At 34.9% G+C, this 144,179-nt stretch overlaps 1 protein-coding gene across 1 annotated transcript; it reads right to left on the reverse strand.

The window, feature by feature from the left end:
* Positions 1–51,651: 51,651 nt before the first annotated feature.
* NFU1 (NFU domain protein 1) lies at positions 51,652–109,940 on the reverse strand. Its single transcript, XM_089829976.1, has 4 exons — positions 108,860–109,940; positions 92,048–92,096; positions 52,405–52,561; positions 51,652–52,288 (listed from the first exon to the last, which is right to left on the reverse strand). Exons 1-4 carry the CDS (start codon positions 109,914–109,916, stop codon positions 52,097–52,099), a joined length of 1,455 nt encoding a protein of 484 aa, XP_089686102.1. The 5' UTR covers positions 109,917–109,940; the 3' UTR covers positions 51,652–52,096.
* Between the last annotated feature and the right edge of the window lie 34,239 nt (positions 109,941–144,179).

Below are 144,179 nucleotides of genomic sequence, written 5' to 3' on the forward strand. Positions count from 1 at the left end.
GGATGTGTATCACATCCTACATGTGCCATGTCATAGAGATCCTATGAGTTGATCAACATGTCTTGAGATTTTTCCTTTTAGGTTTCTAATTGCCATATGAGGTGTCTTTATATGGGCATTTTCATGTCACAAGTTTATTAGGATCAAATCCTAATAGAGGGGAGATTAGTGGTCCCACAACTATTTGAGGATGTGACCATTCTAGACTGCCACCTCATTTGGGAGAGGCTCATAGAAAAACATGGGTATCAATATCCCTTAGCCTACCTTGTGTGTTCACTATTTTCCCATGCCCTTATCACTAATAGGGGTTAGAAGGGCTTCCCTCTAGGTTGGGGTTAGTCAGTAGCAAACTTGATTAGGTAGCTCTCAAGGATGGCATGGGGACCCATGATCCTATCAAATTTGTATCATGAGCTACACGAGATTATGTACCATGATGGGAGGACATGGGCTTGTAGTGCAATTTTGGCCTAGATCTAGGCACGAGAGAACATAGTGGTGATACAGCCTTGGGTGTGGCTACGAGAGCATAGCCACCCATTCAAATATAGATATATATGGTTCATCCCCCAAACACATAATGGGGATGTCACCTATTACAAGATATTATTTGATGAGCCAACATCCTTTGTTTTGTGACCATATCGATAGTGTGCAAGATGGGAAAATGCCTGAGAGCTTGAGCAAATACGTTATAGCAGGCCACTCATCAGGAAGTACTCAGATATAGTTGAGCATTTCATCATCAGTCAAACATGGAGGCAATTTGGATAGAGGTAGATGATATCCACTAAGACCACCATATATTCTTGCTTCTATAGAGAGGAGGATTAGGGTTGGATTCCTATGTTGGACTACTAGAAAATACTAAGAGACACAACAAATTTGAAGTGAGAGCCCTAGGATTACCAACCAGATCTAGTAGATGCAAATGTACATCTGGCATATCTTTATGAGATGCAAAAGCATCCATTCCCCCAATTCACAAGACCAAATGCATTGTTAGTGGTAGCAGGGTTGGGAGGAGATGGAAGGGATGGTGGGGGAGGAAGAGGTAGAGGGGTAAGATGAATGTAGGTGGGGAGTAGTACTCGAGGGCTTATGGGCAGATAGACATTGTCTTGAGCTCCAAGAGAGGAGGAGGAGGAGAAGGAGCAACCATTGAGTTAGAGGAGGGTAGAGAGGCTAGAGAAACTGGTAGCAAGATATGGGAAGGATTCTCAAGATGATTAGATTCAAGCACTAGAGCTAGAGGTGTAGGCAACACAGATTACAATAGTCATGCAGGAGCAACAAACCATTAATGAGCAAGCACACAATGAGGAGCTCCGTAGCGAGCAAGATGTAGCACAGTGAGAGCCTAAGCACCATGGAGCATGGGTTCAATTACTATGCTACATATAGGGGTGTGGTACCACTAGGGTAGGGAGTCCCCAATTACTCAAAGTGAGAAGGGTGATCAGAGGGCATGATACAACTGCCAAATAGGAGATAGCCTCTACCACCATGGCCACCTCTAGCACAAGAGAGTGTGAGGTACTCTTAAGTCTAGGAATAGGTCTAGGGTAATGTCCTTGTGACACTTTTTGATGTATCATATGTATTTTAAGACATTTATCTAGATTTTGGATCTCACATGGACATGTACTCTAGTTCATTTGGTATATATATGAGATACTGGATTTGATCGATCTTTACTGTGTACTTGTCTCATTTTTATTCTCATGTGATGGATGTTTTACATGGATCTTTTAGCACTTTGTTTTTATTTCCATGTGATATTTTTCTCATGCTCATGTTTATGTATGCTCAGTTTTATGTTCCTGCTTATATGCTCATGAATCTCTCTCATAGATGTTTTTACCTCTCATGTTTGTGATATAGACTCATGTTTTGAAAATGTGATACTTGGATAAACTAGATGTGATGACTAGATTAACCCCTTGTGATGATAGATATAGAAGAAGCAAGAAACTGGACATGATCGACAAGGAATAAAAGACATGATCAAGAGAAAGAGTAAAAAGATATGAATATAGTTAGCTGATGTGTCTATAAAAGATGAAGAGAGAGCTCTCTCCATATGCAAAAAATGAAAAACTAATCTAGAATGAGTCTATAATGTAAACTAGTCTAAAAAATGGTTTACTTGCAAAGGGCATAAAACATTTAGACTCTAATTTCATCATTGAGCATTATTAGGGACATCAAAAGATCATACAATTCTCACTAGTGTAACCATGAGGATATGAATATGATCTATATCAGATAGGTATGTGGGAATCCAACTTAAGCATCAAAGACATATAAGTCAAGATGACTGATGCATAGATTCCTTAAGTTTAGTATAGCAAGATTACACCTATATCAAGGCATGAGTACTAGGATAGCCCCCAAGTGTGCTCTTGCAAAATAGACAAGGATGATACAAAGTAGATCCAAAGTGTCAAGTAAGACAAGCACAAAAGCTCTCAACACCTTCGACTAACAAAGTACACCCACAAGAAGAAAACAAGCAAAACATGCTCGATGCCCCCAGTATTCTAGTCCATGACATCCTCAAAAAACTATTAGGGAGGGAACACTTAGTAGAGAAATCATCATAGACAACACACAAAGATAATAAAGTTCATCATATCTCAACAAGTATAATGTTTAAGTACGTGTGTATATGTCAAATGGTCATTCCTTCATGACTCGCATCTAATAGTGAGAAATATCGTATCGTCCTAGACTATAGGGAAGTATTGAGAAACACTCAATGTCAAGGAAAAGAGTGTTGAGAAACACTATTTTAGATGAGTTACCAAAGAAACCCTATTAGCAAGAAGACCCTGATTAGCTAAACATTTGTGCCTCTCGAGATGAGGACAAGAGAAAATTCCAAGCTAGGAAATTTATTGTGAAATGAGCATGAAGTAAGATGGATAGACATAGATGTAAGGGTCTCTAATAGCACCTATTTCTAGGTTTTCACCACTTGGTAGAGTTTTTTAGGACTTTTTAGCATTTTTTTTTAAAAAAAAAATTTGGTGATACATCAAACTACCTATTGCTAGGTTCTCACTAAGATGATCATTTTTTAAGGACATCTTAGATTTTTTTGTATTTTTTAAAGATCATGAGATATGTACAAATATTTGAACCATAAGAGCCTTTAAGCATAGAATTTCTCTAGATGTAGAATATTGATAGGCTCAATGAGTTGTTCCCCTTCAAGAGTAGAAAGCGGATAAGACCTAGATCCAAACAGTGATGTGATGATATAAGGACCCAACTAGTTAGGCTCAAATTTTCCTTTATGTTCCCTATTCTATTGATTCTTAGGGTTCTCTTGAAGAACAAGTTCACCCACTTGGAACTCACGAGGATTAACCTTTTTGTTGTAGCTAGTAGACATTCTTTTCTAATAAGCCCTCATGTGATCAAAAGAGGCCTTGTGGAATTCATCAAGGTTTCTAGCTCATGTATCCTCATAGCTCTATGGTCTTCATCAATGAAATCATGTAGGGAGACACATAAGGAGGGAATCTCAACCTCTAAAGGGAGACAACTTTAGAACCATAGACTAGTGAAAAGGGTGTAGCCCCTATAGGAGTGTGTATAGTGGTCCTATAAGTCCATAGTGCTAGATTAATTTGAAAATACCAATCTCTATCTGATTTGTGGACTATTATATGCAAGCTATTTAGCAATGTCTTGTTAGAGGCCTCAAGTCAGTCCTTCCCTTGAGGGTAATATATAGAGGACTAGTGTTGTTTTATCTTGAATTTCTTGCAGATTTGCTTGAGGTCTTTATTCTTAAACCATCCTCCATTATTAGTGACAATAGAGGATGGGATACCATAGCAATAAATGATGTGGTTGAGAATGAACAAGGCAACATGATTTCCTATAGTAGCAGATAGGGGCACATGTTCAACCCATTTTGTGAAGTACTCAGACACTGTGATGATGAACTTATGTCCACTGGACGAGCTTCGATGAATTTATCCTACCAAATCAAAGGCCCATTTTTTAAAAGGCCAATACATGATAGAAGGGATAAGCTCATGTCTAGGAGCATGAATTAGCTTACCATGTAACTGACACTTCTTGCAAGATTTAACATATCTGATAACATCAACTTGCATAGTTGGCCAATAGTAACTTACCTTAAGTAGTTTTCAAGAAAGTGCAAGGTCATTAGAGTGTGCCTTAGAAATTTCATCATCATGGACTTCAACCAATGCCTTTTCAAACTCTTCTAGTTCTAGGCACCTAAGAAGCATTATGTCAAGACCCTTCTTTTAAAAACACTAGAGACAAGGGTATAGTGTGAGGCATTGCAAATGAGTTGGCATTTTCAGTTGCATGTGAGATTTTTAGAAATTATTTGATCATATAGGTAGGAGAAGATAGTGGAGTAGTGAGAGGAGTCATGACTGACAATAGTACAGATCATGTGATTATCAAGGGAGTCATATATAGGGTATCAAATTCTTCCACCAAGAACTCAAAGTGAGATTCATGCTCTTGCGATTGTAGAATAGATGTTAAAGTGGCCATAGCATTTGTAGCCTTATTTTCTTCCCTAGGAATTTGTTTGAATGTTACAAATGTGAAATAGTTATGTAAGGAATCAATCAATTTCTTGTAAGGTACTAATGTGTCATCTTTAGTTTAATAGTCATTATTGACCTAATTAATGACAAACTGGGAGTCCCCATAGATGTGAAGTTATGTGATCCTCCATTCTAGAGCCATTTTAATGCCATTAGTTAAAGCTTCATACTTTTCTATATTGTTGGTACATGGAAACAAGAGTTTGTTGGACTTTGGGATTGTATAACCATGAGGTGTGACAAACAACATTTCGGCACCAACTCCATTCTGGGTGTGTGAGCCATCGTAGAATATCTTTCATGTCCTTTCAATGACATACATGATAAAAGAATTGGGAAATTCAATCTGTATTAGAGCATTATCTTTTAATGGAAACTAAGCTAGTTGATCTGCTATAGCTTGTCCCTTAATGGATTTACATTTGATGTACTGAATGTAAAATTTAAAAAGAATCATCATCCATTTAGCAAATCATCCAATAAGCACAACTTTACTTAGTAGATACTTGAGAGGATCAATTTTTGCAATAAGATACATTGTATGGGCAAGCATGTATTGTCTAAGTATCTAGGATGCAAATACCACTATGAGGCAAGATTTCTTAATGTTGTTTTAATTGACTTCATAAGCCACCAAAGTGTGACTAATGTAGTATATATCATGTTCCTTTCTATTCTCGTCATTTTGTGCTAGCAATGCTCCTAAGGAGGAATCTATTTCTGGTATGTATAAAATCAAATGTTTTCCTAGTATAGGTGACATCAATATTGGAGGTGTAGCCAAGTATCCTTTGATTTCATCTAAGCTCTTCTGACATTGTTCATTCCAAATGCACGTGTCTCCTTTGTGAAATTTTTTGTTGAATGATTGCACTCTATCAGCTAACTGAGATATAAACCTCCTAATAGATTGAAGATGTCCTTGAAGACTTCTTAATTGACTGATGCTCTTCAGAGGAGGCATTTCCATAATGGCTTGTACCTTTTATGGATCAACTTCTATGCCTTTTGAAGATATGATATAGCCTAGCAACTTTCCTGTTGTGACACCAAAGGCACACTTTTTTGGGATTTAACCTAAGTTGAAATTGTTCCATGAGGTCCAATATCAAACTCAAGTCATGAAGGTGTATTTCTCTTTTCTTGGATTTAGGTAATGTGTCATCAACATAATCTTCCATATTTTAATGCATCATATCATGGAATATAGTAGTCATAGCTCTTTGGTAAGTGGCTCTGACATTATTTAAATTGAATGACATGACATTCCAATAGAAGGTACCCCATGTACATGTAAAAGTAATTTTCTCTTTATCTCCATCAGCAATTTTAATTTGATTGTATCCAAAAAATTCATCCATTAAAGAGTACATTTCATAACCCACCATCATGTCCACTATCACATCTATGTTAGGAAATGGAAAATTATCCTTAGGGTATACCTTGTTCAAATATCTTTAATTTGTGCATATATGAATGGACTTATCATGATTTGAGAAGGGTGCAATGTTTGAGATCCATTCAACATAGTCAATAGCTTGGATGAAGTTTGCACTTAAGAGCTTTTCTAGTTCTTCTTTCACCAAGAGAGCAACATGTGGGCACATATTTCTCAATTTTTGCTTGACAGGTTTAACACTAGGAGAAATTGATAGGTGATGCATCATAAGATCTATGTCAAGGCTAAACATATCTGAATAGGTCCATGCAAAGTTTATCTTCTTTTCTTGGAAGAATTTAGTAAATTCCTCCTTTTCCTTAGCTGATAGTGATTGAGAAACATGAATGAACTTAGGGGACTCTTCTATACCAAGATTGATAGTATATGTAGGTTCAATGAGAACTAAATACCTATCTTCAAAATAGCTTATCAGACTACCAAGAAGCTCATTCTTAGTTGCCTTGAAGAGGTTTTCACCCTTGGATACATTTTATTTTTACTTTTTTGAGGTTCAAACATTGCCACAAAGTGGTTTTTTCTACTTGAATGCTTATTTTTCATTTTTCTTTTGATTTTGTGACTAAGGTACTTGATGTCTATTTTTTTCATGTTAATTTCTAGTTCACTAGTAGAAGACACCACATGTCCAATAATATTTAGGTAGCAAGTGATCTCATAGTCATTCTAAAAAGAGGGTAGCTCTAGTCTTTGGTGTTGAACATACCAATCTATGTGATTAGGATGGATAAATGAGAGGGAAGTAGAAGCTTGAATATTTGGATGTGGAAGGAATTATCTTTGTTAACACAAGAAGTTGAGCCTTTAGATAAATCTTAGCATGATCCAATAGAAAAATTGTGAACCAAACTTGTCAGATCCTAGACTAGACTCATTAATGGGTGACATAGGCATGTATGAAATCCACTCCTAACTCACAAGAATCATTTGAAAGATATTCAAATTCATATTTACTAGAGTCTATACTCTTGTTCTGAGCTAGTAATCTAGCAATGTTTTCTTTCATTCTTCCCCTATTAGGCTCTTCATTATCTGATTCATCATAATCATGTTGTCTAGCTATAGAAGCTTGTACATCATTATTTTTAATAAGTAGTTCTTCTCCCCAAAGGAAAAAATTAGGAGGCATGAAGTCTTCCTCTAGAGTAGCGAAGGTGACAATAGGTGGATTATCATCCTTTGATTCACTAACCATGGGAACCCTTCTATGAAACTTTGGTAATATAGACTCTTACCCAAAGCCTAGTCCAATAATATCTATGTTTTTGTGTCCCTCAATATGACTTAAGGGTTCTACAAGAGATTTTTTATCACCATTAAGGGATCCTTGACCATGATAGCCCATTTTTTTCAAGAATTTGTAGCTTTTTCTACAGGACTTTAGAGAAATGGGAGTAGTGATCGTAACCTCCTCAACATCTTCTTCTTCCCTATAAATTAAATCTCTTATAGCTTGATCTTATTTTTCTTCTTCTAAAGGAATAGAGGACTAAACAAAGGTCCTAAATATGGTCACAACAGAAGCCAAGGGCTTCAATTTCTCAGAAGGTTTTCCATAAGATCTAGGAGAGATCAGAAAAGAAACAATAGAATCTAGGGTGTATTTTCCCATACCAAGGCTCATCATTTTCAATTTCTATTCACATGCCCTAAGGGATGGATTGAGCTCATAAGAAGAGAGGTTATGAAGAACTAACATTTCAACAATAGTGAGTGTGTTGATAGACATTGAATTATGTGATTGAATAATGATCTCAATACCATTAAACGGGAAGTTTATAAACTAATGGTACAATGATGGAACATCTTGCATTTCATAGATCCATGATCTCCCTATAAATAGATTGTATATAAATAGAATGTCTAAGAGATGAAAGACCACATCTTTTCCTACAAGACCCACAAAAATAGACAACACAATTAGGCCTTTAGAAGGTTGTTCAACCTAATAATATGATTTGATGTTTATTTTCCATCTAGGGTTGCTAAAAAAGTCATATATGCCTAGTTGTTGGATGATATTGAAGAAGATAATATTTAACCCATCACCATTGTCTATCAGGACTTGGCATACATGAGTACAAAATATTTTGACTTCGATGTGGAGATGACTAAGGGACTTGTCATCCTCTTCAAAGAATGTGAGATAATGAGGTCAGGAAATAATATTGACCATAACTTGGAATCACTTGGCATCAATATCTATAGGAACATTGGCAATGCGTAAAGATTTTCCAAGAATCTCCTTGTGCAAAGGAGATGATTCTAGCAACTCAAAGATGGAAATATACGTAGGGGTTCATTGCAACTACCTAACAAGATTATAGCTAGATATGGTTGGAGTAGCTACTTATTTGGATGATGAGGCGTTCTTAGGATCATTTGCAACTTTGAGGACAACCTTAGATTTCCTCCTAGTGACAGCGTTGAGTGTCTCACCATGCGAAGAGGGAGGTTCTACCACTCTAAGTGTTACCTTAGGCCTAGTGTCTCTATAGTTTTTTTGAGCATTTCAAGTTTTCAAGACTACCTTAGGCTTCTCATCATCCATGCCATAGTTGGGTTCTTTGTCAAATTTATGACCCATCATTCAGATATGTTCGACATGTTCCAACATGTTCATGACATTGTTTGTATCCATGTAAGAGTAATTGATCTTGGCATCATGATTTTTCATGTTAGCATGAGATGATTCCCCTTTTTCATATTCAGGTAATGGTTGCTTGAAGGATTTATGATTAGAATTTTTAACTAGGCCATCTATAACAACCTTGCCTCCATAAATGAGGTCTTAGATAACATCCTTGAGCTTGAAATAATTTTTAATGGTATGTCCCTTATTCCTATGATAGTCACCAAAGTGGTCATATCTCCACCAATAAGGTTTGGTGGGAGTGTTGTAGGGTCAGAAGTTGTCTACTACCATGATAATCTTGTTTGCATGCAATGTCTTTAGGACCACCTCATAGGATTCTACCATTGGAATATAAACATGCTTTAGTTTAGACATTTTTTAGTTTTTTCAAAGGTTTGAGACTTTGAAGTCTCTTTTTGATTGGCAACATAGATGGAATTAGAGATGTTGAAGGTTGATTCCTTGGTCTTAGGAGTGTCCACTACTCCATCATTGACAACATATTTGTTTTTTTTCCAAGGTTTTTTTTTTTCTTTGCCATTCCCATAGCCATTTTTGTCTTTGTTTAAGATAATGTCACCTTTCTTGACAACAACATCCTCAATACGGTAAGCACTTTCAATCATGTCATTGAAGGATTGAACAATTGTTTCCTAAGGTCATACTATAGTTCAAATACAAGTGTGTTGACAAAAATGTTAATTTTCTTGGTCTGAAGAATCTGCTGAGGTTAGTTAGAGTGTAAAGATCTCCAATGTTGGAGGTATGTAGCAAAAGTCTTATGTTGTTTTTTCTTGATATTGCACAAGTCCAACATAGTGATAGGATGTTGAATGTTATACAAATACTAATGAATGAACCATTGTGCAAGTTTTTCAAATGGATTAAGGGGACGTGAAAACTTTGTGAAGTATTCTATAGCTTGGCCCCTTAAGCTCCTAGGAAACAACCTCATAGGATAAATGTCTTTGTGCATAAAGTTCATGCTTAGGGAGTAGAAGTATCTTACATGATCATGAGGATCACCCTTTCCATCATACTTATCATATTTTGGAAGCTCTATATCCCTAGGAAATGAGACCATGTAAATACTTCTATCAAATGGAAGGGCACACATTAATTCTAAAAAAGAATTCTTAGGTTATTCTTTGGAAACTTGTAATTGAGCGGGTTAATTTTTTAGTTCTTGCATTTCTTCTCTCAAGATTTTAGACTCATTAGGTTCTCATTTTTGGCTAATTCTTTGTACATCAAAGTCATGAGGGAGTTTCCATCCCTTAGCTATCATATATAAATATTGGTCACCATTTTGTTCTAAGGCTTTTAGCATCATCCTTTGGGCAACCTCACCTTGTTGAAATCTCATAAGATCTTCACTAGTGATTGCATCATTGACCTTACTTTTGTGATGTGGTTGTGAGTGTCTAGGTGGTGATAGACATGCTCTTGCATTTATTCTAGGAGATCTAGGAGGTGTGTTGTTTCCATAATTTCCACCAAGAGGAATGTTATCAGAAGGATGGTTATAGTAACCATGTGCATGTCTATTTTTAGCATTATGTTCTTGAGAATCAACCTCAACTTGATGGATCTCTCCCTGGTGGCAATGTGTATGTCAAGCACAATCACTTGTCAAAGATCAAATAAGTGAGTGGCTTGTCAAGAGTTCTCAAGGACTTGCAGCACTAACGGCCCAACCCAAGAAGATGAGGAAGAACCTCAATAGTAATTAGCTAGAATAGCAAGGTAACCAAATTTTGACAAGTAACCATTAGTGACAATTTTAACTCATATATGATAAGCTAGACCCATCTTTTCAACTTAGAATAGTATCTAACACGAATATTTTAGACCAAACTCAAGTAGGAGGAAGTGGTGACACCTCTAAATCAACTATGTTGCAATTCTGACTCATTTTTGGAAGAAATAGAGGCTGAGTGATATTTCTTAGAAGACCAGGTGATACAAGATCAACAATAATTATCGTATGATAAATTTTTCTATAGTTGGGTTATACTTTTCACTCATGCGATATTTTTCCTTAAGCAATATGATAGACTTGACAAGTAACATGCAATAGAGTTCATAACAATGATGTGATACTTTTACAGGTTTGAAATATTGTATAATATTTTTCAGAAGTTTTTGTGATGAAGGATCAGTGAACTATGAAAAATACAATTTAAGGCTTGAAAATGATATGTTTCAATTTGGTTTCTTGAAAATTTCAAACTAGAATGTAATGTTGACAATGTAGGACTTTAGTTTACAATAGAAAAGATCATGGTTTGAAAATAGTAAGGGAAATTCACATGTCTCAAAGCATTTGGCAAGGGATAAAACAACCTTTCCACCACAAGAAATTGGGATATCAAAAGTAAAATATCATACAAATATTAATGAGATGTTTGATATTCAAGAATGTTTACATAGGTCTATTCACATTCAAAGACACATGCCAAGCAATACAACCTAAGGTCATAGTTCATTACTCAACACCATGGCCCACACTTGATGCCTCTTCACCTTACAACAAGTGATTACTCATGAGAGATATTGGATTTTTCATGAAAATTTCATTGGCACAACCAAGGGGATACAAATGGTGAGTGTAAAATCTTGGGGTGATCCAGGTAGTCCACTACAATCGGTCCTTGCACCAAGATGTTGAGTGGAAAAATAAGGTAGATTATATCCTATGGTGTCTAGAAAGGGCTTCCATTCATAAAACTCCCCTTGCTCCCAATATGGGAAGCATTAAATAGTAGAAAGTAATAGACCTCATGACCACAAGAGTACCTTAAGCATTCTTGCCTAGCATTTTCCTCATGGTCCCAATCACACAAGTACTCACACTAAGCAAAGATACATACTATGTCTACCAAGGTTTTGTTTCCTTGGTAGCCTTGAGTTTATAGTGGGTCAAAATAAATAGGTTCACTTGCCCCCACTTGGGTTGTTCCTCTTGATTGATTAAGAGAAGGCATTCTAAAGGATCCTAGACTCCACAAAATGGATCCACTTTTGGAGGTCAAGATTTATGATTCACTGCAAGGGTGAAAAGCATATTCTCCTATTCCAATCATTTTCCCAAAACACACCAAGAAGCTCAATTGTACCACTTACTTTCAAAATCTAAGGGTGGGTCAAGATTTCTTGTTCACCCCAAGGGTAAAGAGCATACTTTCCTACAACCAAAAGACCCTATTTGCAAGTTTTATGTACCTACAAAAATGAACAAGTAGTATATTGCCGCACACAAAATGAAAGAAATACAAGAACACTTGTTTGTTTGTTTTTGCATTTTTAGGCATCCCTTCAAAAGATAATTAGTAGCCTCTTAGCATTGAACATTTGACATGCAATCTTTTAAGGAAATTTTGTAATAATTTTTAGAGCAACCCTAGAAACAAAAATGTTAGTCCAACAAAGGGTTAACTAAAATAAGATAAAAATTTGCAATGAACCTCTGCAAAACATTGGCTAAACCTGAGAAAACTAAAAATAAAATGCCAAAGACTCAAAATTGACCAAATAAATCAAACAAAAAAAAGTTCTGGGTAGGGTGATACTTTTTTGTTTCCAGAGTATTGTACGATACTTTTTAGTATACAAGGATGACACTTCTTCTTTGTGCGATATTTTTCAATTTACATGTGCAATAGAAATTACAGTGTTGGTGTGATAGACTTCTAAATAGGCATGTAATACTTTAACTAGTAAAGTATCACACTACAATACTCAGAATATCATACGATACTGATAAAGTATCACACAATAATTATGACTGTATAGAAAAAAAGTATAGAAACAACAAGCAAAAATGCAATAAAAATGAAAAACCAAGACGTTTTGCCCCATGATGGGCACCAAAAATGTACACTAGAATTGTGCACTTCTGTAAACCTTTCTATCCAAGATATCCCATATATTAGAATGCTTGAATGGTGGCTTAGAGCTCCCTAGTCATGGAGTCCAAATGTGTGTGCATAATCATAGAAAGAACTCTTAGCTAAGCCTTAGAGATGTAACCCTTGCTAGTAAACCATGAAATGAGAGATTCTTTAGATAAGAGAAAGAATGCTAGTGTCAAAGAACCCTTAAGTATGCAATGTAATGATGAACTATGCTAGAATGGAATGCAATAATGCAACTAAGCTAAGCATATGAAAGTATTACAAACCATGCTAATTAAGCTAAGTGATCTATGCTATTGCAAAGGAAACTAAGCTACTTGAAAATGAACTATGCTAACATGAATATGCAAAAAATGAGACAAGAAGAAACAAGATCTCCAAAAATGCTCCAAGAATCTATAAGTAAACCTGCAGCATAACATTAGCTCAAAAATGGGATCCTTAGAGAGAGAGAGCTCTCTCTTTTGAAGGTTTATGGATAGTTGAGATCAAGATCAAGAAATGAGGGATCAATGGTGGGGGTTGAATTTTGGCATGATCCATGTGCAAGATCATGTCAACCAATGAGAGAGAGTTGACTTTGCATGTGATACAAAGTCTTTTCTTTTAATTTGTAAATAGGAAAAAGACTTTATGTGTGCACATTAGAGTGGGTTGAAAGAATGGGGTCTTTTATTTAATTAAAAGGGGGACATGTTCTTTTAATAAAATATAGATTTAGGATATTATAGTCAAAGTATAGGTTAAAATAAAATAAAGTGGCTTTTAGTGATTTGGCCTAGGAAAATGATTAAATGATTTAGCTAAAATGTTGAGAATAGGGCTAATAATATAGATGACCATATTTAGGTGATTACATGTACAACCTCCACAACTATAGATCAAGCAAAATATGGAATTGTGATGAAACAAGATTGCAACCAAACCATAGTCATCAAATGAGAGTCATTAGAGAATAAGAAGCTAATAATGTTGTCCAAAGAATAGCAAAAAGTAGCAAATGGATCACTATTCTAGAATGTTTCAATGCTACTAGTTAGAGGAAACCCAATTTTTATTTTTTCAAGGCCAAGAGACATATATATAACTACATTGTCCATTGTGAGCTCAAGGCCTACATGACAACACAAGAACATGCATGGATGGTGAAAGAATTATTCTTTAATTGGTTGGAACACTTTGCAAGCATAGATCCTAGTGAGGTGTCTCCCTCAAAAAAATGTCTTCAAGTATTTGACGATCATGGTAGCCATATGACATGGAAAATAATGTATAAAGTAAGGCAGTTGGACATAGATTTTTTCACACTTGCAATGCATACCATCCATAGGTTTCAACTATTGGATGTTAGTTTTTTTATTCATCCAAATGTTACTTCAAATATATTTGGAATACGTGGTTGGAAAGGAACCCTCAAATTGATATTGATCATGAGGAGTTGGAAACACTATCCATCAAGACCTTCAAATTGGAGCTTACATCCAATAATATAATGAGTAGTTTCCATAGAATAGGTGTATAGAATTTGAATAGGGACACCTCAATGCATGATATGGGCCCAATAAAGTGCTTCATTGTTGACAAGGATGGAGAACAGGGATTAGAACCGCAACCTACAAATAGTAGATCAAAATAAATGATTACTACTACTAATGCAAATATTATTGATGCAAATATTGATGAGTTACAAGGCAAGGGGGAGCAAATTATTGTTGAATCCTTCATGCAAACTGATGGCTTCTGAGATGAATTAATCAATACTTTGTTGATGATTTATGCACAAAATAGTGAGGGGTTAGCTATAAATTCACCTAACACTGACCAACTAGCAAACTAGGACTAGCCAACACACTATTATAGGATAACAAACCTTGACTAGATAACTCTTTGATGTTGGATTGAGCTTTCCATCACAAGCTTCTCAATGAGATTGGTTGTAAGAGGCTAACATAAACATTGGGAAATCAATCACTTGTGATGATGAAATTTTTTCCCTTTCAATGTCATTGCCACATATTGACCTTGAGGAGGTCATCCACTACTTTGTAGATGGTAGAAATTAGGATGAAATGGATAGTCAACAATATTTTGAAACCCAACCCAAAAGCTATTGTAATGGAGATGTTGATTTTTTATGTTTCACACCACTAGATGATGAAAAATATAATAATTTAGCTAGTAGATTCCTATAGCTATGGATACAAAGGATGTCAGCTTCTATGAGAGTTGTGCAAGTTGGGGTGATTCATCTAACTATGAATTGACAGATTCTTACATCAGATGAGTATGTTGAACAACTAAGGAAGCAAAAAGAGACTAAGAAGAAGCTAGAGGTCAATGCACTTCGTAGGAAGGAGCAAATAGGGGAGAGAAAATTTGTAAGAGAGATAGATACTTTAATAAATGAGATTTTAATGGTTGAGAGACAATGACAAAGGATCTTAGTTGCTACTAAGAGGGGGAAAAAATATAGAGAAGGTTGCACTAAAGCAGCATAAGTTGAAAGAAAGAGAGAACAATCCAAGTATTTGAAAGAGGTGTAGGTTGAATAATGGAGGTGCACCTTCCATAGCTACAAAAATTATATTGATAACACAAGTGGATGGAGATGTAATTACACCAACTCTAAAGTCAATTAGTATGCCCAGCACACTACTTCTCCCACAACATAAATAACTTTTTGAGATGTTCAATGTTGTAATCCTTGTATTAGCATATGTTCTTTCTCAACACGTTCAACTCCATTGTCACCATAGTGCACAACAAATGGTGAGTCCCAATCAACTAGTGTAGACACTAACTAAGTTGATGCAGTTGACTTCTACATTGCAAACATCTCCTAGAAGTGGAGAGGAGGATGTTGGGATTGGGATTGTGACACCTATTCCCTTTTCTGGTTTTATATAAGACTAATGACAATTGAAGCAGTTGGGAGAACTTCCAATTTTTTAAATCAATAAAGTTTTGTGATGTATTCAAAATATCTAAGATAAATTTATTTTTATGTGAACTGAACTATTTTAACATTACTATTTACATCTACTTACATTGTTCTCATGCTTTGATTGCTGGTCATGGTGTATTGTTGTTAGAATATAATCAATTTCTACTTTGAGTCAAAGAATACAACCAATGCTAAACTTAATAATCCAATTAATTATTATCACAACATCATATTATCCTGGCATATTTGTCTGAGATTTCATTGCACTAAGAATTGTAAGCAAGCATACATACATACATACATATGATCACATACATATGAATTCATATGTATGCATATTTACATACATATATTGGAACCTTTTTTTATTGAAATAGTATGGTTACATATGACTGCATAAATTGAAAAAATTATGATGTTATATAAATGAAATGGTAATAGCTAGATATTCATTGAGAATAGGTCACATATGCTCCATGATACAAATATTGTATGCATCCATACAGTCATTTTTACATCCACATATTATCTTTCATAATCTAAGCCTTTTGATATAGTACAATTGTATAAAAAGTTATACTAAATGCAACTTGAGTTAATGACTATTCATTGTATGTAACTATTGATGCAAGTATTTAAGTAATGCAATGACTAATGATTATTCTTTCCACATATTCATTGTATGTAAGAATTTATGCAACGTAACTATATAAGCAATGACATGTGCAATGTAATGTAAGTAATTATGTAATGAAATGTGTAATGTAGCTAGTTATGCAATGACATGGACATTGTAACTAGTTATGAAATGTTACTATGCATGCAATGACATATGCAATGTTACTATGCATGCAATGACATATGCAATGTAACTTACTAATACTGATTTGAAATTGAGAAATATAGAGTAGCACACAAAAAAATTACTAAGAAACTTCAGAGTTTAACATAATAAATTGGTTCATGGCTTTAGTAAAGTCTAGAAGAATTTCTTTGTATATTGGTTATGTTTTCTATTTGAAATGCTTCCCTCTAGTACAAGGCTACCTGCCAACTAACCATATGTGGAAACAACATTTATTGGTGAGTCACGTGTAATGTTATGTAAACAAAAAAAATTCATATTAAGTAGCATAATTATGATTTCCCAAAAAAAATGGAGTGTTAATAAACATAGTTTAGTAGTACTTAAATGACAGTGTTGAGAAATACATGTACATGAACCTTTAACAATTAGCAAGCCATGGTGAAGTCCTTGGTACCTCGCATACCTGCAAATCAATGCAAGTAACAATTCTAACATAAATTTATCATTCACTCATTGCGTGCATGATAATCTTAAACTTTCATTAATGTCTACACATAATCAAAACAATAAAAAAAAAAATCCATTTATACATACATTGACATTGCATAATTTTTTATTTTTTAAAATTTAAAAAAAAACTGTGTGTGTACATACATACACATGCACACTAACATAAGCATACATAGAAAATTATGCATCCATTTGAATGCATATGTATATACATACATAGATACACACACTTACATAATTATACATACATTTGTGCACATATATACATATATACATAAATATGCAACAAATGAAGACATACAATTTGACAACATGGACAAAAAAAATTATGAGAATGAAAAGGTAATATTATAAGGACCAATACAATTAATATTAATACACTACAATGTTACATGTTACGTAAACTTCAAATTGACACATGAGTGATTCATTTCATTGTGTGGATATAAAATTCAACATTATGCATCCATTTTTCATGCATGTACATATACATACATAGATACATGCACATACATTATTGTACATTCATGTTTGTGCATATATACATATATACATAAATATGCAACAAAATGAACACATAGAATTTGACTACATTATTAAAGTGACTACAGTGTTAGATAATGTACAAAATTTACTTATGAGTCATAAATTTTGGTGTATGGACACACATTCTCACATAAATGCATATATATACGTACAAACATACACATCTATACAATGATATGTATACATGCAACAATATGTATCAATGTGAACCCATACATATGTACATACATATATACAAGTACATATATAATTGCAAAGTTTGATTGTACAAATATATACATACATACATAAATATGCATCCATACAAAAACAAATAGATACATTCCTTTTCAGTACATCTCTTGTCAAGCTTGAATTTACTGTAGGTTAAGTGCACACAATTGTGGTATAAAAAGATATCACTTTCTTCCTTTTTTCCAATCTAAAGCATAGTGTGATCACGCAGTAGAGAGATCATGGTATTGTGTGATCAAACTATGGTTCAAATAGTGCAAACCACAAGCTCAAAAAATTTTAAAAATAGCGCTAGCACACTTTGTAGATTTCCAACATTATATATTTCTATGTAAAAAAATATTCTAAATTTTCAAGTAATATGTGTTATAAGGGGTCTACGGACCCCTTAGCACACATATAATGGTTTGAATGGGTAGAAAGGGGTGATACATTATCCTATGATCCATTAGATAACATAATGTGTGTTTTAAGGGGTCCTCAGACCCCTTAGCACACATGTAATGGATCTACTGGTTAAAAAGAAAAATAGAGAACCCTATAACACCTTTTGACCCATTTGATCTCATAATGTTTGTTTTAAGGGGTATAAAGATCCCTTTTTACATATGTATAATGGTTTGAATGGGTCAAAAAGGGTCATATGGTATCCTATGAACTATTTCGACCCATTTGATGACAAATGTGTGTCTTAGAGGACCCCTTAGCACATGTAATGTGATAAAATATCTTAAAAGGGGTCATAGGGTACCCTGCGACCCCTCTTAACACATTTGATCACATAATATGTGTCCTAAGGGATCTAAAAACCCACTAGCATACATATAATGGTTTGAATGGCTTAAAAGTGGCCATAGAGTACCCTATGACTACTTTTTAAATATTTGATCACACAATGTATGTCTTAATGGGTCCTCAAGCCCCTTAGCACACATACAATAGATCTAGTGGGTCAAAAGAATTCATAGAAAATCCTATGACCCCTTTTGACCCAGTTTATTGCATAATGTTTTCTAAAGGGGTATGTGGACCCCTTAGCACACACATAATGGTTTGATTGGGATATAACCCTTTTTGACCCATTCGATCACATATTATGTTGTAAGTGGTCTAGGGACCCTTTAACACACATAATAGTTTGAATTGGTCAAAAAGAAACATAAGGCACCCTAGGATCCCTTTTGACACATTGGATCACATAATGTGTGTTGTAAGGGAATTGAGGACACCTTAAGACACACATTAAGTGATTGAATGGGCCAAAAGTTGTGGAAGGGTATAGGGTATCCTATCATAACTTTTGGCCCATTCGATCATTGAATGTGTGTCTTAAGGTTTCCTCAAACCCCTTAACACACATATAATAGATCTAATAGGTCAAAAGAGGTCATAAGGTACCTTATGACCCCTTCTAACCCACTTGATAATCTAATGTGTGTCTTAAAGTGTCTAAGAACACATTAACACACACACATATATATATATAATGGTTTGAATGGGTCAAAAGGAATCATAGGGTACCCTATGACCCTTTTTAACCCATCCAAAAGCATAATGTATGCCTTAAAGTGTCCAAAGACCCATTAAGACATAAATAATCATTTTAATGGGTTAAAAGAGGTCATAAGGTACCTTGTGACCTATTTTGACCCATTAGATAATATAATGTATCTCTTAAGTGATCTGAGGGCCCCTTAGCACATATAATATGATTGAATCTGTCAAAAGGGGTCATAGTGTTTTCTAGAGCTTATTTTGACCCATTCAATCACATAATGTGTGTCCTAAGGGGTCTAAGGACCTCTTAGCACACATAATACAATCAAAATGTTTAAAAGGTGCCATAGGGTACCGTATGACCCATTTGATCACATGATTTGTGTTTTATGAGGTCCAAGGTTCTAGTTTAACTGGGTCAAATGTTGTCTTTAAGTGCCCTATTATCCCTTTTGACAATCATATAATATGTATTTCAAGGGGTTCGAGGACCCCTTAGCATACATATAATGGTTCAAATAGGTCAAAAGGTCTCATAGGCTACCCTCTAACCCCTTTTGGCTTATTTAATCACATAATGTGTGTCTTAAGGGATTTAAAGACCCCTTAGCACACATACAATGATTCAAAAGGATCAAAAGGTGTCATAGGATACTCTATGATCCATTTTGACTCATTCAACTATATAATTTGTGTCTTAAGGGCATAAGGACCCCTAAGTACATATATAATGGTTCAAATGGATCAAAAGGAGTAGGGTACCCTATGATCCATTTTGACCCATTTGATTGCATAGTATGCTTCTTAAGGGATCTAAGGACCCCTTTATAACACATATAATGGTTCAAATAGGTCAAAAGAGGTTATAGGGTACCCTATGACTCATTTTGACCCTTTTATTGCATTATGTGTTTCTTAAGGGGTCATCAAAACCCTTAATAATTATACAGTATTTCAAACTTTTGATCTATTGGATCACATAATGTGTATGTGAAAGGGTTTAAGGACTTGTTAGTACATATAATATGATCAAATGGGTCAAAAGGTGGTCATATGAACCCTTTTGACTCATTCAATTACATAATGTGTGCCTTATGGGGTCTAAGGACCCCTTAGCACACATAATGTGATATAAAAAAGTCAAAAGGAGTCATAAGGTCCCCAATGACCCATTCAATTGCATAATGTGCATCTTAAGGGGTATAAGGACTCCTTAGCACACATATATTTGTTTGAATGGGTCAAAAGGAGTCTAAGGGTACTTTATCATCCCTTTGATCCATTCAATCATATAATGTTTGTCTTAAGGGGTCTAAGGACCCCTTAATACATATGTATTAATTGAAATAGTTAAAAGGCATCATAAGGTACCCTAAGACCCCTTTGACCCATTTGATCACACAATGTGTGTTCAAAAGGGTATAAGGCCCCCTTGACACACATATAAATGTCAAAATGGGTCAAGAATGGTCAAAGGGTACTCTATGACCCTATTTTACCCATTCAATCACATAATGTGTTTCTTGAAAGGCCAAGGAACCCCTTAACAAACATACAATGGGTCAAAAGTGGTCGTAGGTTATCCTATGGCCCCTTTTGACCCATTGAATTGAAAAATGTGTGTTTTAAGGGGTCTAAGGACCATTTAGCACATATATAATTCTTTGAATGGGTCAAAAGTGGTCACAAGATATATTATGATCCCTTTTGATCCATTTGATAATATGATATGTCTAAGGACAGGGGGTGGGGAGAGAGAGAGAGAGAGAGAGAGAGAGAGAGAGAGAGAGAGAGAGAGAGAGAGAGAGAGAGAGAGAGAGAGAATTGGCATGGGTGTGCCCTAAATTTTATATTTTAGTGTGTATTTTATAATTTATGTATAGTTAAATGTTATATTGTATATATATATATATATATGATCCCAGTGCTCAAATTGACATGAGTCATGTGCCCTATTTGAAAAGGTTTTCTAGTCTTTATTTATTCTTCAGGGAGTACACACTATAATGTGTCTCCACTATAGCCTGCGTGTTATTTAAACTACTATATTTTTATAGTGTGCTCATGCTATAATGCAATACTACTATTTAAAAACCACTATATTTTCATAATGCGCTAGCACTATTGCATAAGCCCTCTTTTTAATGATTCACCAAGCCTAAGGCTTGGTGACTTCAAACAAGTCTAAGATGTGTTGTCCAACAAGCATATCAAAAAATGAATAACTTTTCTTGTGTGCTTTCCATCAAGGTTCTTTATGGTTGGATATTGATAAAATAAGGTTACATGAAATTCTAGATCTTTGTGTTAGCTCTATAACCATATAATTTTGTTGGTAAATAGATTGTTCTTTTTTATTTAACTCTTAGATACCCAAATTTGTGAACAATATCTGGTTACAATAGTTGGAAAGTTGCTTCTAAAAAGACTAACTTTCCTCTAAATTATTAGGTACAACTCCTTATTGTAGATTTGCAATGAATTATGTTTGTTCATAAATCTAAAGTGGGGTATGTTCTTAACCCAAGAATGGGAGAGGTAAAATGAGCAAGGCCTAAATAGGATTTAACTCAAGTAAGAAATGGTTTTAGAATATAAATTAAGTTATGAACTCATAAGGCTTAACGATTCAATAGTGCATACTAACTAATACTAAAATGATTCAGCATGGAACTAATTACAGAGAAAGAAAGAAAGATTAACTTGAAAGATAACACCTAAGAGATTTCTCTTAAACCTATGATGACAATACTTATCATATTCAGTTCACTGCCTCAAAATAGGGGAATGAAGCTCTGTTCATTCTTTGTTTTAATTTGAATAAAAGAGAAATATACAATTAACATCCAACAACATGGAATAGAAAATAGTTGACACAAAATCTCATTCAATTGGCTCTACAACATCAAGTATTTCACACCAAAAATTAATCGACCTTTTATTAATCTTACATTCCAATACATATAGGATTTTGAGATGACCATTATAGAGGAAGTTTAATCAGTTCATGTTTTCAAAAATGACAAATGGAAAGGAGCCAGTTTGTCAATTACAATGATTACATCAAAATATGAAAGAGGTAGAATATGAATCACTTTGCGTTCTTTCCCTTTAATGCTTTTTTCCTATAGGCCTTAGCAGCTACAATAATTGGAATTAATTCTTCATGCCTATGAACATGTACATTAGTATATCTCAAGGGCCATTTAGAATGCTCTCTGGCTAAATCTTTGACAGCACTCAAATGGTCTTGCATTTAATCCATGGCCACATGTACATACCTACCAAGTTTCTAGAGTTTGAAAACTCTGTCCTAGTGACTGGAAGCTATCCCTATTAAACTATCTATAGAGTTGGAGAAATTTGTCTACATGAAAGTTACTCCAATGATTCCCTTTCCTTTCCCACTAGTCTACGAGTCTGTATGCAAACCTCTCAAGATTTTATAATCTCTATCTTAATCCTTCTTCACTTTAGCTTTAGTTTCTTTAAGCCCTTCTTTTGCTGCCATGATCATTTTGGACTTGAACTGCATGCTCTGAAGCCACTCAAATAAAGGATCATCCCCCTTAGGCAAGACTTTCACCTCAACAACCTCCTTTTCCTTCATGTGGATAATCATCTTCAATAGAGAGACACAATCTTCACTCTTAGTTCTCTCCATAGCCAAGGTGGCTCTATTTGTTGAAATTTTATTTTTCTCTATTTCTAGCCTTAATATAGCATTTCTAATTTTTTCTATAATGGAGAGTCCCTCCAACTTGAGTTTCCCACTCCACTCTCTATCAATCTGCACAAAGTGTTTGTCTTCTTCGAGCTGAGAGATGAGCACTTGAACATTTACAGTAGTAGGATCACTAGTAATAGGCATTCTAGAGATGCTTTCCAATGGGGTGACCAGTTCATGATGAAGTCATTTAGTTCTTGTATTTCCACCTTCATCCTGACATTTGACAATTTAAGGCTTTCTAGCTATCCTTCAACTACCTCATTTGTTGACTTCCATAAGCCAACCTTGGTATCATGTTTTGCTTCCCCGAGATCCATTGAATGCAAGGTAAAATCATCAATAGACATATCCTCAATTCTTCCCTCTTTGGTAGGTTTTTCTATCTCCATTGTTAGATGCCCTATTTTGGGATCTTGTCCAAGAATGGACAAGCTCTTCTGGTTCTTAACCTTACTCAGTGTTGATCCATAGCAGATAGCAAGAGATAAGGTATCCTTGTTGGGGCTCCTTCATCTTTCCTTTTTCTCTTCCTGTCTAGAATATCCTCCAACCATGAATCTATGCCTATCACTTTGGAGGTCATCTCAAGGGAGTCTATGCTAAAAATTTTCCTCTTGACCATAGTGATTGCTTTTGTGGTCAAAGAGAAGGGATTCTTTGGAGCCTATGAAATGAGCTTTGAAGAATCTTGGTCTTTCTTTGCCTCTAAAGTCTTCTTTGTTGCCTCATTAGATCAATGGATTCACTGTCACTACTTCCTCCATCTCCTAAATCTACTACCTACACTTAAGGACTACTCGATAGAAGTGCAACACTTACAAATAGAACTGGGCTACTATGAGGCGAGGGGTCTAGAGTGATTGCACCATCTTTTGGATCCTCTACTTTCTTCTTCTTGGCTTTTGATTAGGGATCCATCCTGACAAGTTTTAGCCAAAGGAATGTTTTTTTTGGGAGGTTGATCACCTCTACCTAATGTTTGAGCCAATCCTTGAGTGATAGCCAAAGTTACACTTGATGTGCCACCTTGAGAGGAAGAGGCCACTGCAACTACTAGAGAAGCTTGAGCAGATGTACTTTTACTTTGACTCCTTCTAGATGTGGTCCATTTGACCCATTTCCTGGTCTTCTTGATAATCCAATCCATCATTGTATCTAGCTCCTCTCTTACATCTTTGTAAGCCTTAGAGATGATAGGAGTGCCTCTTAACTTTTTCAGATAGGTATTACTATACATATTTTGACCATCATCTTCTACTCCATCATTAATATTAACTTTATACATCTTTACTTGATCCACTATTAGTCTGGTGAAAGAACGATCATGAATCTCGAACTCATCCTTGCAATTAGCCCAGTAGTCTTCAATGGAAATGATATGTTTGATTACACTTCCAATCTACAACACTTCCCTTGCATATCCATTCGAATCAAACATGGGCCTTAAGACTTCATATATCTCCAATTTATATTTCATTTCAAACACCTTTAGCATGTTCTGTGCATTAGAATGAGACTCACAACTAAAAGCTCCCACCTTCATAGGAAACTCACACCCTTTCTTCTTCAAACTCTTTCTCAACACATTCACTTGGATTGCTTGTCACACAATCTCAATTAGCATAATCATATTGCTAGGATACCTCAGTAGCTTCAAGGGGAAATCATCAAAAGCTACAAGACACAAATACAAAAAGGATGAGAATTGAATGAAGTAACTCCCAAGTTGGCTAATGGCTGCCATGGCTTCAGGGCTAAATCTCCTCTCTGGACATCCCTATAGCTCCCTACAAATTCTCATGGTGAATGCATCGTTAACTCTTATATACTCTGTATAACTATTTTCTAATTGTAAACATGGGTAGAATTCATAAGACTTCACGTCATCGGGAAACTTTTCCACTCTTGGGAGGCCTGGCCATAATTTTAAAGAAGCTAACATGTAAATGAGGAAGGAGGACATATAGAATGTGTTGTAGAATTTTGCAGCATGAAGAGCATTGGACATAATCTCACTTACCTCATGAGCCTAAATAATATATTGGGGGTCAGATCAGATGACTTACACCAAAATGAAATATTTTTGAACGAAGTTTAAAGCTTCTACCTCACCTTTCAATTTGTGTAAGAGGACCAAGATTTTAAAAATATTAGGTTTGAGATTAGTCCCAAATAGAGTCTTTGGAACTTTACTCTTGGAACTTTGTGGTTTTTGGAACCATGACTACATGATTTCCTTTCTCCAAATAATCTTATTCTCAGAGAACTTGGAAATGGATCCTCCGAATGTCAAATCTAAAAATTCCTCTCATTCTAGAACTTGTAGGAAATTCACCATAGTTTTCCTATTAATGGAGATCAACACTGTGTCATCTGGCAATACAATTTGTCTGGTGTATGGGTTGTAATGATTTGTACATTCATGTATTAACTCCAGTGCTTGGACTACAACTTGAAAGCCAGTCACCTTGACCAACCTGCATCCTCAGAGCTTCTCAATAATGGGATGGATTGGCTCTGACTTCACTCTCTTCTAAAAATCTTGCATGTCATAGAAATGAAGAGAAGTATCCGTGAAATTCTGTAGTGAAGAATTAATTCTATTCAACCTGTCGAAACTCACAAAAAAGAATAGCAAATGCACAGATACTAGCTTTTTGAAAAATTTATGCAAATTAACAGAATAATAGTTCAAGAAAGAGCGGTAGTTTGTGTAACTATTCATGTTTCCATCTATATAGGAGCTTCAATTCATCCATTGATCTTCAGAATTTGTGCCACACAAATGAATTAAAGGAGAGATCCATTGAAATAGTAAAAGTGTGGTTTTAACAGATATCTTGGTGTCTTTTCACTATTCCATTGGCCCAATGGTAACTTTCTATCTTCCCATACTTACTTTCCCATTTTCCTTTAAGTTTCAGGAAGTTACCAATAGAGTACTCTGTGGGAAAATATCCATTGAGTTGAATTCTGGCACATATACTCTTTTTTGTAGTTATTGGATTCTTTCTATTATCATCTTGAGATGTCTTATGCACAAATTGTAGGTTGAATCTACTTATTACCTTTATTTTCTTTAAAATTCGGGAAATTGTCTTCATGGGTGGAAAACCCACCAAGGAGAAGACAATTTCCATTTCTTTGCCCACACTTCCTTTTTAATTTACATTTAGACTATTTTCTTCTTTGGGGTTGGAAATGTCTAAAAGGAGTGCAAAAATTCATTAGAGACCCACCTTTTGTTTCCTTTCCTTTAGAATTTCCTTTTGTGGAAAACCAACTTCATGGGTTGAAAACTCATCAAGGAGAAGTTGGTTTTGAGTTTTCTACCTGAAATGATTATGAGAGTTGTAACAATCTTGAATATTTCCTAAGGTAGATAATCACAAAGGGAACATGAAATTTCCATAGGGCACTTTACTACTTTCTTACTTTGATCCAAATGCATCATTTGGTGCTCTTCGTAGGAAATTGTCTTCATGGGTTGAAAAATTTTCAAGGAGAAGACGAAGTCTGGATTTCCACAAGCTTCTATTCTTATTGAAAAATTGATAGACCGCAAGTAAATATAACTCTATAAATGATCTTTGTATGAGCAACGTGAATCTCCATTAGACTAAGTACTAAACTACCATAGGATCAACTCAACACAAAGGAAAAACCACTCGGCTATGAAATGTGGGGAAGGGGAAATGGAGAAATCCAATGAAGACTCTTTCCACCTAAGGGCGCTTAGACCTAGACTCAAACACAAATATGAATTCACTAAGACACAAGTAATCACTTTTATTACTCGGGTAGAGGATGAAAAGTGGGGCAACAAAAATATTTTTAATTTAGACTATTTTAAGTCTTTCAACTATAATCTCTTTTGAATGTGTGCCCATTTTTTCTCAAGAACTAACATGTAGTATTTAGGGGTTAGATTTTGGTTCATTCGTTGGATTTTGCAAAAAGTTATTTTTTTAGAAACTAGACTCCATTATACACACTTTATATTTTTTTTAAAGTTTTAATTTTTTATTAGTTCTCGATGATTTTTAGGGGGAGCACACAAATATTTCACATTTTTGGGATATCTTCACTTACTAAATTCATTATACACACACACACACACACACACACACACACACACACACACACACATTAAAAAATTAACCAAAAGATATGGGATAAACTACATGGTGTTAGATAAATTTTGGGTAGAGCGATTAAAGAATGTCTTCAAAAAAAATAGTAGTTTAGAAACTAGATTTGGAGGACTAAAACTATTTTTTTAGTAATACTTTGAAATTTTTAGTGAAACTATTTTAGAATTCTTGTTGAAGTTTAGAAATTGTTAATTTCAGAAAAATAATAAGTGGTATCTTATACCCACTTTGTGCACTTACCTTGTATGCATTACAAAGTTGACATTGACTGTATGAATAGACAAAATTATATTCACAAGTAGAAGTAAAGCATCAATAATCAACAACATACATAATTTTAAAATTTTACATTAAAAATTAGTAAACAGAAGTTGGTTTTTGTACATACAAGTGAAATATCAAGAATTAAGTAGTACAATGGTAAAATCTTGTCTCTATCTGTAAGACCAGCACAACAAAAAATGACATGTAGAAAATGTCAATTAACACTATCACATCCCTCTTCCTTAACACTATCCCATCCCTATTTCATAACACCTTGATTAATCTTTCATATCGAGCATTGGAACTCCCACAAGCAAGAGTGTGAAATTGAGAATCAAAGAAGAGGTATTTAATTGAATCTATAATGTTCTTTAAACTTTTCTCAAAGTATTGTAGCACTATAGACACATGCTTTTGAAATACATTATTGATATCCTTCTCATGAGCATCCACTATATTTTCCATTACCATTGTTAATATTAATCTCATCTCATTATTATTTTTGAGCATCGACTATGGCACAATACTAGCCACATAAGCATCGCCACTATAAAGGTCATATGACCTTATGGAATCCTCTAAAGTATTCATGTCAAGGATGAAATTGTCAACATAATTATCTGGAATGAGTTGTAAGTGACAATGGGATTGTAGCAAGTTATGCATTGTGATAGAAATATTGAAACTACCTGTGATGAATAAATGATTCTCCTCAAGCCATGAATGACTTCTGGCCCAATTATTTGACCAATATAATTGTGTGCACATAGAAAAGAGTGGTATTGGAATAAGCACATCAAAAAATCTTTGGACATTATGCAGTCCAGAGGTGGATCCCTTTGTGGAATTGGGATCTGAATAGGGTAGTTTATCAATGTTAATTTCATCGATGAACACTATCCCCTAACATAATTGCATACATATTATGTCAACATAAGTTACACAAATAAATATAGCTAATTATGGTGGCATAATAAGTTAGAGAATTGCATACATTCAATGTCACGTGCATGTTGTCAATGTCAACTAAATAATGAATACAATAAATGCAAGCTTGGAAAGGGACTACATTGATTAAAAAAGACCATTTTATATTCATGAAAATAATAAGTGAATGATAAATAAAAATGAGATATTTTTGCTTCATGATTTCTCACCTCAATTACAAAAGAAGAAAAAGGTTGGGCAAAATGGCAGAGATGGGAGTGGGGGAAGCATCAGCTAGAGCTCTACGAGTGACTTCTACATGACAAAAATGAACTACTTTAGGGTAAATTTGCCTTAGTAAATGGGTTAATTGCTGGTGGTAATGTGGCATTTGGTGGATGCTAATACGTATCACTGTGCATTCTCCATAGGGTCCATCGTGGTTAAGTTAGGGTCACAATGGGGTGTAATAACATGGGGTTTTGATTTTTGTTGGGACAATGTGTTTTAATTAAAATGAACCCATCGCCACCTTTTCTACCCAGTGGGCAAGTTCACATTATAAAGTGAACTTTCATTGACAAAATAAATTATCAATTGGGTATATGATGTTACTTTATCTAGCATAGGTTTCCAATGAGTGCATTGGATACCTAAGATACTAGTAGGCTGAATTTCTTTTGTAATGTATATGTCTACACCATTACAAATTCAATTGAGGAAAATGGTATGATAGATGTATAATGTATTCATTGATAACAATGTACAAAAAAAGAGGGATTTGTTGGGTATTCATTGAGAACATGACAAGGGCAAGAGAGATGTGAAATCAAGGACTACAATGTTCACAACTAGGTAGATTAACAAGTTTATGAATTTATTGGTGACATTAGATTACTTGTTTTGCTCTATGTAAAGTAATCTATTATACCCAATGGCCAGGTTCACATTGTAAAGTGAGCATTCATTGATAGAAAATTAATTACTAATTGGACATATTTAGTTTCTTAATCCAACATTTTGTTTCAACGAATAGATTGGATACCTATGATAGCAGTTGACTTAATTCCTTTTGAAACATATTTCTATAGACCGGTACAAATTAATTTAAGGAACATCTTCTTTGAGCACATTACAAAACAAAGGAAAAAATGTGTAGATCTAGTTTTTTAAGGTATTCATAGATTACATTACAAATATAAGGTTGTGTCACCTTATCTTAGTTTTGTAAAGTATTCAGTGAATGCTTTACAAAACAACTTAGCAATGTGAATCTTCAACAACATATAATAATGTCATACATTTCAAAAAAAAAGCCACAAGATGGTGTCAGTATTCCAACATATTAAATTAACACATGAGAAATGTAAGGCTACTCAACGTTGAACAATGATCACAATGCAATTTGATAATCCTTCAAAAAGCCTTACAAATATCCAATGTTATGAAAATAGTTTTTAAGTAGGATTTGTTGCACACAATGATGTCTACACATCTACAAAATGTTTCACAAAAAAGAGCTACTCCATTGAAGTAGTCTAGAAACACAGATCTCTCAGAATGTGTGAAAAATCCTCATTTCTTGCAATGAAGATTAAAAAGTAACTATAGTCATCCCTACAACATGACATTTTGAACATCTCCCAAGTTTTGATCATAAGATTTTGACAACCCTCTCTTTGAAAATCAAATATATGTGTAAGTTTTCCAACTATGTCATCAGGATTAATATTATTAATCCCTGTTAGAAATCTGATTGAAAAGCTCATTGTTGAAGATCAAAGAGGGAGATTATTGCGAAGAAGGAAGTTTTTTGTTAAAAGAATATTTTCAATCATTGTTTTGTCATTAATGTCAAACCTACTATTTGTAGGAATGACATTTTCTTATAAGATCCATCTACTACCACTTAGTTGATTGATGAAGAGGATTTGATCAACAACATGTAACAAGAGAACCTAAGGGAAAGGTTGAGTTATGATGTTGTAATGAAGTGCAAGGATTAGTTAAGACAATGGTTAAATAATGTAGTGATAACATACTCAAAGATATAGAGGTTGGTCACACTTAGAAACATTGAGAGAGAAAATTGTAACAAGGTTGACTACAAAGCTTAAACTAAGTTCATTAGTGGGTGCCAAGCAAGCTAGTTGAAGTCGAGCAAATTCTTAGTTGGAGCCAAGCAAAAGAAAAATCTAGTGTGTGCTAAGTGATCTTCAGGTGCTGAGTGAAGTTCAAATGCCAAGAAAAGTATCAAGTGTCGAGCATCAAAAAATTGTAATTGGTGTCGAGTGAACTTTAGGTGCCCAGCATCAGTAAAAACACAATTGGTGCCGAGTAACAGTATGTGCCGAGCATCAGGATTTCAATAGTGTCGAGCTGCTACATTATTTTAAATGACAAAGATTCACCAAATCTAAGTTGACATAGTTGTTACCTTGAATTTTGTGAACTATTTGGAGGATAAGGATGATGTGCTGGTGGCACAAAATTCTATGAAAACTATTTTTGGGCAAAATCAAAAGGATTATTGAAGAAGTTTCTAGAGGAAACAAAATATGGGTTAGATAAAATGAATCCTACCTAATCCATACAAATTGAAATCAAAGGACAGAAGAATCAAGCAAGAAAAGGAACTCCAAGACTTCTATTTAAGGAGTCATAGACAAGAAGCAAATGCTACTACTATTGAAGTGCCAAATTGCGAAGTGGTTAGAAGGGTGTCAAGGAAAAGACATCTAGGAGAAGAACAGAGTACAAAGACTTTTCTTCTACAAGTGTTCAAGAAGAGATGATTTTACTAGTACATTAAGCATGGAGACTCAAGGAGACTAAGCTTGAAAGGAGGGCAAGCTGTCAAGAGTTGCAGAGATTGAAGGCCAGGCAATGTAAAGAGCTAAAGAGTGATATGAGCTCTGCAAGTTGAGTTGTATGTTGTAATCAGGTCAAAATCCCTAATTGTTACTCTCTAACAATTGTATCAATTAGGATAGAAGGAAAATCATATGGACTTAGGTTGGCCTAACAGCCATTTGTAAATCCTTTAACAGGGTGGCATTCCAAGTGAATGTTCTAAAGTCCTCTAACAAGGCCCACTTCTAACAGGGTGGATAAATCCTCAAACAAGGTCACATTTAACAGTGTGTTTTAAGCCTTTAAAAGGGTAGGCCTTTCATAGGGCATCACTTTAGAAGAGTGAGAATTGAGTAGCATGTTACTGGTGGTTTTTCCCAAATTTGGTCTCCACATAAATCATTGTGTTATGTGTTGATCTTTTATGTGTTATGCTTGCATGTTGATTTACAGTAACTTGTTGATTAAGAAAGTTAATGATTGGATGAATGAATGGTTGAATGGGCTCACTAGACTTAGTGAAAAAGTTTGAATTGGACAATTTGGACCTTGAATAATTGATTCACACCCCCCCCCCTAGTTATTCTAAAGCATTTCTAGCAATTGGTATCAAAGCCATCTACTGATTTAGTTTCAAGGTACTAGAAGCAAGAAGATCAAGATGTCCAAGAGAGAAGTTCCTAAGCTCAACAAAGAAAACTTTTTTGCATGGAAAATTGTACCTTGGATCAATAGGTGACTATGCACAAACCTTAATTGGAACAGAACATGTGAATCCAGCTAGACCTCTTACTGCAGATGATTTGAGCAAAAGGAAGGAGCACAATCAAGAAATGGTGGAGATTTCCTCTGCACTCAGCTATGCATAATATGATGACATCAAATATTGTGACACTACATTCAAGATGTGAAAATCCCTAATAGATATCTATGGAGGAGATCAGAATGTCCAGAGAGCAAAGAGAGAAAGCCTCAGAGGAAAGTTTGATGACATGAAAATGGAGGAAGGAGAAAATGTTGCCAAATATGCTACTAGAATAAAAGAAGTGGTAAGTACAATAAGAATTCTAGGTGGTCAATTGGAAGAAGAGACTGTCAACAACAAATACTTGAGAACCTTGCTTCCTATCTATGCTATTAGAGTTTCAGCCATCCAAGAGCTATGATGTGTACAAGGAAACACACTAACCTTTGAAGGTATAGTGGGAAGACCTACTGCATTTGAATTGTCCAACTTTGACAACTACAAACTTGAGAACCTTGAATCTTCTTTCAAGGCCAAGATAACAATAAAAGACACTGAGGAGAAGACATCAAACAAGAAGAGAAGAAAAGGAAAACATGCATCCAATGATAGTAGCACAGATGAGGAAGATGTGGAATAGTTAGAAGCACTACTGGCTAGGAGATTCCATAGAGGAAAAGGAAAATTCAAAGGTAAGCTCCCTATCATATGTTTTAATTGTAATGAAGTAGGTCATATTACTGCAATATGTACACAGAAGAAGAACTACAAAGAAGGAAACAAGTACAGGAACAAGAGAGAAGATGATAGCAAAGACTACAAGGAAAAAGGCAAAAGATGCTACATTGTTGAAGAAGATTCTGATGAGAATGATGATGAAGTAGTCTATGTGGCCATGAAGGATAAATCAAATAAAGATGAAGATGAAGCAACAACATTGATTACCTGTGTGAACAAGAGTGACAAGTGGATCATAGATAGTGGTTGCTTACATCACATGATAGGAGATAAAAGTAAGTTCATTACCTTTACCCAATATGATGGAAATAGTGTTAGATTTGGAAATGATGCTCCATGTCAAATCAAAAGAAAAGGTTCCATTAAACTTACAGAGAAAATTTTATGTGATAATGCATACTATGTTGAAGGATTGAACTACAACTTGTTGAGTGTATCACAATTAGGCAATAAAGGCTATAAAGTAGAATTTGGAAATAAAACTACCAAGATCTATGACACTAATGGAAATTTGATGGGAAAAGGTGAACAAACTAGGAGTAATTTATTTTACCTAGATATGGAAGATGCAACTTGTCTTGTTGTTAGACTTGATGGTGTGTGGTTGTGGCATAAAAGACTGTGTCATGTTAACTTTGACAATTTGATTAGCATGAGCAAAAAGAAGAAGGTTAGAGGGTTGCCTAAACTAAAGAAACCTGAAAACACAATATGTAAATGATGTCAACTAGGGAAAATGACTAAGTCTAGTTTCAAAAGCAAAACATACACTTCCAAAGAAGTACTAGAGCTAGTCCATACAAACTTGTGTGGTCCAATAGAAGTACAAACTTACCTAGGAGATAGATACATAAAGCTATTTGTAGATGACTATTCAAGGATGATGACTGCTATGTTCTTGAAGCAAAAATATGATGCATTTCAAATGTTTAAGTGGTATTTGGCCTGAGTTGAGAAGGAAATAGGGAAGAATTTGAAATGCCTAAGGTCATATAGAGGAGGTGAGTTTACATTAAAAATTTTGAAATATTCTGCAATAATGAAGGTATCAAAAGGTAAACATCAGCACCAAGGAGTCCACCTTAGAATGGTATTGCTGAAAGAAGAAATAGATCAATGATAGATTGTGCTAGAACCTTGATGATGGAGAAAAATGTTGCTCTGAAGTATTGTAGAGAAGCTGTAAGCATTGTTGTTTACACCCTAATTAGAATCCAAGTCAAGAAAGGTACAAATGCAACACCTTTTGAACTGTGGTATGGTCACTCACCTAATGTTAAAAATTTCAAAGTCTTTTGTTGTAAATGCTATATTCTTAAAGATACTAGAAATGACAAGTTTGACACAAAAAGTGATGAAGGCATATTCTTTGGATACTCCACTAGAAGCAAAGCATATAAGTGTTTGAATACTAACACTAATAATATTGTGAAGAGTGCAAATGTAAATTTGATGAGCATGTAGAAGTTCAAGTTGATGGAACTAAGAAATTAGAGGAATATGGATCCTTTGTATACTTCTATGAAGGAATGATTGTTGAAGACAATGTTACCAATCAAGTTGGGAATCAACAACAAATTTTAGTATCAACCAATCACAACCAGTGAATGTCGAGCTGCATTCAAAAGCTGAGTTGTAGAATGTAGAAAATGGAAATTCTAATTCTAAGAACAATACACATGAAATAAATGATGAAATACTAGATGGAGAAGAGAAAAATGACTTTAAAGCTGAAGGATCAAACATGGAAAGAAGGACTAAACCAAGGTTAGCCAACTATGTATGAAGACATCACCTTACAAATCAAATCATTGGTGACAAGGATGCTAGACCAATGACAAGGAATAGAGTAAGGAATGAATCATGTTTTCTTAGCAAGGTTAAGCCAAAAACAATGAAGGATGCATTACAAGATGATGACTGGTATAAAGCTATGGAAGAGGAAATAGATCAGATTGAGAAGAACAAAACTTGGACCCTAGTTCCTAGACCAACTCATAGGAATGTAATTGGTACCAAATGGATGTTTAGGAACAAACTTGATGAGAATGGTGAGATAACAAGAAACAAATCCATATTCGTTTGTAAAGGATATGCACAAGAAGAAGGATTGGATTATGGGGAAACATTTGCCCCTGTTGCAAGAATGGAAGGAGCAAGAACATTACTTGCATATGTTGCATACAAAGGTTTCAAAGTCTACCAGATGGATGTCAAGTCTACTTTTCTAAATGGTATACTAGAAGAGGAAGTCTACATAGAATAACCCAAGGGATTTTTTGATAACAAGAACAAGGACATGGTCTACAAACTACACAAAGCACTTTATGGTTTGAAGAAAGCACCTAGAGCATGGTATGAGAGACTACACAAATATCTTGTGAAGATTGGATTTGAGAGAACATATGACAATAGCAACTTGTATATCAAGGTTGAAAAAGGTAAAGACATTTTGATATCAGAAATCTTTGTTGATGATATAATATTTGGAGAAAAAGATGTTATATGCAAAGATTTTGCTGATCAAATGAAGCATGATTTTGAGATGTCAATGTTTGGAAAAATCAAATTCTTTGTTGGATTACAAGTACATCAATTGAAGCATGTCATATTTGTGACCCAATCCAAATAAATCAAGGAGATACTCAAGACATTTTGATTAGAAGAGTCAAAACCAGTTAGCATACCAATGGCAATAGGACATAAGTTATCCAAGAATGATGAATCACTTGAAGTGAATCAGACATTGTATAGATCAATGATTGGAAAGCTGCAATATGTTGTACATAGTAGGCCAGACATTGCATTATTTGTTGGAATAGTGGCAAGATTTTTTGCAAATCCAAGAGAAAATTATCTGATGGTTGTGAAGAGAATACTGAGGTACCTAAAAGGAACTGATGACTTTGGTTTGTACTACAAGAGGAGTGAAAAGTTTGAGCTAAGAGCCTACACTGATGCAGATTGGGGAGGTAACATTGATGACAGGAAAAGCACCAGTGGAGGAGCACTTTTCTTAGGCAAAAGATTGATTACATGGACTAGTAAAAAGCAAAATTGTACCTCACAGTCCACTGCAGAAGTTGAATATGTTACAACTGCTATAAATTGCACCAATATTGTATGGATCAAACATTTGTTGCAAGGTATGAAGGAAGAGGTAAATGAGCCTATGATACTTTATTGTGATAATACAAGTGCTATCAACATATCAAAGAACCCTGTAATGCATGTTGAAACCAAGCATATTGCAATTAAGTATCACTATGTAAGAGAGTTGGTGGAAGATAAACAAGTGAAGATGGAATATGTTAGCTCAAAGGAACAAAATGCTGACATCTTCACAAAAGCACTACCTAAAGATGTTTTTGAGTATCTTAGAGGTAAATTAGGGGTGATACCCCTAACCAAGGCTACTTGAAGCAAAAGTGAGACTACCCTGCATCAAATGAGCTGATTGTTGAAGATTTTAAACATTGATGCAGAGGACGTTTACTTTAGGATTCATGCCTGAAGTAATCAAAGTGCAAAAGTTACAAATCAATCACAAGCAAGGTGATAGAGGGAGAAATTGAATGAACTTGCAAATGCTACACTTGCATGATAAGATGCTAATATGTCTTTGGAATTTTTGTCAAAGAGGGAGAAATAGTGAGAAACTGATCAACAACATTTGATCAAAAGTATGAGGGAGAAATGTCAAGAAAATGTAGAAACTAATCAAATGAAGATTAAGGGAGATGGTGAAGAAGCTAATCAAAATAGAGAATAGAAGAAGAAGAGCAATGCATACAGAGAAAGAAAGGAAAGAAAAAGAATACAACAACTAAGAGGGAGAAGTTAGCATAAGGAGTGAGATGTGAAAACTAATGGTAATACAATTACTTTTTGGCATTTGACTTACTATTCTAATCTATTTTGCATCTAGTTGAATAGTTTAGTCTGATGGTTGATCAGTTTGGTTTGCCATCAATGCCAAAGAGGGAGATTGCTAGAAATCTGATTGAAAAGCTCATTGTTGAAGATCAAAGAGGGAGATTGTTGTAAAGAAGGAAGTTTGTTGTTAAAAGAATGTTTTCAATCATTGTTTTGTCATTGATGTCAAACTTGCTATTTGTAAGAATGACATTTTCTTATAAGATCCAAGTACTATCACTTAGTTGATTGATGAAGAGGATTTGATCAACAAGATGTAACAAGAGAACCTAAGGGAAAGGTTGAGTTATGATGTTGTAATGAAGTGCAAGGATCAATTAAGACAATGGTTAAATGATGTATTGATAGCATACTCAAAGATACAAAGGTTGGTCACACTTAGAAACATTGGGGGAAGAAGTTGTAACAAGGTTGACTGCAAAGCTTAAACTAAGCTCATTAGTAGGTGCTCAACAAGCTAGTTGAAGCCAAGTAAATTCTCAGTTGGAGCCAAGAAAAAGGAAAATCTAGTGTGTGCCAAGTGATCTTCAAGTGTCGAGTGAAGTTCAAGTGCCGAGCAAAGTATCAAGTGTCGAGCATCAGAAAATTGTAGTTGGTGTCGAGTGAACTTTAGGTGCTGAGCATCAATAAAAACACAGTTGGTGTCGAGTAACACTGTATGTGCCTAGCATCAAGATTTCAATTGTACCGAGCTGCTGCATTATTCTAAATGACAAAGATTCACCAAATCTAAGTCAACATAGTTGTTACCTTGAATTTTGTGAACCATTTGGAGGATAAGAATGATGAGTTGGTGGCACAAAATTCTATGAAAACTATTTTTGGGCGAAATCAAAAGGATTATTCAAGAAGTTTCTAGAGGAAACAAAATATGGGTTAGATACAATGAATCCTACCTAATCCATACGAATTGAAATCAAAGGATGGAAGAATCGAATGGGAAAAGGAACTCCAAGACTTCTATTTAAGGAGTCATAGACCAGGAAGCAAATGTTGCTAATGTTGTTGCTATTGAAGTGCCAAATTGCGAAGTGGTTAGAAGGGTGTCAAGGAAAAGGCATTTAGGAGAAGAATAGAGCACAGAGACTCTACTTCTACAAGTGGTCAAGAAGAGATGATTGCACTGGTACATTGAGCATGGAGACTCAAGGAGACTAAGCTTGAAAGGAGGGCAAGCTATCAAGAGTTGCAGAGATTGAAGGCCAGGCAATGTAAAGAGTTGAAGAGTGATCTGAGATCTACAAGTTGAGTTGTATGTTGTAATCAGGTCAAAATCCCTAATTGCTACTCTCTAGAAATTGTATTAGTTAGGATAGAAGGAAAATTCTATGGACTTAGGTTGGCCTAACAACCATTTGTAAATCCTTTAATAGGGTGGCATTCCAAGTGAATGTTCTAAAGTCCACTAACAAGGCCCACTTCTAACAGGGTGGATAAATCCTCAAAAAATGTCACATTTAACAGTGTGTTGTAAGCCTTTAACAGGGCAGGTCTTTCATAGGGCATCACTTTAGAAGAGTGAGAATTGAGTAGCATGTTACTAGTGGTTTTTCCCAAATTTGGTTTCCACATAAATCACCGTGTTATGTGTTGATCTTTTATGTGTTATGCTTGCATGTTGATTTACAGTAACTTGTTGATTAGGAAAGTTAATGCTTGGATGAATGAATGGCTGAATGGGCTCACTACACTTAGTGAAAAATTTTGAATTGGACAAGTTGGACCTTGAATAACTGATTCACCCCCCCCATCCCTCAGTTATTCTAAAGCATTTCAAGCAATCCCCTCATCAACTTTTTCTTGGTTCAATGGAGCCACAACTTGGGTAAAGAAGTCCAACCCCCAATCGATTCTACCTATACCTATGAGGAAGGGAAGAAAAGACAAGCTCATAGATGAATCCATCATGCAGATGGCGGTCACCTACATTATGTCACACAAGATAGATAATAGCATTATGTATGTCTTTATGTGGCACAACAAATAATCAGGAGCATTGGTATTCCAAAGACTCCTAACAAGAGACCTGACATAGAATACCAAAAAGATTATCCATAAGGAACACTTAAAACAAAGTAACAAACATAAACCATTCATATTATTTGATTGAATTACAGAACTTAGACATCAAGCTCAAATAACAAAGTGTAATGATCACAACTTAACTAGATTGACAAGTACACAAAATCATTGATTACATAAAACATCAAATTGTGTACTATAAACAACATTGTTACATAATGAAGAGAGCAATGTGAATTCTAGGTGTACAATGAATGCAACTTGGCATAATGATGACTATATTCATCAGTTAATACTTCACATAACTAGAAGTTCATTATGTGGACTTGACTTAGTAATGTAGTCAGTGAAAACTTAGTGTAAAAATAAACATGACAACAATGATAGAAGAAAGACATATAGTTTTCAACATATGTTAAGCCTGACCATATAGCATTGATTAAGCATAGACACTAACCATTCAAAGCTACAAAAATTGAAAATATTGTTACAATAGAAGTGGAAAAAATGGATATAATACTTGCATTGAACTTTATGAAACAAAGAAAAATTATGCATATACATTACAACATACATTAGTAATGACCATGAAGCATTGACTTAGTAGCCGAAACAATAGAATTGGATAAAATACATCATGTAGAAACAATTAAATTAGGGGAAAATCTGCTTAACAAGCACTAAAACCTGGAGAGAAAAAATGTGCATTCAAACCACTAAAGTAGGAAAATAAACATGAATTGAATAGTATGTTACGAGCCTGAACAAGCAGAAATAATTTTTAGACTATGAATAATAATCCGGGAGCATTCAATCAAGGAATTTTCAAAGATATTAACATGACATTGTGTTGCTCTTATAAGAATTTTGACATAGAAGAAATGGTTTTCCAATTGGAATTTTGAATAATGGTGGGAAGTGATTGATCATTTCATAGAATTGCAAATAATGTTTTCTTCATGCAATAACTTCCTGAGTTCAATATAATATAATTTTTTCTTTATTTATACTTCCATCTCTTTAATCTAATTCAATTGTTGTGATTCCATCTTCTTAATTTAATTCAATTGGTGAGCCTTACAACACTAACCTTCATTTGTAAAAGAAGTTGGGTGTAATAAGTCATGCATAATTATTATTGGTCAAGAATGCTTGACACTACACATAGATTCAACAACACATCAAAACAATGGAAATTTGCTATGGAAAGAATGTTAGTTGAAGAATGGAAGGTATCAGATTAAAAATCAAAGTAATGCATACAATGCTTATGAGTTGAAGAATGGATACAATCTTACAGATATGCATGTGAGTTGAAGAATATATACATTTGCATAGAGTATATTTCATTACAAAAATGCATATAGGTAATGGTACATTCTTATACATTATCATCAATGTCAACTTAGCAATGCGCACAGTCAATTTCAACTGAACAATGCATACATTGATGACAACCTAATAATGCATGTAGTTACTTGAATGAGGCGGTGCAGTCGAAAAGATGTATGCAGATGAGTATATGTAGGGTGGCCAACACATGTATGACAAATAAAGAAAGGTCACATGGAAGGTAAGTATTCCAAATGAGGTTTGTAACACCCTACCAAGGGATCCAAAAGAACTAACCTAAAGTTTTACTAAGTTTGCCAAACTTTTTTTATTATAAAAGAATAATTGTACAACAATCATAAAGTATCGAAAGCAATACATAAAATCATACGTAAGAAAACATAACATATTACATTCCTTAAGGATCCCAAGACGTTGAATCACATTTAAGTTTAAATAATACTAAGTCCAATAAATAACACATCCACATAAAAGAATAACTACAAGTCCAAGTCCATTTAAATAATATACGTTTGTTTTGAATGCCACTTGGCAATAAATTCGGAATGCATAATCATCCAGTATACATGTCACAGGGTATGAAAGGCTGAAAGATTATACATTTATCAAATAGATTACATCATTCTTTTAGGATCCATGAAGCAAAGTACAAAACAATAAGTGAAATCATCCATCATAAAGATATAATCATCCATCATAATACACAAAGATAGCAAGAAAGGAAATGCAAAACAAGGAACTCCAGCCACGACATCTATGGACAGATCTCAATGGTAAAACTAAAAAGCACTACCACCCGACCTCGTGGTAACCCAAAAAGGTTCACTCCCACCACGTTGAGGAGATAGTCTCAAGTCCTAAATGGGATATCAATCCCAGAATCAAAAGTAATATCTATGTCAAGGAAAGCCCTAAAAGTAATCTAACTCAAAGGTTCCAAGATAAATTGACATCTAGACCCAAGGGAAAACAAATACACATAGGGAATCTACTATGCAATTGGGAAAGTGTCATCGTATGAATCAACTTTAGAGTTAGCCTGGCAGTCTAACTTGACCCCGACCCCCTAGTGACTCTATGTGGCACTAGTATCCTTTCGTACTGACAAGGCGTACTAATGATGCATGATCGTAACCAAGCATCCTCTCTACTCCCATCCTAGTATGTACTAGCACTCAAGGCATGGGTGAGGAAAGACAAAGACTCTTATCAGGTTCATTTTACTCTCATTTAGTATAGTGTTTTCACTTATTAAAATAACCTACAATGGGTTACCCTGGTAGCAACTTTGGGCCCCAACCTCCATTGCAAGCCAATTCCCAACATTACATATAGATAACCTACCCTAAGCTCATAAAAGTACAAATCATAGAATCATAGTATTCACCTCAGTCTTATACAAGTGACTGGAAAGCATCAAAAGATAATTCACAAATACACCTCATTTCCTTACAAGCAACTGAAAAGCATCCCAAAATAACTGATTGATGACTCAACGTTAAGTCAAATATGTCATAACATTCATCTTGTTATCACACAAGAACACCAAAAGCAATAACGAACATTATAACCAAACTCATAATAAAGCATATAAGACACATTACCATGGTTGAGGTTAAAAGATCAAGATCAAATCATCATAATATCACAAACACAGAACTCCCGAGCCTCTGGTAGACGTCCTAAGATTGGTCAACACTCTAGTCAACCCAAACCCAAAACATAAGACAACACACAGTGAATAGTGTAGTTTCATAGTTTGGTTTGATTTTGAAAACATATAGTTTGAGTCAATAGTAAAGTCAAGTTTTCATTTTAAAGTAAGTTTTCGAGTACATAAGATTTACATTTTAACCCTTACTATTTAACCCAGTTCTTGTATTTGAACAAAATGCACAATTACCCTTATCTGATTATAAGTTAAATATTTTAAAATAATTTAAAGGTAATTTTTAATTAAATTATTAAAATAATAATTATTGATTTTCAAATAAAATGATTACAATTTTATTAAAAAATTAAAATCATTAATAGTAATAATAAAATAAATTTAAAACTTTACTGGATAATATTTATTCTTAATTAAACTTAATTAAACTAAATTTAATTAAATTAATTAATAAATGTTTTTAAAAAATTATATTAATAATTATTAATTCTTAATTAAATTATTAAATAATAATAAAAACTATTAATAAAATTATTAATAAATAATAATTAATGTTAAATCAAATTAAATTTAATAACATTTAAAACAACTTTTTTAAAAAAAGAATCACATAATAATAATGTGTTTTAGGCCCGTTGGTCGGCCTTCGCAGGCTACTGTCATGCGGCTGCAAGCTGACTATTGTTGCGGACAGTAGTATAGTCTACACCCACAAGCAGTACTAAGGCCCATGGGGAGGGGGTAAAAAGGGGAGGTGGGGGATTGGTGGCCCCACCTCCTCCAAAATTATTTTTATTATTATTATTATTATTATTATTATTATTATTATATAACATTTTCTTAAACAACCCCTCACAATAATAAATTTTTTAATATTTTTTTATTTATAAACATAGCAAATTCAGTGTGATAGGAAAACCAAGATCAACTGGTCAAATTTTCAATTTAAAATTGATTTCTTTTCAAAACTAATTCTAATCTATTAATAACTATTCAATTCATGAAATGAGGGTTTCCTAGTTTTCAATCCTCGTATTCAGAAGAATTCATATGAATAACAGTAATTCACAATGAGAGATTGAAAGATTTATCACAGAAAATTTTTGAAACAAATGATTCAACAAGCATGATGAAGACATAAATTTCGAAGAAACATAATTCATTGGGTGAATAAAATACGAGGCTCTACTTGGTCCTCATGCTAATTTGCAATCACCCAAAAATTGTGAGAGAATTCTCTTCCCTCAAAACCTTCTCTCTGAAAAATCCCCTCTTCCAAATTCCCTTGTCCCTACGAAAAGAACTCTCAATCTCTGATATGGAGTTCTCCTCTAAAATCGAGGCACTGATTGTGTGATCACATGAGGGAACTCATTGATCACAATCTTTTAACTCTATTAACTTTTTTGAATATTCATGCACACTTTATGCAATTTTAAATATCTTTAATAAATTAATTTCTTTTTCACTCTTTATTTAATTTTTGAGCATTCTTTTGATAAAATATTTATTAACTTATGTAATAATAATATTTAGCATTTATTTAAAAAAATGATCTCCTAAATATATTATTATTATCTTAAATAAATATTATTACACTTTAAATTTATCTTTGAATTTATTTTTTTTTTAAAATTAATTTCCCAATTAATTAAATATAATTAAATATTAAAAATATCATAATAATTTTCTATTAAATTAAATCATTAATTAATCTTTTAATTTAACTTAATTAATAGAAAAAGCACCAAACACCTACAAGACGAAATATGAAAACTGATCATAAAATACCACATACAAGATCAAAGTCATGGGTTATAATCACAAAGTTATGTCATACGACAAATTTAGAAAGGTAATTATTTCAAATACTTGTCCTAATTTGCTAGGACAATTGGTTTAAAGGTTAGGATTTGGACTCAAAAAATTATCTCCCCTCTCTTACCATTGAGATATTGCAATAGGGTAGGCTCATCCTAGCATTTCAGGAAAGTTGATACCCAGTATCTGCAATCTACATAAAATCCATGCATGTATAAACACATATTTTAAACTTAACAGACAATGGCAGGAAGTGGTGCATCATGTAGATCCCGACTAGCAGGTGACTATGACTCCCTTCTCTAACCACATCAGAAACATCATACATAAAGAAAATATACACGCACACCATACACATGCAATATGGGGTAAGTATCCATAGGAAAACACGTATAAATAATCCATCTAACTAACATCATCAAATAACTGAAATCACTATAAATAATCATCATCCAAGTATTGTCATACATACATGAAGTAACTAGTACCAAGTAGTCTCATCATATAATCAACTGAGTATGAAAATAATATCTAATAATCTAAAAGATAATGCTACTAATCATCAAGCATAAATTGGCCTAAAAGAGTTTGGCAATAATAATTGAATGTAAACTAGGGGCAGGCACTACAAGGGTGGTGGGAAGTATGATTGGGCATTGAATTTTTAAGAATAATAGTATGTGGAAGACAATAATGAACACAGGAAAATCTCCATACTTTAAATGAAGAGTGGGAGAAACTATGAAAATACACAAATAGTAAAACAACAAGTAATGATTAAATTGACAATGTACATTATTTCTTTACCGTTTCTTCTAATTATTTCTTTCATGTAACATCTGAAGGTGGAAAGATTGGATCACAAAAGCACAACAGATAATTGCTCTCTATTTAGGACAATGTAGACAATTACTTGACCATTTCAACTATTAACTTGTTTCTATTGTTGGATATTCAATAATTATAAACCCTTAACCTAAATGATTACACGTCCTTGATTCACATTCTAGAACCCTTAACTGCAAATCAATTATCATTTCAAAGAATCCCTTTTACATTTCATCTATTGTAATTTTAAAGAATGCATACAATCAATGTCAACTTCACAGATCAAACAAGTCATATCAACTTGATAGGGCATATAGTCAATGTGAACTTAACAAGTCAAATAGTCAATGTCAACTTAATAATGCACATAGTCTATGTCAACTGAACAATGCATACATCGATGACAAATTAATAAAGAAAACTTTAAAATATTATACAAAATGCTATACGAAACACCGTGAGAAAGAGATTTTAGCATTGGTCTCCAAGTTTGTTCAAAGTTACCAAAACTATAATTGTCATGGCATTTCTATAGCATCATGGAACTATCCTCAATGATTACAAACCCTTCCATTATTATAAACCTTTAACCTCAATGATTACACACCCTTGAATCACATCCCAAAACCCTTAATCAAAAATCAATTATTATTTCAAAGAGTGGAAGAAATTGTGGAGATTTTTTAAAAGTACAACAACACCTAATCATTTAATCGAAAATGTACACTATTCTTTACCATTGCTTCTAATTATTTATTTATGTCACATTACATGCAATGGTTTGAAGGTGGAAAGATTGAAACATAAAATTATGAAATGATTGAATCAGAAAAGAATAACAAAATATCAGTCTTTAGTTTGGACATTGTAGATAATTACTTGATCATATCGACTAAGTATTTATTTCTATTGTTGTACATTCAATGATTACAAACCCTTGAATCATCCCAAAGCCCTTAACCACAAATAAAATATCATATAAAAGAATCAATTTTAGAATTCATCTAATATTTCCAAAACCAATTGAGAACCCAATTAATCATGGCCCTCTCCCTGTAATAATTTCCTTCATGAACATTATTATCTGCTATGAAACCTTAGAAAATGATTGAAAACACTAAAAACAATGTTTTGGTAAACATGTTGAAGGAAATTATAAACATAAACAAAACCCCAATAATATGTCGAAACCTACAAGGTACTTCAAACATTCGAAAAGAACACCAAAGAAAATAGTGCTTACATCAAAATTGTACACTAATTATTTCTTAATTCGCAACCCTTCAAAAAATAATAATATTGCAAGCCCTTAAATCATTACAAATCCTTAACCAAAAATCAAATCACATTTCAAAGAATCCCTTTTACATTTCATCTATATATTTCAAAACCATTTGAAATCCCTATTTATCATTTCCCTCATCCCTCATCTTGTAATAATTTATTTCATTGCCATTGTTAGTGGCAAGAGAGCCTTGAAAAGAATGACATTATAACAACTATAAGAAATGATTTCGGTAAACCATTCAAAGAAAATTATAAGCACACAAGAACTTCAAACATTTGCAAAAAACACATCAGAAATCAATGATTAAAAAACCCTTGAAACACTTAGTGATTAAAAACCCTTAAATTGTTACAAACCCTTCAACCCATTTTTCCATTTCCCTTTTCCTATAATGATTGCCTCCATTGACGTTATTAGTCATAACATAACCTTAAAAAATGATTGAAATAAAGTAAAATCAATGAATTCGATAAATATGTCAAAGAATATTATAAGCACATTAAAAACCCCATATTTATGCCAAAAACCTACAAGATACAACAAACATTCACAACAAAAATAATAGAAAAAAATGATTATATCGACATTCTACACTATTTCTTTACCATTTTGTCAAATTATTACTTTCTTTCACATAACATGCAATCATTTCACGGTGAAACCCCAAAGACATATAATGAAACCTGCATGATAATCATGGAAACACTAAGTTAATGATAAATAACAATGAGATATTGTTATTTCGTGAGTTCTCACTTCAAATGCAGAAGAAGATCAAGGTTGTGTGAAATGGCAAAGACAAAGGCGGCAGGAAGCTTTGTCGACAACTCTATGAGTGACTTCTACACGATGAAAATGAACCGATTTAGGGTAAATTTGTCTAAGTAAATGGGTTTACCATGGTTGGTAATGTGGCCTTTGGTCAAAGGTAATATGTGTCACCATGCATGGTAATAGAGTTGACCATGCTTAATTTAGGGTCAATAGTGTGTAATAACATGGGGTTTTGGTTTCTGCTAGGGGCAATGTGTTTTAATTAGAATGACCCCATCGTTACCCTTTCCACCAAGTGGGTGGGTTCACATTATAAAGTGAATATTTGTTGACACAAAAGCACTTACTAATTGGATAAAAAGGTTTTTCTTTGGGTTGAAAGGTAACAATAACTGGGGGGGTTTTGTGGTGAGTTCTGGGTGAATGTTTTTTAAGAGAAATTTTAGACCACCTTGCACTCTATGAGTTCTACAGAGAGCTTTGTAAATGCAGGAAAGCTGAAAGGTTAGCTTTAAGCTCTTCACTCACCTACATAGGCTTACACAAATTATCGGCAAAGTTTGACATACTTATTAGGAACTGTAGGTGCACGAAGTTAGCTTGGGAAGCTACTGTGTTGTTTCCCCTAGAGTTTTCTTGGCTGAAGGAAGAAAATTCTTGGATGATTTGAGAAATTAAAGTATGCATTATGCTTTGATCCCTAAGGAATACAATTTGGAATTAAAAAGACAACCAAAGAAATTGTTGATAGAATATGAGGATATAATTTCATATAATACAGATGGATTGCTGCTTGTGAGAAGTATTAGTCATTATATGGATCTAATTCTTGGAAATAGTTTTCTAAATAAAGCTATATAGTAGATGACACCAATAGAAAATGAGGAACTAAATTAACAAGAGTGAGAATTGTTAAGGAAAGGTTTTATCAGATAAATTTTGGGTCCTTATCTAGTGCCTACAATATTAGCACTCGGGAAGAATGGAGACTCAAGAATGTGTGTTGATTCTAGAGCTATAAACTAAATCACATTAAAGTATAGGTTTCTTTACCTAAGATGGGTGATATAATGGATTGTTCGAGTAGAACCAAATAATTTACAAAGGCATACATGAAGAGTGGAAATCATCAAATCAAGATCAAAGAAGGTGATGAGTGGAAAACTACATTCAAGATGAATGAAGGATTGTATGAATGGTTGGTGATGCTTTTTGGACTTACCGATGCACCAAACACTTTCGTGAGTTAGATGAGTGAGGTATTGAAGAAATTCTTGGGTAAGTTTGTGATTGTATATTTGGATGACATTCTAATTTTCAATAACATAAATAAGGTTCATTTATTGCATTTGAGACAAGTGTCGCAAACGTTGAGAGAATAGAAGTTGTTGATAAAAATCAAGAAGTGTTCTTTTGTGAAGGAAGAACAAGTATACTTAGGATTTGTAATATATGTGGATGTATTGAAGATGGGCACTGAGAAAGCAAGAGTTATTGTTGAGTGACCTACACTTGAAAGTACTTGAGAGGTAAGATCATTTTATAGATTAGCTAGTTCCTACCATAAGCTCATTAGAAATTTTAGTTTAGTTTGCACCCTCATGATTGAGACCATAAGAGAATATCATAAAGATTTCAAGTGGACAACCTATGCTAGCCCTACCTAATTTTAGTGAAGTATTTTAGGTTGATTGTGATGCAACTATGAATGTAATTGGAGCAATGTTACATCAAGAAGGAAACCTTATCAATATCTATTTTAGTGAAAAGTTGAATGATGTAAATAGACGATACTCGTTGTATGATCAAGACTTTTATGCCATAGTTCAAGCCTCGAAGAAATGGAGACACTAGATTTGTTTCCTAAGGAGTTTGTATTGTTCATGAATCATCAAGCATTGAAATATTTGAAAAGTTAAGGTAAGTTGAATCAATGATACAGGAGAAGGGTGAAATTCTTGCAAAGTTATTCTGGTGTTCTAAAGCATGGGAATGGTAACTCAAATATAGTAGTTGATGCATTGAGGATGAGAAGAAATTTACTGACAGGGATGAGAATTGAGGTACTAGTATTTGATGAATTGAACACCTTGTATGTAAAAGACCCAGATTTTGTTGAACCTTGGAAAGCTTGGAAACAACCTTTGTAGTAGACCAAAGAAAGTGTTTGGATTATTTCATTTAGAACACGACGTTATTTAAGTGAACTCAAATATCTGCTACCTAGGGATTATGTAAGGTACAATTTGGTAAAAGAAAAGTGTAGGGTGGATTAGTGAGCCACTTTAGTGTTGACAATATAGTGGTTTTGCAAGTGAGAATTACTTTTCACCTCATATTCATGAAGATTTAAGAAAATTTGTTGAAATTGTGGAGTTTCTCAAGTTGCAAAAGGGATTAGTTAGAATGTGGGATCGTACAAACTTTTGACAATATCGAAAAAAAGTTAGGAATACATAAGGATGGATTTCATACTTGTATTGTCTAAGACACAAAGATGAAATGATTCTATATTTGTGGTAATGGATAGATTTTATAAGATGACACATTTCATACCTTGTAAGATGCATGTAGTGGAGCTATTTTTCAAAGAGGTTATAAAATTGCATGGGTTACCTAGAAGTATTGTTCCAACTAGGGATACTAAGTTTGTTGTTTTTTTAGGAAACTCTAGAAGAAGATGAAGGCAAAATTGATGTTTAATTCTATATTTCACCCACAAACATATGGATACACAGATTTAGTGAACAAAAGTTTGAGAAATTTGTTAAGATGCTTGGTTGGAGAGAAAGCTAGAAGTTGGAATTTGATGCGTGATCAAGAAGAGTTTGCCTATAACAATTAAGAAAACCAAAGTTCAAGGAAGACACCATTTGAGATTGCTATAAGAATGAATCCTAAGGGTGTACTAGAATCAAGAGACATCAGTCACAAGGATAGAAAGGAGTGTTGAAGTAGAGGAATTTGTTGAACATATGAAATCTTACATAATTAAGTAAAACAACATTTGGTAGACATGAACCAAAAGTATAAGGAGAAAGTAGGTGGGAAGAGGAGATAGATATAATTTTAAGTTGGGCTTGAGGTAATGGTATATTTGAGAAAGGGGAGATTTCTTGTTGGAAGATACAATAAAATGAAGATGAGGAAGTTTGGACCTTGGAGGACCTTAACAAAATTTGATTCAAGCAATGAATATGAACAATCGAGTACTATCGACATATCACATATGTTCACATTGCAGATCTATATAAATATCATGAAGTAACAATCAATGATGATAGTAGACTTGATGTGGAGCAACACTTTCCTACACATCAATTGGGTGAGATTTAAGACATTCTGGATCGTAGAACTAGCACAAGTGGTAGATAGTACTTTGAATATCTTGTGACATAGAAGAACATACTAGTTGAAGATTCTTCTTGGATATCTCAAACTGAGGTAAACCATCTTGGTTTCCATCTAGCCTCGTCAAAGTAAGAGACAAGCTTTTCAATTAACCATGGGTGTCTGGTGCAAGGTCATCCTTGGTTCTTTGTTATCTTGCATCAACCAACATCTACTTTCAGTTTATTCTTGTTCAGTGTAGTTTTTGTGTTTCTTTCAACATCATTCTATGTTGGCTCATTTCCTCATACAAACATGGTTGCACATTCCTAGCATCATGTTTAATCTTTCTTTATGTTTGCATCTGGATCTAATTCTTCTTGGTGTTCTCTTGGATTCTTGGTCAGACCTATTTGTTCGTCGCATTTCTCAGTTAGTTGGAGTTTTCCAATCTTGCAAATGTGTTCCTTGCTTTACGAATCTAATTGACTCATCTCATAATGTTCCTATACTCTTGGCCAACCTTCCTATGGTTTTACACTTCATTTCAAATCTTAGTGGAGTCCATGATTTGGGCCCTGACCTATGTTTAGTATTGTGCTTTCTCACCTTGGGGAATGTGATCTTTCTTGGCCAACTTGTTGCTTGCAAATGTCCTACATATGGATGTATTTGCTCCTTGTTAAAGGACCTTAGGAGTAGAATAATCCTTGGATTGGTTCAAAAAGAAAGAAAATCAGGATTTGATATGTAATTAAACCAATATACCTATTTTAAAAGCCTGCATGTTGCTGGTCAATTGTATTTGAATTCATGAATCCATGATAAAGAGAACATCTGATCTTGCATTCTCTCAATTCCTTGTTATTTCCTTTGTGTGACTCTTGTTGCACAGCTTCGATTGTTCTTATTAAGGACCCTCCTACGATGGCTGCATCAGGATGGCACACGTTTGAGCAAGTTGATACATTCCATATATAACATCAAGCTTTTGTAAAATTCTTGATAGTATGATACACATTTATATCCTCAAGTCCATTGACTACAAATGGCTCAAATTTGTGTGAGTCGACAAATCCCACATTAAACATTAATATTTTGTGAAACTCATGATGTTTATATTGATATTCTTCAAGATCATTGATGGAAATTAAATGCTACGTGATGGTTAACATCATTATCAGCTTTGACTTTCAATTTCAAATGTTGTATCATGACTGTCAGTATTCTCTTTTTGTAGTGTACACATTAAATAACAAGTCAGTCATAGATTGAATGTTTTCTTAAACATACTTACATATGAAGAATACATTGGTTATGAATAATACAGAGTGTTGGATGTGAAATCCAACAGTCGCTTGGTTTCCCTGTAACAATCTTTTGGCACTTTGCATTCCCGATAATGCTGTTGTGTTTATTTCTAAAAGCACGTTGTTGATCTATTGTATGTAAGATATCATTAAACAATTTAATAAAGCTACTGCCCTGCTTGCAAGTGGATGTAATTATTTTATGGTGAACCAGTATAAAACTGGTGTTTAGTGTTTTGTGTTGAATCTCTGTTTATGTTTCAAAATCTGTATTTAGTTTGCTCTTTTAAGTTTTAACAGAGAAATGGGAACAGACAAATAGATACCGCAATAAGTTTGTCTTACCTTCATGTGCAAATAGTGAGCCCTACTTATATTTGGCCTAGAGATTCAGTTGAAAATTTTATTCATAGGAATGCAGGTGGTCACCATTATTCCAAATGCAAGCATACTACTTTTGTTTACACGTCATTGTTCATTCATGCCAGCTAGTGTGGCCACTATTATTTAATTTCATTGCACAGGAATTCCACTAGCAGACTACAAAAATGTCATAAGGCCTAATTAATGGAAATTTTAATCATAATAAACCAGGCAATTAACCATATTACCATTCCCATCACTTTCAATATTAGGCCCTATCATGTTCACGACTTTTCTAAACCCCAGATCTCACAAAAATAATGTTAACATAATGCAATGAAAACTTGCAGCAGATTAGATGGCAAGTACTTTAAATTTGTCTTGCGAGCTTGCATAAATCTTTCCATGTTATTCATCTAAAAATATCACGTAGGATCTCACACTTCACAAAAATGTTAAATACAATCTGAACCTAAAGTTCTTTGTACCATCTCTTTGAAGACTAACAAGGATCTCATTTCAATGAAAATAATTCTGAAACAATGATCTCATTTAGATGACAGTATTTCTGACGGCTCATATCAATATAAATCGAAAATCACTAGTAACAATAAGAACATTATTTGAAGGACAAGTGTTCTTTACAAATGCATGCATGCGATCAATGGTAGCTCTATGGTGTCGAATGCCAGAAAGCAGTTGCACACCAAACTAAACATCTGAAATGTTGTATTTTTCTGGAGTGTTAGTCATTGATGGATAAGCACCACGCTTCTTTGATAAAATATCTTGCTGAAGATCTATAGTTGTACTCCACCATACTGAAATGAAATATCAAGGATTTAGTAAAACAACATTCTTTATATCAGGAAACTTATCTTTGATGGCAGCTTGAACACCCATGCCAATTGGACCCGGACCACTATATTTTACATGACATTCGCCATCCCCAACAGATATCACTTCTATGGAGCCGCCATAATTATGTATTGCTGGCCTCAGCATGTCCAAATGAGAATTAACAGACTGCAATGTGGGTAACATTAATGAATTATTAGAACATGTTGGCTAGAAACTAAACTATAGATATCTTATCAAGTAATGTATTTTTCAACAAATGTGCAATAGTTTAATGTTCGTACCACTACTGTTGCACCCATGTCTTGCTGATCAACTTGACGAATTTCTTTCAGTACATTTCCAAATTTCTCCTTCAAAACTCTTTCAATTCCCATGTTCATTGTGGTTGTTGAACTGGGACATGTCCCGCATGCCCCTATAGTATCATTCAAAGTGCAACTATTAGAAGTTTAATAAATATATTAAAATATCATTAAAAAGGTATTATTTACTAGTTAGAGTAAACTCCACAAGAATGGCATGAGATGATGCTGATTCAATTAAGGTTAAATGCCTAGTGAAAAGATAAAGATGAGGGGGCACATCAGAAACAACCAAATACACAAATGCACAAATCAATTGATCAATAGCAAAGACAATAAACATTATAAGAATTCTGTTTTATAAGACACACAATTGAATTGAAATTTATTTTTCATTATGTACATCTGCTTTTGCATTTCCACTACTAAACAATGACTGAGGGAATATTAACACTTACACATTCAGATCCTACGTAGACCCAAGGGGCAACGCAATAAAACAGAACTTGGAAGTGTTGTATGAAAAGTAGAACAATTAAAATGTGATAAGATTGCAACTCCTACTTTCAGATAGCAGAGACAGAGAACTAAAAGACTAGAGAACAACATGCTAGAACTGTATTATTAAAGTATACAAACATATGTATGGCAATCTAAGAGATTGAATAATGGATGCTCATTAATAGACACCAAGCTTCATTTTTCCCCTTACTGTTTTGTTCTTGATTAACCCACTGTGTTCTTTAATTTTGTTTGTCATTCCCAATCTTACTTTTCCATTTCTGTTTTGCAACTTGAAGTTATTTACTCTCTTCTACTAAACATCAAACCATCCGTTAAAATGTTAAATGCTGCTTCTCGTTGCACTTTTCCCATTTTCCTTTCTAAATCTTAGTGTTCTATTTTGAAAAACCCTAGTACCCCTTTCCAATGAAATAATCTTCCATTTGCACTAGATACCTTAGCTAGCCATTTTTCATAGATTTATAATTTTATTGTTATATCCCATAGTTACAACGCCCTTGGGAACAGGGGGACAAGTTTCCGAGCAGGGGGGACAAAGAGGCCTCAATTTGGGGAGGGTTATGGGGATGACAGGGGGATGGCTGCGGGAGAGGGGGACGGAGAGGGGGAGGTGTATATACTATATACTATACAAGTGGTACATAAAATCCTAAATAAGAAAAGATGTATAATAATATAAGACAAAGATGAAAAATTAAAAAATAATTATTTTCTAAAATTTTAATACTAGAACATTGCATTGTGATTGAACATTGACCATGAAAGTGGAACATTGAACAATAAATATTAAATTTTAAATACTCGAATACGCAATAATCATAGTCATAGATATCAAATTTTGAAAAGTACAAGTATCTCATCAATCATCATAAAGATGATTAAATTCAGCAACATAATATTAATATGATATTCAATGTTCATATATCAAAACAAGTACAAACTACATTATAAAAATGCCAAGGCACAAAATGTAGCGAAGAAGACCTCTAATCATCCATTAGGAGACATTTAAAAAAATGTTATAATTTTTTTAAAACAAACAAAATTTTTTTAAGTGGATGGGAGATGTTTGGATGTGCCTTGGAGGGGTCAAGGGACACATTCTCATCCCATTTTCCCCTCAAGGGAACGTTGGGATGTCCCCCTACCTCCACCAGAACAGCAGCGAACGGGTGACGCCATCGGGGACACTTGAACGACGTCCCCCCGTCCCCAGTGCATCCCCGTCTCAGAGACATGGGGGTTTGTGGGGTGGGGGGCGTCCCCGTGTTACTATGTTAAATCCCCATTTATTTCTACCCTTCATATGTTCAATATACCTTATGGCTACCATGCTCATATCTAGTACTTGGAGCATAAAAAATATTTATTCAATAAACTACCACCCATGCCGAGTTCTTATCCAAAGCTATAAGAAGAGATTGCTTGAAAACATTTTTGTTATTTTGATAGTACATATTTTAGTAACTATTTGTATCATGTCAAACACATGTTTATAATGTGTTTAAATTACACCCATTAGTTGTAAAATGTAAATGGAAAACAAATATCACATTGAGCATCTATTAATATTAATGGCATGAATCAAAATGTAAGATCGAGGGCTACAATAAAATTTAAAATTTGTTTAAATTGCACAAGGGTGTGCACACACACACATGCATATGTATATATAATACACATACACATGCATGCATATATATAGTTCATCATCTGCTAATATTTGAAGTCAAGACATGAAGGCATGGAGACAGACACATTTGGCTAAATATCCATAAGCTTCTAGAGGAAATTGTTTGAATTTGCATCAGCATTTCAAATTACACTCCATGATTTGTAACCAAAGAGAAAACAAAATGACACATACACACATGCATATGCATATAAATTAATTACACACACACACACACACACACACATATATATATATTTTAGTTTTATCATCTGCTTTTAGAGAACACTTTAAACACAAGCTAAAAATATAGTTAATCCTTACAACTAGGGCCCTATTATCATTTATCACATTTGTTCCTATACCAAATATACTATAGACATTGGAATACCTTCATCTTTTAAATTTATCTCTTTTTAATGACAAATCATGAAGTGAAAATTGAAATGATGTGAAAATCAAACAATTTCCTCTAGAAGCTCATCTACTTATACTCAAGGATGTTTAGCTAAATGCATTTGCATCTCCATGTCTTCATGTCTTGATTTCAAATATCAGCTATGTTATATTAATATACAAGAGAGTGAAACAAAAGAGACATCTTAGCATTTACAAGAAACACAACTGCCAAACTTCTACTATTTATATGATCCATTGTTCATTTTTAGCATATACAGCAAAATAGATGCATCAATCTAGGTTAATATTATCATAGCTACGCTGCATTAAAAATATTGATATGGGACTTTGCAGTATGATAATGCATGCTTGGAATGATCTTGAACATGTGGTGTTCATGGCAAATGGCACAAAGTACTTTCATATTAGGAGATGATCAAGTGTCAGATCCTTCCAAGTCATCCCTCCTTGAGAAGCAATAGTCCATTGTGACAAGTCGAAAGAAGAGTTGGAAGTTTTGATCTAGGTGGATTTTTCCACTAAAAATTCAAATGTTCCCAATGCTTCCAAAATCCGCATCAAATCAAAGTGCTCACCAGAATAAACTTTTTTATCAATCTGTCTTTTTGTTTGCTTCCTTTTTGCTCTTTTCTAATTCCATTGCTTTGTAATTTTGTTATGTTAATTAAGAATTTAATTTACGTATTTTGACTATATTTTTAAGACTTTCATTTAAACTTTTTTTATGATTAACATTCACATGCAGCAGTCACCAATCCTGACATAATCGGATCAAGTGGTATCAGAGCTCATTGTGACTAGTGTGTGCAGGGGTGAATGTTAACGACTCATAAGTAAATGAGGTGAAGGCACACTTGCAGATTACAACTCAGAGATTGGAAAAGGCCTTTTCCACATTTGGCAACTAAAGAAGGCCAATCAAGTTTGATGGAAAGCCTTTCACAAGCCATTTCTTGATATGATGGTGATGGGTGAAGTTCTTTTCCAAGAAAGACAAGTACGACAAAGATGGAACAAAGGAAGAAAATTGAAACCAAAAGATAAAGGAAAAAGATCGGGAGGTGGTGATTCAAAAACAAAAACTCTTCCTTCTTCTCTATCTCCCCTTTCTTCCCTGTCTTCTTCTGTTAATCTTTTTACGAGCACCCATAAGCTTGTTATAAGATTGGATGTGAAACTTGAGTTGCCTAAGTACTATAGGGAGTAGAATGCTAAAAGGAAAGATGAGTGGGTCCAATAGGTAGAGGTCTATTGTAGGATACAAAGCCTATTAGAAGATGCCTCTAGGATTCAGCTAGCCACTCTCTGATTGGGAGGTAAAGCTCTCACTTGGCAGGAGAGTAGGACTTAGGAAGAGTTTTCTCACCATGGTAATGTTAGAATTACTGCGATGGAATTATCAAAACTCAATTTCAACCTTTAGGTTATATGCAACAATTGATAATGAACTAGCAAACCTTCAAGGAATGCAAGGGTCAATCTGTCCAAGAGTACACCCATGAGTTTAGGAAACTGGCTATTGTTTTGAATGTTCCATTGTATACCCTAGATACCCTACTTAAGTACATAGGTGGTTTGCATTCTTATCTAAGACATTCTATTTTACTTTTGAGTCCTAGCAATCTAGATGAAGTATCAATCCAAGCCACCCACTTAGAGTCAAGAGGTAAGAACACTTTCGCTGATGATTTTGCAAAGAAATCATCGAAGTCTGAGGGTGAACCTAAAGACAAAGGAAAAGGGAAGAAGACAACCACAGCAAAGAAAGAGGGTGCTAAGCCCATGTGCTCTCACTATAAGAAAGAAGGGCATGAAGATGCCAAGCATTGGAAGTTGCATCCAGAGATAAGGCTGAAGTGATATGGAGGTAACAAAGGTACAACGAAGACTGCTGGAGTGATCCAACAAGATCTTGGATCTGATTCCAGAGACGAGAAAAATAGGTGCTACAAGGATCCAAGGTATAGTTAAAGATTAAACTTTCTTTATAATGCAAGTACAAGTAAAGAAAATTCTCCTCTTAATGTTGATAAACAAAGGAATGAACTTTTTCATATAATACAGTAACTAAGCACACTAAGATTGATACTCTATTTGATATTGGCTCACAAGTCAATCTAATTTTTGAAGAGGTTGTTAAGAAATTGAATCTAACTACTACTTCTCATCCTAAGCCCTATCTACTTGGATGGGTATGTAATGATGCACGATTACAGGTGACAAAACAATGCAAACTACGCTTTTCCATCACTTCTAATTTCATTAATGAAGTAAATGCACATGTCATACCTCTAGATATTTGTGGGCTTGTGTTAGGAAGTCCAAATCTTTTTAATAGAAAGGCAATCTTTTATAGGGGACAGAATAAGTACCATTTGTTCAAAGATTGTAAGGAGTATGTTACATCCCAAATTTTTGCTACATTAAATAACATTCTAGCCGTCAAAAAATTTCATGTGAAGTCAGTTGTTCGGTAATTTTGTTGGAAATAACAATTCTTGTGAAATTGATTGTAATGATTAAATTGTTGAGATATTATGATTCATGTGAAATGGAATAGGAGTTATTAATTAATATATCTTGTGGATGTTAGTTAGCCATTAAGATGAAATTAGAAGAATGAATATCATAGAAATTTAGATTGATTATGTGATGTATTTTATTTTTTAAAATTTTGGAATATGTTATTACCAAGAACCATTTCTATTTTGCAAAAGCATGATGATGAAGGGGAAGCATTTCCAAAATGAGAGTTAGGAAGGGGATACCCAAATCCACCGTCAAAATAACAGGTATGAACTTAACCACCTAGACCAAGGATTTGAACGGCTAGACAATCAAGGAGATACAGGGATTACCATGAGCTATTCAGTTAAACAATTAAAAAGAAGCATTAAAAGTAACTTAGGAATAATACCTTTATCATGTCTTCATTTCTTTTCTCTGTGCAAGCCACATACCTTGGTATAAAAATATCTCGTCTATACTCATACTTGTGTAAGTATGAAATATGTACGTATGTATACACATATACATATATGTGTGTGTGCGCCCGTGAAATAATCATTAGTGTGTATATATATATATATATATATATATATGGTGTGTGTATATATATATACCTACATATCATAGGACTCAGGCAAGCATGAATATATGGAAGGTGATATTCTTATACCAAGATATGTTTAGATATATCTTTTTGCACCTTGCTTTTATATTCTTTTCTTTGGCGCGAGCATGGTCTTTATTTAATTTTGCTCGATCAACCTTATTACCCACCATCTAGTGGCATCGGGCTAATAGTTTTGCATATATATTCCTTTTTTAATTTTCAAAAATAATCTTCCAATGTTTATAACCATGTCCATCTTGATTTAACTGAACCCACATAGGAGGCCATACCATCTTGGCCGATACATGCCTATTTATGCCTTATGATCCTTGCAGGGAGAGCTCCCTCAACTTATACTCTTCGATTCTTCTCTCTCTGTGCTTCTGCAATAATTTTGAGCATTTAGTACATCTTGTACCACAATGTAGTATTTACATAAACCACATTAAGGTGGTGAAATAGAAATTTATTGCTAGAGCCGAAGCTCATGAGTTCGGAGCTGTGAATATTCATTGACCTATTCAGAGGTCTCGGTGCTGAGTCATTCTGCAATATCAAAATACTTTAGACCAATACCAAAAATCAGGTCATGCATTTGAACTCCTTTGTAAAGATTGTGCCATGTCTTGCTTATGTGATACGTCTTGTTTATTAGCTCTTCTATTACTTTGATAATTATTGCAAGATTTAGAGCCTCGCATATATTTAGATCCAAAATGATTTTATGTTGATTACTTATATATTTGAATAGTTCTATACTGTGTTATGAATTTTCTTAATAAAAAATCTAATTGAGGAGTTCCATACTGGGGCATAGCTGATATGTCCTTGAGATGGAATACTCTCTTTTGCAATAACAGAACATAATTAAGAGCATACTCTCTTATGATGTCATTAGCTAATAAAAGCATGATATATGGCAAAGGAATAAGCGATCAGAAATCATGAGAATTCCTCCAAGTATTAAGGACCATCATGTTTGAGCTCAGTGAGGAAAGAGTGGAAGACCTGCAATAAAAGGGACTAAACAAATCAGTAATAATGCCTAAAAAACATAACTTAAACAAAAGCTCATGGTAATCCCTTTGTATTTTCTTGTTGTCAAGTCGAGCGATGGGTGATCGAGCACATGAGATGCCCATCCAAAATCATTGGCCAAGGTAGTAAATGGCATTTGCCACCATGATCACCAGAAGTCAAGGGTGCTAGCAATTGAAAGATAGGCTGGTTGGAATGTATCCACAGTCTCGACAATTGACTAGTCGACAAACACTCTACACCAAGATGCTCAGTGGCTGGATAAGGGTGTCTCAAGCCAACTCCCAGGGTAGGGAGGACCTTTCTCGTTGGAGATTGTGAGGGGATAATAAGGGTTTGCGGTTGGGAGGTTAATCTCATAGCAATGCTTCTCCTCTCTTCCAGATGTCAAGACTTGCACAACTTTGTTTCTTCTTGTTACATCCCAAATCTTGACCTGAATTATTATAGCCATTGAGTTTAATGGATTTTTCTTTCCTATTCATGTGAAAAGGGTAGTTAAATATAATCGTTGTATCCTATGAAATTGTTTGTCGTCAATTATTTTGTCTAATTGTTTAATGATGGTCGTTATCCCTTATTTGTCACATGATGATGATAGTAGTTAGCAGTTGCTTGGTTTCGAAATTATGGTTATTAACTAAATTCCTTGCTAATATCAATGGTAAATGTTATTATGGATTTATCATAGAACTTGTTATTTTTGTGGAAAATGTTGCACGGGTGATTGCATGAGCAGACGAAGGGGAGAAGCATTGCTTAACAAAATCTACAAAATGGGGTACTACCTTAGTCCATTTATCTAGTTGACAGGTATGACCTCTAACTATCTTGGTAAGGACCTAGTCACTTGTATAACAGGATACAATCATTGGACATGCATGAGCTATTAGATAAACATTAATCATTTTAACTTATTTAAAGTACATACCTTTAATGGCTTATGGTTGATATTTTTCATCACTTCAATATGTACTACCTTAGTCAATCTATCTGGTCGACAAGTATGACCTCTAGCTATCTTGGTAAGGACCTAATGACTTGTATAACAGGATACAATCATTGGACATGCATGAGCTACTAGATAAACATTAAAAACATTAATCATTTAAATTTATTTAAAGTACATACCTTTAATGGCTTATGGTTGATATTTTTCATCACTTCAATATAATACATATTTATGTACGTGCACATAGATATAAATATAAGGTGACACCATAGTATTATTTTATACAAAATTATATCTACTAAAATACATACATTTAAATGCATTCACACTATGAGTGGATAAGAAGATAAAATAATCTTCCAAGTGAAACATGTATTTAGATATACATATTTAATAGGTACAACCTTGGATAAACATTAAATATGATGTCATCTTAATAAAATATATATGTGCAAGTAAATATATATGTTTATAAATTATCCTTCGAGTTCTCTTCCATATTTATTTATTTCTTTGTAAGAGGCGAAAATGTACACTTGGCATATGCTATCGGTGATTCAAGAAGACAATTATTCTTCCTTTTTAACTGCTCAAGAGTTACGGCTTCTTGGAAGCCTTTGTTATTTTCGAATGCCTCTTTATTTATGGAAGTAGAGAGAAGCCAAAGACATGATTATTTCTTCTACAAGATTTACCTCTACTCACCTACGATATCCTTTATTCTATTCTTGTTGCGAGTGATTCAGACAAGTCGTATTCTCCCTGAGCTCTGCAATTGGATTGCTCGCATCAAGTAGAACCGGCTGCATTGAGTCAAGCCAAGCTCACAGTTTTCAAACCAAGTTATGTGGTCAGCCTTACCAATCATAGATTGCTTTATGTTTATATTTTCTTTTCAAATTTACAGCAGCAAGGAATGTGTCCATGAAATTCCATACATTACTTCTCATTTGCAATATCAAACAGATATTCGATGAGTCTATTCTCCCCATATTGAGTCAAGATCAAGTGTACTTAATAGGTTCATACGTCTTTGTTTTACTAATGAATTTCAGAATTAGATTTTATTTCCTGGCAAGCCCATTAAGATCATTTCTTAAGTCATAAAGACTGTGATATGACATACTGAAATTTGTAATATTCTTTACACCAGCTGGGGTTCAGCAAAAAGAGTTGGATTATTCTAAGATTTAAACACCTAAGACTCAGCCAGCTGTATGGCCAAGGTAGAGGGTGAAGAGGTGACAGAAAAATCTGCAAGAACATGAAACAAGATCAGATGTGATACAATAAAGATTTTAAAGTTTAAAGAAAACACTTAATAGCTCGTGCATGTCCATTTATATTGTTTCCTGTTGTCAAGTCGAGTGGTGGTGATCGGGTATTAAAACTCATCCAAAAACCTTGGCCAAGGTTGATAAAAGCATGCTTGCCTTCTTAAGGTCACATGATGTCAGTAGTGCCAGTTATTCAAACATGTCCGTCCATAATTGTGCGGACATTCTAAACACCGATATTGCTCGGATGGCTAGACTAGTGGTACCCCAAGCCTAGGCCCGGGGTAGGGAGGGTCTTTCTTTTCAAAAGATTGTGTGGGGATGAATATGGTCTGTAATTGGAAAATTAAGCCTAAGTCAATGCTTCTCCTCTTATCCAAAAGCCGAGGCTTGTACAACCAGTTAAAGACTCACCAGTTACTTTTAGTATGTTCTTTCTATATCCCTGTTATGCATTTGTTTCTTCTTGCATTATAGTAAATAATGGCAGTAAATTACTTTACTTGTATACAAAGAATGATTAGGAAATGGTTATTTCAGTAAATCATTATTTCAGTTGATATCTCATGAAATGGATTATAAGACGTTGTGTTTCGGAAGTTAGTTGAAGCATTATTTCCATTTCTACTTAAAAACAGATTTTTAGTTCTTTTCTTTTCTGTTAAGAAAATTTGTTTGTTACACATCTACTACTTTACTCTGGTAATCCTTTTAAGTTTCATTTGTACTTCCTTGTTAAAACATGTTTTCCTTAAGAGTATTTTATGATGGAAATGGTAATTAATAACTGAATGTCATGTGAACTAGTAGTTAAACGTTTGTTATTTCCTATTTATATGTGAATCCAAAATGTAGTTTGTTCATATTTTCCTTTTTGTGTGAAGTAGTTGAGTACCTATTTTAACTGTATCTCTTTTCATTCGGTTAACGATTATATCCGTTATCTTTATTTAAGAATTAATTAGTTTCTGAAATTTTAGTATGGTACAGAGTAAATACTTAGATTGCATAAGATCAAAACTAATCTTGCTTTAATCAATGTTGGACAAATGAAAAACATAGTTAATGCAACTAAGTGTTAAGGAATTAGAGATCTTTAAGGTAGAGTGTTCTGATTTAATTTTCTGATCTGTTTGCTTCAATATGTATATATATGTGAGGTTGTTTTAATCTCAGTTTTATATCTTGAAACTGATCCTGATCTTTGTGCTATGTATGCAGGTTGTTATTATTCTTCACATTAACTATAGTGTGATCTGAGTGAGGTGAGGATCACTGTTATCAATATGTGATGATGCTTGAGTGATATACACTGAATCGCATATGATTATGTACTTGATATATTGCCTGACCAGATCACAGATGCTTGAATAGTACTATGTTTTGTATTGATATTTTCTCTCAAGCATCAATCCATATATATGTTGAGGTTAAGGGAAATGTCCACGTAGTGACATGACTCTACAGTGCCACATAGGGTCATGTCCCTACGTGGATATGTCTTATCCACTGACTAATTCAGATTATAAGCTTATGCCCAATAACACTCAGGGCGATACCTAATACCCTTTACTATGCACAATTCACATTGAGAGATGCCCGATCATGTCATTGGTATATTTTCTGTTTACACAGTGATGGATATTATCAGTAATGGACAATCTATGAGAATATATATATATGGTATCGGAGGGTTTGATGAGTTTTAGTTACTGTGAACATGAGACCAATTGTTACAGATTATCATGAAGATCTGTTATAAACATCAGATCGAAGCCATGCCAGAATTTCAAATTACATGAGTATATATCTGTGTGTGTGTGTGTGTGTGTGTGGACGTGAATTTTACATATACTGATATTGCTTAATCAGATCCGAGTGAAACTATTCTTCAACACTGAGAACTTTGTACTTATGCTTGTAAGGATGATGATAGATATGAAGCATTTAAGGGGTGTAAACCAAAACATAAGTCAAAGTTGGTCAAAATTATATATACATATGATGACCTTTTTGAGGAACCAAAGGGGTTGCCCCACAAGAGAGAGAGATCCAGCAAGAGATACATTTGCAACAGGATGTACTTCTACCCAATATTGGGATGTATCACTTGCCTGTTTTGAAAACAAGGAGATTAAGAAACAAGTGCAGGAGTTGGTTAAGAAAGGAGTAATTCAACCAAGCACATCTCCATGTTGCTCTCCAATTGTTCTAGCGTCAAAAAGGGATGGGTCCTAGAGGATGTGTATTGACTACCACACATTGAACAAAATCACAGTAAAGAACAGGTATCTTCTTCCTCATATCGATGATTTGCTTGATTAGCTAAAGCATAAAATTTATTTTACTAAGATAGATTTGTGAAGTGGTAATCATCAGATTAGGATTGCCAAAAATGACATTTGGAAAACAACTTTCAAGACTAAGAAAGGATTATATGTACGGTTGGTAATGCCTTCTGGGTTGTGTAATGCACCACCCACTTTCATGCGTGTAATGAATGATGCATTTTGTTAATTTTTTGACAAATCTTTAATACTCTACCTAGATGATATCCTTATATTTAGTAATTCCTGGAATGATCATGTAAATCACATAAAGAATGTTTTAGATGTTTTGAGAACACAAAAACTCTTGTAAAGATGTCAAATGCAAGTTTGCAAAGACATCTCATGTACTTAGGCTATGTTGTATGGAATAGTCAACTAAAAGTGGGCCCTGTGGAGGTTGAAGTAAAATTGTAAAATGGCCTAGGCCAAGTACAGTAACTAAAGTCAGAAGTTTCTTAGGTGTTGTTCAGTACTAGAGAAAATTTATTTCTAGCTTATCTTATATAGCATCACCATTGCATGCATTAACAAGTACAAAGACAATATTCCAGTGGGGAGGACCTCAGTAGAAGGCGTTCAACACTTTAAGGGAAAAGTTGAGAACTGTGCCCGTTTCAACTTTGCCAGATTTACAGAAACCATTTGAGATCGAAACCAATGCAAGTGGGTTTGTTATAGAGCAGTTCTAACGCAAGGAGGTAAATCAGTATGTTACCACTCTAAAACTTTCACATCTGCAGTCAGTAACTATCCTACTTATGATAAGGAACTCTACGCACTAGGTCAGCGTCTTAAAAAATGGAAACACTATTTAATGCGCAAAGAAACTATTATCCACACTCGTCACCAGCCACTGCAATATTTGCACTCACAGTCAAAATTGCAACAAAGTAGGTACTTTAGGTGGATGGGATTCCTTTAACAGTTTCACTTAGTCATTAAGTACAAGAAAGGTGTCCATAATAAGGTAGTGGATATGCTTTCAAGACTTCCTGGCATGAATGCTTTGGTTATCCTTCAAGGTAGTTCTATGGTAGACAAAAGCTTTCTGGAACAATACACCATGGATGAAAACTTTAAGGATATGTATGCAGCTCCAATTATAGTCAAACAAGTAGAAGAAAAGAACTACTATGTAGAAGATAAACTATTGTATCAATACAGAAAGTTATGCATTCCTAAAGGTGAACAATTAGAGAAGCTCACATGTCATTGGTTGTTGGACACTTTGGCATCAGCAAAACAATGGCTCAGTTGCAGAAATATTGTTATTGGCCTCACAAGCAGGAAAGTGTAACTAAATATATCAAAGGATGTACAATGTGTACAAGCAGTAAACCTAGTAACAGGAAGTTGGGGTTGTACACATCTCTTCTTATTCTGTCCTAACCTTGGGAAAGTGTTTCGATGGATTTTGTTGGACTTTCCAAGTCTTGAAAGGGATATGACTATCTGTTTGTAGTAGTTGACAACTTGACAAGTTCAGAAAATGTGAGTTTTAATGCCTTGTTAAAAGCAGGTCATGGTTGAACTTAGAGCTCATATGTACTTCCAATATGTATGGGTCCATTTTGGGCTACCTACTTCCATTGTATCAAATCAAGATTCTCGATTCCTAGGATAATTTTGATCTGCAATGTGGGATATCATGGACACGGCTAAAGAAAAATACAACTTTCCATCCTCAAACAGATGGACAAACGTAAATGATAAATAGGATAGTTGTACACTTGCTTCAAGGCTACTGCAGAAAACATCCCAAGCAGTGGGATGAGTTTACACTATGTGCAACATCCATACAACCATGCAGCACACTCTTCTTCAAAAAGGTCTCCATTTGAGACATGTTTTGGATATATGCCACAAACTCCAATGGACTTTGCCTTTGGAAAAGATGACCTCGAAGACAAGCATCTTTATGTAGAGAAGGCTTTAAAGTTCATTCAAAAAGTTCAACCTATTCATCAGGTAGTCAAAAGCTCAACTGGAGAAGAGCCAAGCTAAGTACAAGACTCGACATGATAAGCATCGCATAGATCATCATTTTCAAGTTGATGATTGTGTTTGGTTGCATCTCAGCAAGTAAAGGATGCAAGGTGAAGGTAAAAAGCTTAAGCCTGTCAGATATGGTCCCCTTGCAATTTTAGAAAAGACTGGTGCAAATGCTTTTTACCTTAATCTTCCTTCATACATGCACATTTACTCAGTTGTGAATGTTGAAAATCTAAAGTTGTATAAGCCTCTGATGATTGTAGATGAAGAGGTTGATGTTCAGGTCCCATCAGTTGATGGCCTTTCACCTGAGTATATGTCAGAGTTGTTAGAGGATGTCATTCTCGACAAAAATGTCAGGACTTCTCTAAGAGGACTTGTAGAGTACCTCAAGGTGGGATCAAAGGGCATTAATCCAAGCAACGCAAGAAGGATTGGAATTAGTAAAGTGGGGGAACTTTACCCTTTCTTTCTAAGTAACCAAGCTTTCGGATGTCCAAAAGCTCCTTAGTGGGGAGGACTGATCCAGGTGGATTTTACCACGAAAAATTCAAATGTTCTCAGTGCTTCCGAAACCGGCATCAAATCAAAGTGCTCACCAAGATGAACTCGGTTACCGATCTATGTTTCTGTTTGCTTCCTCTTTTATCTTTTCTAATTCAATTACTTTGTTATTTTGTTATGTTAATTAAGAATTCCATGTACGTATATGTTTTTAAGACCATCATTTAAAATTTTGTAATAATTAACATTCATGTGCAGCAGTCACCAATCCTGACATAATCGAATTCAAGTGTTATACGATTTGAGCTATGGTAGATAATTTCACTTGGGAAGGTAGTTTCCTTCAACAATTCAGTGAATAATAATAGACTAAATCCTTGAATATTTGACCCTCGAGTTAATAATGTGATCACTTTTTCTTGGTGGGTTACAACCAAGAACTGAACCCAACTAGTTACTTGAAGTTCTTCTGCCCCATATACTGTGTCCAAGAAAGTGTTAACAACAAAGGAGTTCTCCCTTCAAGACAAGATTTTCATGTCCCTGCCATGTTGGTAGAAACCACAGCAACAATAAAACTTTAGATCACTGACATTGTCCTGGACAGAAGAGATATTAAGAGCACTTTGGATATCATCGTGTCATGCCTCCACCAAAGAGGCTGCCAGATCGTAGCTTTGATAAAAATTATATCACAGCAATTACAAGAAACCACATTCTATATCAAATTATGGTTGCAGCCCTTAAAAGTATAACTTAGGCGAACTAAAATAAAAAATGCTAGCAATCCATAGAGGAAACAGATTTAATTTAAAGATTTTTTCAGAAGATGGCAATCTCCTACAATGAAAGAGATTCAATAAAAGTTAAATTGTTATTCTCCAATTGAGCAATGAGGAGTTGTAACTCTTGCAAAGGCAATAGTTTGATGAAGAGGTGTGACCCCTTCTCATCAAAAGATATAAGAGGGAGAACAAATGGATTGGGAAAACACACCAAATGATCAAGTGGAAATAGAGAATAAGAAATCTGAAGAGCGACAAACCGAATAGAGAAGAAATAAGAATAAATAGCAACAAAGAAAATCAAATAGTTAAGTTTAAATTAGAAAAGAATTCGGGAATAAATAAACAGCAGTCTATAATATAAAGGGAAGCTATACTTTATTTATTTAATTGACTTGCCAATCCATAAATTAAAAAATTAGTAATTGCTTATCTGATTGTCATCAAGCAACCATATCTGGAATCAATGTGAAACGTTTGGTGGGAAGATGCAACAGTGCCAGTTCTCTCATCAAGTATCACCCTCCAAGTTAGTTTTCTTGTGGGTCAAGGGGCCGAATGATTTGAACGCTTACTCCGTGCCCTTGGGCTTGGTTGAGGGCAGTGACCCAGTGCCCTATCATGCTCTCTCATTGCATTCCTAATATGGTTGGCCGATGAAAATACACTAAAAATTTGATCCATACGAACTTAGGATACTTTGTTTTCAATAGGAATTATTTATGACCGTAATGCTTGGTGTTGATTACTTGAAATTCTCTATATGTTTGACTGCAATTTATTTATAGAAAAGTATTTGTTAATAAATTATACTGTCAGAATTGTTAAATCGTGCACATCCTCAAGAGGGGACCCAAGATATTATAATTAGTATTAGAGCATTGATCCTACCAGCCGGTAGGGAATAGAGTAATGATAGTTCAAAGGGTACAATGATCATATGACATTGACCAAGTAAGAATGGCAAGATACGAAGGAGCTCGGTCCTTGAAGACAGTACAGGCAAATAAACATTAGTGTTATTTTTTTAAGTGATGAAGGTAAACCAAAAGATCACGTGGCAGTAAAAATTCACAGTTGAAGAGAGGATAAAAGTGTTAGGACAGTGGTAATGACTGTGCATATAAGTATAGGATGTCATCCCTTATGACTCACCAGGAAAGGCAGTAAATAGAAAGTGACTATATGCACACAGTTATCATTGTGAAGCATAATCAGCATTAAAAACACAACCCCCACAAAGGGACAGTAATATAGCCTGCAATCTTCAAACTTAAAACAGTCATCATGCATCCAAATATAATCAATAACACCTTGTAAACCTTAACCAGTCATCAATAAAGTACTTCATAGTTAAGCCAGAGCCTACATTGAGAACGCTTTGCCCAGCTGACTTGGAACTTTTGCGTTAGTGCTAACATTTTCTGTGTGCCTTTCTCATATGCTTCATGTCTTGTGTATGTGTGAATGCTTTCTGTCTTATGTGTATGCTTAGTGGCTTGGTGTATTTATGTAGGCGCAAAGTAAGTCTCTTCATATCACAATCCAAAGATCTCTTCAATTTCCAAAAATGAGTCTCTTCATATTTCCAAACACATGACTCTTCATATAATTAAATGTCAAATATTTAGAGTGTGACACCTAGCACACATTGAATGCCACAATGTGCTCAATTTAATATGATGGAAATATCATAATAAAGATCTTCTCTAGCTGTTGACGCAATATAGAGGTAATGTCCCAATTTCAACATATAGCAAAATCAGAGATAAAGATCTCTATTGCAGCAACAATCTTCAATAGATTGATTTGTTAGCATCAGCAACTTACAAATAAATAATGAAATGTTAAAACTTGAAAATAAACAATTATGGAAGTAGCCACTAACCATTCATTAAGATCCATTTATGTTTCTATCCTGAAAGTTTCGTTAAATGAAAGACTATCTCATTAGCACCTATGCTCCCAAGGGAAAATGATCTCTCGACCTTTCCTTTCTTTCTAATTCTTGTATGCTAATATCCAAAAAAATTCTATGTCAATTTCGGATTTTGAGCTAGGTGTGAATTCTCTCCAAAGTTATATGATTATATGACAAGGAAACCATTAATTGTCTTAGACTCCTATGCATCAACTAGGAAATCATGGAATTGTGTTTTCTTAAAGTAGTGATGTCAAATGTAACCACATAGATGCACAAGAATATGACTTAGTGAGAGGATAACAGAAAGATGAAGGAAGAATGTTATGTTAATCTCAAAAAAAAGAATAATCATGGAGAAATAGTAAATTATCAGCTTGTGCGTATGTGTTTTTCCTTTAGGAACTTGAAAGATGTTTCATTCAAGAAGAATGTTAGAAAAGGTTCCTAAGTTTGCCTCCCTACCAGCCAATTAGCTTTACTTAAAATCTCAACTGCCTTCTTCAAACATCCATTTTGAGAAGAGAAAGGCTAACGAATTTCAAGGACAGAGACTGAATTACACATTGCAACCTCCTCGAACCAGCTATTTTTGTCACTGCTATTAGGAGTTGTGGACATAAAAAAGTCAGAAGTTTGCCTGGAGCATATTTTCCAGGGGTAAATCTTCATGATCTCGTATATAAAGAGCCTCTCAAAAGGCAAAATTAGGTAACTGACATGTTCACTATAATTTTCTTCCTTTTTGTCAATGATTTACTAGGGTATATAACAATAAATGTTGAAAATATTGAGAAGGAATGTCCCATCGCCCCTGCCCTCCCCACCCCCATAAAGCTAATAAAGGTAAGAAGAAGAATTTATCAAAAAGGAGGGTGTGGTCTTGTTCTTCCTGAACTGAAGGGTTGAACACTGGTGAGCAACAGAATAGTGATAATACATAAAGAAGGTTTAAACTTGGGAAATGCATCTTGGAGATTTGTCAAGGGTAAATCAAAGGCATTTGATCACAAGATTGAATCTTCTTGTCGTAGTGAGCTGAGAAGGGGGTGAGGATCCACTGATTGCCTCACAGACAACATGCAAACCCTGATAATGTTAGAAAGGGATGTAGGGTAATGAGCATACTGGTATTCCTAAGGAGTTTTCCTCTCTTTTTGCAAATAGGGAGAAGATTAGTGATGTTCTTGGTTTAGTGCAGGAGGGCATTGTTGGGCAATTCAGAGTCACTAAAAGGTTCTTTCATGAAATTAATTAGATAAATATTAGGCTCAGAGCCCTAAATATGAAGACTATTTAAAATGCTGATGGGCATGAGGCATTCCATCCCATCTCGTGAGCTGAATGAGATCCAGTCCTCTGTGAATGCTATGGCCAATGAAGTTTCTTAGATGAAGACTAATAACAAAGATCATTAAAAGTTCTGAGGATAAGTTGCAGGAGGTCAATAAGAATCTTGAAACTATCAGAAGATCAGTCACTGTTCTATCCAAAACAGTGCAGAGGCGATAAGGATGTTAAACAACAAATTGAACGCTTTCAGAGAAGACCAAGTGGTGGATGGATTTAGAACAAAGTCTCGGGACAAAGGCTGGAGTTAGAAAGATAAGGGCAAAAAGGCTACCCTTAGTGAGGAGCTTGTACCTCCTAGCTTTTGTATTAGGGCCTAGAAAACCTTTCAGGAGGAGAAGAAAGAATTACTGAACTATGCCAATCTGTAGAAATAGTTTCTGGATCAGGAAATGAAAGCTGCTAGTGTTTTAAAGAATGTGCATCAAGTTTTTTGGTTGATTATAGGCTTTATGTTAGATGTTGACTTGTTATCAGTTGGCTCTGTTTTTATCTTTGACAGTGTTTTGGAATAGGATTTCTAGTCCCTTGGAACTTGTTTACCCTTTGACAAAAATAAATAAATCCAAAGAAAAAAAATGTCCTTTTCTTATTCATATCATTAATGAATATAATAGAATTTTTAGTCTAAAAAATTCGCTCTAACAAAGACCTGTAATCCTCTACTTAAATTGTGGGATTTGCATTCTATAAAATCCACAAAGGAAATGTGACTATCAGCTAGTATATGTAGAGTGTGTTTGCTAGTTCCATGAAAGTCCAATTTATCCATATTATTGACATGTTCTATAAAAATTAGATCCATGTGTTGGTGTAGTTAAATATTTACTAATTGCATTTTACTTAAGATTACTTAGGATAATGTATTGCATGGTAGTTAGAACTTTGTATACAAGACACCTAGGAGTTTGCACCTACATTTGCACTAGTGTAGGAAAAATTTCACTTCAGGTGGCGATGGTTGTTATCACATTCCACTTTATGTGTGAGATCCACCTTTTGTGCATGTATCACATTATCATATATTCCCGAATCGGATATTTACTAGATTTCTTTTTTTACAATATATTCAGAATTAAACATTGCAAATGTATTACACAATACAAATTAAACCAGTAGAATCTCCAATAGATACTAAGTCGTACTTTCTCAAAATAACATTTAAAATGCTAGCATATGAAAGTGCATTACATATTAATAGAATTAAACCAGCAAACTCACATTACATTCCTTCTAACCACATTATTGCATAATCCAATAGCAATACAATAACCAGCATCCAATCCTAAATATAGCTTAACAGTTAGATTGGAAAACTTGAGAAAAGAACTTGTAAGCACAAGTGAGACACCTTATGTGACGTCTCCAAGGACAATGGGTTTGCGTCCACTCTGCCGGCACGAGGGGCTACGTCCTCATACTAGCTGAAAGCTTAGGCTTTCTAAAAAACTCTCACAAGAGAGAAAACTGAACTGAATCATAAATCAAGCATACCTAGGAATGAGCCTCTTCCCCTTTTTAATACACAAACTAAGACTCTTCGACTCCTCTCTGGCTTTTGTCCTATTCCCTTGTGACTCTTCAACTTCCCTTTGGCATTTCGTCTTATTCCTCCTTGACCTTTTGCCCTCTTTATAACATTAATTGACCTTTTAATAATTTGAGTCTACACTCTCGTAGTCAATTTTAACATTATAAAAAATAAGATTTCAATATTTCTAATGTACTAAAAGGGGGACATTACAACATGTTGCACATATTTCATTGCATAATGGAGGATGATCCACCTTTGGTGTACACATGATTCCACCTTGTGTGGGTGATAAATTATCTACTCCTTACCATAGTCCCTTATTGCCTCGCTTATTTAAGCAGGTCTCTTATTAACATTCTCATTATGTCCATTATTAATATTATCATTTTTGCATCTTAATGCAATTATCTTGCCATTCTCTTGTGGAAGTTATCTCAGTCTTTCATTTGATCCTAGGGGTGTTTTAGAGTCACCTCAAACTCTAAAATGGTATTAGAGCTCTCAAGGTGTGAAGACTCCTCAACAATACACAATTTGGCTTGATTCACTTGTGGGTGAAAAATAAGTCTATTCGAAAATCGTCATTGTGTAAGCCTATTTGGAGAGAAGTTTGGTACAATTTAAAGTTTTGTATTTTGTGACTTTCTATTGCAGATCAAAATTAGAGCTTGATATTGCCAATCAAAGGTTAGCATCATATTGAGGAGGTCCAAAAACCCCAAGATCAACTTTTGTTCCATCCAAATCAGACTATTTTGAAACTTGGAGGTGCGGCAGCAGCGATTCAAGAAAGATAATGGAGGCAAATTTTCAAACTATGATATCTCACTCATTCAGAATCCTTTTTTCAAGCAATTATTTATATTTGGGGTAAAATTCTATACTTTACATAGTGGTACAAATGGTTTCTAATTTTCGTTCATGAATGTTTCTGAAAATTGCAAATCCCATTATTTGCAACTCCAAAGGCCTCGTTTGGGCTCATACCAACTCTTTTTTAGGTGCAATTATTTTTGAAAGTGCATAATCTTTCTGTATTTTACAGTGATGCTATCAGCTTATAGTGATTGTGATCATAAGTTTTACTTTCAAAATTTGGCTTAGTTTTGCAAGTGTAACGCATAGACCTTACTTTGGTCTTTTGCATAGTGATCTAAGTCTATTAAAGCTTGATTATGGGGTGTAATAATTTTTTAATCTCAAATTGTAATGTGAGAAGGGTATCATTGATAGAATCATGGGATATGGAACACATCCTTCTATAATAACTTTGACTAAGGGTAAATATGAGTCATGGGAAAAAGGAATCATCAAACATTGTAGATGGCTTAATATCTTGCCTTATCTTTGTGAACTCATTCCTAAGCCAAAGACACAGTGGAAGAAAATAGTTTGGGAAGATACAAATGGTCATATTAGATGATTTTGGTTTTAGTCTCATTTTTTATTGACATCATGTATTCTGCCTTAAGATCGATGGTATTTTTTGCCTAAGCACGGTTTGGACTATTATTTGGGACCATTTTGGAGATTCACATATTCCTCCATTCCCAGATGATCCTGTTACAGATTTTCTCCTTCCACTTGATGATACAAATAACATTCTCTATAATGATGAAACCTTAGAGGAGATTGAATATAATGAAATACTTGAAAGTAAGGATGATTATATGACTCCACCTATAGCTCCTACTTCTCTAAATGAGATTGCACATTCATCTCTTGTTGGTGACTCCAATGAATCATTACAAGAGATATCTATTTGTCAACCTGATTGGGATTCCTACTTACTAGATTGTTACATCCCAAATTTTTGCCCTAAATTTTAAACTAATTATAGCCGTTGTATCAATTTATTTCTTCTTGACCATGTGAAGTGAGTTAGTTAATTATAGCCGTTGTATCAATTTATTTCTTCTTGATCATGTGAAGCGAGTTAGTTAATTATAGCCGTTGTATCAATTTATTTCTTCTTGATCATGTGAAGCGAGTTAGTTAATTATAGTCGTTGTATCAATTTATTTCTTCTTGATCATGTGAAAGTGAGTTAGTGAATTATACCCGTTGTATCAATCTATTTCTTCCTAATCATGTGAAAGTGAGTTAGTTAATTATAGCCGTTGTATCAATTTATCTCTTCCCAATCATGTGAAATGAGTTAGTTGAAATATATATATTTTCATGAACATGTGAAAAGAGTTAGTTATTCCGACATTGATGAAATCTCTAACAGTCACTAGATGATTTAGAATTAACAATTTATAAATCTTGAATTGATGTCTTGGCGAGAATGTTGTTTTGAATGATTACAGGAAGAAGACTGAAGAGAGAGGGGAAGCATTGCTAAATAGGGTCATCGGAAGGGGATGGTCGAATGGTCCAGTCATCAAAATTGACAGGTTTGACCTAAGACTACCTTGGCAAGGTTACTAGGATTTGACAACATGTTACATAGTGAAACTGCATGAGCTATAAAAGGAACATTATAATAAATAATATAAATTAAACATAACTCTTACCTTTAAAAGAATTATCAAAGAATTTATTATTTAATTATTATTAAACACTCAAATACGAACATATGTATATAAAAACAAGGTGACACCAATACATTATAAATTATAATCTAAAGATTCCACCTTATCAATACATACACATGAACGTAGATAAGAATATTTAATAATAATAAAATAATAAAATATAACTCTTTTAACTTCTTCTTTTTCTCTTTTCTTCCCTCCTCCTTTTCTTTCTCTTTAATCGATTTGAATGGCTATCGAATGGATTCTTGTAACTGAAGGAAGCCGTAGAGTCGAGCTCCTCTCTATATTATTGAGTCTCTTAATCGTATCGCAAGTCACCCTTCTTTCTTTCTCACTGTTGTTGGTGGCTCTCTCTAAGTATCTGAGATTTGTTTCCGATTGAAGTTACGACACTTCCATTTTCTTTTCTCTTCCACGTCCCTTGCTGTGCAAAACAGAATCATTAAGTCTGCATAACCGACCTCAGAGCATTTGAGGATATATCCGTGAAGCTGAGTAAGAGTACTGCCGAACCAAGTAATGCCATTTACATTTTCCTTAATGCTGAGTTTCTTTGAATTCGCATGTTTCCACTGTTTATAAATATTTCGTTAATGCTGAGTCTGCTGAATCGCATAACTCCATAGTGTATATTCTTCTTTAATGCTGAGTCTGTTGAACTGCACATGTCTATTATGTATAATGCTAAGTCTATCGGATTCATGTGGGAATGCATATACCACAGAAACATGTTTGCATTTTCATTCCATAAATTGCATCATTCATATCAGTTGTGTATTGAAGCATAGAATTCATGATGATGAAATATATTTACTTCAGACCGAATACCAAGTAATATCATTTAGATTATAACATATGGAATCTGATAAGCATTGATGTTACTTTAGCATATCAATCAGATTCAGAATTTAAAATATAAATACATATATCTGTTCATATCACACAGAGATGGAAATGAAATCATGTAACCAAACACCGAGGAATTCACCAGCAATGATGCATGTTCGGGTGAAGAGGTGTAAAGGAAAATCCAAGGAAAAGAACTCATGAGCACCTGGGAATCACCGGCTTGATGGCTTGAATGGTGAGGTGTAGGGAGTCTACACAAATAAGAAAGAAAACAGATCAAATAAATAATATGCTAAAGAAATATTATAATAGCCCATGCATGTTCCATTTATGTAAGATGTTGTCAAGTCGAGTTGGTGGAGATCGAGTTTGTAGACCCAATTTGAAATCCTTGGCCAAGGTAGAATTAGGCAGATATGCCGAACATGTGATCTTTGTTGATTGTCCAGACGCTTCAATTATTTTGGAGAATAACTGTTGGGACTTCAATCCACCCAATTGCTCTAATGGCTGGGCTTATGAACATCCCAAGCCCGATCCCGAGGTAGGGAGGACCGTTCTATTAAATTAAAATATGTGGGGATAAGTAATGGTCCACAATTGGGAGGTTAAGCCTATGTCAATGCTTCTCCTCTAACCAATGCCAAGGCTTGGACAACAAGTTAAAGAAATTTCTTCATTTATACTGTATGTTTCTTTTAACCCTTGAATGAATAGATGGTTATTTTCATTTGAAGATAGAGAAATCATTTACTTTATGAACAGTCGTTACTTTATTTTCAGTTGAATATTTAGAAGTAGTTAAAAGTTAGCAATACTTAAATATCTTTTTTGTTTCTCGTAAATATGTAAGATAGATTGAAAAGAGTTTCTTTTAGTTATTTGTGAAATTAGTTTAATTTGAGAATAAAATTTGTTTATGAAAATTTGTATGTTACATATAGTATCAGAGCGTTGGGTTCGACACTGAACCTAGGGCACCCTACCTTCTTGAAACCCAATAGAAATCTGAATTGACTATAGGATGTTAGTATGTAAAACCCCCCGTAGGAAAACTCAGCATCCCATCTTTCCCTATCTCATTAGAAACATGACAAAATATGACTACACATGTTGTTTTGTACCCCGAGATAATGAAACCTTGAATCAGGCAATTCAGCAGATGAAGAAGGAAAGAGTTAGATGGACTCCTGTTAGAAAGGCAGCATATAGAAACAAGCTTATACAAAACTGGAATGCTCAGTAGAGCAGCCCCCTTTTACAGTTTCATAGATCCTGGATGGTACGAGATATGTACCAGTCTGAACCAAAATATAATGTTGCAAAGCAAGATTAAAAATGTTATGTGAATGTAGACTTCCTCAATAGAGGAAATTTTGTAAATAAGATTGCTTAGTTGAGCAATGAAAATAACACTTCGTTATTTGAAAATATGTGTTGTAAGCCTTTTTCTCTATTAGATTTCTTCTTTCTGCATAATAACACAATTGTAAATTAACAGGTGGGAAACCTAAAACATAAAAATGAGTAACAGCGAAATGCAGAAAACCAAGATATAATACACGAGAACCCTCCATCTTTCAATGAATTACTACTCCAAATCTTACAAGAAACACAATTAAAGTTAGAAACCATGGAAAGAAGGATGAGTGAAATGGCAACCCGGATAGGGCCAGACTGTGAGGAAGTGCAAACCACACCCACTTTTAGAGCAGAGATAGAAGTCTCTGAACATAACAAAACCCTCTCTCCCAAGCAATCAAAAAAACAAAAGAAGGAAATAGTGGTTGATTTATCAGCAGACATAAAGAAGATAAAACCACCTAAGTTTTCCGGTTCTGAGTCCGAAGAAGAAGCAGAAGCATGGTTAACCGAGATGGAGCAATATTTTGAGATTAACAATTTCTCTGAGACCTCAAAGGCAGTCTGGGGGATATATCATTTCATCGGAGAAGCTGCAACCTGGTGGGGAAACACTAAGGTCAAGCAAAACATTAGAACCGCTGAAATCACCTGGGAGAAATTCTTGAGCATATTTTGGAGATGATGGCTGCCTCAGACCTTTTATGACCAGAAGCTTTTAGATTTTCAAAACTTAAAACAAGGAGACATGTCAATGCATAAGTACTGGGAGAAGTTCACATGATTGCTTAAATACATGCCACTTTATCAGCAAGACACCAATGTGAAGGTGAGAAAATTTATCATGGGGTTGAATAATAGGATAGGAGGAGTTGTTGATGTTCTTGCTCCTCGAACCATGGAAGAGGCCCTAGAAAAGGCTATTCGACAAGAGCATAAGATTAGAAAGGACAATTCCATCCGAGACAACAAAAGGAAAACTACCTGGAATTCAGAGGGTGCTGATTTTGGACCGCAGAAAAAGCAATTTAAGGATTATAAGAATAATAAACCTGAATTTAAAAGCGGTGGAGCAAGGGATGTCAAAAGCAATTTTTATGTGAATAAGAATGACAGGAATAATGAGAAGAAGGGACCACCAGGAGGATGTTTTCACTACGGAGGGAATCTTTATATGAGGTAGTGCCCCAGTAAACCCAACCTCAGCCAACCACAACGTCCACCTTTGCCGCAGCAGCAACAAGCCTTTCAGCAGAGGATTCATGCAACCCTAGATAATAAGCAAGTAGAGCAGCAAATAGGCCCCATCGAAACTCCGGGTAAGATATACGGGAACCCTGTGTCCATATTAATTGATACTAGAGCATCTGAATGTGTTTTATATCACCTAGGCCGTTAAGTAGGTTCCCAAAAAGATCTAGTTTTATGGCAAAACCATGGACAATCGAGTATGCTAACCAGTCAAGGGCCAAGGTGGAGCAATGCTTGTTTGAAGCTTGGGTTGACTTTCCGAATTTCTCTACAGAATTGAACTTATATGTAGCACCGCTGGGGTCATACGACATTATCATAGGAATTAATTGGCTAAGTGAACATAAGGCCAAAGTAGATTGTCTTGCCAAAACTGTGAATTGTGTGGATGATCAAGGCAGACCAACAAGCATTTCAAGGATTAAACATGAGATTAGATCAAAACAGATTTCTGCAATGCAGCTCAAGAGATATGGGAGGAAAGGCTGTGAAATTTTCACAGTTAGAATTGAGGATACAAGGGAGTCTAAAACAACCACATATGGGGATGATTACATTTATGAAGATGGAGAAATCAGGCAAAAGTTAAAAGAATCCTTCAAAGAAAAATACCCTTATTTGAAGAATTATCAAGATGTGTTTCCTAAGGAACTTCCTAGACTACCCCCTTCCCGGGCATTTGATTTTACCATAGACTTAATACCATGAGCGGAACCCATATCCAGAGCCCCATATAGAATGACAACCACAGAGTTAATGGAGTTGTAGATCCAACTGCAAGATATGCTAGATAAGAAGATGATTCAACCTAGTGTATCACCATGGGGAGTTCCAGTGCTGTTTGTAAGGAAGAAGGATGGAACCATGAGCCTATGCATAGATTATAGAATGCTTAATAAAGTCGCTATCAAAAATCGGTACCCATTGCCAAGGATAGATGATCTTTTTGATCAAATGAAGGGTGCGACTGTATTTTCAAAATTTGAATTAAGGTCAGGATATAATCAACTGCAAATTAAAGATAAGAATATACATAAAACTACATTCAGAACTAGATATGAACATCATGAGTTTACAGTATTGCCTTTCGGATTAACCAACGCCCTAACAAATTTCATGAATTTATTGAATAGCATATTTCAGGATTGTTTAGACAAGTTTGTATTAGTCTTTATAGATAACATTTTAATATACTCTAAGAATGAAGAAGAACATCAGAGGCACTTAGAAATAGTTCTGCAAAGACTAAGACAACACAAGCTATATGGGAAACTATCTAAGTGTGCTTTTTACCAAAAGGAAATTCAGTATTTAGGGCACAATATATCAGCTTTGGGTATAGCAATAGATCCATCTAAGATAAAAGTGATTAAAGAATGGCCCATACCTAGAAATGTATCTGAAGTTAGGAGCTTCATGGGGTTAGCCGAGTTCTACAGAAAGTTTGTCAGAGATTTCTCAAGAATAGCCTATCCGATCACTTCACTTCAAAGAAAAGAAAAGAAATTTATGTGGATAGAAAAGTGTCAATCAGCTTTCAAGTTTCTGAAAGTAAAATTGACTACTGCACCTATTCTGAAGGTACCTGATCCACAGAAACAGATTGTAGTTATAACCGATGCATCCGGAGAAGGTTTAGGGGGTGTGCTAATGCAGGATGAACAAGTCATTGCTTATGAGTCTAGGAAACTAAAAAATTATGAACAAAATTACGCACCTCATGATCTTGAATTAGCAGCAATTGTGCATGCCTTACAAATGCGGAGACATTACTTAATTGGAAAACCTTTTGAGCTTAGATTTGATCACCAAAGTTTGAAATATATTTTTCACCCAACAAAACCTTAAAGCTAGACAAAGGAGATGGCTGGAATTTTCAGCAAATTATGAATTTGACATAAGCTACATTAAAGGTAAGGAAAACAAGGTGGCTGATGCCCTAAGCCGGAGAAGGCACATCTCAGCAATGACTGCAGTAAACTTCAGATTGAGAGACCAAATTTTACAATGTCTGGAGCATGATAAGTTTTATACAGAAATCAGCTTGGCTCTTATCAAAGACCTGCAAGATCCTAAGTATTCAGAGTTTAGCCTAGAAGAAGATGGATTATTAAGATACCACCACAGAATCTATGTGCCTAACAACCCTAAAATCCGAATACTAATTTTAGGTGAATATCACTCAGCTCCATATTCAAGACATCCGGGAGTAACGAAAATGTTGTCTGGTATAAAACCTTTATATTTCTGGAAAGGGATGAAACGGGAAATAATCGAGTTTGTAGCAGGATGCTTGGAATGTTAGAGAGTAAAGGCAGAACATCGGTACCCAGCAGGCTTGTTGCACCCAAATGAAGTACCTGAGTGGAAGTTGTTACATCCCAATTTTTGACCTAACTTGAAATATAGTCGTTGAGGTTCGTATGAAGTCAGTTGATAGTTTAATTTGATATAATTTGGCGAAATGGTAAGGTAGTTAGTTGTTGAGATTTCAAGTGAAAATGACATGTTAGTTGATCGTTAATCGCGAATTCAAGGAATTAAGATGAAAGGTTAACTGTTATGATTATTTATGATTATATAATTTATAATTTAGCTATGGAGAAAATTCTTGCAGGGAGCATGCCAAAAGAGGTGGAAGCATTGTCAGAAAAGAATTAGGCAAGGCGTCACCATCACTGGGCAGACAGATAGAGGACCTAGCAACTTGGAACAAAATACATCTATGGAATCGCATGAGTTATTTTAATAAATAGTTTAATTATAATAATTGAGTTGTTTAATAAATATTTTAATTAAAATAACTAAATTATTTATAAAATGTATCTTAAGGATTTTAATTGTAAATATTTAAATTTGTGCTTTTAAATATTAAAATGAATTAGCATCATTATACTTAAATAAATTATTAGAATGATGTTTAGTAATGTTTAAATTATAATAATTGAATTATTATAATTTCTCTTTTCAACTTCTTATTTTCTTCCTTTATTCTTTTCCCTTTTCAAATTTGATTTGTTTAGGAATTCGAATGGCTTCTTGTAATTGAAGGTAGCCCAAGAGCCAAGGCCATCCTTTTAATAGAGTCTCGGTGATCGTTTTTTTAGAGAACCTTTAATCTTTTTGGTACCCAATTTCTATTATTAATCCCGGCAATAGCAGTTGGGTCCTTCGAAATTTATTTAACGCCCTTCTTTGTTTATGGCGAGGATGGATTCGTTTGACAGGGACTTACACGCCTCGACATCCTTAATGCTACTCAAGCGTTTAATGACCATTGTAGCAATTGTTGCCGATCAAAAGTCTTTCTCTACATTCCTGTTTCTTCGGCAGTGAAAGGAAGCTCCTTAAATATTTGTTAATTTCTGGTATCTTCCCCATTCTAACATAAGTTCATAAGGATTACGATTGCGATTTGCGCTAGCTCCTATTATTACCACTAAATCTAAACATTTAATTTGCTGCGGTCTCATATGGATTGACGGATATATTCCAAAACCAAGGCTACTTGCAAATATTTGACAGAGTCAAGTAAGACAACTTGTGGTTTTCTTTTTACTCTTTTCCTGTTAAGTTCGATATCAAATCCCATCCTTAGGTTGACATCTCTGATCATCGATTTCCCTTATTATAGCATATAATGTCATGATATTGGTTCAGCATAAGGCTTGTCGAATCTTTCACTTATCTCTGTCGGTTTCCATTGAAACACAAACCCTGTTTAAAGCATAAAGATGTCGTGATCCCCTCTTTGAAGTCTGATATTTCCTTGTGGTAATATGTTATTGCTTATTCAGTCTGCTATATTCATGTGACAATATGATATTGTTTTTAAGCTTAAAAGTCTGTCGGTTTTCTCATCCATTTATAATCGTTCATGTGAAATGACTCAATAGATAATCATTGAAATTTGTTTGCATAAATATTGACATTCCAGATGGAATCAATCCTATTATATATATTTACATAATTTTTGTTGAGAGAAGATATTAAACCAAAACACCAAGGAGTTCACCAGGTTGAGAGCCAAATTAACGTGAATAAGATACAATACAAATAAAATAAAAAAGGGGTTAATTGTTCAGGCACCAAGAAGTCACTAGCCTGCTGCCCTGATTATGGTGAGGAGGTGTTGATGAACTTGTGAAAAAGAAAAGCAAGAAAGAAACCAATAACCTATACTTTCATACATAAACAAACTAATATATATAAGCTCATGCATATTCCTGTTATGGTGATCTTTTGTTGCCAAGTCATATGGTGTGTTATATATCATGATGCCCAGTGGAAGGAATGATGTTCCTTGTCAATTCTGGGTAGGGAGGGCCTTTCTCATTGAAGCTCATGTGGGGATATATTGTGGTCCGAGGTTGGGAGGTAAAGCCCCTTACAATGTTTCACCTCTCTCAAGATGTCGGTTATGCATTAGACAGAGTTAAGCCATGCAATCAATTGTTTATCGGAAACAGGTATTATCATTTTTATTTATGAGGTAAGATTAAATTGAAGTATATCATTGTTATCATTATTTTACTTTCATATATATGAATATTGAATATAATTATTTATCTAATCTTGAGAATCTGTCACAGATAAGAAATCGAAGGAAAAGAAATCCGAAGCCCTAATTGATTGTGTGACAGCTGGAACCTTAATTGATACAGTGGTATTGGAAGCCCTAATTGAATCCATGGTATCGAAAGCCCTAATTGAATCCATGGTCGCGGAAGCCCTAAATTGAATCTGTCGTTGCAGAAACCCTAGATAGAATTCGTCGTCGCGGATGCCCTAATTGAATTTCGTGGTCACGGAAGCCCTAAGTGGTAAAGCAGTATCAGAAGCCCTAAATAAATCGATGGTAATTGATGCCCTAATTGGTAAGATGATATGTGATGCCCTAATTTAAATTATAGTTGTAATCATCAAATGAATTTTGAGATAGCAGTCGATTTGAGAAATTGTTATAATGTATTTGTGGACTAACCCGAATGGTTGCAGAAGCATCTTAGATGATTTTCAGTCTCAGTTTTCCGAGGTACGTGATTTCAATTTCTGAAGTAATTTCATTAAAAGGTTTTTCAAGTATTTAGTTAAGAAATTTTGTTTAACTGACTTTAACGGTAATCTTCTTCACATGAACATGAATGATGTAACTACCTTCTTATGAAATCGAAGTTATAACTGTATTCTATGCTTATGTTAATGTTAATTTAGACCCGGAAAATCCAGATGTTACGTATGTGGCAGGTAGTCTCCATGGATTTTGTACAAGGGTTACCTATGACCCTGAATCAACACAACACTATCTTTGTCGATTCCGACAGATTGACTAAGGTTGCTCATTTTATACTAGGGAATTTATCTGATGGAGCACTTGAAATTGCTCATAAGTTCATAAAAGAGATTTTCGGGTTACACGGAATTCCAAAGAAGATTATTTCAGACAGGGATGCTAGGATAACTTCCAGATTCTGGCAAACATTATTTACAGCTTTGGGCACCAAATTGAATATTAGTTCAGCCTATCATCCTGAGACAGATGGTCAAACCGAACGAGCAAATCAAGTATTAGAGGATCTCCTAAGAGTCTACTGTATGGACCGGCAGTACCAATGGGAAACATACTTACCTTTAGTAGAATTTGCATATAATAACTCTTATCAGTCCACCATTAGAATGGCTCCTTTTGAGGCTTTGTATGGTCGTCAGTGTAGAACTCCAGTAATTTGGAATCGATTGGAAGATAGAATCATTGTCAGGCCTGAAATGCTTCAAGAAATAGAAGAGCAGGTACTCCAGATTCGTCAGAGGTTGAAGGAAGCAAACAATAGACAAAAGAGTTATGTTGATGCTAAAAGAACACCCAGAGAATTCTCAGTAGGGGATAAAGTGTTATTAAGGGTTAAACCTCAGAAAAGTACTATCAAGTTTGGCAAGAATGCTAAGTTAGCCCCGAGATATGTAGGACCCTTTGAAGTTTTGGAAGTTGTTAACCCAGTGGCATACAAGATTTCTTTACCACCAGCCCTTGCCAAGATGCATGACATCTTCTATGTGTCTTATCTTAAAAAGTATATTACCCACCATAAACATATGATTGATTGGAAATTACTGCAGGTGCAAGAGCCAAGAATGGTAGAGGTAAGACCACTTAGAATACTCGAGATACGTAAGCTATGCTTTAGAAATTGGGAAATAATGCAGTGGAAGGTCCAGTGGGACCAGTATACTAAAGATAATGCAACCTAGGAGGATTATCATGATATTTTTCAAAGATATCCCTATCTTTTCTCTGAGATTGAAAACTGAATATTTCTTTTCTTTTCATATAACTGACTAAGTACTATTTAGAAAATTAAAGGGGGTGGGTATGTTACATCCCAAATTTTTGCCCTAAATTTTAAACTGATTATAGCCATTGTATCAATTTATTTCTTCTTGATCATGTGAAGTGAGTTAGTTAATTATAGCCATTGTATCAATTTATTGCTTCTTGATCATGTGAAGCAAGTTAGTTAATTATAGCCATTGTATCAATTTATTTCTTCTTGATCATGTGAAAGTTAGTTAATTATAGCCGTTGTATCAATTTATTTTTTCCTAATCATGTGAAAGTGAGTTAGTTAATTATAGCCATTGTATCAATTTATCCAGTGTTACCTCGGCGCGGGGGTGCGGCGGTGCGGGGGGGACGTCGGGACAAGTTTCGGGTGCGGAAAAAAAAAGCCTCAATTTGGGGACGCTGGGGGTGCGGCGGCGGGGGAGGGGGGGGGGGGGGTGTTTTGGTTGGGGGGGGAGGAGAGGGAGTGGGGGGAGGGGGTTGCATAGTATATATATAATATTATTAATATATATGATTGAAAATGCTAATTATGAAATGATACTTCAATATATTATATAACAATGTAACATTAACATACCAAATATAGTTGACTACAATGAATAGAGAAAATTAAAATGTGATTCATAAACCATAAGTTCAAACTTGAAACTTGAAATTTCATAACCATTACTATTACTAATGACCATTTGACAAATTAACTTAGTTCAAGATGCAAGATTCAAAATTCATTGTTCAAATATGATTTTATGAATATCATATATCATAAAGATGCTCATGATAACAATGAGCCGAATAGCATGAAACAGTGAAATAATAATAATGTATCATAGCCATATCAAAGTGAGTATAATCAACAAAATGACAAAATGCCAATAATGAGAATGGATGATTCTCAAGTGCTCTCTAATCATCCCCTATGCCGAAGTCCTCATCACTGGAACTACTAGACTCCTCCTAGGTAAGATCTTGATCCTCTAAAGGAACATCAACTAGCTCTACATTGGCTTCTGCATCGGCATCCGCATCAATCTGAGTTGGATCCTCTGGCTTCACATCCCATCGTGCTGCAGGGCTCTCCTTGTACTCGCGTGTCTTGTGATCTTTGAGCTGCAAGTGACCATGTACAGCAACCAGCTTCTCCGCTCTCTTAGAGGTAAGTCTGTTCCTCTTAACAGAGTGAATGAAGCTATAGGTGGACCAATTCCTCTCTACAGCTGAGGAGCTAGACACCTGAGATAACAAAGTTGAAAGTTACAACTTACAAGTTACAAACAAATGTTCATACAATTTGTAACAAATGATAAATGGTAAATCGATGATTAATAATTATTGAATCAATGAATCATAAATTAAAATCAGCAAGGTAAAAGTTAAAACTCTTCAAGTTAAGATTGTAAAGGGCTGGAATTAGTTATTAGTATTACAAACCTAAGAAAGCAATCGAATGGCTAATGAGGTGATCTTTAACTTTTGTGAACCATGACATTTCCACCATAAAATGGGATTCTTTTGTGCCATGGTTTTCAAATCCACCTTTGCAATATCCGAGTATCCTATAAGTTACAAATTTTAAAGTTTACAACATAATATTAAAATTATAAATAACTTAAATAAAGTTATACTTATAACTTATAAGTAACAATTAATTATTAAAAGAACTTATAATTTAATAATTATAAAGAGTTTAGAGCACTGAATCAAGATTTAAGGATTACCTGAAAAACTAGCAAATTCAGACCACTCGGTGCGAATCTCACTAGCAATCTCAGTATCATACATTTTGGCAATGCATCTGAAGAACCCATTCTTCACCTCATCATCCCGAAGTGGTGTGACTCTACCAGGCCTAGGTATGTACCACTTCGGGTTCAATGCAAAGGTAGCCATGTGCAAAGGAGTGTTCAACTTCTCCCACCTGCGGTGAATGATAGGCTCAATGTAATCCGTATAGAATGCTAGAATGGGGTCTCTCTCACGTATAGCAACCCTCATCTACCCAAGCATGGAATCAATGCACTCATAAACCTCTCCAAGGCTAGGTGAATCTGCATCTTCATATCTGATCACCTGAAACACTGGAGTAATGATGGAGACTATGTATTTTGCATCACTCCAAAACTGATCACTCTTCACTGTCTCCTTTACCCTCTTCCCTTGCTCTGTTCTGGACTCAAGCCATCGATTCCATTCTTGTGTCATAACCATGAGTTGCAATGGCTCTTGCAACTTAATCATTCTCTCCAAGAGAATATAATATGATGCATACCTGGTCTCAACTAGTTTGAGGAATTGCTTCTTTGCGAAGCTCTTGAAAAGTGCATGTGAAGTATGGTGATTGCAGATAAACATCTGCACCTCTCTCCCATCATTAACCACCTTTCTAATCCACTCTATTTTCCCCATGTCTTTGAGTGCATTGTTCATGGCATGCACACAACATGGAGTCCACCAAATATGCCTATAAGCTGCCTCAACAAGCCTCCCTGCAGCTTTGCACACATGTGCTGCATCTGTCACAACTTGGACCACATTTTGTGGTCCAACCTCCTCAATGGCTTCCCTAAGCACATGAAACTGAAAATCAGCATCTTTACGATGCCCTGAACAATCAACTGTCTTCAAAAAATATGGGCCCTCCGTGCATGTAACCATAATGTTGATGAGTGGACGATTACTAATGTCCGTCCACCCATCCATGATAATGCTGCAACTTGACTCCATCCAACATGCTTTCATTTGCTCCATCAAGATCTGTAATGACCCTTTTTGGAATGATTCTTTATTTACGACTTTTTCTTTTAAATTTTATCTTTGCCTTAAACTTTATACAACTGATCACATTGTCGTATGTTTCCCTAGATTGACTTAGCTCAACTGTAATCTTATTCCACAACAATCAAAGGGATTGGTTGTTTCGGTACTCTTCGTAGTTGTATTGCTTCATATCATGGTAGTTTAAACCTTTGATGTTGAATTCGTACAATAATTTATGAATTTGATCATTGTCCTTAACTGCACAAATATAATCTGAAATGTTTATATATTGCAAATGATGGCCTTTGTGCTCAGTGAATGTTTTGGCTTAATTGCAGTTTGGCGCTTGACCATTGTTTTATTTCTATTTAAGACCTTTGAGATTGTATCTTTCCGTCTTATTCGTAAAGGTCTCTGAAATTAATATAATCAACCTTGGATTATTAATGACTTTAAATGAGTGCTTATACAAATAATGTGCCTTGCCTACTTGCATGGAGGTGATGTGTTCAATCAGATAAGATCAATATAGTCCCAGACATGTTAAAGAATAATTTAGTTTATTAGAATCCTTTCATGCTGGTGTGGAGTAGTCTTCTGCTGATACCAGTTGTGTATGCCATATTTGCAGTTGGTATTATCATAACAATATGCTCTAGTGATGCCATTTCTGATTTTAATCATATATGCTTCCACCAAATTCGATGCCAAAGGCAATATGCTCTATCATAGAAAAATCCTTACACGATCCAAATAAATAAGCTTTTTTTCTCCAATATTTATTTCTTTGTCTTTCATAACATAGATTGCTTTCGTGTCTCCCTCCTCTATCTTGCATATAACGCTGCCTCCACTACTGTTTCTATCCTTTCCTTCTGCTAAATATGAGTACTCCTTGACGGTGAAGATAATATTTATACCCTCCTAACCATTATATATATATATATATAGTCCTTTGAGAACTCAACTTTTATATATGTTGCTCACAGTGCGGTTAATAGACACGACCCTTAGGAGTTAATTAGTTAACTAGTTATGTTATAATATACATGGTCTCATATATTGCTAGTATTTACTTTTATATTTATATATCAGTATTGAAATATAATAATATTGTATCAATTAATATATTTAAATTTAGTAACAAATTCATTATCATTAGTTACTAATAGTATCTATATTCAAATGTGATAGTAGTTAGATATATTATCATTTTATTGTTTATAATGTAATTGTAACATTTATTTATTCTTATATCTTAATCTTATTATTATGAATAATAATAATTTATATTATTACTATGAATAATACAAATGATTAAGTAAAATAGATAGATCATAAGTATTTATTAATATTATTTCTTTCTGAATGATCGATAATAGAATTATTATTATTATATTTTATCCAATAATAATCATAGGATTCTCTTTAGGAGGGGTCATGAAAAGATCCCAACCGTGTCATAGGCTCTATCCAACACTGTAGTCCTCAGCTTGTGGTCACCTAGTGGCACATATGATGGCTCTCCCTCATTCACTGCCATGGTCATCATCCTCACAAAATAGGGAAATCGAGCCACGTGTAGAGATGCCATTGGCAAAGAAGAAATCACCAACAGCATCATCTAACCGGTCCCTTGCATGCATGTTAAATAAATGAGCAATGGGGTTACTATCACTATGACTTGTGGTTGCTTTCCGTTTCCCCCTACTGCTGTCCCCTGCTGAACTGTGTGTAGGTGAGGAGAATGATGGTGTAGGTGACATAGTCCCTGCTCTCTGATGCAAGATACGAGTAGATGTATCTTGCTGCCCCTGTAACTGCTGTATATGCTGTACCTGTTGCCTAGCAGACAAAGATCTAGGCACTGCAACGTCACTATCATCAGGAATGCCCCATAGTTTATTCACTTCAATTCTGTATTTGACATTCTCAGGATTTGACAAGAACATGCATGGGTTCACACCATAGCCACTCCAAAAAAGAAGGTGTGAATTAACTCTTGTAATGCTGCCAAACCATTCTGCTCCACATATATTGCACTTCCATTTGTGTGTGCCACCACCTGAAGGTGTAGGGCATGTAATTTTTGTAGCAAAATGTTTCAGAGGGGACTTTGGGTCATAAGGAACCCTAGCATACTTCCTCAAAATCTTTGAAGGGCAATCAGTAGAAGGCGCCCCTGGTGCAACATAAGGAGGCTCTACCTCAAGCTCAAATTGACCACCTATATCAGCCCCATGATCACTTCCTTCAGGCTCAAGTTCAGGCTCATAATCAGATGCACTTGGCTCATTAATTTCCATGTCTTCTGCACTTTGGCTGGTTCTAGAAGCCATTTATAAAACTGCATTTCACAAAATGAAAATAAAATTATAAAAATGATCATGATACATTTCAGCCCAAGTAAAAATAATTTAAAACTTAAAAGTTAAAATTTTACTATTTAATTTTAGCATTTACTATTTAATAATTTAAAGTATTAAAAAATGAAGCTAAATACTAAATACTAAATAAAAATATGGCAATATGGCATATGCTAAAACGTTTTACTAAGTTACTTTCAAGTTTCAAGTTTCATTCTTGAATCTTGTTGATAGTTGAATCTTCTTAGTTCTATGATTTTTTATTTTATAATTTATTATCTATATTAATTATTAGTTTTTTTCATTGTTCTTAAAATAAAAATATGGCAATATGGCATATGCTGAAACGTATTTAGTGTTTCAAGTTTCAAGTTTCATTCTTGAATCTTGTTGATAGTTAAATCTTCTGAGTTTTATAGTTTTTTTCATTGTTCTTAAAATAAAAATATGGCAATATGGCATATGCTGAAATGTATTTAGTAAAATACGTTTCAGCATATGCCATATTGCCATATTTTTATTTTAAGAACAATGAAAAAAACTAAAATTAATATAGATAATAAATTATAAAATAAAAAATCATAGAACTAAGAAGATTCAACTATCAACAAGATTCAAGAATGAAACTTGAAACTTGAAAGTAACTTAGTAAAACTAAATACTAAATTTAAAAATTATTATTTATAAATTGATTTTTAAAACCAAAAAAGCTAAGTAAAATAAAAAAAACCCTACCTTGAAGACTTGAACTTGAGGAGACACTTGCCAAATCAAACTTTCTTGCTCCTCTTGCTCCTCTTGATCTTGCAATCCCTTGCAAAACCACCCACTAATCTCTCACAAGCTCCTCCAAACACTCTTTCTCACTGAGCTCCTTGCTGCTCCAAAATGGTGAAATGAAAATGAGATCTATTGGTCTTATTAAGCCTTCAAATAGACCACATGGGACCCACAACCAATTAGGGTTAGCATACTTAAAAAACAAAAACAAGAAAAAAAAAAGCAAAAAGTATTGTTTTTTTAAGTTTTTTTGGGCCTCTTCTTGGCGCACCCCGCGAGTACCCGGGAAGCACCCCGCGAGCACCCACGACGCACCCGCGCACCTGGGAAGCACCACATCCCACTCAGGTGCTTGACCGGTGCGGCAGGGGTGCGGCGGCGAAAAAGCTGTTGGCAGGGGTGCTTGGTTGCGTGACACACCCACATCGGGTGCTTATGCGCACCGGGTGAGCCCAAGTTATGACCCGGGTGCGCGCACCTGGGTTACACTGAATTTATCTCTTTCCGATCATGTTAAATGAGTTAGTTGAAATATATATTTTTTCATGAACATGTGAAAAGAGTTAGTTATTCTAACATTGATGAAATCTCTAACGGTCACTAGATGATTTTGAATTAACAATTTATAAATCTTGAATTGATGTCTTGGCGAGAATGTTGTTTTGAATGATTATAGGAAGAAGACTGAAGAGAGAGGGGACGCACTGCTAAACGGGGTCATCAGAAGGGGATGGTCGAATGGTCCAATCATTAGAATCGACAGGTTTGACCTAAGACTACCTTGGCAAGGTTACTAGGATTTGACATGTTACATAGTGAAACTGCATGAGCTATAAAAGGAACATTATAATAAATAATATAAATTAAACATAACTTACCTTCAAAAGAATTATCAAAGAATTTATTATTTAATTATTATTAAACACTCTCAAATACGAACATATGTATATAAAAACAAGGTGACACCAATACATTATAAATTATAATCTAAAGATGCCACCTTATCAATACATACACATGAACGTAGATAAGAATATTTAATAATAATAAAATAATAAAATATAACTCTTTAACTTCTTCTTTTTCTTTTCTTCCCTCCTTTTCTTTCTCTTTAGTCGATTTGAATGGCTATCAAATGGATTCTTGTAACTGAAGGAAGCCGTAGAGTCAAGCTCCTCTCTTCATTATTGAGTCTTTTAATCATATCACAAGTCACCCTTCTTTCTTTCTCACTGTTGTCGGTGGCTCTCTCTAAGTATCTGAGATTTGTTTCCGATTAAAGTTACTACACTTCCATTTTCTTTTCTCTTCCACATCCCTTGTTGTGGAAATCAGAATTATTAACTCTGCATAACCGACCTTAGAGCATTCAAGGATGTATCCGTGGAGCCGAGTAAGAGTACTGTCGAACCAAGTAATGCCATTTATGTTTTCCTTAATGCTGAGTCTGTTTGAATTCGCATGTTTCCACTGTTTATAAATATTTCATTAATGCTGAGTCTGCTGAATCGCATAACTCCATAGTGTATATTCTTCTTTAATGCTGAGTCTGTTGAACCGCACGTGTCCATTGTGTATTATGCTAAGTCTGTTAGATTCATGTGGAAGAGTCGAATGCGTATACCACAAAAACATGTTTGCATTTTCATTCCATAAATTACATCATTTGTATCAGTTGTGTATTGAAGCATAGAATTCATGATGATGAAATATATTTACTTCAGACCAAATCCCAAGTAATAACATTTAGATTATAACATATGGAATCTAATAAACATTGATGTTACTTTAGCATATCAACCAGATTCAGAATTTAAAATATAAATACATATATCTGTTCATATCACGCAGACATAGAAATGAAATCATGTAACCAAACACCGAGGAATTCACCAGCAATGATGCATGTTAGGGTGAAGAGGTGTAAAGCAAAATCCAAGGAAAAGAACTCATGAGCACCTGGGAATCACCAACTTGATGGCCTGAATGGTGAGGAGGTGTACGGAGTCTGCACAAATAAGAAAGAAAACAGATCAAATAAATAATATGCTAAAGAAATACTATAATAGCTCATGCATGTTCCATTTATGTAAGATGTTGTCAAGTCGAGTTGGTGGAGATTGGGTTTGTAGACCCAATTTGAAATCCTTGGCCAGGGTAGAATTAGGTAGATATGTCGAACATGTGATCTTTGTTGATTGTCCAGATGCTTCAGTTATTTTGGAGAATAACTGTTGGGACTTCAATCCACCTGATTACTTTGATGGCTGGGCTTATGAACATCCCAAGCCCGATCCCGAGGTAGGGAGGGCCGTTCTATTAAATTAGAATATGTGGGGATAAGTAATAGTCCGCAGTTGGAAGGTTAAGCCTATGTCAATGCTTCTCCTCTCACCAATGCCGAGGCTTGGACAACGAGTTAAAGAAATTTCTTCATTTATACTGTATGTTTCTTTTAACCCCTGAATGAATAGATGGTTATTTTCATTTCAAGATAGAGAAACCATTTACTTTATGAACAGTCATTACTTTATTTTCAGTTGAATATTTAGAAGTAGTTAAAAGTTGCAATACTTAAATATCTCTTTTGTTTCTCGTAAATATATAAGATAGATTGAAAAGAGTTTCTTTCAGTTATTTGTGAAATTAGTTTAATTTGAGAATAAAATTTGTTTATGAAAATTCGTATGTAACATAGATATTGGTTCATTGTTTGCAGTCTCATATTTCAAATTTGGGAGACACATTTGCAAGGATTTCTCTTTTGTTTGATGGTAGCTTTTATCAAAGTTAGAGATACTTCTTCACCTCCTTTGGAGATCGGCATTCACGAATCTCTTTCTTTACTTGATATGTCACACTGCTTGGCTTAGGTTGATCATGGTAATGTGATGGATTCGTAGAGCTTGGAGACTTCTATTTAGTTTTTAGAGACATCTATCCTATTCGATGATAGTTGTGGCAGCAATGTTGTCATTTCATCTTTGTCTTTGGAGCTTGTTCACAATTAATTACAATTAGTTCCTTACATGGTGACACAAAAAAAATTCAAAGACATTGTCATCATACTTCATTTGGATTCCACTTCCTAATTCCTATCCAAAATGGGAAGCATTCCTGCATCTATACTTGGTTTATCTTCTTCCCAAGGGGAGAAATGTTGTTTGTAGGCATTGGACTATGTTTTGTCTTCAACACGCACCATTTTTGTAGGACATTATCCATTATAGGGGGTCTAATTGTCTCATCGCTTCCTATGGAAGAAAAATTGATTGTATATACATGATGTTTGTAGTCCTTAGGGAGTCTTGAGTATACATCTTGTGTGTTTCACCTCTCTTTTTGGAGGAGAGTTTTGTCCCACGAGGTTTTCTCCTTTTATCTTCTTTATGAGAGATTTATTCCAATGCATTGCACATTGTACTTGGGAATCTAACATGGACCCATCTTGCATTATGAGTTTAAGTGAATTCCCTAAGAGGGGTATTGGTGTAAATTGTAATTAAATATTCACTAATTACACTTTACCTAAACTTAGGATTATACATTGCATCATAGTATGCATATGAAACACCTAGGAGTTTGCACCTATATTTGCACATAGTCTAGGAGAATTTCTACTTTAGGTGGTGATAGTTGTTATCACATTCTACTTTGTGTGTGAAATCCACCTTTAGTGCACGTATCACATTATCATCTTCCACGTGTTGCACATACTCATTGCATAATGGAGGAAACCCACCGGTGCACACGTGATACCACCTTGTGTGGGTGATAACTTATCTACCCCTTATCATAGTCTCTTATTGCCTTGCCGATAGAAGCAGGCCTATTATAGATATTCTCATTATGTCCATTATGAAAGATTCCCAATTCCAGTGACCATAGAAATTACCGTTTGTTTCAAAATCTGAATCTATCACTAGCGTTCATTACCACTGAATGTTCTTAGTTGAATTTTGATTTCTTTTTTCTTTTCCTTGTTTTTTTAGTTTTTTGGGGTTTTTCAGAAATAAAATAATTGCATAACAAATAGGAAATAAATAGCACTTAAGAAATGTAAAGATATGCTGCAAATTTTGTCATTACTGAATTCTGATATAGTACATACCCGAATCAACCAGCAATCTAATATATTAACTTCAAAGAGATCACTACCAATATACAATACTATCTTAAACAAGGATCAACACCAGCTAAAAGGAGATGCTTTGAGAATGATTCAACCTTAAAGAAATTGCTGCAATGAACCGTCCAATGTCAAAGGAAAGTGATGGCGTCCAGTGATGAAGAAAAGATCTTCTCCAACTCCCACGTGAGCTGCTGCAATGAAATGCCTGTTGCCAAAAGCCGGCCGCCCAGCTACAAGTGCCCTAATCCACTCAAATGATAATGCTAAGATAAATTGACCACCTCCTCTATCAATCTGAATGCAATGAAATACAACTCCAATCACCAAGACCTGTTGAGGTTTGCATCCCAACAGTCTAGACTTGAGGGTTTCGACCCAAGCCACAAAATCACCCTTCCAGAGCAATTTCCCAATTCATAAGTTTAAATTTGCCAAAAGATAATGAACAATTAGGTCTTCATCTCCTTATAACTCCTCTGAAGTGCAAAACAAACCCTAATGATGTTTACCGTATGGGGTAAATAGTTTAATGCATACAGACAATGGACAAGAACATGTAACACAGCAGTACTCCTTTTATTATTCACATGTATGCCGAAGAGATTACATAGTGCTTCCAATGATGATTACCACTATGATCCAAAGTTGTACATATACCATTCCGAAGGGGTGACTCAACCCCGTCGGCTATTTTATAACTTTATCGACAACATGTTAATCTACCTGTCGGCTATTTTATAACTTTACCGACAACATCATCCCCCCCAAAAAGAAAAGTCATCTTCGGACGACAATTACAAAACTCAAAAATTGAAAACTACACAACTAATCACATCAATACACAGACACTAGGCAGGACAATGGGTCCTTGGTGTGGTAGGTGTTCGTGCTCTCAGTTCACTCAGCTAAGCCCGTAGCTTGTAGACTTGCTCCTTTCGAACTTTCAATTTGGCTTCTGCTTCCATCTGAAGCTCCAGAGCTGACTACATCACCCCAACAATCTCTCCCAATTCCTTTTCTTTCTCATCTGCAAGCTTCTCTTTCTCTGCTGCCAATTGTTGTAACTGACTCTATTTTTCTACCAAGGCTACCCTCTCAGATTCCCAAGCCGCCCTTTCCGCGGCTAACCAGGCAACTAACTCCTCCTAAGCCCTCTCAACTGTTGCTTGATTTGCCTGGCTCCTCCGAAGGGTGTAATATGCCTCTGTGTATATCTATACAATCTCCTTAGTCAATGTTTCTATCTGGCTCCCCAAGCCCAGACTCCCCGTAGTGGCCCAATCCTAACACATTTCTGCAGTTTTCACACTTGGCCAACCTCTTTCCTCAAAGCAAACTGTAAAGGCAGTCGGACATCCTGATCTCATAAAAGATACCACTCCCTCCAGCTTCTTCACCACTGAGTCTAAAGCTTGTGCCTTCGCAGATGCTACCACCTGTCGAGCCCGTAGAGCAGCTATATCAACAAAGAATGTTTCCACTGCTTCTGACGCCACTGGGTGTTCCTGTGGTACCCCCACAACCTTTTCTACTACTTCCGCCATATGCTCAATAGCGTTATGTAACGATCCCACATCCTGTACTGGCTCCGCTACTTGTGCCTGCTAAGTGTTTTCCTCTGGAATTTCGTCCTACGTAGGTGTCTACATGGAGGCCATCCGAAGTACTAGAGTACAGTAGAACCACGTACTTAAGTAGGTACTCAAACTCTGAGTTCTACTCTCCCTATCTCGCTCAAGTGACGCTAAGAGTGTTGAATCCACCGTAACTACTGCATCCGAACCCACTACATCCAAGTGCACACCAGGCGTATTTTGGCTCTCTGCTATCTCTGGTACTGGTAGTTCGGGTACCTCCATGGTAGTCTCCTCTCTCTCCTCCGGTACACTATGTTGTAGGTGCCATGGTTTCTGCTACTAGTTGTGCTTCGACAAGAGCTAGCATACTCTCTCGATTGACGAGCTCTGCCACTCGTGCAAACCCACGGCAAACCCAACTGCTGGTCCAATCAATCAGACTAGGGAAGGTCTTACCCCGTGCTGCCAGGGTGCAGCTACTGTAACCGCCTGTTGTGGTGCTTCAATCATCACTATCGACTATCGTGTCTATCCAAACCCTGGTATATGTGCCATGTGCACACTTGCTGGGACTAGGCAAGAAGTGGCGAACAGTGTAGGGCGCAGATATAACAAGATGGCTATGACAATCTCAACCTCTTCATCATCGTCTTCCCCTTCCTCCTCTCCCGTGCTATTCTCCTCGGAAGATGTCTCCTGTCGTCCGCTGTCCATATTACCTCCTGTATCTGGCCGGGGTCTCTTCTGCCCTGCAGTGCCCTTTTGCCCACTGGCTGAGTCTAAGTGTTTCCACTACATGATAGGGGGTTCCCTGGGGGCTAATGGTCTAGGTCTCGCCTGCAACCTATCTTCTGGAATCATCCGCGCTATAGCATCGAGAAAGAGGCCTATGGCATAATGCGGCATATAAAATGTCTTATGTTGGAGTGTCATAAATTCATGCATGCATTCAGCTAGCACAGATGCCCAATCATACACCTTCTCATTCATTATGTCGTTCATCATGGATACCTATGGGAAGGAGATATCAAATGCCCTACTTGATCCAGTAAGTCTGCTCTTGACTAAATCCATCAAGCGTCGCCACAGTCTCCGCATACCAGCCTGATCAAAAACATTTTTACCTCTTTAGTAATCTTCTTGGGCTGTACTTTTTTTCCTAGCGGCCCTGGAATGCCAAACACACATGTGAAATCTGCTGCTTTGAATGAGACTACCAGGTCTCTTCCTAGGTATGGAAATGAGCTTTTCCGAGAGGCCCTGCCATAAGTCTCGATCATGGTGCGCAGGAAACCCTCGTAGTCTTGGATGCAAAAAACAGGCATCTGAATCACCCATTTCACTTGTGCCCTTCTAATGCTGGCTTTTATTGGATGACAGTCAGGAGTTTCCTACCACCACTTTCTACATTCCATGCCGCTCAGTCCTTCAAATGCTATATTCTGTGGTGTGATTTCAGCAATTGCAGGTGCATGTGTCTGCACCTTGCACTTCTTGTTGCTGTTGCTATTGGTGCCTTCACTCCGATTACCTGCGTGCAACATTTTCATACCAACTGAAGATTCTTCCTCTAAGTTTTTCTTCCACTGCATCTTCCCTGCAGACTCCATTTGTTCTTTTGCTTGGTTAGATCAGTTCTCTCTTCGTACAAACTTCTTCCACAAATTTCTCTCCTTCCTTGGCGTCCATATGGCCCTCCTTCAAGACTTTATGAACAGCTTCTGGCTTTTGTTGTGCTTATCGATTCCTCTTGCAATTGCCCAGAAGTGAAATGTACGGCCTTATTTGCTCTTCTGGACTAGTCGATTGCCAACATATTTATCTGATTGGCCGTATGGCTTAATGTTTCTTCTTTATGAAGCCATACGTCGTACGGTCGGAACTCCCTCTGTGTTTCATAGTTGGTTTCCGTACAGTTAAGTTTCTACTGCAATTGCCATACAGTCCTTATTGTGCTACAATTGCCCTTTGTTGTACCGTACGGTCTGTGTTTTGTCCAACATACCTTTTTCCTCCTTCACCGTACGTCGTATGGCCATCGCTCCTCACTCCTTCCCTTTTTACCATAAATTGTATGGTTACCTTATGGTGTCTGTCTTGCATGGGCAGCCTTCATTTTCTTTTTTTCGTACGGTCTTACGTAAGATGCCGAAATATGTCGCCACCATACGCCGTACGGTCTTCACATTTGCTCCTCCCCACCGTACAGTAGTCATGACCCTACTGTCGTACGGTGCTAGCAGCTTTGTCATACAGTAATGGTTGTCCAAGTACCGTACAATGACATTCAACTCTCTAGGGGAACCCGTACGGTGATTACAACTTTTTTCTTTTTTCTTTTTTTTTCTTTTTTCTTTTTTTTTTTAAATTTTACTATTCGATATTCGTTGATGATGGAACAGTTCGCGCATGATATATTTTTAGCTTGGAGTTGTTCACCATTTCTGAAATTTCCTATCTATTCAATATCCATAGCTTTATTGCTCCGTTATCACTTACTTCCCGATTTTGGTATGGCCTTACCCATTTGACTTTAAACTTTCCTGGTTTGATTTCATTCTGTCCGTCATACTTCAACACCAACTGTCTTGGTTGGAACTTTTTTAGTTTTAGGTGTTTATCATGCCATGCTTTACGCCTGTTCTGCGTCACCTCCATGGTCCATTCTGCCAATAGCCGCTTCTCCTCGAGTTTGTTCAGATTATGCAAACTTTCCCTCAGGCTTTCCATGTCGCCTAACTTATTCTCCAGTGCGATCTTCAAACTCGATATCATAAATTCTACTGGTACCACCACCTCTTGTCCAAACATCAATTGGAACGGTGTCTGTCCTGTTGTCACCTTGTATATCGTGCGGTATGCCCAGAGGGCAGATGGCAATTTTTCCTCCCAGTCTTCACCTTCGACCGCACATGACTTGTAGATGATTGCTACCAAGATCTTGTTCGTAGCCTCGGCCTATCCGTTTGCTCTTGGGTAGTATGGGCTTGATAGAGAGTGAAATATTTTGAATTCCGTGGTTAACAGTTTAATGACGTGATTGACAAAATGCCCTCCACGATCACTTGTTATTTGAAGTGGAATCCCATATCGAGTGATTATTTGCTCATATATGAATTTTGTTGTACTAATTGCTGAGTTATCTGGTAGGGCCATGCTTCTACCCACTTCGTTAAGTACTCGGTAGCTACGACTATGTATCGACATCAATACTCTGTGCATGTGAGGGGTTAAGTGGCATGGAGTCTCTCTTTAGCGGCTTTCCCGCCCTTTGGCAAGTGTCACACCTGACGACCCATTCCCGTGCATCGTACACTATTGGCCACCACAGCCCTGCCAGCAATATTTTTCTCGCCATGGTATCAAGTCCCATATGTCCTCCTGCTAGACCCTCATGTGCTTCTTTCAACACTCGATATTTCCTCCTCTAACACAAAGCATCGTAGGATGTGATCAGGCCCCATTTTGTACAGTAATCCATTAATCAATTGAAATGTACAGCTCCTTATTGCTAATTTCCGCCTTTCATTTTGTGGCATCTCCTTCGATGGCTGTCCCATGGAAAGGTACTCTCCAATACTCGTGTACCATTTTGGCAGTACTGCAATTTGAAATAACTGTGCATCAGGGAAATCATCATTCACTCCATCCGCCGGTTCCCCTGTTTTAATTCACAATAGATGGTTTGCGCTGACATGATTCTTCTTGGGCCATACAATGATCTTGAAGGTGAATTCCTGCAACAAAAGTAGCCACAGCTGATTCTTCCTTGGATGATAGGTTTATTCACCAAGTACAACAGAGCTTGATGGTCTACATAAAACACAAACGATGTCACCAGCGAGTAATGTCGGAACTTTTGCACTACGTAGACCATTCCTAAGGCTTCCCATTCTGTTGTACTATAATTTTGTTCTGCTTTTGACAGTAGTCGGTTGGCAAAATATACCAGGTGATCTAACCCGTGGTTACTTGTCTGCGCCAAAGTTGCTCCTATTGCATAATTGGATGCATTGATGTGAACATGAAATTCCTTGTTCCAATCTGGGTATGCCAACATAGGTGTTGTGGTCAATCGTACCTTCAACCCTTCAAATGACTCATCCTGTTCTTTTTCCCATTTGAACAGTTCCCCTTTGCATGTCAATTTGTCCAGTGGGTATGATACTTTGGCGAAGTTCTTGATGAATCTTCTATAATACCCTGTGTCCCAGGAATGACTTTACCTCCATTACATTTGTAGATGGTTGCATTTCCATTGTCACTCTAACTTTGTCTAGATCTGTTTTCAATCCCTCCTTACAAACTATATGTCCTAGTAATTTTCCCTGTGGAACTATGAATTTGCATTTCTTTGGATTTAAGGCTAGTCGCACCCTTCAACATCTTTCCATGCATTCGCCCAATGCCACCAGATGTTTGTCTTCGGTGTTGAATACGGATCAATCATCCAGGAATGCTTTGAAATTTATGAGAAACATTTTGTCGAATATGTGCAATATGATTCTTTGGAACGTAGCCGGCGCATTGCACAAGCCGAATGCCATTTGGTTATATGCATACACCCCGCCTTCTACCACAAATGTTGTTTTAAGTTTGTCCTCTTCTGCTATGCAAATTTGATTATATCTCGAAAACCCGTCCATAAATGAATAAATCTCATGTCCAGCTACTTCCTCCAATATACCGTCTATGAATGGTATTGGAAAGGGGTCCTTGATTGTTACTGCATTGAGACATTTGAAGTCGACACATATCCTAATTTGGGTGGTATCTTTCTTCAGGGATGTGACAATGGGAGACACCCATTCACTTGTTTGAACCTTAAAAATAATACTGGCTTCCAGCATTCGGTTAATTTCTTCTGTAACCCATGCCACATAATTTTTATTCATCCTGTAAGGTCGCTTCCGGACAGGCACTGCACCTTCGACCAGCAGAATGCAGTGAACACACAGCTCCGGCGATACTCCCTTCAAATCCTTGTATGTCCAAGCAAATACATCTTTGTATTCTAAAAATATTTTAAATGCCGCTACTTTTAGTACTGGATTCCAGTTATCCCCCACCAGTATGTTTTTTGGTTTGGCCTCATCTCCCAAATTCATGGTTTGTACTATGGCTTCGTCATATTTTATCGGTTTTCCCTCACCGAATACATGTGCAGGTGTTTCATCCAACGGTGTGTCCCTTTCTTTTATTTCCGTGAATTCTTTTGGAAATCTGTCTTCATTGTGCCCTTCCTCTATCGTTAGTATGTTGCAGCTTTGGAATAGCTCATAATCCTCCATCTTCCAGTAAAACAATCCGTTCACCGAATCTAAATCATCGTCCGTCAATCCACCTTCCAACCGTAGGACTCCTTCCTCATCCAGTTCCATTCGCTGCTTTCCTTCATCCTCTTCTTCGGAATCAGATGATAAAGCTTCTTTGCCCACCATTTGTGTGTGTAAATCAATAATGAATTTTCGTCATTTGCTTTACATTGATAGTGTATTCTTCTTCCAGTCATGCTTAACCTTTGCTTGTACTAGCCATCCTCAGCCCAGAATGGCGTCATATCCTCTCTTCAGTGGGATGACGACGAAATCTAGTAGGAACAGCTGTGTTCCAATAGTCACTGGTTGTGCCATCAGGACCCCGAGAGGTTTAATGCCATGTTGGTCCGACGTTAGTAATTGGAATCTAGGTGGCCACAACGTCAGCTATCCCAACTTCTTCCAGGTATCTTCTGGTAGGACGTTTACCCTAGAACCTCCGTCCACAATTGTGTCTGAGAGGACCGTTCCTAATATACCCATCTCTACAGCCGTCGGATTCCATCTGCATGTGAGCGCTAGCAACATAGGGTTCGCTGCACTTGCTCCACTTTCCTTCTCCCTTCCGTGTTTGCCTAGTAATTTAGCAATTGGAGCGATGTTTGTGAGTGCCAATCGAAGTTGAGGCATTGTGAGCAGCAGATCGTTTATTTTCACTGGTACTTCAGTTTGTAATATCTACCTTATAATGTTTTGTAATGCACAGTTCCTCGTTGAGGTATCGGTAGTGTCCTTCAATTGTGATTTCTCTTCCTATGTTGCTTTCTCAATTTCTGCCCACATTTCTGCCAATCTCTTCTTTTCTTCCATCAGATTGGGGTACAGTTTTGCTTGTTTACGGGTGATTGCCAAAACTTCTTCATCGGCACCGATGCTAATCAGATTCACTCCTAATTTCAGGCACTTGGCATCTTCATGATCTCCAAGACCGCACCATCTGCATAACAACTTTGGTGTGTTTGTTGATGTACAGTTCCGTGCAAAGTGGCCTCACAAATTGCATGCTCGGCATTGAACCATCAGGCAATCGTTTGCATCGTACTGAATTCAGTTGCGGCCCCCATTATTATTGTTGGTATTATTATTGTTAGTATTGTTGTTGGTTTTTTTTTTTGCCCTCTTCTATTATTTTTGTCCCCACCCAAAGTGGCACCATCATTGCTTGTGTTTCTACTCCCTCCTGACATGGAAGCCTCCTATGTCAGGAGCACTTGTTGATGCCCTCTTGTTTTCATATTGAAGGGGCATTCTTTTGTGGAATGTCCCATAATCTGGCAGATATCATAGAATTGGTTTTTCGGATAGGACCCCTTCGTGTGACCTTCTGTCTTGCATTCTGTGCACCATAGCTTGTTCCCCTTCGTCTTTTTCTGTGTATTCTTAAATTCTTTCATCATTCTGATCATATCCTTCTGGAGAGCACGAACCTTCTTACTATCATTTTCGTCACCACTACTATCGCCTTCCGAAGACGAGTCATCTGAGTCGGATGAGCTACTTTTCTTCTTCTTTTTCGTTTTTTGTTCACTCTCTAAGTCCATCGCCCGATTGTACGCTTCAGTGTATGATGATGGCAGCGTAATCTTCATTTTCTTCCTTAACTCCGAGCGTAGTCCTTCAATGAACCATCGCTTTTTCAAGCCATCTGTCGGCTTTCCATTTTATTTGTTAATTCTTTTAGTTTTTTGGCATATACACGGACTGTTTCATTTTTCCCTTGCTTTGTGGTGTATATTTCTGCTACGATCTCATTGTCGTCTCGCAATAATTGAAACTTGGTGATAAACTCCTTTTTAACTCCCACCCATGTAGTTAATTTTTGGGGATCGACATCGGCAAACCAATCAACTACTACACCCCTCAGAGTTGCTGGAAATTGTTGGACCCACTCATCTGTGTCGGTTACGCCATTCATCGTCCAAATTGTTTCGCATCTCTTACAGTGTCTAATTGGATCGGCCGTTCCATCACCATCAAACTTTGGCAATTTTTCTTTTGGTCCAGCCATTACTATTCGAGTTCGAGGTACTTGTTGTGTGCCTACGCTATTTTGCACACCCACAGTGTTCTGCACACCCACATTGTTCTGGACAGTCGTCTTATTTCCAACAGCCGCGTTACTTGATGAAAAAGGGTTTTCCTTGCGCGAAGTTGTCTGTTTTGGAAGTGTATCGCAGACGAAGAGTTCACTCCACGCTCGTGCTCCCTGGGCACTCCGAGCCGTGTAAGTTAATTCCCTTCCATCTGGATTCTCTTCCCTCGGTGTATACAAGTTAAGAAATTCCTCCCTTGCTTCTTCCACCAAATCCAACCGCTGTCAAGTCTCTTTCAACAATTCCTTGGTGCTTCGGTGTCCATCGGCAATCTGTTGAAACCTCCATCTGCTTTCGGCCTGTTGTGCCAAAATTAAATTCCCTTGTGCAATGCGTATTTCATCTTTTTCCTTTAGCTTATGCTTATTTTTGTTAAGCTGATTCGGCATTAGTCTTCATTCCGCTACCTTCATTCCAGATTCATTGAGCAACTACGCCAAATGTTTACCGTATGGGGTAAACGATTTATTTAAGCATGCCGACAATAGACAAGAACATGTAACATAGCAATACTCATTTTATTATTTGCATATATGACAAAAAGATTACATAGTGCTTCCCATGATGATTACCACCATGATCCAAAGTTGTACATATACCATTCCGAAGGGGTGACTCAACCCCGTCGACTATTTTATAACTTCACCGACAACATGCTAATCTACCTGTCGGCTATTTTATAACTTTACCGACAACATCATCCCCCCCAAAAAGAAAAGCCATCTCCAGACAACAATTACAAAACTGAAAATTGCACAACTAATTACATCAATACATAGATATTGGGCAAGGGGATGGAAATAATAAAAGGAGTACTATTGTGTTACATGTTCTTGTCTATTGTCTGCATGCTTAAATAAATTGTTTACCCCATACGGTAAACAAATGAGAATTACACCTTGCACTTTATTAATAAAATAACATTTTCCCAAATAAAGGCGTCCATGCTATAGGAAAAATATTACTTTATTAAAATGTCATAACTCCTAGCGCCAAAAAGTCTTCGGATAGTGAAAATAGTTTATAATAATTCAAAACCTTTCCAATGGGCTATAACACCAGGGCACATCTGATCAAACGAAGCCATATTCCCCTTATTACTCCAAAATGGCTATATAAATAGCCTTATTATAAATTATTTAAATGCTAACTTAGGAAATATTTAAATATATTAAAATATTCCCCATTTTGTCTCTGAAAGCCCAAACCAACCAAATAAACATGAAACTAATCATGTCACCTATCTGTGACTAACACTGGAAAAGATGGGTAAACTGGCAGTCCCTTCCCTATAATCTAGCGATGCTCCTAGAAACTACGGAACACACCCTGTCATCCTAAAACTAAAACCATGGAATCGTCCAATGGAATCTCACATCTAGGAATTGCCAGATCCTCCTAAAATGTAGGGATGCCCCCTAAAATCAAGGAACTACACCCAACTGGCTCCCAACTACCTGTAAAGTCAAGCCCGGTCACTAAATATCCTATATGAGTCTCTATCCACAACTGCTAGCCTACAAGACCCCGTGATAGGCTAACTCACATAACTCTGCTAGTCAGACTAAAGAGGGAACATGACACATTATCAATATTATCATTTTGCATCTTAATGCAATTGTCTTGCCATTCTCTTGTGAAAGTTTATATTGGTCTTTCATTTTATCCTAGGGGTGTTGTTAAGTCACCTAAAACTCTTACAATATGATAACCCACATGTTTCCTTATCCCAAAAAGAATATTACCACTTAGAAGTCCTTATTTTCCCAATTTGCAACCAACCATGAAGTGTTTGCAAAACAAAAGTTCTGCTTGTTTTGAATTGGAGAATGTTTTGGCCTTCTCTGTCCCATTCTTCTACTCTAGTCCCAGTTTTGATCCATCATATGTTAATGGCAACTCAGCACTGCAATGTGCCCCATACTTTGAATTGTTTTATTGGTTGTCATGATTATTTTTGTAAGCAAACTTTGTTCTATCTTGAAATTTGGGGCATGCTTGTGCTACTATAGACATTTGCACAGGCATAAATGGATTGGCCACTGTAAATATGTTTATTTTTCTATCCTAGTTGATGTTGATCTTGCCATGCTTTTATTTTAAATTATGGGATTTGTATTCTATAAAGCCCACAAAGGAAAAGTGACTATTCGCAAGTATATGTAGTGTGTGTTTGCAAACTCCAGTTTTGGAAGAGAAAGGCTGATGAAGTTTAGGGGCAGAGACTGTGTGACACATTGCATACTCATTGCACGAACCATTTTCACTAAAAAATTCTTCCTTTTTGTCAATTTACTAGGGTATATAACAATATATGTTGAAAATGTAATTTAGCTTTCTGAAAAACAAAATCAATCCAAACCTTACTCGGATATGCCAACTGATATGGAGGTAATTGAAACTGAGAAGGCTGAGGATAATACTCAGTGCATATGGTTGCCCCCTTCCCCCACCCTTTATAGCTAATAAAGGTAAGAAAAATAAATTATCAAAGAGGAGGGTGTGGTCTTATTCCTCCTGAATTGAAGGGTTGAACACTGGTGAGGCATAAGACAGTGATAATGCATGCTCTTATGCCAAACAGGAAAAGAAGGTTTAGATTAAGGAAATGAGTCAGAGAAATTTGTCTAAGGGTAAATTAAAGGCATTTGATCACAGAATTCAATCTTCTCATCTTGGTGAGCTGAGGAGGGGGTAAGACTTCACTCATTGCTTAACTGACAACATGCAAACCCCTGATAATGTTTCAAAGGGGAGGAATATGCATACTGGTATTCCTGAGGTGTTTTCCTTTCTTCTTGCCAATAGAAAGGAGGTTAGTGATGTTCTTAGTTTAATGTCGGAGGGCATTCTTGGCAAATTTAGAATTGCTAAATGGTTCTTTCATGAAATTAATCAGATAAATATTAAGCTCAGAGCCCTGAAAATGAAGACTACGAAAAATGCTGATGGGAATCTAAGGCACTCTCCCCTCTAGAGAGCTGAAAGAGATTCAATTCTCAATGCATGCCACAGCCAATGAAATTTCTTAGATGAGGAATGATTATGCCAACAGAATCACAAGTTTGAGTACTAGTAACAGGAGGTCAATAACAACCTTGAAACTATCCGCAAGATCAGGCATTGTCTTATCCAAAACAATGCGAAGGTGATAAGGATTTTAACCAACAAATTGAACAGGTTCGGAGATGACCAAATAGTGGATAGTTTTAGAATGAAGTCCCAAGGCAAAAGAGGAAGAAAGGTAAGGGTGTGATGTCCCCTCCCTACTTTGCCCTAAAGTAATAAATTGCAACAGATTAGGGATAGGGTTACACTTCAGTAAATAAATCTTTCCTCAATAATTACAACCCTAGATTTGGATCCTGCAATTATATACAATATAAACATACACATATACATATATATACAATTAGGTTTAGTCAAGCTGCACTATATTCATCGAGTATAAACCTACTGGAGGAAGAGACATGACAAGTCCACCCAAAGCCATTTCTACACCAAGCCTAAGAGTGGATGTCTACCACAGTCCTCTTGCTTGGCAGCTTGTACTTGCTTTCCAAAACCATGTCTCACCTCACTACAGACAGTTGCCATTTGAGGAATCGGGTGGAGGTCGTAAGGCTTACATGAATCTGTAAGTGCCTTCTTTGTCCTAGGCTGCAACAGTCCTTCTAGGACAGCCTACTTAGAAGCCTTCCTGCCACCCTTCTCTTACACCTCAGGCCCTCTCTTTCAAAAGATGAATTTCAGACAAAATCTATTTCTATTCTCTATCATAGCGACATATGCTTTAGCATCAATCTTGCACACAAAGATGCATATATGCATGTGAATCTCAGTCATATAATATATGGAACAAGGAGGCATGTTAGGGTGTACTTTAATACCTGTTCTCTCCCTTTCACTAAATCTCCCTTCATTCTTACATGGTTAGAGATCTTGGGGCTTGCCAACAGTCCCTCACTGTAGGGGTTGGAGGGGAAATCGCAATATGGTGCCCTTGGCTGTTCTCTCCCTCTCTGAGTGAATAGGGTGTTCTAGTGGTGGTTCTTCCTACTTGTCACCGTAGCCAGGGTGCCTTTAGCAGTTCTCCCTTAGAGCAACTTTCTTCTTTACCCTATCGATGGATTGTTGCAGTGCTGTATGTATATCTATATAACAAAGATGTTCTATATTACCACTGGAAGTTGACAGCCATGTCTGAATAAGTGTCCAAAATTCTGTATTTTCAATGCTTGATGAGGCATTTCTGTATTTGTTTCTTTCCTGGATATTGTATCACAGCAATAATTGTATCAGTAATTAGTTCATGTTTTTTCTCTGGTTGATTTCTCCTTCGCTAATCAATTATTGTTATTGTTGAGTATATCTTTCTTCTTGCTCCTGATGATTTACAATTATCTTCCTGAGTTTATATTGTCTGCTGCTGTATATTCTTTTCTCGGTTCTTATTTGATTCTACTCTTGAACCCTATATATTCTCTGCTGCCATATATATAATAGAATTTTAAATCTGAAAATATTAGTTTTAAGAAGATCTGTTATACTGCACTTAAATTGTGGGATTTATATTTTGTAAAAGCCACAACGGAAATGTGACTATTGCTAGTATAGCAGAGTGTGATTGCTAGATCCATAAAAATTCAATTTATCCATAACATATTATTGACATGATCTATAACATTTTAGATCCATGGCAACCCACATGTTTTCTTATCCCAAATACAATATTACACTCAGAAATCCTCATCTCCCTGCTCTGCAACCTGCCAGAAAGACTTGTATCTTTATGAGGAGAAGTACGTGGTCTTTGGCAAAAACACTTCGACTTGTTTTGAATTGGTGAATTTTTTGGCCTTCTCTGTCCCATTATTATACTCTAGCCCCAGTTTTTATCCATCCTATGTTAATGGCAATTCAGCACTGCAATGTACTCCATATTTTAACTGTTTTATAAGTTGCCATGATTGTTTTTATAATCAGATTTTATTTCCTATTGAAATTTGGGTTGTGCTTGTGATACTGTTGACACGTGCATAGGCATGACTGGATTGGCCATTGTAAATATATTTATTTCTCTATCCTAGTTGATGTTGATCTTGCCATACTTTATTTTCAATTTCTGGGATTTTATTTTTATAAAACCCAAAAGGGAAAATGACTATTTGCAAGTATATGTAGAGTGTGTTTGCTAGTACCATAAAAATCCAGTTAATCCGTATTATTGTCATGTCTATGAAATTTTAGATCTATGACAACCCACATTTTTCTTATCCCAAATAGAATATTATCACTGGAAGTCCTCATCTCTCTGCTCTGAACAAGCTAAAGAAATAAATAAGTTGCAACCTACCAGGAAGAGTTGTATCTTTATGAGAAGTGCATGGCCTTTGCCAGAAACTTCATCTGGTGTTGAATTGGTGAACTTTTCGCCTTCTATGTCCCATTGCTCTACTTTCCGTACCAAACGTTTAATTAAAGGATAAGATAGGTCTCATTTATCTTAAATCATATTGGGCTTCGCATTTGTATATGTGTGTCTATAAGCATATGCACATACATTAAAAGTATACTTAAACAATATATACGGAATTTCGCAACCAGAAGTCCACCATAGCCTTGAGAGAACAATATTAAGATATACTGACCTTGAAGTCTCAAAGAGATGACACCTTCTTCGACAGAAACGACTTCCACATTGCCCCCATCAGAGATGAGATAAGGTCTCACGTCGTTTAGAACCATATCCACATTCTCTGCAGTGAGATCATAAGTTGCTGCAGAATAAAGGCCTGATTTTCCATTTCCACTGAAGGGACTGACAATATTATTTTGAGGCTGAGCGGCAGCTTCACCTAGGGTATCCTTAGTCTGGCCATCAATGACACCACTCCAATCATCCCCCTCAGTGGCCCTCAGAAGATTAAGTCTTCTAGTCCTGGAATCTTCATCCTCTCCCTCAACTTCATCATACAAATTCTCGCCCATAGCCTTCCTCATCTTCAATTTCTTCTCCTCGTAAATCTTCCTCTCCTCTTCAGACATGACTTTGGTGGATGCTCCCTTCCCATTTTCCCAAAGCTCCTGGTGGATAGAATTCCCAGGTGGGACACCATATTGATTAATCCACTTTTGTTTCTCTTCCTCTAATTTTCCCCTGGAAATAATTGATGAATCTGTAAACATTTTTACCCTAACTGAACAGCACATGGATTGGCCAACCCTCTCCATGTGGGATTTTAATGACAGGATTATATTTCTAGAGTAGCCCACATACTGAATTTCGTCCTGTGCGTCATAGATTGCATAAACACCACCAAACTTGAGATTCTCCCTGCTACTGACATAGTCTTGGAAGGGTAGGATGGAAGAGCCATCGTCTTCTCCTGCTTTTGCTGTGATCTGTTGGGTGTTGAAGCCGTGAACTTCTGCACCTTTGTCTCCGTACAGAAAACCATGTAGGCCGGCATGACCCTCTGGTACAGATTCATCTGTTACTACAGAAGTCAGTGATTCTGTGGACTGTAAAGATTGGCTGGATGGATTTTGAGCTTGAATTACGTGTAAATTGGATGATTTGGAAGCAGCGGTTTGATAAGCTAAAGAAGTCCAAACGGGAGGTCTAGAGTGATTGCAGAGGAGGCGAATTGGCTGATTAGGTGCTTGGAGCATTGATGGGAATTTACAAGCCATAAGTGAGGCCATTGGAAATGCAAGAAAATGAAGTTCAACAACAACAACATATTCAAACCCAATTTATACAGTAGAAGGATGAAGATGTACAGAATTTGCCTACAGCCACCGATTCTAATACGACAAATTTCTGTACATTGTGCTGAAATCGCCACTCTGATTGGACTCTCCCTCTCGCGGGGCCCTACCTGTGATCTATCTAGTGTGAACATAGATAATGATCAACGCAAAGGGTTGAACATGGACTTTAGGGAGAGTGCTCTATAAGCTTTATGAGGGAACCCTGCACTCATTCGCAAATCAAAAGTCTATTAGAAAATCATGTCGATAGCTAGTTGTTTTTGAGGAAAAAAGTAGATCGATTTGTAAGTTTTTTTGGAGAAAAAAAAATAGATCGATCCGTAACTTAGATTGATTTGTAATTAAAAAAACGTACATTGATTTGTAAGTATTTTATTAGTCTTAATAGTGTATTATTATTAAGGCATCTTTGTAAAATTTGGAGGATAATTGGAGCATTTGTGTAATAGTATTAGATCAATTTCATAAATGGTTTGGTTGTCAAAGTAAATGGACACTGGTGCAGAAAGGGGTTGCACATTAGGCGACACTTTGTCACAAGTTCTACAAAAAGCATTGCTACTACTCACTAGCCAAAACTAATAATTAAGCAATTAAATCACATAAAGAGACAACAAACGAAAATCATTGAAATTAATCATAGTTCAAGCTTTGTAAGTGTTGAATATGGATGGTATTTAAAGAAGAATGGGTAGATAAAATATGATATTTCTATATTTTGGATATTTAAATCAATTATATCAAGATTAGGGGAAGAGCTCCAAGAGTCAAACATGTCCTTGTTGACATTAAGTCAAGTTTGTTATTAGTGACAACACTTATTCAGATTTTGTATTTCTACCGAGCTCATTAAACAGTCTATAGTGTTTGTCATGTAACTTAGTAGCCACCAAGCTTCATAGTTCCTACTGAGCATTCCAGTGGTTACCAAGTAAATTTAGGCAATGTGAAGTCCTATAGTTCCTACCGAGCAGTTCAGTGGTTACCAAGCTTCACAGTTTCTACCGAGCCATCAGTTCATGTGAAGTGAAGTAAGTGTTAACCGAGCGATGAGGTGATTAGTGTTTACCGAGTTCAAGTATGGTAAACGTGGAATATAGTTTCTACCAAGTTACACAGTATCTACCGAGTTGCCAATGTAGACCGAGTTCGAGACTAGTCTAAGATGATTAGTATGGACCAAGCTTCCATTTCGACTAAATGCATGACGATGTCAAGTAATGACAGTGGACATCGTGTATTAGAACTTCACCAAGTCAGTCTTCAGAACCTGAGTGTCTTCATTTGAACTGACTTTGTAATACTGGTGTTAACTTTTATATTGGCCGACTTTGTAATTTTGTAAATTGGATTGATGTGTGTGTGTGTGTGTGTGTGTGTGTGTGTGTGTGTGTGTGTGTGTGTGCAATGTATTGTATCATATCCATATATAGATATAGATGTATGTATGCATGAACAAAATTTGAGAGAAAAGAATATGTAAGAAGCATGCGAATGTGAATCAGCAGCAAGTGTATTGTAAGGCCATATCAGCAAAGGAGCAGCAGAGTCATATCTATCACATAAAGGTGATCGGTACTTCAAAGAATCTCTATCTGCAAATTAGTTGTAAGTCAGAGATCTACTATTTCATTCTAACGGGTGAACGAGTCCAAAATCCTCTAACAAGGTAGACTTAATAGTCTTTTGTCAAATCTCTTTACCGAGTGCATACTTCATTGTATGTTTGTAAAACCTCTAACAAGATGGACCTAGTAGTCCTAATTGCTCCTAATAGGTCAGATCATCAAAAGTGATCATTGTAAGCCTTAACAGGCCAACTTTATGATACGGTATTGAAGTTTTGTGGGTATCATCCCCATCCTAGTTTTACTTTCTATTTGGAAGGTTTCTAGGCCGCCAAATTATTGTGTTCATGTGTCATGAATGTTTATGTTTTCAGTTTCTCATGCATGCAATTAAATCTAATGAATTAAATGATTATTGGATTATTGCAATTAAGATATGAATTCGATAAAGTTTTAAGGTTACTGATTCACCCATCCCCTCTCAGTAACCTACCATAGTCTTGAATATTTCCAACAATTGGTATCAAAGCATTGTGGTTCTCAGGATAAAGCTTGATAGCTTGAGCAAAGATCAAGGACAATGGAGATTTTTAGACTTGATAAAGCAATTGACAATGAAAAGCTAAATCTAGAAATGGCAATTGCACAACTCAAGAAAGCTAAGGAGTAACTTTAACAATCCCTAAAAAGAAGGAAGGAACTTGCAAATAAGATGAATGATCACTAGTACATTGAAGAAAAGATTGAAAATCTTTTCCCTTCAAGTAGTTCAAATGAAGCAAATAATGCAATCAAAGAACTCTTAGAGAAGAATGGTTCCCTGCAAGAAGAAATAAGAAAGCTCAAAAGAGAACAAGAAATTTAGTCAATAAGGCTATGTGAAATCTTGGAGCAAAGAAACAAGATGAAAGAATAAATGGATAAAAGAAACAATGAGATCCAGAACCAATCCCTTTAGCATGAAGATCTTATAGATCAAATCTCTAATGCAAATGAAGAAATCATGAGTCAAAGACAAATCAATGAAAGATTAAGGAATGATCTAAATTTAGATAGACAAATCAATGAAAGAATAAGAAGTAAGCTAAGATTTGAAAAGCAAATTAGTGAAAGATTGAAAAATGACCTAAACACTAAAAAGAAAGTCAATGAGAGAATGATGAAATCCCAAGCAGACATGAATCAATTGAATCAACTAAATGAGTAGAATCTCTATAGACAAAAGGGTAAAGCAGGAATTGGATACAAAGAAGGTGAATCCTCCAAACAAGGTGCTCAAAGGAATCAAAGACCTACTTGCAATCATTGTGGTAAGATAGGTCATACATCAAACAAATGTTGGAGTAATGGAAAAGAAAAATTCAATGTTAAATGTTACAATTGTAATCAGCATAGTCACAAGGCTAATGAATGTAAAAAGAAACCAAAATTTGAAGGCAAATGTCACAAATGCAAGAAACAAGGTCACAAGGCATCAAACTGCAGAACCAAGTCATTCAATCCAGCATAGCAAATTGTGAAAGCATTATTTGGTTGGGACTATAACACCTGGTGCAGATGTCATTACTGTGGAAAGTATGGACACATTGGCATGAATTGTGTTAAACATCACACAAGGAAGAGAGATATCACCATAAGATGTTTCACTTGTATAGAACTTGGTCATCTAGCCAAGAATTGCATGACTATAGGTAGAATTGAAGATGAAAAGAAAGCAAAAGAAAATGAGGCAACAATGGATTCCTAAATCCATCAAGGAAGCTAGTCCAAGCAGTGATGGTCATGTCACTCAAGAAGTGGGTGACTCCACCATTTCCAACTAAGTTCTTAAGTAAGAACTGGAACTGCCTTATCATGGTCACATCTAAATAGTTCCAAAATTGAAAAGAAGCAAAGATCCAAATCAGTATTTGAGATACAAGGGGATCATAGAAGACCAGTATCAGTTATCACCGAGTAAGGTTGGGTCATGGACTCTACCGAGCAAGGTCGGGAGTAACTAGTCACACATGTTTGGTTACCAAGTTATGAAGTATCTACCAAGTGATCCAAACATATAGTGGATGACAACCTATCACGCATAATGATGTCATCACAACTACTTTCGTATTGAGCATTAATGGCAAAATGTTATCAAAAGGCAAGAAATTGAATTCATTTCTCACCAAAATCTTAAAGCGTTATTGCGATCAAGCGAATTGTAGAGTGATCAAGCGATTTCAGTGGAATTTGTAGTAAAAATTTTGAAGTTTTCCATAACCTACCGAGTATCCATGGCAGCATCAAGCAATAGTAGCAAGGCAAAGAAAGGGTCAAAAATGTTGGTTCAAGGAGTTGAATGGAAACCACTAGATTTCAAACTTGTACCAACAATTGCAGAAACCCTTGATCCAAATGGAGTGCAATCGCAAATCCCTCCTAAGGTACTACTCATTAACAATATCCAAACTCATTTTAAGTGTGCAATTCAAGAAATTGGAACCCTAGAGATGGATGATGTCCTAGGTGAATTATGTGTAAATGGTGTTCTTAAAACCGAGCATAAGCACTTGGAAGATAAGAATTTAATCCACATTCCCCACTTGCCCCAAAGTTTCCAAATCAAATGGATCAGATACATCTTAAGTCGAGTTCATAGTGGCTAGTTATGGCTTGAGCAACCAGTTTTAATCACTAAGAAGATGATTTATCGCATGTAGACCAAGCTTAAAGATGACTGAGACTATTATACTACATTGGTAGCATAATTTGTATATTGTATGCATCTCAAGCTGGGGAAGCCTTTTGGAGTATTCTTAAAACTTTGCTCTCCAAACCCAAAACTACTAAAACCCTAGGTCAAGTGGAGTTAGAGAAGAAAACCCTAGCCAAGTGGGATGGCAGAGGCATGAAGATTAGTAGTGTAATAGATGCAAAACTGAAATTTGGCATACATGTGATAACACACAAGATTTATAGTTCAAGTAGACTCAATAGTGTGTTGTGTGAAGTAGTAGACTTCACATTCAAAGTTGTGAAAAATAATCTGTCATATGATCTTGTAGACTTATTGTTGAAACAGTTCAACAAAAACATGGAAAGTATAAGGACATCCAAGACCAATCCTTGTAAATTTGGTTCATTGTTGACATGTCTATTTTTCTATGTTCAAAAGTTTTTCCCTTCTAAAGGTATAGTCGTATGGAGAAAGGATGTGCCAATTTTGTATCAGATTAACGAGTATATTGCAAAAATGGGTGAGAATTTTGTCAATGTAATGGATAACTACTTTGATGTTTTCAAGGATAAAATGATAACAGATTCAAGATTCCCAAGAAATTGGTTGAAGATTACAAAGATGATGTTTGTTTCATGGTAGACAGTGACAAAGTCTACATTCAGGTAGTGATTCCAAGAGTTGTATGGTTAAAACCTCTTCCCTATGAGGTGAAAATTGATGAAGCAAAAGATATAATTGAAGCCTTATTAAACAAACCTTTTGATCCAAAGGCACCACACATGAGGCCAAGGCAAGAATAGAGCTTGAAATCAAGCTTCCACAAGCAGTTAACAAAGGCAAGAGGAGAATAGCAAAACTCAAAACCAGCACACCTCTTTTGTTGACTGAGGGTAAATGATAAGATGATGATGATGAAGCAGAGGATGACGATGAGTCAGAAAAGGAAGAAGAGCCAGTGAAGAAGAAAGGCAAGGTGATCATCACCAAGCCACCCAAGCCATCCACTGTAGTGTTTACTAGAAGATCCAGGAAGAAAGGTAATGAAGTTGTGTTTAGCAAGCCTCCTCTCACCTTCCAGGAAAAATTGAAACAAATGGAAGAAGGTGCAGGCATAACCAACTTCAAATCATTAAAGTATGAGACTAGGACAGAGGCTAAGAAGAAACAGATTGAGGAATTGGTGCTAACCAAGATGGGTAAATGGAAGTATTCCCCTAATCAGATAGCCTCTCAGATTTCTAATGATCTATTAGAAATATTGAAGCAAAGATGGGACTCAACAATGTAGACAACAAAAGATATTTATGAACAAACCCTGAGGCAGTTGTTACTGAGCTTTACCAATGCTAAGGTAAAAGAGTCTATAAAGAAAAATGAAGATGGGATGACTCTTAGATTGAATACTTATTTAATTTTGTTAAAAGATACAGAGCATGTAGTCAAGAATGCTATAGGCATGTGGAAGAATATTTATCACTTGCATAAACCAAGTGACTCTCTAGTAGAAGTCAAGGATGATGACAGTGATGATGAGGAAGAAGGAATAAATTTTGAAGCAATATAGTTTGACAATGAAGGAGTTGAAGAAGATAAAGAGGAAGAAGCCACTAAGGAAGTCAAAGAAGATGATGAGGAGACTGATCCTATGAAGATAGTTGCAATAGTCATTGCCTCACTTCCTTATTCTCCAAGCAAATCAGTAGCTACATCAAATTTGGAGTTAGCTTTAACAAGTTTGATTGTGACCACAATAGATACATCAAATGTCCAATCACTCTTCACTCCATCATAGCTTAGCGCATCACTAATGGAAGTGTCTACCACTTCATTCACTGAGCTGGAGCCTTCGTCTTCTTCAGTTCTCGAGTCAGGTTCATCAGCAGTAAATATATCTTGTTCTACAATTTTTTGTTCTTCAACAGTAAGTACAGTTTTGAGTTCTACAATTTTGGATTCTACAATTTTGTTTTCTACAGCTTTGGATACTTCTGTAAGTATGTCAGTTTTAGATTCAGTAAGCATACCAGTCAGTTATCCATCTGTCTATACTATATCAGTTTTTATTGCTAGTCCTGCTATTTCTACTATTATTTCCATTTCGAATTCTAAGGCAGTATGTACAAAGGTAGTTGAGCCTAAGGCTCAACCATGTATAAGACTTTTGAGTGGAAAGGAGATAGAGGAGGACATTGACCTAGATGAGGAGATTGAGATTCCAAAGTGGGATTTTGATAATGCCACTATAGATCAAATGCAAATAGCTAGTCAACTCCTCCAAAAGAAAGCAAAACATAAAAAATTAAGAGAGGAAAGAGAGAGAATATAAAATCATAGAAAGTGCTAAGAATATTTTGACTAAGGTAATAGGTGTTGAAGTTGATACTTCTCAACACATTTTATTTCAATTGGAAGAAGCAATTAAAAAATTTAATGAGGACTCCAGTGGTCAAGAAAAATTGGTTGAGAAAGCAAAGAAGAAATTTGATAACAAAGTGCTTGAGCACATTACTCAACAAATTGCTATTTAGCAAGTGAAGCTTTCCTCAATTTTGACCAATCTTGAAAATTCTTGCACAAATGTAACATCACTTTTTGGGAAATTATGCAATGTTACCAAGTTCACAAAGGAAATAAAGAGAAAACTGACAAAGATTGATGAAGATCTGAAGGCTAGTGCACAACAGTTGAAACTTGACCCTAGTTCAAGCTCTACACATCATATGAAATCATATTCTTGTCAGATATGCAGGCAAAATTGTTGAGAGAAGAAGCAAGGATCCGGTCTTCACTGATAGATATTCAAAATATGGTCCTTCCCATCATGGACACAATGTAGAAGCACATTGTTTACTCAAAAACATTGATCCATGACAACAACTTCTCAGTTGTAGATCACATGATAGAACTCTCTGCAAAAGTTCAAATTGCTCTACATACATGCAAAGTTTTGCAAGAAAATTGGGATAAGACTTTAGCACTATACTTAAGGTACATTCTGAGTTTCTTTCTTATATTGGTGTCTCTGTATAAATAAGTTTTGAATAAATCTTTGGCATTATTGTCAAAAAGGGGGAGAAATAGAATGTGTGTGTGTGTGTGTGTGTGTGTGTGTGTGTGAGAGAGAGAGAGAGAGAGAGAGAGAGTATGTATATTGTATGGGGGAGAATCATGCAAAGTAAAGGAAAGGAAAGCATATGCTTACAAAGACAAATTTTGAAAAATCTCAAAAATAGTATACCAGTACCAAGCCAATATCACACTGTAATGTATATAAGTTTTGGTTGATAAGTGTTTTTGTCACTAATGCCAAAGGGGGAGATTGTTGACATTAAGTCAAGTTTGTTATTAGTGACAACACTTATTCAGATTCTATATTTCTACCAAGCTCATTAGACAGTCTACAGTGTTTGCCATGTAATTCAGTAGCCACCAAGCTTCACAGTTCCTACCGAGCATTCCAGTGGTTACCAAGTAAATTCAAGCAGTGTAAAGTCCTATAGTTCCTACTGAACAGTTCAATGGTTACCAAGCTTCGTAGTTTCTACCGAGCCATCAATTCATGTGAAGTGAAGTAAGTGTTAACTGAGTGATGAGATGATTAGTGTTTATTGAGTTTAGGTATGGTGAACGTGGAATTCAGTTTCTACCAAGTTACATAGTATCTACCGAGTTGCCAGTGTAGACCAAGTTTGAGACTACTATGAGATGATTAGTATGGACCGAGCTTCCACTTCTACCGAATGCATGATGATGCCAAGTAATGACAATGGACACCGTGTATCACAACTTCACCAAGTTAGTCTTCAAAACCCGAGTGTCTTCATTTGAGCTAACTTTGTAATATTGGTGTTAACTTGTATATTGGCCGACTTTGTAATTTTGTAAATTGGATTGATATATATGTAATGTATTGTATCATATCCATCTATAGATATAGATGTATGTATGCATGAATGAAAAGCAAGAGAAAAGAATATGTAAGAAGCATGCAAATGTGAATCAACAACAAGTGTATTCTAAGGCCATATCAACAAAGGAGCAATAGAGTCATATCTATCACATAAAGGTGATCAATACTTCAAAGAATCTCTATCAACAAATCAGTTGTAAGTTAGAGATCTACTATTTCTTTCTAACAAGTGAACGAGTCCAAAATCCTCTAACAAGGTAGACTTAACAGTCTTTTTTCAAATCTCTTTATCAAGTACATGCTTCATTGTATGTTTGTAAAATCTCTAACAAGGTGGACATAGCAGTCCTAATTGCTCCTAACAAGGCAAATCATCAAAAGTGATTATTGTAAGCCTTAACAAGCCAACTTTATGCTGCAATATTGAAGTTTTATGGGTATCATCCCCACCCCACTTTTACTTTCTATTTGGAAGGTTTCTGGGTCACCAAATTATTGTGTTCATGTGTCATGAATGTTTATGTTTTCAATTTCTCATGCATGCAGTTAGATCTAATGATTTAAATGATTATTGGATTATTGCAATTAAGATCTGAATTTGATAAAGTTTTAAGGTTACTAATTAACCCCTCCCCTCTCAGTAACCTAGCATAGTCTTGAATATTTCCAACAGTTCCAATAGTTGTGCTCTACATTTTGCAAATTAAAAAACCCACTAGAAAAAGCATTTATGAGCCAATAACTACCCACATTTTTGAAAGAAAATAGTTAACAATTACATAAAATTTGTAAGTTTACTAGTACAAATATTCCACGATAATTGAGACATTTGTGCAAAAGTTGTGTGATTATTGCAGCATTTGTGTAAAAGTATTTGATCAATTGTGCAATTTTTTTGTTGTCTAAGAAAATAGTTAATTGTGCAAAAGGGGCCAGGTCTTAAGCAACACTTCAAAATGTCCACTTTTGACAATTTGAAGCTTAATGAATTCAAAAGGAGCATCATTAGTACCCAAAAGCCAAAAATATATTTTTTAAGCATAGAGATAAAAAATTTAAATGTCAAAATTCGATGTATAGTTTAGGCTCTATGGGTGTGCAAAGTTAGCTAAATGGTTATTTAAACACTTCCCCTCATTTATTATTATTATTTTTTATCGAAATTGGAAGGTATTTAAAGAAGTATGATAGATAAAATGTCATTTTCTATATTTTGGTTATTTCAATCAATTATATTAAGATTAGAGGAACAATGTCAATGGTTGAGCGCATTTCAATAGTTGTGCACTACATTTCGCAAATTAAAAGCCCACCAAAAATCGTCTATGAGCCAATCGCTAACCATTTTTTGGAAGAAAAAAAGTGTTAGCAGTTAGATTAATTTTTCAAGTTTGTTGATATGTAATGCCCTACCTGGAGATCCTTGAAACAAGGATAAACAAAGACTAATATTTTATATTTTTAAAGTAAGATGCAACAACAACATCCACTACACCATAATGCAATGGAAGACTAACATAAACCAACCGCCAAAGATCCTCAAGTGTCACTACTTACCAACGTGTTCATTAACGAGCTACATGAGTTTAAGCATACAATCTTCATTCCCAACTTACAACTAGCATTCCATTGCAGTATTCATTTTATTTCTAAAACCCAAGATTGCTAAGTATTTAATTCATACAAGTCAATTACCATTTTAAATCGATGCAATGATGGTCAAGAATAACACCTGAACCCTAAAACATCACATAACTGAAAGGTCAAGATATAGGGAGAAAGAACTCCCAAAAGGGTATCCGAATCACCTTTTGGAATCTACCAAACAAGTCAAGGAAGTACTCATTGTTTGGCTGAACGAGTCTTCTAAAATACCCCAAGCAATACTTCCCAATACTGGTAGATAATAGACCATGTCAAGGTTGTATGATGGAATGCATAAGGATGGTATGATACTTATTTAGTATCACACAATAAACTACATAGTACCAGTATGATACTTGACTAGAATAGTACAATACTCTCTAGCACTATAGTACAATACTTGGCCAGTACCATACAGTGTTGTCCCTATTGTCAATCAAGATTGAGCTTATAGCGAGATGCAAAATCTAGTTATTTTGTTGAAACATGGAAACTCTCTCAAGTGGTGGGTTGTCCTAAAATGAGAGATGAATCTTTGGAAGCTTGGTCAGTTCCTAAATAGTGATCACCTAAAACCTTAATTGTATGCAGGAAAAGGGATGAGAAGTGAATGAAAATAATGGATACTAAACCTAAATGAGGTGATACACCAATGATTTGTATGCAACTTCAATTTAATTAACACTAATTACCCGAGATACAAATGATTCACAATACACTAACAATCATGCAACTACAAAAGTGATCTCTATGCAATGACCCAGAATCTTTTTGCTTTGAAAGGAAAATGTAGGTTTTGCCAATTTTCTACAAAAAGAATAAGGACACAGACTAAGACTTGCAATTAAAAGTATCGAGATTCTAACATGTAATAAGGAATATAGCTTTAATACAACATAAAATCAAAGAACCCACAATATTGCACAAAAATCAATGAGAAGGAATTATTGAATCTGTATAATCAATGCTAAAAAATCTTTGCTACAAAGTGTTCTTACAATCAACTCAAAAATTTGGAATGTGCAAAAAATCTGAGCTTGAAAGTAGATCCCTCATAATGAGGTGAATGTACAATAAATAAAGCTCAAACCTTAATTCGAATATCAAAAATATGCATGGAAAAAATGAGTTAAAACTGATCCAAATTGTGAAGAAACCCCTGACAATTGTCCTCTACCATCTGTCCAACAACCAACTGAAAAAATGCCTCTATCTCCTCAAAATCATGCATAAAACCCTAGGTTGGATTTCAATGTTAAGTTAAAGACATAGCATGTCAATCTCATTAATAATTGTGCAAAAATGCATAAAAAAAGCCTCCCAAAATAAACTGCATGCAAAATCAACCTTAATTGCTCCATATTTCGCCAAAAAATAACACTAAAGTGATCCATCACTGCATGGAAAACTCAAACTATCTCCTCAACTGAGAATTAACTCCAAAATCATGAGTCCGAACCGTGAGTCCAAAGATAGCCACTAAACATCTTTTCCTTGAATTTGGGCATTTAAAAAAATGCAAATTCCCTCTTAACCTTTTAATAATGCATGACTTATCATCTTTGTTTGGTAATAATTTAATCTTTAATTATTATTATTATTATTTTCTCGTATTTTAAAAATTTATTATTATTTAATTGATTTATAATAATCACAAAAAATTATGAATACAACAAAAATAATAATAAATAATTAAAACTATTAAAAGACAAATATAGACTTATCAAGTCTTATATTCTCATTTTAATTATTTTGTTTTGTAAAATATCTCCTTGTGGACCCAAAAATTCATCAAAACAAGTTTAATTTATACAATGCAAAATTGTAAAAGTCAGGAGTTATTGTTTTATTTCATTATCGATGCATGAGTGTAGAAGGAGAAGACAAATTTTATAAACCCTAAATGCCATGCTGGTGTCTACGATTTCTTCTTGCACTTGCTCTGGCTTTTGTCCAAACTGTGACTGCCTTTTAGGATGTCATTTTCTACTACTGGTCTCCTACTAGTGTATTTTCCAAAAGCTTCATTATTGGCTAGGAGTTTACTATGACTGGTGTGACCTTCATTCTTTGCATCTTTTATGTCTTGGATGCCATAGTTATATAACTTATTGAGTTGCTTGGATGCCATGGTTGTTGTTTGTATGGTCGTGGGCTTTGTTCTTCATGTCATGGCTTTCATGTTATAGTCATGAGTGGGTTTCCTCATGTCATGGCTTTCCGCGAGGCTATTGTTTCATCTTCTTATGGCTCTGTCATTGTTGGGTAAGCCATTATTGAGTTTCTTTGACTTTTATATGTTGTGGCTCTCATTCTTCAATGTTGCTTTAGCTTTGTTGATCTATAAAGTTGTACTCATTGATTTGTATATGAGTTGTCCTATGTTTATGTCATGAATACCATGACTATTGTTCCATGCCATGAATGTTTTATTTTCATTAGCATTTACTCTACTATTATGCATGAATGGTTATTTTCATTCTGTTGTTTGAAACATCATTAGAGGGTTTGTTGTAACTAATGTTTTTACTCCATGATGTGAGTGCATTTTGTCTCCTATTGTTATTGCTATTATTGTTCAATGCATTATGATTGTAAAAGTATGAAGAAAACACATCTCATTTTGCCTTTGGTGTGTCATTATTCACCATTTGTTTCTTCAATATTTGATAAACTTGATTAAGGATCTTCTTTATTAGTTGAAATAATAATAGTCTTCTCTAGTTTTGGATCCATTCATTGTTGTCTTTCATGAACATCTTGAGCTATGGAAATTGTTTGCACAACAAATGGCTCCCACGACATTATGCCATCAAATATTACATCCTAACCCATATTTTCATCTACACTAATCGTAGCAAGATTTATGTAATCCATGAGCCCTTGTTGTGGATTCCTCGATGTGATCAGTTCATAAAGAAGAATGCCAAAGTTGTATACATCATTGTTCTTGTTCTTGTTTTTTTTGGATGAATCTGAAGTTATAATTTGTCCCTTCTGTTTTGGATCAATCTCAACCCCACCAAGCTTCAGTATTTTCCCTCCTCTACTAACTTCAACCCCAAATATCTTCATAACATCATTTGACTTATTTTCACATTCATCCTCCACAAATTTTCTATTTTCAAGTTGTGGAGATCCATGGAAATCAATTCTGGTTTCCTAGTTTGTGTTCTTATCTACTTTCCTTTTTCCATTTGATTTCACCATCTCTTTGGCCTCACAAATTGTTTCAACAGATGTTGTATTAGATCTCTTTTTTTGAAGTAGCTCATCACAACTAGATTGATCTTGCACACAATTATTGCCCATTAAATTTTCAGAGTAATAGACTTTAATGTAAAATTTGTTGTTTGACCTTTCACTATCCCTAAAAAAGGAAACCACATCTCCTCCTTTCAAATCCCTATTTTTGACAAACTTTCTCCATCCTTCAACAAGCACATAACTCTGACATCTTTTCCAATATGAAAATTTGAATTGTCATTCACTATTGTCACTTGTATCCACAAATGTCAGAACATTTTTTATTCAATAGCTAATCTATCCTTAGGGAAATGATGATTAACATGTTGTTTTGGGATCACTAGCCTCCCTAAATGATTCACATCACTTGCAGTCAGCTTCTTTTCAAATAGATTTTGCCTATCAATCTTGTCTTCTCTTGGAATCTCAGTCTTACCCATCTCCCTTGCATTGCTAGATACCACTTTTTTAGGGTCGTGAGGAGCACTACACCACTTTTTTAGTTTTGTATATGTTGGTTTGAAATCTGCAACTCTATGGCTAAAAGGTTTGACAGCAAAAGTTGTGTCCCTTCTATAGCCTTCCATGATTTATTTGTCTTCAACCACTCTATGATTCAATTAAAAGGTTTCATACCTAAAAATTTTGTATTTCCCTTTGACAATCTCCTCATTGTCTTCAATAAACTACTTTAGTTCAACTAGAAGGTCCCATACTTGTAACATATGTATGCCCCCTCAATGGTCTCCCCAAGGTCTTCGCCCCTACATGATTTGACTAGAAGGTTCCACACGTGTAGTTTATGTGTGTCCCTTCAATAGTCTCCTCAATCCTCCAGTCTTGGCCTCTCCAAATCTTAGTTGAAAGGCTTCATGCGTGTATCTTATGCATGATCCTTCAACAACCTCAAACTTCATACCTGTATCTGCACATGAGACATACTTATTAGCATAAAGCCTGCTTTGTTTTTAGATATTTCTCTTTCCTTTGCATCTTTTAATGCATTTATCTAAATAATCATGTTGTAATAACACTAAGTAGTGTAGAGATAATTCAAATGGTTCTCATTTCTTAGTTCATATGAATTGACCCCCTTCTTTACATTTTGCAGGTTTATTTAAAGATGGAGATACAGGCTCAAATCTTCTTCAAATTTCAAATCAATGACCCTTCCATTCAGGCAATGGAGGCTTTTCCCCTTATTTCTCCCATACTTTTCTATCTATGCAATGTGTTTATTCAGATAGTGTATTAGGAATTTCCATGACTTGTGTGGTATCTGAATGCATTGTATCAAATACTATCTAAAATTTGAACATTTTGTACCTTATCAAAATAGTTGTGAAATATCTTTCAATAAAAAAAAGTATTATTTTGGTACTTTTGTGTAATTTGAACAAAAAATGATCAATTTCTCTTATTTATTGATATCTATACTTCACATTCTACATCCAAACCATTCTATAGTATGTATGATCAACAACTTAAAACACATAGTGCAATATATAAGCAAGCTTAACATAGCAATTTAGGAGGTAGGCTAAATTCGTAACACAACTCACAGAGTTAAAGAAAAAATTCAACCAAATATTTCTCCATAAAGACATTGAATATGATCAATCCAATCCTATTTCAAAACATGCCTCAACTTCTTCAGATGACATGTGCAAAATGGTTTCTCCACCAAAAATCTCACTAACATGTGGAATGATCTAATGGGGTCCACCCCCTAACTTTAAACAAATCTGCATTCAATTTGAGTCAAGTGATCCTCCAAAAAACTCACAACCTTCTATACAAATAACCCAACCAACATCAAGTCCACAAATAATTTGGCCTTCAACAACATTTGATCAACAACTCTTTATGTCCACAAATCCATTAAGTTTGTCTCAAACAAATAGAAACTCAAACATGTTGACTTTTTCACATCAAGAAAATATGATCAATGAAATTCCTTTTGAGGAGCATCTTCAACCCAATAAATTTGAACAAAATGTACATATCAAATCTAAATCACCAATACTCTTAACCAAGTAAAGGAAATCCAAGTCATTTAATTTGAAGAAAATCTTTCAAAAGTTATTTGAAAATGACAAGGATAATAAGTCACCCATGTCTAGCAATGGCTCATCCCAAAACACTAACATAGATGCAACACTAATGTCCTCCCAATAGATGTATCTTCAAGAGACATCCATGTCTCCTTCCACTCTTTCACCATCCAAACCTTCACAAGATAATTTTCCCTCATCACTTTCAAGTTTCACTTTTAATGATGAAACCTACCAAGGGCTATCCGTAGAAATATTTCAAGCTAGTCTCATTCTTGATCCAAGGCCCTTTCATGATTCCAAAATTCTAGATCCAATAACATTATGTCCTTCATATCCAAGAAATCCCATTTCATATAATCTAATTATAATTCCATCTCCTTCATTTGCAAACATTAATCCATTTTCAAGATTTCATATCCCATGTCAAGAGGATGATTCAAAGACCCAAGAAATGAGTCTTGAAATTAATCATGATCAAGATCCTATCAATGTCCAAGCCAATCCAATCTTTGACCAAGACCTTATTTCCCTTGAGCCTCACAATAACCCCATTATCCAAGATGATCTATTTCCCATTGACCTTTCACTTCCCAAGAAAGATCAAGACCAACCTTTCATACTCCTTAGTGATTCAAATCCATGTCAAGATCAAATTATCCTTTTACTCCTAGATCCTCAAAAAGGTCTCATCATTCCTTCATGTCCCCCACAAGATCCCACTATCCCTTTAGATCCTTTACAAGATCTTGTCATATTGCATGATCATGTCACTAATCCCATTCCATTAAAGGATATGTTTATTCCTCTTGATCTCCCTCATGGTTTAAACATACTTATGCAAGATGTTCATGAACCCCCTCCGCTTCAAATGGGTTCCCCTAGTTCTATCGAGTCTAGTCCAATTGATGGTTCTATTAGGTCTTCCATTTCATATAAAACTAAAAATGGAATCACATCTAGTAGAAAGTATCCCCTTGGTCAACAATATCATCGAGTCAAAGGGTCTAATATTAGAGAACACAATATGTCAAAAGCATTTCATGTCAAAGAAAATCCTAAAGGTCATGAACTTTGTCCTAAAGCTCACTCTCAAGGTGTTGGTATCCCTTTAAAACCTAGATCCAAACATATACCTCCTCCATCAACCCTTTCATCCATCTTAGTTCCATATGTTCCTCCATCTACTAGTTCACAATCCACTTACCCTTTCCCATATGCAAGTCAGCAAAGGCACACATCTTCGCAAACCTTCCACCCATCTAAAATTTCTCTACATAATTCCCCTTCGTCCATGAATTTCATTCCCTTTCTAAGTAATTTGGAAACTAAGCATAAGGTCTATAATTCAAGAAATCCATATGAAATAAAGGATCAATGTGTCTAGTTTAGTCGACATATGAATACAAAGAAAAATATGGTCCAAAAAGAACAAAAAAATGTCAAAAAGGCCACAAAGGTCAATGGATAAAAAAGAAAAGCCAAAATCAATATGGGTTCCTAAATCTCTTTTAAGAATAATTCAATCAAAGGACCCACAAATGAATGAAAAGTCAAAACACATTTGTACTCCCAAGAAGCTTCTTGAAGCACAAAGTCCCAAAGAAAGATCAAAGATAGCATAAAAAATATTATTCCTCCATAAAAAAAATTTCCTTCTTCCAAATCAATTTTGGGTCCTTGTGTCCCAAAATTATCATCCTTTATGTTGATATTGTGGTGACTGATCATGTTGTGGGGGTTGATGTTGTGGTGCCTTCTCCAGTATAAATCCTAAAATGGTCAATTTTAGAGGTTGCCCTAAAATGTTGTTATAAGTGGCTGAGATGCATAATGCATTGGAATGTTGGGAAACATTTTTGTTGGATAATAGAAATGTTGAAGGCTATGTAGGTGGATGTAGCCTAGATTTTGGGTGAACCACATTAAATCTATGTGTTATTTATGTTCTTTGTGTTTTCTTCTATTTTTTTTGCATTATGCTACTTATTCTTATATTGTTTCAGATCTGTCAAATCCTAACACTTTCCTTCGTCAAATCCAAAATCTCCTTTTCCTCCATCATCCCATCACTCTTCAAGGTGTGTTCCAATTTTGTTCTTGTATCCCTTTTCATCTACTAAACATAAAGTTGTCTTCCACTCTTTCCATCCTCCTACATACTTTTCCTATTCTTTTATTGAGCATATCAAATCCCTTGCCTAAATCCATTTCATCCCCATTTGCATTACCCTACCAATGTCTCAAAGTCTACTAGCATAATCATGGTCCATTGTTACATAAATTTCAAGATAACTATTCAAATAATAAGATAATCAAGTCCTTCAACCATGTCATGTCCTATATCCATCATCTTCTAAAAATTGTCAAAAAAATAAATAAATTTAAAAATGAGAAAAAAGGTGAAAAAAGTGAAAACAAAAATTGCCTTGATGAAAACTTGGCTAACATGTGTTTTGGCATGAAAAAATAAAGAATAAAGAGAAATCATTTTGTTCAATGGTGAAAACCTGGAAAACAAGTGCTTTGGGCAAGTACCATGGTGAAAACTTGGTAAATAGGCATCATGTGTAGTCTATGAACATCTTGCATTCCACACTTGGGGAAAAGTTTCACTTCTATTATCCCCTATCATTTCCTCCATTATCCTCTATCTATCATATCCCTTATCCTATTAGCATTCATATTCTTGATTTTCCAACTTTGACCTTGACAAGGATACAAATCTCCCTAGAAGCACATCCTTGTTAGAATATAAAGTCCACCAATATAACTGGGGGGGGGGGAAGTGGGGTGAATCAATTATCCAACTATTACAAAAATTATCAACCTTATTAATCCTTAACCATATGAGAAATATAATGAGAAATCATAACAAGATGCTCATACACAATAACACAAGATATGTTTAACTAGGGAAACCCTTGATCAGAGGGAAAACCCCTGTCAGAGGATGGATCCTATTAGGAGTCTATGAAATACATATAGTACATATTAGTCCATGTTAGGGGACTTTGAATCCCTGTTAGGAGATTCCAACCCTATTAGGAGTTCTTCCAACCCTATTTAGGAGTTGCAAAAGGCATATGGACCCATTGTCCAAACAACTTCAGGGGCAAGACCAATGAACCCACTATCTAAATGTTCTTTGTATTATTCCTTTCATAATAATAAAAATTAAATGTACTTGTACTTCCTCTTCCTCTGTCCTATCAATTGAACTTCTCTTCTCCTTCTAATCTTGATACTAGATCACTAACTTTGCATCCAATAATCCCTTGGTTTGCATACTCACATTTACCAAATACTCTTCTCTTTTTCACACTTCTCCAATCACAATTCACATGCAACACATCCTTTACCAAAAGGAAAATATCCCTCCTTTATACCTTTTCCTCAAAACAATTCTTTGAGTCAACCTTGAGGCTTTCCCAATTAATTATAATAGGACCACATTAAGATAATTAATTATTGTGCAATCACACAATACTATTGGCTCACAATCTCTACAACTTCTCACATGTGTGACTTCATACCTTGTGCACTCATTGATGTCATCATCAAACTATCCTCTACTACGATATAACTTTGTACATCATGATTCTATATCTGTTAGGAGATACAATCCAATCATCAGAAATTGCTTATTAGGTACCCTATCTCTGTACTTTCTCTCTATAAATCAGCCATATCTTCTGTACATCTTTGACTTACTTCATGTGCAATTAACCTTGTCATTAGGACATAGTGTAGAACACATCCTTAACCACGCTTAACCTAAAAATCAAACCTCTGCTCATACGACCTTGATCTATGTTTGCTACTTTGCCAATCTTTATAGTAACCATACTATGTTATCATCAATGAAAAATATAGTCATGAATGCAAAATATCAATCATGCTACATACTCTCCAATTCTTAGGATACTCCCCCAAAGAAATATCATTAGCATTCATGCTGACAATCCTATCCTATTTTCTTTACACTATCCTGATCCCCTTGGTCCAAATTTTCCTATCCTATGGTAGCCTCCAATTTGTACCCTATTGTCCATTATTGATCTTGCTTGTCCTATCTACATCCCATCATTTTCCTATCATAATTCCTATCTTGGTCTTGATGAAAATAAGGACACAAAATGCAATTTTTTTTTTTGAAAACCTCCTAACATGTCCATCCCTATCAATCACATGTCATCCATTTCCCACATTTTCAATAGCCTACAATTGTCATGTCCATTTCGTAAGCTTGCATAAACAAGTATCTCATTCCATGAATATACCTTAGCAACACAAATAACCTTGTATCTATTCTAGATAACTTTTTTCCATCATCCATCTACGATTCCATTTCCTTGCTAGACACTGAAGCAACTCTTGCTATGTACACACTTTAAAGATCTTGAAAAAATCCAAAAAAAAAAAATCAAATATGATCTTGAAAAAATACCTTAAAAGTTGAATACGAAGCTTACAAAACCTTAAAAATATTTTTAAAATGTCCTCAAAAAATCAATAAAATTTATGTAATGCCCTGAAAATATCCCTAAAAAGCATAAAAAATCTAAAAATCAAATACCAACCTGAAAAAACCTAAAAATTACAAAATGTCCTAAAAAATTGCACCACAAAAAATCAAACACCTTCTAAAATACCAAAAAAATTATAAAACCCACCAAAAAGAAATAAAACTTGTACATAATCATTGTAAATAATCACTCCTTTTTCTAAGCTCTTGCACATGCAAACTCAGACTTAAACATTGTGCTTCAACAAAATCATGCTTTGACAAAATACACACTAAATAGTCTCAACCAATAGTCACTCTTATTTTACACTCTAATCACATCATCTTCAACTATTAATATGTCGAACATCTATCAAACATAATTGTCAATACCAACAACATTTAATAAAGCAAGTAATAATGGATCAAAATGGCTATTGGCTCACATTGTTTAGCGAGTGTTTTATTTTTACTTTGTTTTCTTTTGATCATGTTCCTATGCTACTCGATGATATAAACTAATTTATGAGAGTGACTAGGATAGTCCATGAACATTTTTTTAATGTCCTTTTGATAGCTAGGGTATTACTCTATGCCTCAGTATGGATAAGGTCATTCTTTGTCTATATTGTGCTTGTTTACTTAAAGGGCTTGAATTTTTCACTTTGGCTCTCTATGTCATGATGTGTTTCATTCCATTTTCCATATAAAAATAAATATCTTATGACATAACGTGTACCTATGAAAGCAATATTTATCATTTACTAACTCTTCTTAGTCTCATTTTCTTCTTGTATTGATATCTACTTCTATCAATCCTTTTCCTCCTCATCTTTTCATTTCAAAAAATTGTCCTCTATTAAATTTCTTGCATAATTTTTTGAGGGGGCATCCTACCTCCTCTCAATTTTACTAGGGCATTGATATTTTTCATTATTATTCTTTGACACAACACTCATAATCACATTGTATCAAAGAGGGACAAGCTATAAACACTAAAAAATGGTTCACGCCTACTTTTTCATCACCTTTTCATCCCAACTTGTCCCATTTTCTCAATTCACTAACTTCAATATTTTGGTCAACTTGATCATAACTCATCATTGTTTCACAATGATCTTTGAATATGTTTTGATATGCTCTTCATCATTTGTAACCCTTTTTAATCAAATGTTGATCATCTCATAAAAAATTAAAATAATTTTAATGTCATCATCTTATCATTGTCAATCCTTTCAACACTGTTACATCCTTCAATGTCTTATCAACATTCATCACCTCATGTCATATATCCTTGGAATGCGATCATTTTATCAATTCGATCCTTGGCATTTCCATGTCCCTTAGTGCCTTGTCATCGTTTGCCATCAACTTAGTTATTGACATTGTTGAGTTCTCTAGTGTCTGATCATGTCCATATATAATCAATTTAATAGAATTGACTATGCTTGTTGATCTCATTATGATCAATCCTATCAATGAATCTTAGTAAAACCCATGGCATTTGCAAAGTCTATTATATGTCATTATTTTATCAACCCTTGTCATGTGTCCTTGACAAGTTGTCATGTTTTGTCATTCATCTAACATCATTTATTTCATCAATTTGATCATGGCCTTGATCCTTTCCAATATCATTAAATTTATTGGTATTTTCATTATGATCCTTAAATAGGGTTATTTTTGGCATTTATTTTATCATTTGGCCAATCAATTTATTAATTTCCAGCCCATAGTTAATTACACTGTCTTAATCAATTAGTCTATCTCATCTTATTAATTCCCCATATTTTATTAATTATTCCCAATTAATAAGGGAAAAGTTGGTATAATGTTTAGCTATGTGACAAAGTCTTTGGGAACTTTGAGTTATCAGTGTTTGGATCCAAAGTTTTTCATTCTTTGTGGATGACATGGACTCAGGTTAGGAAACTTATTCTATTTAGGGATGTAGTTGGTGGCCCCCCTAATATTTTGTTTTGGATAGATCTATTTCATGGGGTGTTGAAGCTAACGGTAAACCTCTTGCATTAATCTAGAGTTGTTCTGAGCAAAATTGGAACAAATATGACATTTCTACTATTGGTGATATTTTGGTTGACAATAGGTTAGGGTTATAGAATGAGATTGCTGGCAAGTTCAATATTCCTAATTCTCAAAAGAAGACTTATTCCATCATTTTTAAAGCTGTTGGAAATGTCTTTCCTAGACATAGTATGAACTCGAATTAGTTTGTGTAGAAGATCAGATGGAAAGATGACAATCTCTTCAATAATGTTTCTCCTAGACTTATTTACAAAATGCTTAAAGATGATTGCTCTATTTTTGATAGGGTTAACAATGGTTGAGGGCTAGGGTTTCGGTTGATAGATGGCCTTTTATCTTTTCCTTTTTTTCACATTCTCGGTGTGAGCCTAAGAAGTATTGTTTTAGATGGATGTTGCTTTTGAAAAAACTTGTTGTGGGTAATACTGTGCCTAATGGTCATGGTATTCCTATTATGTGTGGTATTTTTTCTATCCATGAGTCCTTTGAGAACCTTTTTTATTGTTCCTTTTCTAGGGGTGTCTGGGCTATTTTTTTTGGGTCACCCATTGTTTGGAAAAGCAGGCCAGGTCTTTCCCAAAGTGAAGTGCTTGCTAGTTTTGTTAATGATTTTGATTTGAAAAGGAATAATTTTTGGTCTATCTTTACCTGTGAAGTCATTTGGTTTCTTTAGAAGGAGAGAAATGCAGAAATCTTTCAGAAGAGAAGGAGACAACTTATAGAGTTTGGATGTAAACTCGTACATTTTCAAATTATGTCATAGGTTGCTACTACTTTGGAAATCTCCAAGGACATATTTATGATGATGATGTGGGAGGGCTAGATCTTGATCCACAAAGATAATATTGTTTCATGTCAATATTTTGATATACACAAGGATATGCTCAAGCAGAGGGAGATGGACAATCTTAACCAGTTTATTAAAAATCTTAGCATTAGTGATAGAGTTAAATTTGGAAATTGTATTTCTCATGATCATGCTGCAAATGGATAGAGTGGTTAGCCCAATATATGGGTTATTTTTTGATGTTTGGAAGATAGGCCAAGCTAGTTATATAGTTTTTTTTTTATTATTAACTATCTTAAAAATCTTGGTTATGATAGTTGTTGTTGTAATCAATTAATAGATACTACATGTAGTAAAGAACTTTTTTCATTTCTAGTATCTATTTAGGTTGTATGCATATACCACCTGTTGACCATATTTTGAAATATTATGTAAGATGCTTAGTGTATTAAAAGAACTATGATGTAACCCAGATTATTGCACTTTGTTAATATAAAAAATCATTCCAAATTAATTAATATTTATTAATTAATTATTCCATTTCTCATGAATTTGGAGATTTTTTTGATTTCCTAATTCTAATTTCCATTTGTGAGCGATTTATGAGTTTTTAAATTCAAAAATCCTAACTCTTACATTTTTCCACTAATTGTGCTTCCACTTCCTATTTTCTAGCTTCCACTCTTACACCTTCCTTTTTCCATCTCTTGCACTTTCCATTTTTTTTCTTACAGATTCCCTTTTATTTTTTACTACTACCAAATATTTTTGCATTTTTTTATGCTAATCTCATACATATTTTCATAATATACAATTTTTTGACACATTTTCTAATTTAAATATTTTAATCACAAAAATCTTCCAATTTGTGCAGTTTAAGTATGATAATTTTCAATTGCACACTTTTCCTTTGATTTTTGCATTTTGGCTCTCAAATCCTATAAATTGACCCTCTTTACACTTATATTGTTAACCATACTCCTAGTATTCTCATTATCATATTTTCATTTTGCTACCGTTTCTATCATATAATCCTTTTCATTTGGCTTTCAATTATAGGTACATCTTGTCAAGATCAAGAGCTACATCAACTTCAAATCTTGGAGAAGGAGAGCATGGGAGCTAAACTTGAAGGGAGTTTTAAAAAATTTTAACCTCTATTGTTTTCAAGTTGCTTCTATGGTTGACTAGAATTGTTTGCATAGTTTTATAGAGTTTTTGGTTCTTCTATTATGTATTATCTTCCATATTTTCTAGTCCTACAATACTAAATTTTATATTCTTCAGCTTTAATGGGTTAATTGTCTTATGTAAAGAAACAAAGATTTCTTGATAGATATTAAGGTTATTTTATGCTTTTCTTTTTCATGGAAATAGTTAGCAAAACAAATGGACAAAGAAGGAAAGACATAAATAAATGTTTGAATGAATACATTACAAGAAAAAACCAACTCTAACATATGTTAGAGTTTGGGAATTCCCACAAGATAATTCTTTACCAACATACCTCAAATTTTACAATGTCTATGCTTTGCTAGACATTAAATTGTGCTTAGTATTATTTGGTTCAAAAGAAATTTACTTTTATTCCTATATTTATCAAAACATGGTATTATTTGGTATGTATTTAATAATTTTAGGAAGTTTCTCTTTATTTTAAATTTAATCTTGACACCCAATTCACTAGTGCATGACATAAAAACAAGGTTGTATGCTTTTCAATAACTTATTGTTCTTACAATTCAGGACATTGCTTAATTTTTAATGATTTACTAGTATATTTATGGATTTGATGACCATTTTATAGATGCAACCCTTGATTCCTATGAAATGGTCTTCCTTGGATGTATAATAGACTCCACTAACAATCTCATGTTGAGATAGGCTGAAATGTGCCAGTGATCACCAAATTAAGTCTTGATAAGGATATGAAATTGATGGGTAATGTGCAACAGTAGGATATCTAATTGAAGGAGACCTCTATTTTATGTTTGTAACAATTAGATAATGCCTATAATATTCTTTTGGAACTTGGTTTGAGTTTGAGAACCCTTGGGAGTTTATAAATTAAAGAGGCCCTAGTTTCATGAGGGTTTAGTGAGGGCTTTAAGCCAAACTTGGGGCTTTAGTAGAAAATGAACCCTTATGTACAAATTGATTGTGAAATAGGTTTATTAGAGAGATTTTATGAACATTTTGAAGGTTCTAGGGATTGTGAGTAAGTATTTCATAAAATTTTGTTGGAAAAGTGGACTATTTGAGGTCTAAAAATTGTCAAATTTTTTTTTTTTTCATTTTGAGGGTTATGATCCAAATTGACATGGGGTAATATTTTGATATGTTAGAATAGAGGAAAATGTGTATTTGAAATTGGATTTTTTTGGAAACTTTTTGGAATTTTTTTGAGAAAGGACTTCATTTTATTTTTGGAGGCCTAATTGGGCTATTAGACCCAATAGGCAAGGTCAATGGTGTTTGATTAAGTGTGTGAGACTTTGAAACCTAGTTGTTTGGATTGAATTAACTTAGTCAAGACCTTAGGATCCCTTGGAAGTCACCAAGAAAGGTAGATTTGAGTTTGGACCATTTGGGTATATTGAATGTATTAAGGAGCATTGGGGATAAGTCCTATTTATTTCAAACATGTCTTACAATTAGTGAGTAAGAGAGTTTGATCTAGATGTGATCATATTTTTAGAAGGTGATTGACCTGTAGAACAGTGGATCCTGGAAATTCTTCACCATTAATATCTCTAAGAACGAGAATGGTTGGATCTAGTATATTATCGATCTTCACTTTATTTTATGAAAAAATTACTATTCTCTACTTAATAAGGCCAACCACATAAAGGTGGAAGATCAACTGCACCCCCCAACATAACCCTAAATTCCTCACTAACATATTAAACCCATTCTTTCTTTCATCCATGAATAAAAAATAACATTGATTAATTATCACATGAAGTAAACAACTAACATCCAAAGTTGGCATCTAATATTCATTCATGCTTTCATTATTAATAAAAAATAACATTCATTCACTAACACATAACATTAAATAATATTAATTACATTAGCACATAAGATATTCTAGTCCAACATCATCTTGCACATTATTTTGTTTGTCCTCCACCTCATCTTTTTGAACACCACCTGAAGTTGAAATACAAAAGGTTACATTAATAAAAAACTAATTGTAAATAAATTTGTTTAAATAGATCAAGGATTTATTATATACCTCTATATTTCAATCATGGCATTGATATTCTTCTTCATCCAACTCATCATCATGATCATCATCATCCTTGTGCATGGGCATCATCGTCATCATCATCACCATCACCATCACCATCACCATCACCATCACCATCACCATCACCACCACCACCACCACCATCATCATCATCATTTTTGTTGTTGTTGTGATCATCATAATCATCATCATCATATTCTTCTTCTTCATCGTGAACATCTCCATCGAAATCATCATTGATAGACTATAAATCATGATCATAGTCTACGATATCTTCTTCTTCTTTGATATCTTATTCTTTGATCATATTATACTTTACCAACCTTCCTCTTGGACCGTCTCTAAGAAAAAAGACTAAAGCAAGTTATGTGTAACATTTGAGTAAAATACTTTCTCACATTGGCTTGGAATAATGTAGGGCTCATACTCAATTGGCTTGAATGACCTTGTATTTACCATTGTAAATCCAATTTCATGTGAAATACAAGACCTATTAGGATTATTTTCATCAAGTAATAGCCCATAACATTTTATGATAAAGAGAACTATTTTGAAGGAATTGAAGTCAAACTCAATTATACCATCCAAGATGTTATAGTATTGATTTTGAGACTCTCAAGGATGTATGCCATTTTTGGATGAAATATTAGTCACCTCAAAGACTATAGTTATCCCAAAATTATAAGTTTTCTTTGTGTTGTCCAAATTTTTGATGCAAAATTTATAAACATTGCACCACATAGCCTTGTGGTGTTTGAGATACGATAATATATCAAACATATATATTTCAAAAACAACAATATATGATTAAATAAACCACTAAAAATTGTGGATATATGACTAATTTTGATCACGTGACCAATGGTAGTTTATTTCCGGTCATACATCTGTTACTAAATCTATGACTAAAGTATTTTAATCATTGATTTGGTAGTATATTTAGTAGTCTATTTGGTAGTATATTTAATCATTAATTTGTTCATAATTTTGTAGTGTATTTGGTATTTGACTTGGTAGTTCATTTGGTAGTATATTTCGTAGTTGATTTGGTAGTATATTTGGTAGTTAATTTAGTAGTATATTTGGTAGTTTATATGGTATTTGATTTGCTAGTATATTTGGTAGTTTATTTAATCATTAATTTGATCATATTAAGGCAAGATGGAATCGAACCACCATCCTCCTCCTTGTAAAGTAGGTGCTCTTCCATTAAGCTAGTACCCTTTAAAGAATAGCGATGTTATTGAATGCATAATATAAAGATCAAGAGAATGTTTTCATTGTCAAATTCATTACATGTGACTCATTCCCCTTATTATAATTAAGTTGTGGAACAAAAAAAGAAAGACCTTTATTTGTGCAAACAATGAAGAAAACTAAGCCTGAAAACTTTGGATGATAATTTACTACTGTTTCAAGTTCTTAACTTTTATTTTGCTCAAAGAAATTGGTTTTTGTGTAGCTTCATCCAATATATAACATGCATGTACTTACCTCTAGGAGAGAAACAAATATTCATACGATATAACAATAAGTTGAGTTTATCCAGACTAGTTAAGTATATGATTGTATAGAGACAACAACTGTAAGGTACATGTAGATCATCAAGGGACAATTTGTGATTCATAATTACATGGAAGAAGGCACAATGACATCAAGTACAATGTATTATTATGTTAAATACTACATATTATATATGCAAGATATGGATGGCTTCAAGCTTCTTGAGCATGTTGGACTAGATATGGATTTGTCAATCAGTAGTAAGCTCAACACTACATATCATTGTAGTGAATGTAATAAAAAACATTTCTATTCACATATGATCAGAGATTTAATAATTAACATCAATAAGTAATGTTTAAGACTATGCATTAGATCACCAATAGTTTTGGAATGCTGGTGGAGTGAGGATGGCTAATAAATCCATAGTAGCTATAATTGTGCATAACAACATATGTTCATAGAATGTTTCTAGCTGATTATTGATTCCTAAGAGAAGCATAACTATTGGTGTTAGATAGGTTGTTAATAGAATAAGGTTCTAATAGATCCATCAAGGATATGGTGAGTTAGTCCATAAGATTTGTGATAAGTATTAGTGCTTGTAGATTATTGTCAACAAGTTGACAATCAACCCTATGATTAACATATTATTCTTTTCCATTTCTGATAGTTAACAATTTACTAGGAGTTGGAGTTTGAGTTCCAAGATCTTAAGTTCAACATTGAAAGGTAATATATATTGTGACTTTGAAGATTAGGTTTGGGGGAATGACTTATGAAAGACTATGAATAAGGATGTATTATGGTAAGTAGCTAAGGTCCCTAAATTATGAGGCAATAATATCTATTAAAGTTATTTATGAATAAACATTCACATACATGTTGAGCCTTAAAAAAAAATCATAAATGTTTCTAGTTATGAAACAACTAACAATCATATCCTAATCAAGGAAATGTAAAGTTTAATAACACTCACCTCAAGTTTACCATTGCTAGTACCATAAATATCATGTGCATCGTCTTCAAAATCAGCATAATCACTATCAACATTGCCATTTCCTTTTTTATTTGTTTTCATATCATTGCTATGCATGTGGTTTAATCATCATGAAAAGTTAATATAGCTCAAGTAAAGAATGCAAAAGATTAAATATTTTTCCACAATAATTATTATATTAATAATAACACTCACCTCAAGTTTACCATTGCTAGTACCATAAATATCATGTGCATCGTCTTCAAAATCAGCATAATCACTATCAACATTGCCATTTCCTTTTTTATTTGTTTTCATATCATTGCTATGCATGTGGTTTAATCATCATGAAAAGTTAATATAGCTCAAGTAAAGAATGCAAAAGATTAAATATTTTTCCATAATAATTATTATATTAACTCAACTTCAATAGAACTATGATTGGGCTGTGAATTCTTATCCACTAGTTCATCATGATTGTTATCAATATTGGCAACTCCAATGCCATCAAGGTATTTTTGTTTTTGCATTGGTTTGATAAAATTTTTATGCATGTAGTTAAAATTGGTAAAATCTTGGTAGAGAGGAAATATAAATAAGACAATGGTTAACTATCTAATGTCACCAAACTGTTGTTTAGTTATTCAAATCTCAATGTGTGCAATGTGTAGGATAGAATTTAGTTTTCTTTTACCATTTCAGATTTTAGGCAATGTTATTGCACAAGTTATTCAATCTAATGAAAATATCCTCTCTTCCAATTTGTTGTAGCAATTATTCTTTGCTTATGTTGTTGTGATATATCCTTTTATTTTAGTTTTTCAACAATATGCATAGATAAATATACAAATATATGCCTAGAAAAATGTAGACAAATATACAAATATAATTGAAGGCTTTCTAGATAATTGTGCTTATCTTCTTTATTATCATGTTTTACAGTCTAGGATCTATTTCATTCATTTTCTCCTATTTAACTTATCATTAGAATATGATTTGAAATGATGATTTAACAAAATTAATTTTTAAAAACCTTCAAAATTATTAGCATACATTGAATATAGAGAACAAGGAATTGTAAATGATCATTCAACACTATGCACCCTTCATAATATATTAAAAATATCAAATAAAAAGGTTCAAACTTTTGTATGTATTTTATTTTGATCATCTCCAACACTTTCCTACAACTCATGTACTAAAAACACAGACACGTAATGCATAAGCATGTAAATAAAATAATATGATTATAAATGATATGTAAACTAACTAGCTAAATCTCATATAGTTTCACAAGAGGCGTATTACTCAACAGTGTGACTTGAGAACACGAGTCTTACAAAAATAGTTGTCTAGATTGTTGTATCAGATTTACTAGAACCAATAAGATCTATGACAAATTTTATTCTACCAACTTCTGTCAGTGCTTCCTTGTTTGACCAACTACACATAACTAGGTTTTGTAAGGCATAGTCACAACCTTTATTTCTTTTGTTGGCTCATCCTCAAGCAAATTCACTAGTGCACAACAGGTAGACATTGCATCTATTATTCATGCCACTGTCTCATTTCAGAAATGATCCCCCAATACAAGAGCAACTAACAATCTTTCTTTTTGAATGAGTCTAAGGATCAAGAAAATGTTGAGATAATGGAGAAATTGCTGACTTGGCAGCTTTTGAGTCTCTTATTTTCATATTTTTTAATAGAGATTCTTGAAGTCTTATTGATGACTCCTCAGACTGATGACACCTAAGAAGTTATAAAAGAGCTTCTATAGCACCACTTTCTACCATGGCTTCATCATTACTCTCTAGGACTAGAAGTAAATTTAGTGCACCCACAATAATAGTTTTTGAACTAGAGTACTTATGTAGCTTCAACGTAGAGCTCTACATTTTAAATTCTAGTCCATACCTTTGGCTTTGACGTCAATCATGACATTGCAATGATGCCTTCTATTTTTGAACATCGATCTAGTACCATATTTTCCTTCATTCAATTAAAAATCCCCATACAAAAGGCTCTCATGTAGTACATTGGCAGATTGCTTAGCACTGTCATACAAGATATAAAGTTATCCCTCTTATGCTATGGAGCAACCAAATTTAAATACATGCATGCTAGGAGCTATGACACTTGCATTTTGAATGATGATGGTGTGATGTCCCCATATTAGTATATAATTTAAATAATAAATAAATGTTTTATATAAATTAATATTAATAATGATATTAAAATAATAATATTTTTATAAATTAATATTATATTCTAATTATATAATAATATCATATCGTGTTATAATAATAATAATAATCTAATATAGCAACGTACTATATGAATAAAGTATTATAATCTAATAATATAGTTGATATATTATTAAATTAATATATATTATAATATAAATATTTTTTGATATTAATATAAATATTGAATTTAATATAAATAATTATATAATTACATTATTATAATATAATTATTATATTGAAAAGTCACAACTCTTCAAATATATATATAGAATGAAAGTTTTGGGTAAAGGATCATCAGAGAAAATATGGAAAAAAATGATACAAATTAAATAAAAAGTCACACATAAATGAATGACCCCCAAAAAGGGTTCATTACAGATGGACATGACATGGTAAAGCTTTGAGATCTTTACATTGAAGAGTGCACAAGCATATTGACAAATCTTCATTACAGAGGGTTGCAAAACTGTTAGTGTGCACATGGGATTGAGGTCATTAGGCCTCCTAGTTTAATGACCCATGTTATGGAGGGGATCTTTAAAGAATAGATTGAATTAACAGGCAGAGATTTCAATTTCACCATCCCCCTCAACACTGAGGCATTACAATATGGAGAAATCTGCCGATCATAGATTTAGAGCTCAAAAGGCCACTACACCCTTGCCTTTGCCCCTTCCAATAAAAATGTCAAAAGCTAATGGAAACAACAACAAGAGATGCAAAGTGTCACAGTTCCTTCCATATGTTTAGTGTTAGTAGTTGTTTTGTTGTGAAGGGAGAGAGGAGGAGGACAGTGTTCAGTTTCAAACAACAAAGTTGATAGGAGCCAATGAGAAATTTTTGACTGCATTTGTGAAGAAAGAGAAAGCATAAAATTAAATGACGTTAGAGGAATGATTAATTTTACAATGATTAAAATTGTTAATCTATTTTTAGTAAAGTGAAGCCAATATACATTGATTAAGGAAAATAGAGAACAAGTCATTTAGTAAAATTAAATAATTAAGTTGTACAACACACAATCTAGTATGAAGTTGCAACACAGTAGAATAATATGAATTCTTTGGCATTGCACCAACATTACTATCAAATTAGCTCTATTGTACAATAATAATGTTCAAATAGTGAAAAAATATGCATTTTCTTGGCATTGCACCAAGCTTATCTACAAATTGTTCTACTGTACAAAAATGATTGCAACTAGTATTTGTCATGGCTAAACTCATCTTTCAAGTCTTTGAAAGGAGTAAAGCCATAATTTTTGACCTGCAACATTAACCATCATGTTATATGCTAGTTTGAATATATTGTGCATGATTTCTATTTAGCTCCTTAAAAGAAGAAATAAAAAGTATTAGCAACTAAGATCAAAAGAATAAGTAACCTGTAAATTGTTGAAGTGTTAGGGGAATTTGTATTTTTGAGAGTTGATGAAAATTGATTGGAAGCGTTCAATGTTAGAATTAGTCTAATAGAAGAGAGCCCCGAGAAAGTGGGATTTTTGAGAAGAGCATCTGCGAAAGGGGAATTGTCCACTTGAGTTGACTACACAAAATGCTAATGTACAGCTGAATCAAGATCAACAAACATTTTCTTTAAAAATAATGAATAGGTAGCATACAAGGGGAGATAGTAGATACAATAAATAGGTGGAGGCTTTCCAGATAGCAAATGCCTACAAAAAAATTAATATTTTTTACATGGTTGCTCCTCTACATTGCCTCAACTCCACCAAATACTATTTTTTTGTTGAGATTTATATGAATCAGTTAGGAATCAAGCCTGTCACTTGAAAGTTTCCAATTAATGTAAAAAATATTAAGGGCGAGCTAAAAAGTGAATTGAAGACTCCCTTACAGAAGTTCTATTTGAATTTGATTTTATTTCTAACATCTTTTTTGTGTAAACCAGTGTTATTTTGAATGAATATAGAAACCATAGATTTTCAACATTTGAAAAGTTGATAATTCGCTTACCAAGTGAAAAATAGAATTTGCATTGAATTGCAGATCTACAGAAGGTTGCTAGCGGTGAGTGGTCAAATGGTGGTTGTGAACAGGGTATACTTTGGCCTTTCAGCCTATCTAATTTAGGCAGTAGAGGACATATGACAAGTCAAGTCAAGTGAAACATGGTGAGTACAATTCTTCAATTTAAAACCATTAAGCTAACTTACTAAAAAGAAAATAACCGTGCTTCTAATTTGTTATAAACTTAACTACAGAGTTGCCAAAGCAAGGCTCCACAAGCAAACTAGTATTACATGTCAGTCAATGTTTGTGGACTATTATAGCCCTTACAAATTTTTAAATTTTTTAACATGCCAAACATGGAGAGCTAACTTTGTGCACAACATGAAAAGTCCAAGTTGTTGATTATAAGGGCAATGTTGTACAATAGACTAAAATTGGGGAATGGATACCTACTATTTGCATACTAGGTATATAGATTAGATCTCTCACTCATAAAGTGTAGCCTTGATCTATTGGAAAATTGATTAGCATATGGCTTATCTAGAGGCCTTGCAAGATTTTAACCATGCAAGAAGTTGACAACATTAAGCTTAGACGTAAACTTGGTAACATATTTGGTGAATACCATGCATCTTCTTAGCCCACAATTTGCGGGCTATGTAAATCTACAGGCTATGTAATATTTTTTTATTATTTCATCCTATAATGGTTTTTGTGTACTCAGTAGTTTGTAAATATTCTCAACCCTACCTGTGGATAGAGAGCTCTAAGATTTTGTTTGCATGTTCTGTCAAATAGATAACTCTAAATTCTTCCAGATGAAAATAGCTAGCACAACCAATGATTTATGCTAACCTACTCCAACATTGGAGCTCTGCCTAAAGACAATATTTTTAAATAATATATTTGTCTCATTGGTTCTCAAACATAACACCCCAATAGACTTATTTAAGCACAAAATAAACACATTTAATAACTAGCCAAAATAAAATAGATGCAAAGAAATCAACAATCATGCAGTTTGCAAAGAAGGTTTTAATAGAAATCATATTGGTGATGATATTTCAAGGATTAAATAGTATAATCAACCATGTTTATGTAGTGGACTAACCTTAATAGATTTTAATACATTTTTCCAATTGACAAACACTTGGCGTGCGATAATTTAGTGGATGTCAAAGGACTGGTGAATACTACATGATCGACCTCTTCAAAAATAAGCTCAATAGCCTTGCTTGATGCTCCCATTTCTGATATTTTTGTTGGTTTTGTTCAAGCATTTAATTATTCTATAGAGCCCAACTTGCTTCGAGGTCTAGGGTTCGAATTCAGAGGAGAGGGGAACATGTTAAATTTTTGATGACTCGACACATTTTTTTGGCTACAAAGATAGAAAAGTGTGTACAATTTGATCTACTGATGTAAGCTTTTGATGGCCATAATTTAATGGACAATTTTAAAAGTGCTTCCATTCGATAAGGAATAATTAATTGGTCTTTTCTCCATCTCTATTCAAACAACAAGACATGGAGTTTTAAGTGGCTAAATAAGTTTGGACTCTAGATTCATTTGCTGAGTAAGCATGGCATCAAAAATGGATGTTGAAATTGCAGTCATTTTTGACAAATTTCTGGAGAATTTGAGACAATAAGTGTACAAATTGGATTCTTCTCAGATAGAAATCCCTCCTTCATGGAATCCAAGAACATAAATGTAGAAGGGTTTTTTTTTGGCCATAAACTAGATCAGGAGAAGA

The sequence above is a fragment of the Cupressus sempervirens genome, chromosome 1 (assembly GCF_028749045.1).
Source record: "Cupressus sempervirens isolate cs-2001-9-10 chromosome 1, ASM2874904v1, whole genome shotgun sequence".
NCBI classification, from domain to species: Eukaryota; Viridiplantae; Streptophyta; class Pinopsida; order Cupressales; family Cupressaceae; genus Cupressus; species Cupressus sempervirens.

Excerpts from the sequence above, each read along its gene's own strand:
- NFU1 (XM_089829976.1), bottom strand. The coding sequence starts at position 109,916 with ATGGCCTCACTTATGGCTTGTAAATTCCCATCAATGCTCCAAGCACCT. Across the intron at positions 92,097-108,859 it reads CATCTCTTTGAGACTTCAAG|ACTCCGTACACCTCCTCACC; the intron begins GTCAGTATATCT and ends TTATTTGTGCAG. Across the intron at positions 52,289-52,404 it reads ACATGGGTGCAACAGTAGTG|TCTGTTAATTCTCATTTGGA; the intron begins GTACGAACATTA and ends CCCACATTGCAG.